The 122323-nt window shown below is 41.1% G+C and overlaps 4 protein-coding genes across 4 annotated transcripts; all 4 read left to right on the top strand.

Moving 5' to 3' along the window:
- Nucleotides 1–63813: 63813 nt before the first annotated feature.
- On the top strand, nucleotides 63814–70527 carry AHSG (alpha 2-HS glycoprotein). Its single transcript, XM_010397290.4, has 7 exons — nucleotides 63814–64090; nucleotides 65412–65522; nucleotides 66675–66759; nucleotides 67600–67763; nucleotides 68048–68161; nucleotides 68958–69038; nucleotides 69890–70527. Exons 1-7 carry the CDS (start codon nucleotides 63887–63889, stop codon nucleotides 70163–70165), a joined length of 1035 nt encoding a protein of 344 aa, XP_010395592.2. The 5' UTR covers nucleotides 63814–63886; the 3' UTR covers nucleotides 70166–70527.
- Nucleotides 70528–74442: 3915 nt separating this feature from the next.
- FETUB (fetuin B) lies at nucleotides 74443–83885 on the top strand. Its single transcript, XM_010397291.4, has 7 exons — nucleotides 74443–74761; nucleotides 79151–79261; nucleotides 80640–80727; nucleotides 81260–81426; nucleotides 81761–81874; nucleotides 82791–82874; nucleotides 83358–83885. Exons 1-7 carry the CDS (start codon nucleotides 74540–74542, stop codon nucleotides 83772–83774), a joined length of 1203 nt encoding a protein of 400 aa, XP_010395593.1. The 5' UTR covers nucleotides 74443–74539; the 3' UTR covers nucleotides 83775–83885.
- A 7538-nt stretch (nucleotides 83886–91423) lies between these two features.
- On the top strand, nucleotides 91424–101709 carry HRG (histidine rich glycoprotein). Its single transcript, XM_010397292.4, has 7 exons — nucleotides 91424–91708; nucleotides 93463–93570; nucleotides 94539–94626; nucleotides 95126–95292; nucleotides 96974–97090; nucleotides 98600–98686; nucleotides 99321–101709. Exons 1-7 carry the CDS (start codon nucleotides 91511–91513, stop codon nucleotides 100260–100262), a joined length of 1707 nt encoding a protein of 568 aa, XP_010395594.2. The 5' UTR covers nucleotides 91424–91510; the 3' UTR covers nucleotides 100263–101709.
- A 1542-nt stretch (nucleotides 101710–103251) lies between these two features.
- On the top strand, nucleotides 103252–120351 carry KNG1 (kininogen 1). The gene is made up of 11 exons (XM_010397293.4): nucleotides 103252–103548; nucleotides 106418–106528; nucleotides 107438–107522; nucleotides 109778–109950; nucleotides 111678–111785; nucleotides 113912–113993; nucleotides 114505–114671; nucleotides 116561–116668; nucleotides 117629–117718; nucleotides 119210–119369; nucleotides 119718–120351. The coding sequence occupies exons 1-11, from the start codon at nucleotides 103354–103356 to the stop codon at nucleotides 119903–119905; spliced, it is 1467 nt and encodes a 488-aa protein (XP_010395595.1). The 5' UTR covers nucleotides 103252–103353; the 3' UTR covers nucleotides 119906–120351.
- Nucleotides 120352–122323: the final 1972 nt, after the last annotated feature.

Raw genomic sequence — 122323 nt, 5'->3', positions numbered from 1 at the left:
GAAATGGGAAGTGCTCCAAAACCATTGCATTTTTGTTGCTGGGTGGAGAAAGGTTACGCTTCCTCTCGCTGGGTAGCCCCTGTGAGGAGAAGCTGAAAGAATTTCTCCAAATAAAAGAAACCAGTGAAGCAGGAAAGATTGGGAAACAGCCATGATGCATCGTTTTCTGCTATGGCTTTGCACAAGGTGAACTATTTTGTGATCATGCAGTATTAATTATGCTGTGCATTCCTTCAGGAATTACAGTATCCAGGCTGTGGGTTGTGAAATGCTGTAACAAAGAAATTTTATAAAAGAAGGGATAGAGAAGACAATGGGGTGATGGAACAAACAAAATGGCAAAGTCCATGCCAAGCTGAGAGTTGCTGGCTTTTGTTTGTTTGAAAAAAGTCCAGCCCGGCTCTCTTGTTAAATACAGCGCTTTCCTAAGCAACCGTTTGTTCTTCCTGAACAGTAAATCCAGCCAAAGATGGGCTAAGCAGTTTCAGAGCAACAGGATGAGTCCTCTGGCCTTTATGAAACACACAGTAAACAGGGTGCACAGGGCAAGGCTCGGGCCATGAAGTTAAAACAGGAGTATAATAAATGGAAAGAGGATTCCTCCCCCAATCCATCTGAGTGCTGCAGAGCTCTCTGCATCTAAAAGCACCTCTGCACTTAAATCACGGCCTGACCCAGGCAATCATTAGTAGAGTCTACGCCAGGCACTTGAGACACATAAATGAGAGACCAAGTTCATGTGATCCTCTTAAAAAATCATATTTGACTTTTTAAATGTGGGGTTTTATGAGCCTTCTGGTTTTGCCTGTGAGGATCAGCCTTATCACACGTTCCTGCATCCTCCCTGTCCGTGAGGGCTAATAGCAGATCCTTGAAAACTGGAAGCTGAGACTCTCAGATGAGTAAGATGCCTGTAAACACTGAGGCTTTATGGAATGCCTGAAAAACATGAGACTTGTGAAAATGAATAAATAAATAAAAGCCAGACTTGGCAATGCTGACAGAAAGGACTGAATACCAACTGCATTACGGTAACATTTTTGTGGCCAAACTTGCAGCCTCAATGTTTTAATGATGGCAGCCTTTACTGCATTTAACAGAAGCCTGGATTTGATTCTTTCGGAATAAAAGGGCTTTTGAATGCTCTGTAAAGGCAATTTCCTGACTTCATTGATCGCTGACACAAACACCAGAATTAAATCTCCTACATCTTGAGCTAAAGCAACAATCCCATTAATTTGGAGAGCAGTGGGCTTGTACAGGAAGCAGTTGCTGGAAGAGGACATGTATGAGCTGAACCAGTTGGCTGCTCTCTGTGTCTCATGCCGCCAAGCAAGAACAGGGCCAAGGTAAATCGCCATATAACCATGTTTTATTTGGAGGCTGCTAACAGCCAGTCTGAGTTCACGAAGGAATGTGAATAGCCACATCAGGAAACTCAGCAAGAGATTATTCGAACTGGCAGGGTTTAAGAAGGAAAATTAAATTTGCTCTTTGTTGTCCCTGCCTGTTTTTCCACTTCTGAATCAGAATAAAATGAAGGACCACTCCAAAGAACTTGCACATTCCTTCACATAACTTCAAGTTGTGATGTAAAGACTATACTGGCAGAAATATCTGTAGGTCTCAGCACATACTTGTCATTAAATACATGGAAAGGATTGTTGTTAAATTACAACAAAGTAAAAAAGCTTGAAAAAAGGTACATTCACAGCAGGTGAACTCTAACCTGAACATAACTATGCACATAATGATGGAATGCAGCTACTCTTTGGCCCATACTTTGGAAGTCTGAAGTTTTTCCAGGACATGAGAAGTTTCATGACATTAATGCTTCTATGGCACAGGGGGTACAAGAGGTGGGAAGGAAGCAATAATACAACAGAGGTAGCCTGAGCTCCCCTGAGAGGAAACAGCCCCACTACGTAATCTTGCCTCAGTACTTCCAGCCCTGCCTAGTTAATGAGGAGAACTTTGGTCAGCTGGAGAAGCTCTGACCCTCCCCATGGCCACCCCTTGTGGTCACACCCTGCCCAGGATTCTGCTGCCTCCACCTCTACTTGTTCACTTATTCCTCCCAGGACAAGTGTACAGCAGCTTCTGAAAAGAAGATAATTTCAGCATATCCCAGAAGTGAATCTTCTAGACTTTAAACATTGACTTCTATCTCACAATAAAGTAAAAGTGGCATTTCTTCTTCCCCCAAATTTAATGGACTTGGTAAAGATTAAGCCTTATACCACTAGAGCCATGTAGATCTGCACACACCTCATTTAAGGGGTTGCAAATTTTCCAGCTGCACATCTTAGTACATGCTGGTTACCCCCAAGCAAGGACAGTCCATATAAAGTATGCGGCAAACTCCAAATTGGATTTGCAAAGTGACCTGATTAAAAAACCCCAAACCCACAATATTTTAAAGGCAGACTTCTGGTAGCTTGTTTAGGGCTACTCCATGGCCTGCACAATTCACCCACAGCAACTTCTGGCAGAGGTGGGGGTGAGGGCACCTCTGACATTTCTACCACTGCAGAGTGAGGCTTTCAGTTCCTCCTCTATGATTATAACCCAATTATATAAATATAGGCAGAGCTTTTAAAGCATGAAGCCACCACGACTTGCACATTTACTCAGCTGCATTTAAAATATCTGTACTTTCATAATTACAACATTGACAAGGATTTCAGAGGGAAGGCTAATTTTCATGAAGGAGAGAGGATGCTTAGTGATTGAGAATGGTGTGCATTGACATCAATATTCTGCTCCACTACAAACTCCTAGAGTAACCCTCCCTGTATCTGGCATTTCAGGACAGTGCTTCCCCCACAGTGGTCACCTCCTAGCCCAGGCTGCAGGGCACAAGATGCTCTTGCTCCCTGTCCACTTTGTGTGCAAGTCAGAATAGCTTGGGCCACCCTCAGGTGGTGAAGTGCAGATACCCAGTGTTGTGCTGACGAATGAGGAGCCACACAGCCCATTGGCTCTGCTGTGGCACTGATGGCTGCCCTGAAACAGGTGGAGTAGTAAAGTCCCAAGGGTTTCTTGCTGCTTTTGAGTGTGTTCTCAGATCTCACTCTACAGGACACAGACAGGGCTGCTTGCCTGCCCTGCAGATGTGTTTTGAAAACAAAGAGATTAAAGTCAACAGGCCCCAGATGTAACTGCAAAAGGGACTGTGCAAGTGAAAGAAAGGCAGCCCTAACATAGTGTTTAGCTTTGGACTTGGAAAATCCATAATTATATCTTACTGTATGTCTGCACAGACTAGAGCTCACGGAGACCATGTACAGGCTATATTTAAATGAGCTATTCCAGGTACCACAGGCAGTGTCGTCATGGTACCAGCACAGGCTGCAGAGCCCACTTCTGAAACCCAGAAAATGTGCAGGTAACCACTGCTGTGCTCTGTAGCTCACCAGCTGCTCAGCAGGTAATGTAAAGCTAGTTCTAGGTACAATTCCTCATGTTTATTTAGGCAGTGAAGCCAGGGGAGGAAGTTCTTGCTTCCAGTCACTCTTTTTTACTCCTGCATCTCTTTTCCCTTCCACTGTCTCCCATGGTGCCACTACAACTATCCATGAGGCTCACTGGAAACTGAATGATTGAATTTATCCACATGGATAAAAAAAACCCTGTTAACCAAACAAAAAAAAAAAAAGAGAAGCAATACCCACCAGTTTTTCTCTGGAGCTGCAAAGGGACCACCAGAGGCAGGGGCTGAAGTGGTCAAGGCTGGAAGTGTAGGTGGGAATCCCCCTTGAACATGTCTAAATGGCGCTAGTCCAAATGGTAACACAAATGGTGTTACAGAAAGAATAAACACAGTTTCTTTTATTCCAGTCATCTGCCAATATTCTTCGTTAAAACATGTTGGTTGTGTTCTCTCTTGCAGTGACACACCAGGGACAAGATCTGGAAGAAGGCTGCCTCCTGGAAGTACTGCTGCTGCACAGCATCCTACTGGTACATTTTGTCTTTTGCTTGGCAGCCAGACGTGGGACTTGCTTTTGACACTCTGCTGGCTTTCACTGATATCAGATTGTGAGGGGTTGTTTAATCAGAAACAAAAGAGTGAAATGGAATAAGGAGTAAATTAAGAAGGACCAAGCTGTTGTTTCAATTCTTTTAACTTGAAAGAAAAAGAGGTAAAAACCAGCAAAGATTTGATTATCAGCTTCCCCAAATGATAGTATTATTGTAATTACCAAACTCCTTCTAAAGCAGGATATAGCTACAGTTATTGTGGCACCAGACCTGTACATGGAGAAGGATAGAGAACATGCACTGTAGGACAGAAATGAGGATGTTTCAGTCAGTGAAAACCTTTGTTCTCAGGAGAGGCTGGAGAAGCCGAGACCATCTTCAGAGAGAAATGAGAGTGCTGGAGGGGCCTTCCTACATGTTTTCAGACCAGTGAAAGGCAATTGTGCTTATGGATTTTTCTTAGCCTGGGAGAATCCGCTAGGAGAAAGTAAGGTCAAAGGGGGAGTTCAAAATGATGTAAGCAAGGATGTCAGCTTTTCCCAGTGTCCTATCAAGACATTTATGCAATATCATCTGGAGCTGGGCTGCCATACCTAAGGCTTTTGACACAGAACGAACTTTGCTTTTCAAATTAGAACTGACAAATGAAATAGATTATTCATCCCTACTCAAAAAAGAATCCCCAAAACCAAAAAAAAACAACCCAAAAAGAAAATCTAGGCAGTATACTTGGAGCCCTGGCACCTACGAAAAATGTTTGTGATGACAAGTTTGTTATTCAGACCTGTGCCCATTTTCTGAGTTGAAGTTACAAGTGAAAGGGGAATGCCCCAACCCAAGCTAGGGGCCACTCCAACACAGGAACTATCATCTTATAAACATAGGCATGGCCTGATTTAGATATTTCAAGAGACGCAGCAGATCAGCACTTACTGTCAGCCTCTGCCCCAGAGACATCAGTTCATTCTGTGTCCTTGGACTTTTTAAAAGCCAAGCAGATAGTATCCTGACCACATAGAAGGATCTGAAAGTGTTCAGACATAACCTCTGTTTCCATGCAGTCCCTGGAAAAGCTGTAGAAAAAGCCACATGCTACTGCCAAAAGAGCTGAACCTCTTTAATCTCTTCTGTAGGCGTCTTTAAAACAAATGTAAACTCTCACATTAGAGTCCAATGAAAGATCCCTGTTCTGGGCTGAGCCCCAGGTGAATAAGGAACCTTGGCAGTTTGAAGCATCAGTTGTTTGCATTTGGAAGGTATCCAGTGTGGCTGGCCTAGGGCTAGTGACTGTAAGCACTTGAACTTCATACTGATAAATGTTGAAGGTTTAAGATCATGGATTATTGCTCATGTCTGAGACTAAAAAGGGAAAACAGGTTTCCTTAAAGGATTCCTTGTGCTCTTTGAGCATATGAAAAACCAACCAACCAATCAAAAAAAAAACCCCACACAAACAAAAAACCATGCAGAAGAACAACCCCCAAGCAAAACCTGTACAGTGTTACTGGAGTTATTCTAGCACGAGAAATATCAGGGATCCGACTGTGCTGAAATACATAGTGGTATTAACCAAAACTGACTGTGTAAAAGGAGACATCCAGTCTGACCTTGCTGCCAGGACTTCTGAAATGAACAGCAAAGTATATCCTCCTCCAGTGGAAAGTCCTCAAATCTAGATTAGAAGATGAATCTTCAGGTGAAGAAACCATTCCTTCTCCATTCGTTGTGGACACACCCAGACAGCTCCTACAAGTTAAAGGTGAGGGAGATGAATCTACCTTTAGTGAGAAAGTTTCTTTCTTTCTTCCCTAACTTATCATCAAAGACAACGGAGAGACATCCCAATTCAGACTCCAGAGCTCCCAGAACAGGGATGTGATAGGAGACTTCAGGTGGTAACCTCTGGACCCAGAAGATACCATCTAAGGCAGATGTTTACCCTCATGTACGCTGCAGTCACTGGAAAAGCTCAGCTAAACCCTAGCCAGATAATTCCCTTTTTAAAAACAGAAGTCATCTCTCCTGTATAATGAATATTTTCTTGAATTATGAAAACACTCTGCCTATTGTTTTGAACAAAATCATCCTTAGTTGACCTAGTTGAGATTTTTAGTAGTTTCTCACATTTCTGCATTGCAGTGCTGTTAATATATATAATAATATATATAATAGTTAATACACCTGCAATGATGTTACAAAGATCAAGGGCTCAACTTGTTTCAAGAAGGATACCTGTAAATATTCCTATAGGCTTTTATGAATAGTGATCCAAATTCTGCACTCAAATTTTTCTGGATAGGAGGGAAAGATGTTCATTTAAAGCCTGTTAGATAATTATTTTAACTTACATTTCTTGAACACTTATTTGTGGTCCAGAAGATAATGTGGTTTAGAATCTTATAAAATGTGTTAATTTGGTTTAAGAGCCACACAATGATCCTGTCTAGCTAACATGTTAAATTGGAATAAAGTTGGATTAACTCACAAGAGGAAAAACCACAAAACACTCCAGATTCACCCCAGTGACCAGTGATTCACCCCAGGCTGAATTTCTGTTCAAGGAAGATTTTCAGAGTTACTGAAATTCTGGCTGTTGAGCAATTATTCATCTGCAGTTCTGAAGGACATTCTTCACATTCCCCACTTCTACTAAAAGCTAGTAAGTATAAAAAAAGAAAGAAAGAAGCAAATGAAATATTTGAGCCTCTTACCAAAACACACTAACAGCTAATCATTATGCAGTCCAGGAAGGTGCACTGCCATAATGTATTCAATAATGTATTAAAGTTCCCATTGCAGTCAAACAAAATCTATTGTTAGAGATTTCTAGATAGACTCCAATTAATATCACTTACAGGAGGTCTTACTTGTCTCTGTGAGGCCAGACCAGCTGGGGCAGCCTGTTGGCTGACTGCAGAGATTTTCGTCCAGTTCACAGTCAATGAGCAGCTGCTGCTTTTGGTTACTGTCTAAGGCTCACCCGTGGAATTTTCCTTGGATGGAGGCCTTGACGACCCGAAAGTAGCAGGCAGGTTCTTGGGCTTCTCTGCTACTTTCTTGGCCAGGTGATGGCAGTTGGATTTAGAAGAACGAGTCAAATGGTGCAGACAACCTTGTGGTTCTCTGGGACATGTTTTTGCATAGGAGAGTTGCAGAATAAAAAATAATGCCACTGCTACAAATTCTAACTCCAGTCTTTTCTAATTCAGGTGGTCTTTAAGCATAGTTGAAATGCTTTGTAGCATTCATACTATGAACCCACATTTGAATGCTTTTTTCACAATACAGTGTCAAACTTCCTCTTAGGAAGAGGAAGGAATCTCAGAGTTTAGGACTGGGATTGCCTCATGTGGTAACATATTGTGATTTAGTTTCCAGTTGGTAACATAGGAATGATAATTCCGTAGCCAAGGGGTGATCCTGTGAAGATGAACATGTTTTAGGCATTCAGTTAGCAGAGAAATCATGACTGAATGCACAGCTATCAGAAATGCTGAGAGGATCTTGCAGTGTTATGCTGTCTGTCCCCTTGTCCCAATATAGTGTCATGGTAGGCAACTTCTAACCCTCTCCTAGAACATATTTACAGGTGCCCTATTTACACAACCTTGTGTCTAGATTTCATGTTTGATACCCCTTCTCAGGACTCACCTCCACAAACAAGTCTGTTTTCACACTTTCCCTGTAGTTGCTTGAGATTCTTAAAGAGCAGGTTCCCTTCCCTTTTATCATTACCCAGAAGTCCTCAAAAAATTTGCTCTCATCAATCTGTCAAGGCAAGCATACTCAGATGGGATACTTCAAACAGTATTTTCTTCCATTTCCTCCTGCCTGTCCTCTCTGAGCAGTCTGTACATACAGACAAACTCTAACTAGCTGATGCCTTCAAAATGCATGTCCAAGTCTCTGTTAAAATCTGTCCCCCCCGCTCTGAAACTGAATGAGTTGCAGAGCCTCTGAAAGGATAAGGCCTTGACTGCTGGAGTTTTTAAAACTATGCATCCCTTTGATCCCTTTCCCAATATGCACAAAATACTAAAATGCTCTCCTGGAATTCATTACACATAAAAAGACATGAAAGTGCAATTTACTCCTTACTCATCAACAACTACCCATCAGCCCTAGCTCCAAGCTAGACTGTTCTGGCCACTTCAAGAAACGGGTTTGAAATTTCCATTTCCAGATTGCCCTGGCAGGTATAACTGTGACTTTGCAAACAGCTACAGCTGTGTGTGCTAATTGCTTTCCTCTAAATTATTTATGAGACATTTTTGACTGATGAGACTTCTCACAACAGCATGTGCTAACCATTGGCAGTGGGCTCCTGAGGTGGTGGGAACTCCATCACCTGCCGAGCTGCAGAAGAGCCAGCTGTTAGCAGGCACTGCGTCCCCGCACTTGCACTGAGCTGGGACGGCAAGCTCTACCTGCTTTCAGCTCCTTTTCCAATAACTTCTCAGTAGAAATTTATGTGTAAGCACATAACACACCCCCCTTACTTTTGGGATTAGATCAGTGAATACTGGAGAGTGCCTAATTTAGATAAAGCAGAATATAGGGTGTCAATGACCTGTGGAAGACAATCCATTTCACAAACAGGACTTTTCAAGCTCTGGTCCCAGAGGCAGCAGGGGTTCTGTAAAATGCAATTAGGACAGCTACAAGTCAATAGGCTTAAATTCACCACATAGAAGGTAGCAGATTTACTGGAAAATTTTTACAAGATACATAAACTGAAAAAGAATGGAAAACACGACTACAGAGAGAACAAAATATTTATAATGACCCACCACTTTACCACTGCTTTTTCCTGGAGGGCTTATCTCTGTCATCCAGCTAAAAACTACTTTAAGAGCTATGTCTGAAGGTAACCATAAGCCCTGTCAGTTAAATAAAAATCTTGTATTCCAAGGACCAGCAATTTATGTCAGTATTTTTCCTTTCCCTTTCAGATATGAATAACTGATAGTGAGAAGCAGTGGGAACCACGCTGAGTAGAAGAAAAACTTCATGTCCGGAGTTGCAGGAGCTCGACAAGGAGCAGCCAGAGGAATGAAGCAAAGCAGCCTGTTAGAATTACTGCTCACTGTTGGTGCTGTGCTTACCTTCCCAGGAGGCTCTCAAGGTTATTGGGTGAGCAGGTGATGTGACACCTTCATGAGTTTAACAAACATGTTTAAGAACTAAGTTTAAACAGGATTCTCAGCCAAACTGTAGATGAAATTGTGCACTGGGTATTTTCCTAAGCAGTAGTTTTGTCCTGCCCATTCCCTAAGTTTTAAACAATTTGAATTTACCTTGTGCTCATTTATTCTATATATGCCAGAAGATGCAGTGTTTTCTGTACAAAAGTATACTGACCCTAGATACAGGAGTTCAGACAAGAAAGAGATGGTGACAAAGGGGGCTCTGCTGTTTCTCAGAGGTGAGCTGGTATTTCAGAGCCAGATCAGATATTCCTGAGCCACTCTGCTCAGTGCAGCAAAGGTATAACCTGAATTGTTGTGGAAGGTGTGCAGAGGACAGCACACCATAATCCAGCTGTGCATAAGGTCAGGAGGAGGAAGGCAGGGCATAATGTGCCATTGCTCTAAGAGCACCCAGAAGTTTGATTTCCTTACTTCCTTTCTCCCATGCAGTGGAGTTGACTCTCTGGCCGTGTCCTGTTCAGTAGGTGGAACTTGGGAGTTGAAGCAAATGTCCCAGTTTCCAGGCCTGCTTCCTCAGAGAGGGAGCCACATGGACTCCTTGTTCTTCCATGAAACAGTAGCCTGGGGATAAGGAGTTGGGTTCTCTACAGAAGAAGAGGAGGAAGCAGGGAGGGGGGGAAGCTGATGCTCCCAGCCACCCATCACAGATGCAAAAGGAGACAGGACAGAAGGTATCTGTCTGGATCTGACACAGACTAACAGCATGGCGCAGGTAAGGCTAGGAAGGCATTCATGCCTCATTTCTCCCACCTGTAAATTATTCCTCCCTCTTCATCCCCATTGGCACATCATTATGACTGCTCAATTAATTAACAGTTTAAAAGAGCTTTGAGATTCAGGTGGAAGAAAAGGATTTATTTGTATTTCTGTTTTTCCAAAGTTGTGTGTATAAACACTGAACTTTGTAAGTCCTTCACTGATGATGAAGATTTACTTCCCATTTATGGATGGGTAAGTTAAATAATGGAAATGTTAAAGCACACATTTTGAGAAATGGCCTCAAGTTCCAAGATCCCACTTTCTGCATGTTCAGCTACATACAAACACAGCTTGCCTTTCAACCCCAACCCCACCTGTGAGCAGCTACAAGTGAAGACGTTCACCCACTGGAGATCGTGTGTTCAGGATCCCAAATCAAGTATCTCAAAACTCAACCCTCTCTAGGAAACCTAAAAGGAAACCCAAGAAAACCTGTCTGGAAGCAGCACACTCCAGTGCTGTGCCCACCACCTCACACACGGCACCCTTGTGTTCAGCCAGAGCTTCAGAACAGATTCATTGCCACTGGGGGGTCAGAACCTGGGATCAGACTTTGGGAAGTGTCTCTCACATGGCTCTCCAGCACAGTGATTGTAAATCAATGTATTACAGGAGTGAGAGTTTCCCTGACCAAAACAATTAAAACTCTCACATAAAAATAGAATGCTGGAAGGAAAATCTGTCCATTCTGCACTATTATTATGTTTAACAGAGAACCCAAGTTCCTGTCAAAAACAAGAGAATAGACAATCTCCAGCCAGCTTTAATAGCAAGATCTTTTGAAATACTCAGCCATCTGTCACAGCAGGAGTGTTTGTTGTTCAGTCCTTCTGAAAAATTTGGCCTTTCTTTGGGAACATGATGCTTTTGAAACGCAGCTCTCAGGCCCCTCCTAGGAATCACTTCTTCCATGAAAGATCCTGCTCTTTTTGTGTCTACCAGAGCTGTCCCTAGTGCAGTAGAACCTGCCAGTCGAGCAGGTAGGGATGGGCTTGAAGTGCAAAACTGGAAGACTGCCCTAAGCCAGCCCTAAATCCAGGGAAAAATGGGTAGGTTAAGTCCAGGCCTCACTGTACTTTCATTTAATGTTTCTTATGAAAAACATTACAAACATACTACATTACATATTTTAGCAAGTTTCCAAATGCGTGTATCTCATGCAAAGTGATCACAGAATACTTCTTTTCCCCCTCCTCTGATTCTTCCACTCCTTTCTCTTCCTTCTCTCACTATTGTTGACACTTTGTCCCAGGTGAAGAAGAAGTAACGAAGGACTCAGCAATGGAATGAACTGCTCCATGCTCATAAAAGATTGTTAGTAGTGAGACCTCAGTTTGGAGTGGAAAACCAGCTTCCAAATAGAGCTTTCTGGGGGTTAATAAATCTGCTATACAGAAAGGAAAATCCAGGTGAATCATCTCATACACTGGGAGCAGGCAAACAGAGACAGCATCATCATGCAAAGCACTGCACTGAAACAGAACCCCCCTGTAAACACCTACATCTGGAACCTGCAGTGATCTCCTCCACAGAACAAACATTTTAAAGCAATGATGTGAAGACAGCCCAGCAAAGCAGAGCACTAACCTGGACATTTGCCCTTTCTTCTGCTACTTTTGTATTAGAAGAACATGTTGCTGGTCTCCCTTTTAACAAATATAGATTGAGTTCCTTGTGGTTCTCTGGGATAGAGACAAAAATCATGTTACCTTCAATGAAGCAAGACCTCCAACAAGTCGATGGGATATAAAGAATATTTTTTTATTTCTAAAGTAGACCAAGAAGCTTTGAAGTTACATTAATACCTCCAGATAGAAAGTCACACAATCCCTCCTGCTGCAAAGAAAACCTCAGTAAAATGGCTACATGAAAGTCAACAGCAAAATTCCCACCAGTTTCACTGTGAACAAGACTTCAGGCCGTAAATCTGTTCTGTAGAGGGTTTCCTACCAAATGTTTGAAAATTACTTTTTCCAAAGGAAAAAAAAATTAATTGTTTCATTGTATTTTCTATAAAAAGCCATAACCAAACATTTCATTTTAGATTGGGGTCAATTCCAATTAAAAAATTTCCAGTTCCCACACACATCTTCATGAAGCAGTGGAACTCTATTGGCTGTCATGTTCTGTTGCTAAACTGAACTGACACACAAGAGCTTGATAATGCCAGGCAAAATGTTTTGAACTTTCCAGGCCCACAAAAGAAAAAAAGATCACCATATCAAGGTTCTTCTCCAACCCTCCCTCCCAAGTTTGCAGAGAAATACATATGGTAATACTGCAGTTTTTGAAAGATATGTTAAAATTACAATTCACATCACCAATGGCTACCACCTGGCACAACCCTACCAAAGTTAAGAAGTTACTCTGGAAAACAGAGCATAATTCGGAACAGAATTCAGCCTGAAGGCTCCATGTCCCAAAGAGCCCAACAAAACCTTCCCCTTGGCTCTGCTCATTCCTTTTCAGGAAGAGCCCAGCGGAAGGGAGGCAGTCAGTGTGACTGCCAGTTTTGCAGAGTCCGTGAAACTCTTTGGAGACATGACCCCTCTTCTGGCTCTTGGATTTCCAACAGAGGACTCTATTAAAAATTATCCTCTCCAGGGCCCCAACATCTTCACCCTTAACCTTTCTGAGTCATTAAAGAGTATTCAGCCCGTAATACAACAAATAGAGCAAACACAGCAAACTTCCATTTGCTATAGCACAGCAACCTCAGAAGCTACTGAAACATTATAAAGTAACAACCCAGACTTTGTTCTGCAAGGCTGAAGCCCCAGGAATTGAAAAGAACTTCAGCACTTGCTTGAGCTTAAGCACAAGCTGAACTGCATGGCTGAATAGGAATGGCCTGAGGAATTATGCAAATGCTTAGACGAATCTGGGTCCAAATATGAATTACTTTAGAAGATAGAGAAGCAAGCAGTGCAATTTAATCATTTTTATCTTCTTACCAAGAATGCACAAGTTCTTACAGCTAATATTACAGCATCTTCTGCTGCTGCTGCCAGAAGCCAAATGACCTATTCTTTAACAGTCAAGCTCTCCTCATTTTCAAGCTGAAGATTAGTCCATTTATGCTGAACAGTGGCACAGAATGACAATTTCATAATACACAGATTGAGAGCTATTCCACTCACATGTTACATTACCTTGCCCTTTATCCACTGCACTACCACTTGCAATTGGCTATCATGGTAATAAGGTGGAGCTGCTTCTAATCTCCAAATTTGTACATTCTGGGACGCTGGCAATTCATTATACGGTGCCACAGAGTGACCAACTGGGTCTGACCTTGAATCTGAACACCAAATCTGAACTCCAGAGAAAGTGGAGACATAACTTATTCATATGAACAGACTGCAGTAAGGTTACAGCGTGAGCTGGGCACTTCCTTAAAATGCTGAATAAAATGAACCTCCAGCAATGGCACTGCCAAGGGCAGCCAGCACCTCCCAGCAGACTCTTGGCACTGTCCACAAGTGATCCATCCCATAAACGTGAAGGCTGATTTTGAAAATTTTTCTACACATGACTAGTCCTTTCTTCTGCAGATATTCTCCCAGACATGAGCATTTTCAGGGTCAGATCCCACAGCTGTACTGCTCACATGCAGTGCAGTAAGTGTCCAACACAGCTTCCAGTTTGCTCTCCTTGCAGGAATATCAGTGAATCCGTAATATAATCTCTGATTTTGTCACCATAGAAAACTAATGCTTTGCAGTAGGATATCACATCCCATCCACACACTAAAGAAAGTCTTTATTTCACTGTGATCTGAGCAGAAATGCATTGGAGAAAGTGGAAAGCAATTAATAAATTCTGCTACCAGAAAGAGGATTGTGATAATTACAGCACAATTGCCATAGAAGATATACAAAAGAGCTCACTGAGAAAACATCCCAATTTAGGCTGCACAACTCCAGGGACTGCTTGCTAACAAAATACAGAGTATTTTACTTCTAGGTCACTGATTTCAATCTGGCCTCAAAGGAAAAAATGACTGGAAGTTAATGCCAGCTGACAGTGGTGTGAAAGCTGCAGGGTGGATCTCAGCCCACTTCGTAGCAGATTGGAGGACACAACTCAAGTATTTGTGATTTGTGTAAGTAATACGGCTAAAAATTCAGGCTGTGATTCAATGATACTGTAAATCCAGCTGTAGGACTCTTAGGACAGGGAGCTGATATGACACACGCAATTCTGCTGATTCCAGCTTGTCTGAAACCTTTTGACAAGTTAACAGTGCACAAACAGGTGCTGGGGCAGATCAGATATCATTATGCTTTTCACAGCTGTAAGAAAAATCCAGGCTGTGTGTGCCAACCTGTCCAACAGGAATGAAGGTGAGTGCCCACAGCTCACTGAGATCCAAACTGCCTGGTCTCAAGGGTCACCAAGCCATGGCCTTCAAGCTTCATCCTTCAGTAACAGCAGGTGCAGGCTGTGTAGGAGCAGGCACATCAGAACTGTACTGTTTTATTGCTGCTGGTCACTCTCTGAGCCAGAGACAAATGAAGGTGCTGTCTACACCTCCGTCTGTCCTGCGAAAGGGTGGAGGGTGCCAGATGGTTTGCAAGTCACCCAGGGCACATAAAGCCACACAGGCATTAAATAGCATAAATAGCGAGGCATTAAATGACACCATCCCTGCTGGCACCACATCCCTGCTCATCAGTGCTCCATTCATTTAAACACTTTAAAGAGAGCAGGGAAATAGGAGATTAGAGAGATGTGCTGCTGCCTTTGATAAGCCTGAAAATAGAAGCAATGTTTGTGTTAATCCTGTAGCAGTAATATAGAAAAGGCACGATTAACTGCAGTTGCAGGAACAGTCTAGTGCAATCTATTTTCCCTGTGAATTTCTCCACGGAAAGATGGGTCACAGGGCACACCTGCAAAATGCATCCAGGCGTTTGTATCTGCATTGTGTCAATGGCCTCTGTTCCAACAGATGGCTGGCCAATGGATTTCTTCTCCTTTTATTTTATTTTGGTTCTTTTTCTGAACACACAGGAGCAGAGCAAGCCCTCCTGCCAACAGCGCAGTGAATGCAGAGCATTCAGCAATGAAGGGGTGACCTTGATTAGTGTCTAATGTGTAAAAACCAGTTACTTTTCAGCACATAATAAAGTAGAATAGTTCTGCTGTGATCTGCCAGAGTTCTTCAAGCTGCTCTGAGGAATACTGTTGGAGATGCTGTCCATACAGTCTCTGCTGCAGGCACCAGCTAATCCTTGGTCCCTCTACCCAGGTGGTTTGTCCTGCTTCACTGCAAGATTGCTCCTAGAGAAGAGTATTTATTGCTTATTACATAACAGGCTATTCCTTAATCAGCAGCACAAATGTTAGGGCAGCTCTACCTGACTTGTACTTACAGATAGAAAATGTAGACAGTTTTTAGATTCCTTATTTTCTGTCTTACTTCCATTAAAAATTATTATATTCTGTAAGCAGTATCTATACCTCATTGCTGCTAGTAATGGAGAGGAGTGAGCAGCCCTGCAGGTAAGAAAAAAGAAATTTTGGATCCACTGATACTGAGTGAAAATATCCTTGCTGAGTGTTCCCCTTAGAACTCTACACCTTTGGGAAAGAAGCCAAAAGAGGTTGGATTAGTTGGTGTTGTTATAAATGAAATTGGTAATTCGTCCTTGTGTACATAAATGTATATATTAATTGTACAAATAAAAACACCTAAGCCCAAAACCCCAGGCCAGGGATGGAGAAAATTTCCCAAGCCTTGGTAGCAGCAGAGAAGACAATATGGCCAGGAACTAATCAGCATACGAAAAAGTCTATCTCGGGGTGGAGGTAGACCTTATCTGGAGCTATTAACACCACACCTGATGAAACTGATTAACATCTCAGAGCCGTTAAAGGAGTATCCCACTCGGGAACACTCGGAATAACTGTTCCAGGAATCAGAGAAGGACCATTCATCACCGAAGATGGACAATTCATCAGACCCAGGAAAGGCTTTGTGCACTCCAACTTCGGGACAAGAAAACATCATGAATGTGCTAAATTGCGAGAAGAATAGAATTAATTCGGACTGCCCAAGAACTGTATAAGAAGGAACCAGCCAAAGGGACAGTTCTGAACCTGGGTCAGGTCTGTGTTCACCCAGCACCGATCCTGGGCTCGGGGCTGACCTTTTTCCAATCGTGGCTTTCTGTGTGACCGCTCTTTCGACCGTCGAACAAAATCCATTTCTTTATTAAATTTAATTCTTTACTTCAAATGTTGACTCCGATGTGATCCGATTTGGGGTATCGCTGAGTCTCTCTCCGTCCGGGAGGCGCCCCGCTGATTCTAGCAGCCTGGTAGGACAGGCTGGTTCTGCGAACCAGTCGGACCACCGAACTCAATTCAGACCAGAGTCACGATCGAAAAAGGGAGGATAAAAAGAGCTCTCGGGGAACTCAAGGGGGGATCCAGGGGAGGATCTCCGGAGCTGCGGCATAAGGTGTTTCACTCAGAAAACTCTGCGTGCACGAAGAACCCACGCAGGAAAAAGAACCACGCAGCAATTCAGACAGCAGAGAGAGGCTGGACGCACGCTTCTTGAGTGAAGAAAATAGAACTTCAAGAAGACACACCTGAGTGGAGGATCACTTCTTCCCCATAAAGATAAAACTGCGCCAGCCCAGCAAATGACCGGGAGGGACCAGATAAGTTGTATCGTAACTGCCTGTCCATGTTACCCATTTGTCTCTTTTGAGTGCAAATATTGTCATGAGGTTTGGGTTACTCATTGCCAAAGGGGCTATAGACCCAGAGGCTTGTGTAGAAAGTGCTTAGAAGAAGAACAAGACTTGACTAGCCGTGTCTTACAGCTTGCTACAAATTTGGGTATAATAGAATTGGATTCTTTAGAGTGGTATCGCCTATACAAAAACGGAGTAAGGGGGAAATTGGACTCTTTGGCACAAATTCTGACTGTTGAGTGTCGCAGGTTAAATAAAGTACCCTGCAGGACTGACACAGTTAAACTCTCTAGGTGGGGCATGTACAAAAGGCAGTATGCAGCTCGATCTGGCCACAGGATCCCAGGACAATATTCCTGCTGTCGAGAAGATGGTTTACCTCGCCGCTGGTGGCAACCCAGTGGGCGTAGGTACAGGCAGAGGAATGCATATGTGAGGATTCCTTATGGTTTTCAGCCTAGCCATATGCCAAACAGCTAACCTGCAGCCGGATAGCTGGTCCTACACTGAGGGGGAAAACCTCACCGAGAGGTGTAAGCTGTGTCTGCCAAGCCTCTTAAAGGAACAGGGTACATATCAAGTCCCAGAGGTCTGTGAAATCAGAAAGAAAGGCAAGACCTGTCATATAAACGGCACTCGATTCCAAATACGTAAAACAAATGGGATAATTTTGTGCTACCCCCAAGTTGCAAGCTCTAAGCACGGGCAGTTAAGGGCACCTCCTATTAAAAGGAGACACCACCTTAATAGATATAAAAGGGAAGTCACACAAAAACCTATTCCAACTTGCAACCAATGTAATCAGACTGTTTAGATTGGAGGAAAAATGAAATCCATTTTTGTGGCCTACTTTCAGGTTAACAATCTGTGCTATGATACCTCTACATTAAGCATGTGTATTATGAGTGGAAAAACCTACTGGGTGGGGCAGATTTGTTAGCTGTTTATGTTCCAAGACCTAATGCAATAAATGCAAAAAATATACCTAATGTAATAAAGTTAACTAGACTTAAAATTAAAAAAGGAAGCACGAATTAATGTGTTCATATAAAAGGGGAGGGAATTGTTATAAATGAAATTGGTAATTCGTGCTTGTGTACACAAATGTATATATTAATTGTACAAATAATAACACCTAAGCCCAAACCCCAGGCCAGGGATGGAGAAAATTTCCCAAGCCTTGGTAGCAGCAGAGAAGACAATATGGCCAGGAACTAATCAGCATACGAAAAAGTCTATCTCCGGGTGGAGGTAGACCTTATCTGGAGCTATTAACACCACACCTGATGAAACTGATTAACATCTCAGAGCCGTTAAAGGAGTATCCCACTCGGGAACATTCGGAATAACTGTTCCAGGAATCAGAGAAGGACCATTCATCATCCAAGATGGACAATTCATCAGACCCAGGAAAGACTTTGTGCACTCCAACTTCGGGACAAGAAAACATCATGAATGTGCTAAATTGCGAGAAGAATAGAATTAATTCGGACTGCCCAAGAACTGTATAAGAAGGAACCAGCCAAAGGGACAGTTCTGAACCTGGGGATCTGACGCGATAGAGGTCAGGTCTGTGTTCACCCAGCACCGATCCTGGGCTCGGGGCTGACCTTTTTCCAATCGTGGCTTTCTGTGTGACCGATCTTTCGGCCACGGAATAAAATCTATTTCTTTATTAAATTTAATTTGGCTGAATTTCTTTACTTCAGTGTGAAGGCTTGCAAGAGCAACTGTAGCTTGGAAAGGCAATACCATCATAAAGATGCTACTGAGAATAGAGAGGGATTAACACGGTGTTTGAATGGATCCACCAAGTCTTGGGATGAGGAAACATGAACAGTGTTGGCATTATGTGATTATAATAAAATCAGGCTGATGATAGAGAGGGGGAAAAAGTGATACCTCTCCTCTACCAAATAACAAGAAAGAATGCTGGCTGGAAGGCTGCAGTCCCTGTGCACACAGCCACATTTCACTGGAATGGTACAGAAAGCCCCCATTTGGGACAGACTGCATTAGCAAAGGCCACAGAGGAACAGGAGTCAGGAACTGGAGGTAGCAGAACAGAAACAGAATAAACCAAGGAGTTTCCACATTCTTTAAAAACCTAGGGCACTCACAGGACAAAAGCTTCCCTGGGGGCATGGTGGGGGGGTGGGTGGTTAAAATCTGTGCTTTGAAAGGGAAAAAATTCACAGCTTATAAAAAGGAGGGTGGGAATCACAGATCTGGAAACCAAATGCATACAGGGGCTGCACTCTGCATGCAGGGGGAGGGGTGTTGCAAATGGGAGGAAAGAGTTTTGTGCTTTTCAGAGATTTCTAAACCCATAAACCTACAGCCTGCACTTCCATAAGGTACTCTGCTCTCTCTCTTCCATTTCAGAGCTTATCTGGAGAGGAAAACACTAAGCTGTTACCATTAAAAAAGAAAGAAAAAAAGTTAAGGTGTTTTTAATTTTAAAAAGAAGAAACTTCTTTATAGCTGCATAATCAGTTAAACGTTGCCTGTGGTGTTATGTCCATGTGCTAAGTTTCTTTAGGGATCCACTTACATCTGCATAATCTATTTTAATTATATGATGCCATAGGGTATATGATACTGTATGGACAAGTAAAGAGACAAGGAGATGACAGTGGGACAGAAAATACAGCGACCACATTTCCATCAGCAAAAATGACTGTTGCATGCAGTCACGAGCATGGGATAGAGGAGGAAAAGTCATGTGAAATGAGTTACTTCGATCCTTCAAGTGCCTAAAATAAATTCCTTCAATCCCTTGTGAGGCAGATTTTCTCTCTCTTCTGTTCCACATCTCAAACCCAGTATGATTTCCTGCTCCAGACTGTGGCAATACACTTCCAGCCAAGGCATCCATCTTCTCCAGACTATGATCCCAAGTCTCTGCCATTTTAGAAGCCCCCATCTCACAGCAACCCCCCATCCCAACTCAAAATTCCACCATTTCTCCAACCTCCCTGTTATCACTTACACATATATAAACATTGATATTATCTATACAAAAGACATCAGGAACTTCTGGTATCTGAAAAATCCCAGATCACTCTTTCCAACCCCGAAATGTTCCCATTTCCTAACCTCATTTGCAATGGAGGTGATACAAAGAATGGGACTTGTTCACATCAACTACGGCAGAAGGATCTCCAAGCTGGAGAGAGATCAGGGGAATATGGCCTGTCCACAGCCAGCTCTCTGAGCAGCACGTGCTGTTTATCACACCAAGCCAGAGTTGTGACTGCATCTCTTCCTGGCAGATGAATCCTTTCTCTTCTCTTGCTTTTCTCCACTAGTGGCTGTTGTGCTCTCCTAGAACCTCTCCAGAGACCAGCACAGACAGTGGTAGATACAACGGCAGCACACATGCATTAGCCATTTCCCAGTGATCTTTATTAGCTGCTCTGGCCCCTGTAAGCTTATGCAGATTTTGTAATGATGGATTCTTAGATCTCATTTTGGAGGTGAATACCAGCAAGTCACAGCACTGATGAAGGCACCAGGACCAGTGGTGAAGCTGTCCCACCAGAGACCCTTAGGGATACCAGGAGGTGAAGGGTCTACCTGAAAAACAGAGCAAGGCACAGGGAGGAGTTTTCAAAATTAAAATATTCTTAGCAGAAAGACAGACATGAGCAGGCTAAAACAGCTTCCAAGAGCTTGTCTTTCACATGTTTGATTCTAACTATCAGCACAGCACATCCCACCACTGAAAGTCAATTCAACAGTATCTGGATTATTAACTTTAGATCTTCTGTTAGAGATTGAGACAGATGGGTGGAAAGGAGTTTCCAAACCTGGAACTGCAAGGGCTCAAATTTAGCTATACACTAAGCTTTAACTCCTGAGCACACTTGAACTTTGTTCTAACTATAAGACAAAAGATGCACAGGACAGAACTATGCACAGGACAGAACTAAGCAGCTTTAAAAAAATGCTGTTGACACTCACAATTTCATAAAGAATGGTTTCACCTACCAAAGTGAAAAGATGATCATGCAAGGGAGTAAAATATATTAAACCAGGAAAACAGTGCTAGCATGCCCCATAAAGAAAATACCCTGCAATTACCAAGAGACAGGATATGGATAAGCAGTTTTCAAGAGGAAAGCCCCTCTATCTCATTAAACAGCTGCTTTGCTGTTGCATTTTTTCCCTGTTCAACTCTTCACCTTTAATCTGCAGTCCTCAGCTATGCTGCACACACCAAGAATGCAAAGCTGACAAGCACAGGAGGGCCTCCCTTATCAGCTTAGGATAAAAGCAAGAGATCGAAAGGATGGATTGTCTGTGATTTTTCATTGCAGACTGGTAGATATTTTATGCTGGTTTCAGACAGGCTAAGTATTTGGAGATCTGAAGATTCATTTATCTTGAAAGATTTGGAGGAATATTGGTAGTCAGGTGAACTCCCACGTAGGAAAGAAAGAAGTGCCATGGTGTTCATGCCACCGAGCAGTGTGACAGCTCAGGGCTGTGTGGCAGGAGCTGGGGACAGCAGGGCAATGCCATTCCTCCCCCTCACAGAGGACTGAGCACTCCCAGTGCTGAAGATGCAAATCAATGAGTCAGTCCTCTCTCCCCATAGAGATACAAAAAAAGGGTATGTGCAGATATGAAGTCTGCAGTAATACACCAGCAAAGGAAGTTTCATCCTAATCCCACTGACTACCTTATATCCGTTAGAAAGAGGATTTCGATTTTTCCTGAGGACAGCAGGTAACCCCAGAACACTGCTGAGCCACTGCGGCAGGCAAGAGGAGCACAGAGGTTCCCAGGCACTCTTCCTTGCTGTCTGAATAAAGCTCCTGAGTACAGAATAGACAGCTTGGTCAGGGCCTTCCTTATCATCTCCTCCTTGCTGTGATCACAGGGAGCTCCCACTCCAGGCTTCTGATGTGTTGGCAGCCTCTATAATTTAGAGTAGCTGTGATTTATGGCTTGGACAGAGCCTGTACTTAGGGAGTACAAAGGTAGGGCTGGCCTGACCAGTATAACTGTGTCGTTGCCAGCCCTTTGTATTGATCAAATGAGTGATGGAAGTGAAGAATTCAATGGCGTTTGCTGTCTGTAAGGATCAGCAAAAGGACAGGGAGCCAGGGTGGAGGCAGGGATTTAATTACCCCTCACACCCAGCACCAGCAGCCAAAAGTGTGATGGTGACACTCTGTATTGATGGGGGAATCACTCTTGGTGACCTCCCTCTGCACCTCCGCTCAGTGAGGAAGGAAACAGGAACAAGAATGAGAAAATTTTCTGAATGCTTCATCCTGCATTAATCACGTACCATATCCTTGTCCTCATCTAGTCTCAAGGGGAATGTCACAGGCACTGGAACAAGAGAAATGAGAGGAAGTTTACTGTTGCCTAAATCTAAGAGAGAGAGGTGTTTGTGGCACACAGCATGTTGTAGCTCCCACTATAAATTCATGGGCAGATTTCCAACAAGTAATAGGGAGCCAAATCCAAACTACTCAGTGAAAGGCTTGGGCAACTTTAATCAGACTCCTAATTGGTCTTTTCCTCTGTTTCAACATTTGTTGTTTGAGGAAACCAACAAAAATTCCCAAATGAGCTTTTTAAAGTGCCATTCAGGACATAATCAGGTCTCTTTGAAAAGGGACAGCTCTAAATTCAGTCATAAATATTTAATACTGTTGTCTGCCAAATTTAGCAAATGGTTTTAGTGGGGACCTGTATTTATCAAATTACCACCTTCAAGACAAATGCTTACAAGGAATGCTCAGTCTTCCTAGACCTTTTTCTGCTAATGAGGGCATGCCCCATCTTTTCCAAAACACCACTTCTAAGACAATGGTCCAATTTTTACATTACAGCCATGTCTGCCTTGTACTGGCTGTGTAGCTGTCATTTGGATTCCTCCTATCAACTCTGAATTCCCTTTCATCTGGAGTCTGTGTTATGTGATGGCAGCCCAGAGCAGTGACCTATGACTATGCTTGACTTCTTATCTCATGACATGTGGACTAACTTACAAATGCAGGTAATTAGTTAAAGACGTTTCATGACAAATTAGACTAATGGAATTGTAATGGTTAAATTAAGTCTTGGGGTCAGTTTTAAGGTCCCTTGTTAGGGGTGATAGTTAAAATGCAAGCTGTCAGACTCTGGGAAGTATCTTGTTTCTTTTAATAAAGTGCTTCTTTTGCATGTGAAAAGCCAAGGACATAACTGCTTCGATAGGGTCTGATCCAAGGGAAATAATCTGGTTGGCAGTTTCTGGGTAAGTCCCCCAGTCCTGCCCCCAAACTGTGTCCTGTGAGCAAGACACACAGTGGAGAAGAGCAGTAAGTGTGCAGAAGGATCAAAGCACACAACTTTGCACTGCTCTGAACACTAATCTCTCACTCTCCCCTTGCACCTTCCAACTGAAAATTCCATCTGACATCTTTCTACAGGGAGGAAGTTAATTTTGCAAAATCAAACAGTCCAACATAAATTAAACAGATAAATCATGTCCTGTTATCCACATCCTTCCTCCAGAAGGAGTCTGCGAGGCTCTCCCTGTAGGCTCTTCTAACAGCAGAGCAACTTGATAACTCACACACTGCTAAGGACAAATGGGAAAGGAAGAGACAACAAAATGGAAAACATTATTCTGCAATTTTGTCAATCCCCAGTGTGCCCATGTCTTGAGCACTGCCTGCAATTCTGTTTGTGCGATCTCCAAAAGGTACATTAGAGTGAGGAGAAGCAGTAAGAACATCAGCAGTACCGAATGGCTTCTGTAGCAGAAGAGACTTCATACACGAGGACTCATTTGCTTGTCAAACAATAGGTGTACTTGGATGTGATTGAGGTATTTAGCATGGAGTGGGATGGAGAAAGCAAACGGAGTAATTGCTCTTCTTATAATAAAAAGGAAACACCTTTTACACAGTTGGTACTTAATGTAGATGTTCACTGATGTAGAGTCCAAAGGAATAAGTGCATTCAAAAAAATTAGATACATTCATGGGAATCTGCTAACATCCACTACATCCTGCAATTAGGATACATCCTGGAGCTCAGGAAATGCCTCCAGACTGAGCACCAGAAGCTGGAAGGACATCAGAAAAAGGAGTCATCTCCAGTACCATTTTATGCTCTTTTCTTACACTTCCAGCATTGCAGTCTGAGACAGGAGACCAGGCTGGACCGGGCCTTGTTCTGACTCAACAGAGCCACCATCATCACCTGGTCTTGGGTCTCTCCTTGCTGCAGACAATATCTTAGTCACAGATAAGGTTAAACCACTTCCCTTCAAAGGCAGCCCTGACCTCTGATGGCCATCGCAAGGAACAGCTCGATTCAGAGCTGTCTCCTGCCCCAGGATGCGGTGACGAGGGCAGGAGTACCTCATGTATGGAAGGACATGTACGTGCACATGTGACTCGGAATGAGAGGACGTCCCTAATTACACAGCCTCCATTTTTAACTCCAAGCACATGCTTTGATCTTTCCTTTTCCAGCATAAACACAGAGCAGAGTACAGATTTAGACAGACATCCCCCGCTGAAAGGCTGCACTGCTCCCTTCTCAGGCAGAGAAAGAGACAGCAAGTGACACAAGGCAGCTGTTTGCTACATCCCTGCATCCACACTCTTTGGGTACAATGGCAAAAAGCACAGTCCAAGGACCCCTAAGGAAGAGAAAGAGAAACTTTCTCTGGGTGTCTGTGTTCAGATATTATTCCAGAGCCAGTCCAAGCAGCTCTGGCAGGCACAGCACCCTTCTCTGCTCTTTACCTCTTGAAACTAGGATCAGTCTATTGAACACACCTTAAAAAAGAAAAAAATCTTAAAAATCCAAGACAGAAGAACAGAACCCACTCTGATTTGGTACCTTCTGCTTGGTCTTCTGCCATTTAGGCAAACAGTGTCCTCCCCAGTCCCACAACAATAGTTGGCTGTAGGAGGTGGAGACCCCACAGCCCAGTCACAGTGTGCTCTCTTCCTGACCTGTGGCACTTCCCACACGTGCCCCTGCACCTGGATGCACCTCAGGGGAGCCCTGTAACAGACCTTTCTCATGGGCGAGTCTCCCTCCTAGGGAATCTACATCCTCAGGAAAACACTTCCCTTCAGGTGCTTCACAGGATAGCAGAACATGCACCTTTCCCTGTGTTCCACGTGTTCTGCTAGCGGAGTGGCAAGGTCCCAAGGGCAGTGCGTTACCAGCCCAAAGTATGGATGGAATGGCTCAACTCCAGTTCACCTTGGGAGCTGTGAGGCTGGAGCTCCTGCTGTGGTAGCTTGCACTGGAGCTCCCAAAGTCCCAGCCAAAATAGTGCTGTCATTGCTTCTTTTCCTACCCTTTTCTCCCAGCGTACACACATACAGAGTAACGAGCCAGACCTTTGTGCTTTAAAGGAACATGTAAATTATTAAATGAGCATTGAAGGAAAATAATTATTGTTTATTACTCTTACTACACCTTTTTCAAGACAAAAACTGCAGGAATGAAGAATTTAGGTATTCAATATGCATGTACGATTCCAGTCAGATGACAGGAGGAAATCAAGACAAACCTCCACTCAGTGCCTTGATTTTCTGTATACTTCTTTTCCTTAATTCCTGGCACGTGTCATTCATGCTTTTTCATATATGCATAAGAATCAAATGACACTCAAATGCAACAATTCTCCTCCACAAACAAAACCAGGATTCAAAAGCCCATTAATAGAATGATGCAGAATTCATTGCATTGTGCATCCTTGTAAATATGCATGCGCACTCTTTTTATACCAGTTCATATATATGAAATAGTAATAACTAGTAAATGCAAAGATATAAAATGAGAACCTCATGTTGTTACTACTCTACAGTTCTTTATGTGAGAGCTTTTAGCATTAATAGCTAAAAGAGAGTACACACAAGTCACTCTGAGTTTTGAGAGAACTCATTAAGTTCTACTGGTTTCTATTACAGAAATGGGACTATTTGGACTTTGAACATAAGACAGAAAGACATGAATAATGATTTATTTGGAATATAAGAGAGAGAAAATACTTCCCATTAGTGGAATAGCTGCAGCTGTTAACTCTGTAGAGCATATATGTATTAGTTTGAAAAGTCTGTAGGTAGGGAAGATATTTCAGCCTCAAGTATCCTCGTAAGACACTGACATACTTAAGCTGCAGTTTGCAATATGTTTGTAGAGTTAATGCTTGACAATTTTTTGATTTAGTATTATTATACAGAAGTGATACCAGGATGGTGTTGTCAAATAAATTATTATGTAAGACACATAACCAATGGATATAATAGAAAAATTAATTTGAAAAATGGATAACATATCTAATCTAATCTCGTATCTGTCTCTAGCTTTGCTTTGAGAGAGCCAGAATGCAGGGCTATTAAAGAGTTTGCCTTTTGTAGAATACTTACTCAATCCTAGTAATAAAGGATAATAAACACTTATCTTCTTTACTTCCACTGCACAAAGATACAGATATTTCCTAAAATAACTTTGATATTTCCATGTGGGACAAAGCTAATTAGATTTACAGAGTCACAGAAATGCTGCTTGGAGGAGACCTCTGGAGATCTGTAGTCCAGCCTCCCACTCAAAGCAGGACTGCTGCCAACACCAGATCAGGTCAACCACGGCTTGGCCCCACAGCCTCTTAAAAATATATAAAGACGGAAATTTCACAACCACTTTTGGTGACCTGTTCCAGCGTTACACCACCCTCTTGATGAAGAAATCAAGCATGGAAAGTCTGCTGAGAGTTGTAGTATCTTGTAAAAGACTAATGAAAGTCAACTAAATTTTGTTCTTAAGAAAGAGACTGTCCCTAAAAGCCTTGCCTCACTGTTAAGTCCTGCAGAAAGAGTAAAACCCAGTTAAAGAATAGTATTTAACTGGCCTATGTCTATTTTGATCTCTCACCAGTGAGTATATCCTCAAAATCACCTTCTGATGGTATGGAAATGTTCTGTTTTATCTGATGGAAGGAGAACCGAGGTGAACAGACACTGTGTATTCAATTACACAGCACATCCAAAGCAAAGCTGGAAGCTGAATCCAGATTTCCTATGCCCTGCATAACTGAGTTAACCACAAGATCACTTTATTGTTACTTAGCTTTCTTTTCCCACCAGTTACTGCAAAGATAAGTTGCAAAAAGTTGAAATAAGTGTCTAAGGGCAGCAGGGATGATGACATTTGTCAGGATCTGAAATTTAGAATTCCTCTTTTTTGCTATGTAAGAAAAAGTCACTCTTCCTTATCCCTGTAAGTAAGGAGCTCACTCAGATCTCAGTCTGCCACTCACTTCATCTGCACAGAGATGAATCTTGCAGTTCCTCCTGGAGAATGTAAATCGAAGTCACTGACTGGTGCACACATCGACTTTAGATTTCTATCAGATTTCAAAGATGCCACTGGAACCTCTGAGAAGGGCTCAGTCTTTAAAAAAACACTGAAAAATGCCAAGTGGTGATTGGAATGCAGCAGTAGGGGTGGCAAAAGCAGGGTGCAGTGTGTATACTACACTCCTCAAATGAATCAGTTGGAATGTCATTGAGCAATGTCCCTGAAGAGCAAAAGAAAAGCCAGGTCTCTGTGCTCACTTCCTATCATTTTATTCCCTATCATTGTTGTGCCACAGAGTCAGCTCATCTAACAGTAGGAACTGACTTCGTGGAACGAGGATTTACTCCTGAGAATGGGGCCACTCAAGCTCCCGCAGAGGTGCTATTTTGTACCTGCAAAACCCTGCACTCATCTTGTGATAGCAGAGGGATGCAGGCTCCCATTACTATCTCTAAACACACAGTCCCCTGTTAGCCGAGATCATGCAGTGCCCCTTTTACTGCGGCAATGTAAACATTTACCAAGAGAAGACAAGGAAATATGATCTGACAGAAGAAGATTAAGCTGCATGGGTTTTTCACAGGAAGCCAAGTTCTTTAGCTGTCAGGTAGAAGCCACAGAGTGATGCCTATTGTTTCTTAAAGAGTAATTACTTCTGATTGCTTCCGAGTACACTAATTTGTCTTGATACAGAATGACAGCATAACCCAGAGCAGTGGATAACTGCATTACTTTACCTGTGTACAGGTTTTCTGGAGCTGGCAAGTACACCCATGCTGGTTTGAGCAGCACTAGAGCATTGCACCCACACTTTGCAGGGCTGTACCCAGGCAGGAGCAAAACCTGCTGCCTCTCCCCATGAGGGGCAGTGCCCTCGCTTGGTGCTGAGATGGGATCTCAGAAAATCCTGGCTGGTCAGGGGTGGGGCTGGCTCAACCCAGCAGCAGCATTATGGAAAGGCAAGGCAGAGGAGACTGAGAACAGCCAGTTTTTAGAAAGGAACAACTAAACCGAATAACTGAATGATAGGACTGCAATTGCTAATTCTGATCTGCTCTTATTCTCTCATGTTCTCATGTACATTATATATGCTACATATGCTACTACCTGAATCCATTCGTGCACCTATGAAAAGCCTTTTGCTAATTTCATCCAAATAAATTGTTCTCAGTACTATTCCTTCCAAAAGGCAGGAATAGAGAGAATAGAGGGAAAACTTGCTACTTCACAAAATTGTTGGAAATGTCAGAATACACTGTGGACCCCACCCAAAGCCCTATTGCTCAGGGATGAATTTGCTGTGTCATGATTTTATGTGGTTGTTGCAGGGCAGGAGGAACCCCTGCACTAGACAAAGAATCCTGCTTTGTCAATGCTTTGCTCCTGTGGTGCAGTCAAATCAGGAAAACCTGGAAATTTTGCAAACTGAAAGCTGAACAAAATGTTCAGGTTAGGTCACTCAGAGTGTTGTGTTGTAATTTTTAAACGTTTTGTTTCTATTTTAATTCTTTTCATTTAAATTTTCTGATCTCAATTACCTTAAAACTTCAAAGTAGAAAGTGACTTCAATTGAAATAAAAATAGTAAGATTTCAGGTTAAAAATGTCAAAAAATACTGTCATACACATTCTGAAAAAGCAGTTCCGTGCTTTGGCTGAGTTAGAAAAGGATCCTGGTTCATGAATCATTTCAATTTTGAAAAATTAGGATTTTTAAGAGGGGAAAAATAGTGAAAGGGAAAAAAATATCATAAAAGGATCCCTGATTGGTCCTAAGCAAAAGTTCCCCAAGGTTCTCATGTAGTGATACTCTCTATTTGCAGAAAAGAACAGTTTTATCATTCCTGACTGTGGTTTATCATAACTGACTCTAGTCAATCAGAAGCTGCTCAGGACTTGAAAGTCAAACCCACAGAGGTGCAGTGAGGGGTCACAAAACTGACCATCATGTTCCCAAACTTCAGCTGTTATCCAGAAATTTGAAAGCCAGAGAAGAAGCATTGCACTGTTTTTTCCACCCTCCTGGCATCCCTCAGATTCTCCTTATGTCACTTTACAAGCCATAGCAGCTCCCTGCTGCTCTTCAGGTTTTCTGACACTTCTAATAATTCTGGTCTTAAAATTTCTTCTTTGCAGGGAGAACAGTGAAGACATTTCAACACTTATTGCAGACTCATTGCAACCTGAAAAAAACAATGCTCACCTCACATTACCTCTGTGGTGGTAAAATCATTATTTTTAAGATCTGAGAGATTTGGCTAAGAAGTTTATCCTATCTGGAAGAACACTCCCTTTGATTTAACAGCCTGTGATTGTTCCCAACTCCCCACTTCCGAGGCAAGATAATACTGAGTGTGCCACTCCTATGGGCTCCACCAAGAGCCATCTCTCCATAAGGTCTCATTATCTACCGTTTGATTCATTCTTAGAATTATGGCAGTTAACAAGCTATGTAAGGAGTCCCTCCCTCCCAGGGATGGCTCCCTTCCTCTGTTTGCATAAATGATTGTTTTCTTCACCTGTTTTGTTTTTTTTTCTGAACCAGTATATAGGCTGGATCTCTGCAATCACTTGGAGGAAGGCGGAGCAGAGGGGGAGATGCTGTCCAAATGTTCTCTCACTGATCACAGTTAATAAGGTTTCTGTCTGACCTATCCCAAACTGTACTTGTGTCACGATGCTCTTGGAGCCCACAGCGTCTCCAGCCTCTTTCATGGGGGCACATCCCACTGTGCCACAGACGCTGAGAAGGGAGACAAGAGCTCCTCGGAAATGCAAGGGCCCAGCAGCACATAAATCTCTGGGATCATCATGGGATACTCCAGAGTCCCCGAAAGCTGCACAGTGGCTGGATGTCAGCATGTGGTGCAGGCAGAACAAGACCTGCCACTGGTGGTAAGTTCAGGCAGGTAAATAATGAGGACTCAAATAACAAGAGTGGCAGAGGATTTACAGAGCCCATGGGCAGAATGAGTGGCACAGAGATCAAGCAGGGATCACGGCCGCTTATTCGTCCTCAGACCTGCAGAGCCCCTGCTGCCTGCAGCAGCCAGGAGCCCACCCTCTGCAGCCAGAGATGACTTGGGCACCAGCTGGAACAGGATTGGGTCTGATGGCTCAGCACACACCTGGTCCTCCATCATCCATCACCATGTCACAGCTGAGCAGCCAGTCAGGACAGGCCCCGTAAAACGTCAGCTGCATGCCTTTCTCTGCACAGAAGCAGAGAAAAGATCCCTATGACCTGTGCAGACAGATTTTTGGAAAGTTCTCTCCATATTTATGGATGCTTCAGGTATGATCAAGCCAAATTCTTACTACAGTCAATACAAGCACCTGTCCAGTGTCCAGCATCCATGGGATAGCACTCCGAAAGCAAATAGTATTTCAGAGTGACTTCAGTTATTTACTCTGCAAATTTTGCTGGAGTAGCAAAGAAATTTGTTTTATGAAAGCATAAAGGAAATCTCATGTATAATTTTTAGTTAGAATTTATTGATTTAATTCTGTCTACAACCAGAACGTGAGATCTAATTTTCGATTGGACATTCATTTAGAGATTTTTCTGAATTTAAAAACAGTAAAAATGAAGACCAAAATGTGACCAGTTCTTAAAATAACCTTCAGAAAATTAAATCACATTAAAGTGTTAAAAAAAAAAGTGAAAAAGTGTATTTATGCCAGAAAACAGTTTTTCCAGACTTGAATTACGCGTTGTGAAATAAAAAGAACATAATAAATGCCTCTCCTCATTTGTGTGGGCTTCATGATAAAAATAACTGATATATAGGTCAAGATAAAAAAACCCAAATGGATACTGTGGTTTGGAAGTCTTGTTTTGTGTTATAGAAGTAATAAAGTAATAAATTAACATAAACACATTTACTCCTCCTCTCCAAAGCAGTTAATTGTTTCACATTATCAATAAATACGTAACATTATTGATGGTGTTTTCTTTTTTTAAATCAACCCTGAAGTAATTCTATTGATTTCCACCAAGTTCCCAAAGACCAGTTTAGACCCACTACGACCATTTAAATATATAACTCTGGAAAGCACCTTTCCATAAGATCTGTGACATTAGTTGCCATTATTCAGTGTTTCCAAATACAGTTCTTCCATAAAAGTTATTTACCGGCTTCTTACACTGCAGTTTATCACAACCTTCATTATTCCCTCTAGGAGTTGCACTAAATCACCCAGCTGACAGCTCAAGTGATCCAGTTCCCTGACTGCTGGTGCTTCGAAAATAATCAAGGTCCAAACCGCCTTCTATAAAGCTTCCATTTAATCAGTGCTGACATGCACCTTAGATTGCACTTCAGGAGGTGCCAGGAGTGCCTCCAGGGCTTTGTGGCTTTATCACCAGGCAGACAGAGCGTTGTTCTGCTGGCAGGTCACAGCGATGAGCCCAGCCCTTCACGAGAAAGTCACTGCCCAGGAGGGGGACTTGCTTTACTACTAAATCTCCCTGCACCTTTACAGTTTTGACCCAAGTCAAGGAGGTGGCAAGTGGTGTTATTTGGTTTTACTCCAAGGAAGCAACAAGAGCAGAAAGGCCCTTGCAGGGTGAGCCAGGTGACAGTCAGGACCAGGTACAGCCTGAGTCGTTGCCTGCACATCATGGGTCCAGTCAAACAACTGTCTTGATCAGAAGCTAGTTATTTTTCTTCTTCTGACAAAAGCAGTGTCAGCAGAAACAAGTTTTCTTCCAGGCATAGTTTATGCAGTATGGGAAACTAGTCTGAAGTATATTGGCAAAAGATTACCATTATTCTGCCAATATAAGCCATGTCTGCACTAGGGAGCTCTGCCCCCAGTGCTCAACTAGACAAGCAGCCCTGTGGATAGACTGACAGATATACAAGGAAACTTCCTTGCTTTCAGTGGTGCTAGCATGGATTTGTCCTGATAAAACTGTGAAATAGATACTGGCCCTGTGTTCATTCTTTGGCACTTGAATTGTTTTCTGAGGAGCCACGAGAGTCAGTGCTATAACAGTGAGCCATAAAAACAGACAGAAAATATAAACACATCTGTCCCCATCTCCCATAAAAATTAACAACATTGCACTGAAGAAATGCTTTACAAAAGTTCCAGGCAAAAAATATATTATTTGAATGATTTTTCATAAAAAAAAGTGAAAATTTCCCACCAAAGACTAAACTTCAAGCAAAACGATCTTGTCAAGAATCCAATTTTCCACTGAAAAGCATGATAGGCTCTCCCTTAATAACAATAATGACAATCACCACTGCCAGTGTGCTACAGATGGAGCAATGAAGCAAGAAAATAGCATGTTCTTTAACAGAACAAGAAGAATAGGCAGCATTGCCCCGGACACCGTGCTAATAGCAGTTTTTGATCTTGGTACAGCAGCGTTTCCTGCTCAGAGCTACAGCTGACATGGAGCACTGCAGGCTGCTTTTCAACACCTTCACACTTGCTGCTCTCACTCGGAAAGCTGTCGAGAGGGAAACCACCACATACTGCAGCAGGATGAATTTTAATTCCAGTTCTACAAATTTGCATCAGAAAACATCGAAGACTGATGGAAGGAAGCTTATCTGGGGGAAGAAGATAAGATCAAGCAGGAAAAGTCACTTCTTCCAGCCCTTGTGCAGAGGGCTGCGGTTTGCAGCAGAGAAATGCATCAAAAACAGATACATAAATCAAGATATATCAGTCTCTGGGATATAGGAAGATACTTGCAGCAAAATACACAAGATTTGGAGTAGAAGATGAGACAGAAGAAGGAAATGTTTTTGTCAGCAGGCCTATCCTGGTTTAGATAAGTTATCAGCCAAAAGGCAGAGCTGGGAACAGATTTCAGGTCTCAAAAGTCATAAGATGAACTGCAAAGAAAAAATGATCAACTTACAATCAATTATCTGAATAATGCCCATGGTGGTAAAGAAACAGAGGTGGGAAATAGAGATTTTTTTTTTTTTTTGGTAGATTTCTCTACCAAAGCAATTGTGCTTTAAAATTCTGTGCAAAGCAGGTGCATTCTGTGCAAGAACACATTCTTGCATGCATAAACTGAAAAGTTCTGAGTATCCCTGTGTCTGAGTCTGGGAAAATCTATGCTTCACTGTGAACAGAGATCTCACACCAGGGCTGAACACAGACCCTTCAGAGCATGCACTTACACCCACAGTGGCTGAAAAGTCAAGCCTCTCCCAGAGCTGCCTAGGAGAGGTTTGAGGGAGGGGAGCTCTGCCAGAGCTTAGCTGGTGTGACAGAAGCCTTTGCATATTTTCAGTGCATGAACCTTTAAGTAGGCCTGACATACAATGAAGCCTTACAGATTATGCCCTGGAAAGACTGCACGAGGATTCAGCAGGTCCCACAGATCTGTGAGTGAAGGCACTGAAGCTGCTGTGCTGGCTTAACTCATCACATGGACATGAAAGACACAGAGCACGAGGTGGCTGATGGCTCTTTCTCTCTGATTTGAAGACTGTAGTGGGAAGTGCTTGGCACAACTGTCAGATCATTTTCAGGCTTTGCCCATTTTCTATGACATAACTGTTTGCTTTGTTGCTTCCTACAAAATTTAGATTTACACTGTCTTGTAACCCATTTCACCTGATGACAACATCAATAAATTGATGACTGTCTCCTTAGAGTATCCTGAAGTTCAACCCAGCTCTATCTGAAAACAATAGGTATTTCTCCAGTGACACCAAGAGGAGCTGGGATGTGCTGAAAGGGGAGAAAAGAGGTGGATCACTTGGTGGATCTACTTTTTAAAATGCCTTCTAATCAAGGGAGAGGCAAAACTGTTAGCTTTACAGATGGAAACAACAGTATAATTTGGGAAGAGTCCTGCACTGTGGTGTCTAAAAGTAGGTCTCTGCTGCAAATAGGCTTCTACAGAAAATCTACATACAGTTAAAGACCTAAGTGCTCAGAGGCAGATACTCAGAAGTGGCAAGCAGCCATAATTCCTCCTGAAACCACTGAAGTTTTATGGATGGAACTGAGGAAGCACTCTCTCCACAAGAGAAGTTGCTGACAATAAATCAGCAGCAAGTGTTGCAATTACTGCCCCACACAGTGTGATGCCTTGCTTGATGCTGCCTCCACAGAAAAGAAATTCTATTGATGGTACTTCTCACAGTGGCACTGGAAAAAAAAAAACAACAACAAACAAAACCTACTTCACAGCAGTTTTGGCACAAGGAAAGATCCAGACAACTGCCAGTCTGCACTTCAATACACAATCCTGACCAGGAGGAAAATGACTCATGCAAAGTCTGGAGCAAGACATGGTATAATGCTTTCATATGGCCCCAGACACAATTATAATTCCTCCCATCAGCTCTTCCTGCTGACATCAGCTTTCTCATTGGTTTGGCCTAATAATTAGAAAAGTTCTTAGAACTTAACCAGAACATCATTGTTCCCATGGAAAACACCCCACTGCTCCTGTGATGGGAAATAGCTTTTTTCCTCTTTCCTTCTGAAAATTTTACTGCTGATCTGGCTAGGCCAGGCTCCAAGTCTAAGCTAGGTTTCAGTGTGCTTTTATAACGCTGGCTTCACATCAGCATCTCCCACTGCTTCTGAAATCAGCCAGAGAAAATGAGCCTTTGTAGGCAGCAAGCAGAAATGTCTCAGAAAAACAGATGAGCAGCCTGGACTATACCCTGGAAGCAGAGCAGGAGGGGGAAAGGCCTCTCACACTGCCCTCCCTGCCCTAGGTCCTGTCCCCTGGCTCCATTCTGCTGTGGAAAGAGGAGCCCTGGTGCCATCACAAACCCATGCAAAGGTAGCAGTGGCCATGGAGAGAGGAAGAGCAGTTAATGAATGTCACTGGAGATGGTGTGAGCTGCTCCTGGGGCTCAGTGTGTGGTAAGCAGAGAAGTGATCAGAGGTAGCAGCAGCTCACAGATGTCTGGCAATACTGCTCCAAGGGAGCCATGGTGTGGTGGGGATGAGGGAGGGAGGGAGGGAGGGAGGAAAGGAGAGATGGCCTCCAAGGACCAGGGTGGATGGTCCCTATTTGCAGGAGGCTGACAGGAGATATTCCTGCAATCCCAGCCCACCCTTAGGGGAATGAATTGGGTCAGGCTTCTCTGGTAAATCCAATCTCCCAACTTTCCCGCACTATTTCCATATTTCCTCTTAAAGATTTCAGTCATGACAGGCGCTGTCACACTGCGACTGCTCAGGCAGACACAAAAGGAAGAGATGTCCTTGGAATACAGAGAAGGTAAGGGCTGGCCTTTAACTGTATCTGGTGATGTGGACAAAGCTCCACCCAAAGCTGCCACGGTCACACTGTCTTAGCCTCAGGTGATGATGGGATTTGGTTCTGTGCCTTCACAGGCAGGATTTTAGTGAGCTTCCAGCAGGTAAGTTATGACAGTGTCTGTCAGTTCACTGTCCCATTTACTTTTGCACAATGTTATAGGGATTTGGAGACTGGAGCTCCCAGCTTTAAGATGGTAATAACCCTTTTGCAGCTTAAAATAAAAAAAACCAGTAAACCCAGGAGAGGGTACAGTTAAGCAATAAACCAGCTTAAACTTCAGCAAACCAGCTTTAACTCAGTATGTTTCATTTGCTTTTCTCACCATCCATCATATCATCTTGGGAGAGCTGAAAGCATCTTATAATAATTTGAAGAGTGAGAATTTTCTGGAAGGATACTTGCTAGAAAATAGCTTTTTGACTCCTGGGCAATAGCAGTTTTACAAATAAACAGACACACTATCTGCACACTGACTCTTTGCTATCACCAAGGAATAGTCGTTAATTTTCATTTTAAGGGCTCAATTTCAGATTCTTCCAGCCACGGAAGCTGCACTCCCTACCCCAGCTATTCCACTGGAAGAGATACTCAGACCATATTATGGATTATATATATATCTCTATATATATCCACATACATGCCATACTGCTCTACAAAGCTGGAGTGGTGTAAGGAGGAACAAACCCAAACTGAGGAGCAACCTGGCCAAGCACCACCTCAGCAGGCACTTTCAGGTGTAGTGACATGCTCTGTTTTCTTCAGCAGTGAAATGACACCTGACTTTATTATCACCTCTGCACTGGGGTGTGCTGCCAACAGAGATGATCACCTGAGGGACCGTGCTGTCACTGGATGAGCCAGGGATGGGAATTCCTCAAGATGGTATTGTTGAGAAGTATTTTATACTGCAGAGCTATAGCCTTAGATTCATATGGCATTACAGCACATGGCTTTATGTGCCTGTCTTCCGGAGGAGAAAAGGTGTTCCTGACTTGTGTTAACGTTGGGAGGGGACTCTTCCCTCCTGCTGTTGTCCCTGAGATGTTGGGTGTCCCACTGTGCACTCGAGTCATACCTGTGTTGGTCTCCCTGAGAAGCTGATGTGAGTTTTAATTGAATACACACTAGAAGGCACTCACACTAACCTTACCCAGCAATACAATGTCGAACTGAATGTGAGGGGCACTCAGAGAGCAGATTTTAGCCCTCCCTGTGGACACTGAATAGTTTGATGCATTGTTCCTGGGAATTGTGTGTTTGTTCTGATGAGGGGTGAGAGGGAGGATTCCTTGCTGGGCCATTTAACATAGCAACACTCCTGATAGTGAATCATCAGAATAAACAACGTTCTGCAAAGTGTAGCACAGTTTCCCATTGTGAACACAAATTTGGCTTTTAATTTACTCAAGACATCAGAAAGAAAAAAAAAGTTAATTCTTATGAAAGGCAGAAGTAGCAGCAGTTACCTGTAACTCAGCACCAAGGGGATCAAATCACTCTACAATTAACTCTCACAGTGTTCCTGCTGTGAGGATGATTATGCCTTGATGAAGAAACTGAAGCATAAACGGTTGATGTGCTTAAGACTCTGTACTCAACCAGGTACAGAGCCCAGGAGTCCCAGCCCACCACCACCGGCTGAGGGGTTACCCTGGGATGTTGGGTGAATGCACTTACCAAAAATTAATGAGTGGTTACTGTCTTGAGCTACCTGCCACTGTCCTGCCACCAGATCAGCAGGCAAGCAGGACACAGCCTCTTAAGGGATGATCTTTTAAGCATTCTCATTCCTATCAATCAAAACAAGACAGATTTATTTAAAATGGTTTAAGTAATAGCTCTTTGCCAAAGGAGAGGGTTTTGTCAGAAGCAACTTAAGGGCCCTCTTCTGAACATTTCTGCAAACAGTCTGAGGATGTGATAACATCTGGCAGGAAGACAGGGACAAACAGCTGGGAGAGGAGGAAAGACTGGGAGACAATAACCCTTTTTTTTAAACAGAATTGGATTCAGAGATGGATACCTGATCCTGGCTTATCACAGTATCACCTGAATCACCTGGTAAGAAAGGTCCCACAGAAGAAAAGAAAGCTTCTTTGACCACCTACCTAAGAACACCTCCTGTGGCCCACACACCAGGTTAAAATTTTGGCACACTAAGCAGAGAAAACACAGTTAATTAATTAATGTTTATTTTTTTGTTTGGCTTTGGTTTGGGGGTTTTCATGTGCGTTTTTTTGTGGTTTTGTTTTTCGGGGTAGAAAAAATACCCAAAGATGCTGGCTCTCTGAGCTTTATTTTAAGCTAAACTCTGACAAACCTCTCATACACCAGAAGCAGAATTTTCACCCAACCTTAAATTTATGGATCAGTTTAATCCACTGTATTTTTTGCACATAGACAAAGCTTTAGTTATCCTATAGATATCACATATTTTGCAGCAAATTATGGTGTCTTCCACTACAAAGGAGCACTGATAAGTAGATGCAGACCCATTTCTACCTTTGGTCCTCACTGTGCCATGGAAAAAGTATTGATCAATTAGTTTCAATTAAGAAACCAAACACCAAAATATTCCACCAAATAATATTTCATGTAAACATTTCAGGAATCTCTGCTGCGTTTTCCCAGTGTTGGTGTTAGTCAAGAATAACTCAGTGGAAAACTGTGCAAAGGTGCACAGAACCAGGTTTTTTATCAGTATTGCAAAAGGATGTTGTCCTGCTGAGGGGATCAGTGAGGCTTTATTCAAGGTCAGGAGTTTAGTGAATGTAACTGACCCCAGTCGTGCTGCTGGGTAAGCTGGTTAACCAAGGTGAGGAATGAATCTGTGAGGTCTCCAGAGGCTGGACACACTGGCACAAAGTAGAGAGCTCATGAAGGCCAGCTACTGAAGTGCTCCAAGTCTGGTTTGCCCCTTAGGTGACTGTGGAGATTAACACATTGTTTCTTCTTGGTTGACAGTGCCCATTTTCTGGGTTACTTCTGAGGGACTGGAAGGTGAAAGTGTCACAGAGGCATTGAAAAGATTTGGAGAGCTGCAGCAATTAGAGCTGCTTTTCCTCATGTCTAGTAGAGCAAAAGGTTGGAATGGCGCTGGCAGCACAGGCCAGGGTAGCTCTGAGGTGCTGCTGTTCCCAGTCACTCCAAGGAGACTCTGTCTGTGGAGCCAGTGAGCTGCACTTTCTGTACTGAAGGGAGCCAGTGTTTTGGCTCATGAAGAACACAACTGTGGAAGCACGAAAGGCAGCACCTTCAGGTCCTTCTTGGGAGTTCGGTCACAGTGAGAACTTGGAGAGACATGTTTATACCATGCAAAGATTGATTTAGGGGTGAATTGTCCATATATCAGAGTCCATACGATGACATCTAAAATCTCTAGTCTGCAGAAAATCTCCTGTCTTAGGGGACAGCTCCTAACTCTACTGAAAACATTTCAATCACTGAATTCATCACTTGGCTGTGCTAGCCCAGTCCAGGGCCCAGTCCCTCAGGTTGTTACTCAATCAATGCAGCTATTGATTTCATCAGGAGCACTGTCTGCATCAGATCAAATGCTAAGGAGTTCACAAGTTGCCAGGCTGATAAAGAGTTTCTCCATGAAAGAGTGGCTCTCTTTGTTGGAGAAAATGGCTCATAGATATTAACTGTTAGTGAGCTAAAAGCAGCAGAGATCCACATGGTGCACAGGGTGTAAAACAAGTGGTTTATTAGACTTACATGTTGCAGCAATAGACTGAAAGAGAAAACTCCAAGTGACATCAGGAGGTGATAAGTGGGCAGCAACAAGTGTAGTTTTGCTACTGTCTACACCCCTGGAGTTAGTCCACTTGTACCAGTTCAGAACCTAATCTTACATTCTGTTCTGGCCTGAACCCTGCAAATCTTGGCACCCAAGGGTACTCTCACTGTGAGACATCACAGCCTGCAAACAGCTAATAAAGCAGAACATGTTTTCAGCAGCAGACCTTGAACTAGAAAGCACCCATTTCACCATCCTTTCAGTATGATGCATGCATTTAAAATAACCACTCTTACACTTATACAAGGAGAACTGAAAAGTCTGACTCAAATTGAGGCTATGTACTCCTCAGGCAAAAAATGTGTCAATGGGGAACTGATTCCTCATCTCAGATTTTGTACCCTCTCAACCTGTTTTGTGTTGCAGTCTTCGCTTTTAACAAAATCCTAAAGAATAAGAGAGACATTAGTAGACTGCCATCAACTTTGACCAATTTCAATCCCAGCATCTGAAAAACACTGTGAGGCTATTATTTTGTTGCAGGGATTTCTCTTTCCCATCTTATATTTTGAATTCTTTGGGGTAGGGACCAGTCCTCTGAAGATTTCAGAATGCACATACTGATTTTCAGACAGCAGTTGCAATGAGTATCATTGACTCTGGGATATTTCTGAAACTTGATTAATCTTTCTCTGAAATAGTCTTTCCAAATTATTCATAAGACTAAAGTATATTTAATGCCAGCAATATTTAACTGATTTGAAATGCATAGTTATGGGTTTTACCTTTTAAATTCATTTTATGCCTTAAAAAAAATGTTTCTGCAGTATTTATTATAATGAAGGACCACTCATACTTTCACAGAAGTCTTGTCCTTGCACTGATTTATACAGGTTTGAGATTGACCATGAAGTGAAATTCTGGCTAGACACAAGCCAATGGCAAAATTTTCCTGAAGCCCAGACTTAAGCCATACCACACAGGACATGTCTCTCTGTAGGGTGAATGGTCTTTTAGATGGTATTGCATGAAGTAGAACAAGGGTATATTTAGAATAAATATGTATCATTATTTAATACTAATACTAGTACTAATAATATTTGGTAATGTAATTGCAATCTGCCCCCAGGACTTCAGAGCTCCTCCTGTTCACATTCCTGAATTAAGCGGCACAGCACGATTACATATTCTCCTTTCTTTTCAGGTGAGGAAACTGAAGCTTACAGAGAGGTTGAGCAACTTGCCCAAGGCTACAAAAGAAGTCTGGAATATGATCTTCAGACATTTAAAAATATTGCCAGTGGCCTAAGGGGTCTGATTTCTGAGAATTATGATTTTGGAGAGGCCCAAAAACACCAACAGAGATCAGATTGGGGGAATGTTCAAGAACGTCTCTCTAAAGCACGAGGCAGAGCAGCACAGTGATTATAAATCTCTCAAACTGTGCAGAGGTCCGGAGTCAGTGGATACCTTCTGAAAACTCTGGTCTAAGGCATCTAGAAAAGTGAATGATATGATGAAGAAAGAACGGCCTTTTGTCATTCTAAAAATACTGAGCCTGTACATCATGTGCACCAGGAGAAAAGTTCCCGCTTGAGACATCCTGAAGAGACAGAGAGCTTAATACACTTTGTGTGATTGCCTCTTTAACGTCTAAAAGTGTTTAACAAAAATGAGTTTCACTTTAGTCACAACTCTACCTACATCCAAAGCCTTAATGTAAAAGGGCTTACATGCATTCTTTTATTCTTTGCTGAACCAGGGCTGATTTCAGCTCATGAGATATAGTCTCCACTGAAATCAGTTCATTTCTTGCATTCTGCAACAGAGAAAATAATGAGGACAAAGAGAGGCTCTTCTACACATTTTTATGGAAATAATTTTAAGAATTTATTTGTTTTCTTAAAAGTGAGTTCAATATATTAAAAAATCCAATATATTCTTTCTTTGAAGTTCCACTTCCTTTGGTAGAAAGGTCTGACTGAAAGATGCTCCTCAAGATTGAAATAAACAGCTCCACCAGACTCCCAAATCCTATGGGATGTGGAGTGTAAATCTCTGAGTGCTCAGCTGTGCTTCTTGCTGAGTTTACACCCTCTGTCAAGGCTCTCGGCTCGAGCCAGCAGTGCTGTGTTCCACCTATAAACGGCTTTAGAGCCAAAGCTCACATCTTGAACAGCACCTGGCAAGGAGCTGTGAGATAGTGCAGTCTACAGAGCCTCAGCACAATATCCCTGTGCAGGCAGCCCAGAAAACCAAGTGAACACCTCATTCTGCTTATGCTGACATTTCCACAGGCAGCATTACATACTTTCTTGAGATGACAGTTCCCAATGAGCATAACAACGTCCACATCCAAAAAGCACGGGTTAAGTGTGTCCAGGAGCACTGCAAGCTGTGCGTCTTCATCAGAACAGCAGAAATTACCTTGTTCTTTTCCTCATTTTGCAGCGATTTTCTGCATTAACAGAAAATTTTTTCTTTCTATTGATTTCCTTAGACTGTTCTTAAGGTTCCTTTAGACTTCAAAATTACTCGGGAAATTTGGTGTTGCTAGCATTACTCTGTAAGTTAGGAATCTGAGGGAGTTTATTCTTTGTGCTGGCAAGCCTTCAAACTATCTTGATTTTATCAGCTATAATTCATGTTTTGTTCACAGGACAAGCTTTTTCTTTTGTATTATTTTGAGTCATCTCTGGAAAAAATCACCTCGCACTAAGACGTAATAAAATATGAGAAGAGATTATGACTTATTAAATTAAGCCAAAGCATACACTGTATTTTGGTATAGCACCATCCCTGGAGGGAAAGCGCATACATTTTCAAATGAGTTCTGCTTCCAATTAGGCAGGAAAACAAGTACCTAAATTTTCAAAGGAAACCAACACACAAGGTGTGCAGTGAGCACAGGATACCAAAAATCCCAGCCCATAAGCAGCACAACAGAAACTGCTGGGTGCTGACAGTCTCAGCCAAGACTGGGGGCTGCACAAAGTTATTTGTAATTTTTTGCTCCAGTCCTTCCCCTAGAAACTCTGCTTGCTCTGCATGTATTTTGCTCCATGGGTGAATGTGGAAGAAATGGTAAAGCATTTTTCATAGGCATCTTAATTCACACCTATAAACAGCTTAAGAAGAAAATGACCTTCTGCCTGTTGGATGTGTGCCTCCCACCACTATGGGTCACTTAGTTCAATTATTTAAGTTTGCAACATTAAATCCTCTACCATTGGAACAAACGAGGACTTCAGTCATTGAATTTAACAGTAGCAGGGTGAGGCAGGTATTTACTTTCTGGCTCACAGGAAAATGAAATAAGATAAAAACCCCTCTCCATTAAGCATGCGGTGCCCCAGAATTGATAACCTTTAAAAATTATGTCAAATACACGAGATGGGAGATGACTCAGCAGCTCCTAGATTTTCAGAGCAGATGGAACATTGATGTCCCCATACGAGAGATTTCTAAACACCTGCTTCTTGCTGAAGACACTGGTTCCAGTCATGGAAGCAAAGATTTTTACTGCAAAGCTGGCTTTGCTAATAATAAGTATGAAATAAGGATATTTCTCAAGGAGATTTTCTAAATTTAAAACGCATTCTACTTCTTAACACCTCTATCCTATGGAGTGCTTTAGCCCACCACAGTCTAAATGCAGTAATTAAGTGTAAGTGTAATTGTTACAACTGTCTATGGCAGGACAAAAGTAATTGTCAGTGAGCTGTCACATCTCCAGACAGTCCTGCTTCCAGTCTATAAGTCACGGCTGTGGGACCAAATTATTCCTCCCAAATCCCTTCCAGTTCCACTCCAGTGTATTTAACTTGACTAGTGGTACCATGACAAATGCTTGTTACACTCCATCTGACTCTCAGTTCAAAAAAAGCAGGAATATGCCATATTTCTCATTATACAACCACAACAAAATCTCAACCAGCCCCAGTGATACTTAACTTCCTCGATCCTTTTAGTCGTCATATTGGTTGAGAGGAGGCACAGAGCAATGTCCTGAATGTGAAGTTGAATGTCTGGTTTCCTTATAGATTTTACATCCTCTGTCCACTCATATCCAAAGCAATGGCCACTTCTACCCTAAGAATGAAACCCATCATTCAGATTCTTTGACACTACTTATGCTGATCTGTTTTGGCTCTGTAACTTTATTTTCTGAATTTTTATATGGAGACAGTGACTATAGCATATAGCCAGGAATGATTTTCAAGGAATAAATAGTAGGGCTGGGAATTGATCACAGGACATTTGAGAAGTGCCACTAAGCTTCTTCTTCCCTGCCATGAACACTGGCTCTGCAAGGCTGTTCTCTCACCACACTGGTGGTACTAGGGACCAGAGACAGGGTCAGAGTTTCTTTCCTCACCTGGCCAAAGTCGGGCCAGTGGCTGCTCCCTGTTCCCTGCCATGTCACAGGAGCTGGAATAAGGACATAGCTTTTCCCCTGTTTGGCAAAAACACCTGTATGAAAGGGAGGAAGCAGGCTGGCCCATCTTGGTGCTCTCACAAGACCTTCTCTCCCCATGGGCACCTGGGGAAGCAGGGCTACAGGCAATACTGGCATTTGTGCCCTTCACCTTGTTTCAGGAATCTTGAAATGATCCTGCCTAATAAACCTCAGTGGTAAATCCAATCATCCGGCCTTATTTCATTAGTTTTGCTGCTCTGAGAATGGCAGGCTAGTTTTTCCTGTAACCCTTCTGAATTTCACACATTCCTTTTACTCTCAGAATTTATTTTCCCTCTGGAGTCTGAAGTAATCTGAGAGAGCAACAAGCCGCTCCACCATTATAAGCCCCAGTTTCTCTATCAGTGTAGTCCAAATATGCTTCTTACTGTGCTTGCTTCTGTAATAGAGCTTTGTACAAGCTGCCGGGCAGAGACTGATGTGAGACAAGATAGGTATTTTCTGCCCAGAAAACAAGAAACATTATTAGGCAGTGCACAGTTAAGAGGAAAACTTGCTAGGATTTAACGAAACTTGGGCAGTTTCCCCATTTAAGGTGACCAGCAAAGACAAGAGATGCCATTGCTGCAGCACTTCACCATCACTGCAGAGGCAGCCCAGGGTGAGATGAGATAGCACGCTAGTGTGGACAAAGAAATACTGGTCAAGGTTGATTTGGTACAAGTTCTTCCCTTATAAATGCACAGAAATGTCTAATGTTCACACAGATTAAATGGACATCGCTTTAAGTCACATTTGGAAAACTCCCTGCCTACCAAATTGCCTGTCACTTGGGCATTAAAAGCAAAGTTCAAACACATTTTCTGTAAGTCCAGTGAAATATTATTTCAGAGCTTTGGTGCTTTACTCAACAAAAACAATTTTCTCATTTTTAAAGGCCATGCCAAGTATTCTAACAACTGTAGCTACAGATCATGTAACTGAAAACCTTCCTAATGTGAACTTGAGAATTTTTACTAGCTCTGAAAACAGCTGGTCAGGAACATACTAGTCAGAAAAGAATACAAAACAAAACTAGTAAAGGGAGTGTTGATTGCTAGCTCTCTCACGGGTATTTTTAACCATTTCTTAAATATGTTTTGCCTGTCTAGAAGTGAGAATATTCACATTATTTATTTCACATCTATCTGGGAAAAAAATCCCCTAAATTCCTAATGAAGTGCATTTGTTTTTGACCAATACTTCTAAAGTGAAACCTGGTGTATGTACTTACACAAAAAGTTTATTAATTTTGACTGTTCTAGGATGAAGAAAAACTCCTTGAAGATGAGTCCTAACCTCAAAAATGTTTTTGAACAGGTTTCAGGGATATGTCTTCTGTAGCTCTGTACATGCACAGACGTGCTGTGGGTGTAAAGGTGAGGCTGTGTACGAGAGAAGAAAGACCCTGGCTCCGTTCATCCACTGAACTTGATAAGCATCCTTGCACTGGTATCAGTGGTATTTGGTCAGACTATACCGACCTGTTTGCTCACACAACCTACAGAAACCCAGCTTTCACTGATTTGCTGGGTTCTGGATTGGTGGTTAGCTTTGATTTTAAGCGCTAAAATTCTTAGTAACTGGTACTTGAATGTAAGTATTGATTAGGAACTAATACTTAACAAGGGCAATACAAAAATACGATGAAAATGTCAGTTACCAGGCATTGGCAAACAGACTTCTATTATATCTTTTCCAATTATTGTGCACATAAGCCATGCACCTTTACCCTGTGCCAAGATGTGTAAGACTACAGTGGTAAACAGGTAAACAAAATATGCTTTCTGTTGCTATCACTGCCACAATAAAGAGAGGTAGATTTTTAATTTCCCAGACATTTCAATGAATAGTGGAAGGTTACTACAAAATTCATAAATATGATAAAAGAATGAATCTCATATAAAGCCATTCCTGAAAGGCAGGGACAGTCTTAGTCAAACCATCCCCGGTCAAAACTAAACCTGCTCTTTAAGATCTTCATCTCTCTCTATTTATGCTGTACATGAACTGCACAAGCTGGCAGCGATACTGCCTTCAAACCAAAACGTAGCTCACCTTATCACTAAAGAAGAAGAGGAGTCCAGTGGTTCATAATGGTTCACAAGTATTTGATTGACCTTTCCGTGGTTGCTGAAAGGAATTGCCATATTGCAAATCTGATTGTCTCCCTGTAATCAGTCCTCATGGCAATTTCAGGGGGTATGTCTAAGAAGAGTCCCTGAATGCTTGAAATCCAATAAGGATATTGATTAGCACTAGTGACCTCTGCCAGAAAAGGTCAAAGGGAAAATTCTCTTTCAATTTCTCATCAGCTTTTAGCAAATGAGTGCCAGATCCCATGCTTCCAGCTTAGCGGCACCATGGAAACCGGTCCAGGTGAACTGCTTCCCATTACAAAAATCTGTGTTAATCACATGCATAAGAATGATAGAAACGCTCCCTGGGCTCCCCAGTGCAATGAAACAATGTGACTTAATGACATTTGCAGGATCCTATATAGAAAGGGAGGAAAGAATAGGATTTCCTTCAAAGATAATTAAGATAAGGAACAGAGATATCAGTAGGGTAAAAAAGAGGTTAAAATAAGGAGTAAAAATCTATGCTGCTGTATCTTAAGTTTTGAACCTTGGCCTTTCATATCTTTGCAATAATTTTCAGAGTGCCTCCTCAGTATAGGCCAGAGAGAATTTTTTATGAACTCCTGAAAATAGATTTAAAATTCACAAAGTCTCGTAACAACTGCTATGCTTCCTGCCACTCTCCTCTATGGTCGTTTTTCAGCTGAGCTCTCAGCAAAGCTCAACAGACTGACATACGGCCGTGACTGGGCTGCTAAACACCCTCTGATGTTGAGGAGATGATATTCCCCAGCCTTTGGCTGGTGTGATTTTTAGCGGATTCGGATCTAAGCCCCTTTCGGCCTCTCCAATCCCTCGAGACGATGCTGTTACGGAGATGCATTAGCACCACCTGCCGTTCGCAGCCGCGCACTGCACCCTCCCGCTTCTTGTGCTTCTGCTTATTCATCCTTCGAGGTCCTTTATTTGTCTTGTAAGGCAAGATGAATAAAAACAGAGGCCACTTAGGCAGGGGTTGTGACATCAACACTCAGGAACTCACAGGTGGATACACATTGCTGCAGCCAAAACACAGTCTGGTGTTAGAGAGCAGGGGAGATGGAATAAATACATCCCCACGGCTTGGGAACAATTTTCTCACCTCCCCAGCAAGCACTCACACAATAGATGTATTTCAAACTCATGAAATGGGGAAAAATTTATCTTTTATCAGTATGAAAAACCCAACTGGTTCTTTTACATAAGGAAATCGAGTGGCGAAGTCAGAACCTTTTCTGGTAAAAATCAACATAGCTCCGGGGACCTCCACGTGGGTGGATCAGAGCCAATTAACTCTGCCTTGGGTACAGAGGTCTGATAAGTAAGCCTGTGCTGGGGATTAAGTCACCCAAAAGAGCACAGACAAGGCCAACTTTTATCTGCTGCTGTTTGCGAGCAAAGGTGAAAAGACAGTTGGTCAAGTGAACCAAACTGGGCTGGAAGCCAACTGGTAAAACCTCAGTGACTCCCCCAGAGTCACTCCAGGTCCAGGTCGGCATAAGGGGCACTGCAACCCAGCTTCCCCCTCCAACCCCACACCACTTGACTTAAATATGTGTCCTAACTGGCACTCCTAAGTAACACTGCCTTGCCAGAGAGTCTGCATCCACATTCACATGACTTCACATCCATTTGTTTCATCCACCTGTGATAGATCTCAAACAAGCCTTTGCAGTAGATCTCAAGATGTAGCTATTTTATCAGCATCCTCCAACTCTCGTTTTTAACAGCTATACGTAGACAAATGTCTAATACTTCTGCAGTCTGTGCACACCGACCTCCCACAGGGGAGATGGAATCATCTCCACATTACTGTTCCTCACCTCTGCAAATTCTCCTTTTTTTTTGAGATGGACCTGATTAGGCTGTCTTTGCTCTAAGGAGGGCCATTGCTGGGTCTGCAGGGACTGGCACGTGCCTGGGGCTTCCAGATCACTGCACAATGCAGTAAGTGGAAGCACAATTGCAAGTGGAAGCTTGGGTGAACCGCTCTGTTTCAGACAGACTGTTTAATCTGTCCAGGGTTTAGTGACTGATAATGACTGACTGTGCTGTTGAAAACAAAAAAGGCCTTCTTTGCTCTTACCTCCCCTTAGTCTTGAATTTCCAAGAATAAAAGACCCACTCTTCCCTAGTCTGCTCCTGTGTAAGGGACTCTGCTCACCTTAGAAACCTTTTCCTACACCCATCTCCACAGAAGCTTGTTCCTGAGCAGGGTGCCAGACAGGGGTATGGCACTGCAGATGTTCTACCAGCTCCCTGGGCAAAGGCATTCACACCTCCCTGTCCTGCTGCTCCTCACCATGAGACACTGAATTTCTTTTCCAGATGCTTCATTCTAACAGTCTGATCATTCTAACAGTCTGATTCTGTGATCATCCAGTCTGATCATCCAGAAATCAGGCTAAATGCCCATTTTCCTGTCCTCTCTTTTATACTATTGGTGAGTTTACAGCACAATGTTCCCAGCTACATGGCTCTGCTTTTCTCTTCTTTCCTTTGTTACGTTTCATTCCACTTCTGTTAGTCCACTTCTCGAGGTCACCTGGCCCTTTGTGTAGCATATCCTGATCCTCCTTTACTAACGGTGTTCTCTAAATGCTACCAGCAATTTGCATAACAGTGTCCCTACCTGTGTGCTGAGGCCATGAATCAATATATTAAAGCAGAATCAGTTTTAAGACTAACCTAAGATATCTGGGAAACATCACTATCAGTTTTCCTCCAAGCTGATACTTTTCCTATTTATAGTACATATTTTCGTGTCTCCTCTTTAGCCAGCAGAATTGTAACATGTAAGTAACATCCTTAGTAATTCCCCATATAACAGCTATCAGATACTAAAGCCTAGGAGATCCACCACATCTTTCCTGACTATGAAAATTGATTATCATAAAAAGAGTAGTGTGACACGACCCAACATTAGTAAAAGCTTGCTACATTTTATTCCAATTTCCTCTCTCTGTCCCTCCTATCCTCCGTCTCATAATATTCTTCCCTTCAAAGTCTATTCATAAGTCTTACATGCTACTGTTACAAGTCAAGTAACCCCGTTGTTACTGCCTGGAAATACAGGGCATTTTTTATTTGCTCTTCTCCAATCACAAGCCTGAGGTTCCGCTTGCTCATTTCTTGTGCCCAGACTGAAAGGGTTCTAGGACAAAAAGTTCCTTGTCCTCCGTGACCATTTCCCTCCATAAAAGTGTACAGTTTTTGCTGTGCAAATACAGATTTTGCTGTGACATTTTCTCTCTTCCATCTCTGCCAAAGGCTTTTATATTTGTTAGGGAAGTGGTAAGCAGGCAGTTTGTTGCTAATTCCTGTTATGTTTGGAACAAGGCTACAGATCATCATAAAATTAAAAGACGCAAAATGTTTATGCACCATTGACATCAGGCTTAAATGGACTGGGATTTTCTTTTGGATGAACCACAATCTCCTCATGCATGTCTGCAAAGATGTAGCTCTTTCCAAGACTCACTCCTCTATTTTACTCATACCCAGCCTTGGGTCTGCTCAGCTGCTGAAGCATCCTCACACCAGCCAGCAGTCTCCAAATAGTGTGGGCTTGTTTTGGGGAGATCCTGATTCCCAGAAAGGAAATCAAGCTCTGTTTCTTACCCAGCACCGGACTTGCAGGCAAGACCCCTGCCATGGGCTGAGGTCACAAACTTTTGGTATTTCTTACTCCTGCCACCCCTTTCTCTTGTCTTGCCAACCAGGCAGCAGGTTTTTTTTTAAAGAATCCCACAGGTACCTGTTGCCAGGCGCTTCCTTCCTTTAGGGACGATTCTAAGGCTTTCTCCACTCATTCTAATTTATTTATAATATTTTTATATAATTCTCCTTCAGACTTCTCCGGTGAGATCAGCCTCACCTTAAAGTATATATATGCATTATTTATCTCTGCTTGCAGTTAACTCTTTCAAGGCCCATGTAGAATTTTTGCATGAGGTCCTAAAAATATAATAAAGAGTGAGTTAAAAGAGACTGACCGTGAACTTCTCCTTATTGCATCACAGTGTGATGGTCTGGGTATTTACTAGAGAAAGAAAGTGGTTTGGTGTTGACTTAAATGTTGTTCATTAACTTATTTTCCATTTCCCATGTTTCAAACTATGCTGAAACACAGTATTTGTTCCTTTGGAGAACATATTATGTAAACTTCTGATGAAAAGTAAATATTTTTTTTGAAGGACTGTTTATACCTGATCCAGTCTGAAAGATGGAAGCTACTATAAGGGAGCAAAGACTGTCTCTCTATTCTGACATCATTCAGTTTAGGTAAACAAATATGACAGCCAGTATCACATCAGGAATAGCTTGCAGACAGTCACTGGTTTTAAATCTACTGGGAAACAGATGAATATTTATTATATTTAGGGCTGTATCATCCCCACTTCAATGGCATATGTACTAATATGGTTGTATTTTTTTCTATAAGCTGTGCTTAGAAATCTTAATATTTGAACAAATCCAGCATTCTTGTGCCTAAACCATGAATCCATATCACAAGCCTTATACAAAGGGCAGGAAAAACAGAATTCTTATCCTTGACTCCCAGCAGCTTTGAGTAGTCATGTACGTCCTTAAGCTAAGGCAGCGCTTGTCACCTGTGGATCTCCAGATGCTTCACCAAACAGGTATTCAGCTTCCCCAGTGTGGTGTTATCCCTGTTTCACATGCAGAGAAACTGAAGCTCAAACAGCCGGTGCCTCTAACTACCGCTGTAATGCCAGTGATAGTCTTGATTTGTGTTGGCAGTTTGCCCAAATGATCTCCAGAGATCCCTTCCAAACAAATTTTTATGATTCAGTGACTTGACTGGGTAGATTATCCAGGTTCCCCGCTGGCAGCTGTTGTTTCCCATGTGGCTGCACAGCCACTTGCAGGATCTGTGTTAATCCAACTCCTGGAGTTAATCTGCCAAAGAGCCAACCTCATCGTGATGAATGACTCGTCTTCTGATGGCAGAAGTCCCTCCATCACCTCACTGCATGGTTGGGTGAATGAAGGAGCAATGCCAGAGGAGGATGAGAGCCTGTGGCCAGGAGCAGGGAATGGGACCTCCCCTTTCCGGGGCAGTTAGCAGCTACATCAGCCGACCCGTGCCTTTGGGACGGACATGGCAATTGAGCCTGCTCCATTCTCCACGCCTGCCCCGTTTCCTCAACCTGTCACAGTGCCACAGGTGTGGTTGAGTACCTCTGATGGACATCTGCCAGATTGCCCCGAGTTTGCTGCGGTTGGGAAGCATTAGGCATGGATCCTGGCATTTGGACTCCAGGCACGGAACCGTAGCTGAAAACAGTTGGCAGGGGCAGTCCCTGAGCCCTGTGATTAAAACCTATTAGTAGCACCATCTCCTTAATTTTCTGCCAGCATGTTCACCATCTTGCTGAAGGTACAAACCCCTGCATCCAGAATATGCCTCTCTGGGACATGCCACTTGTGCATGTGCTCCACAGTTTTCTGAACACCAAAAATTTTAAGCATTAAGAGAGTTTGGCTGCAGGTAAAATGTTCTTATGTCCATGCACAGCACCTCCTCTAGTTCTGAGCTACTCTGAAGCATTTTTTGTTTGTAGGCTTGGGTTCTTCTGCCCTAATAGCTTATCTTCAAAAACGTGCTCTTATTTCGGATTCAGTTTCTTTGACCTTTATTACCCAGCAAACTTGAACTTCTGCTCTAAGAAAGCCTGTTCATCTTTTCCTCTCTTCTCCCATAAGCTTCCTGTAGACTCTGCAAGCCTGTTTAACACCATCTTGCTATCTCTTTTGCTCTTGGTATATTTTTCATTCTGTAGTCCCTTCAAAGTTGGCTAAACTGGTTTCCCAGCTCAAGCTTTCCATTTGAATATCAATCACCAAAAAGCCTGAGCACAAACTTCAGTATTAAGTATCCCACATTGTCCCAAGTCTGAAGGGACAGACTAGTAATGGTTTTTTAAATATCTACAAAACTTTCCATGCTGGCTCTTCTAACCTGATTAGTTTCAGTGGAATTTAGTGGGCTTTCCTATTTTTCCCTCCCACAATTCTTTTCACAGGCTTTAGTTGCTGAGAGGTTTCAATTTGTGGCATCCAAGGTCATAAATATCCAAAGATCTCCACTCCACCTCCCTGCTCTAATCAAGATACCAACCAGTCTGGCTCATTGCTCCAGTGCTTTTTCCATGTTGCACCTTCTCCAGTGTCTCTGGTAAATATAAACTGGATGGGGACAGAGTGGGAACTGGAGATGGAAACGGCTATTTCAGAAATTACTCCTACCCCCAAAAAAGATGTTTTGTGTTCAGCTCCAACTGCAGAAAGGGCCTTTGTGCTGGAATAGGGGAATTTACTCCTGAATACAGCGCTAATCTGTTGGAGCCATGTGTTTCTTCTCACAGAGACATACTTCTTATGGAATTATTACTTTTTCTGGATTTATTAGGGGGCATCTTTGGGGTGAGTTGATTTCAGAATGCAGAAGAAGCAAAGGGCACATATTCCTTACAGAGCAAACTGTCTTTTACTGACAAACACATATTGATCCTAGCAGTGGGACCCAATTGTGACTGAGATCTGTAATTCTTATTAGTTTATTACTTAGAGATGCAAGGAAAAAAGGTTTTCCTCCCTCATTACCGTCATAATACAGCAGAGAAATTGTTCATTTCTTCCTGAGTTAAATTTTCTTTTCAACAAAACTGAATAGAAATTATTTAATCATTCATCCTCTATTTACTTTTCATATCAAAGCAAAGTTAACATAGGCAGCTTCATGATGCATGTAAAACAAATCCCAACAGAGACCATTCCAGGATTTTAGGGGAAATTATTTGTATCATTATTATTCTACCGGGCTGCCTGCAATTTTCATCTCAAACCCAATACATTTTCCCCCCAGTATCTGCAATGACTTCCAAAATTACACAGATGATTATTTTATTAGCATGTACCCAGATGGTAGACTGCCAGGCGCAGTTACTGTCATTGCATCTAGCTCTCTGTAATGCAAGAATTACTAAGAAAACAGTGCATTTGGCCACTGGTTATATAAATTAAGACCAAAGCAACAGTTACAAGCTCAATTCAAACAAAATCAATAAAAGGTATGTGAATCATCAGACTAGTAACATTAGACATAATGTTAATGCTAATCTTTTCATGTCAGTCTAGCACAACACTGAGACGTGGGAAATGTCTGACCGGCTTCTGCCCCATAATGTCATTTCTCATGGACTTTCTTTAAAGCCAGTTCTATTTAAAGCAGTTCATCATTACTCTTGCAATTTACTCTATGGATATACCTTAGAGCACACCTGAAAGACAAGGACCTAAGAGCAGAGCAGACTACAGTAAACAGGGAAAAAAACCACATTCACCTTGAAACATCATTTTTGTACCATGGTAATCAGATCCCTCTGTGACATTTGCCATACTAGAATGGCAGTGATGTTTATTCCAATACTGTATTTTGTATAAATGCAATGTTTGTCTCTTCCTACCTCCAAGGGATACAGTTTGTAAGATCATTTTGGATATGAAAACCACTGTGGGGATAAAGTATCCAGTGTACTGTAAGATGACCTAGTGAAAACAAAGCCCCAGATCTGTGTGCTCTGCCGTGGTGCTGGGTCAACTGTCTGGAATCAACAGTGGCTGATGAGCTGCCATGTGCAGCAGGAGCCAACACACCCCCAGGTATTTCAGCACCCATCCTCACCCTGGGGGCATTCCAATTGCTGAATACACCCCTCCTCCTCTCCTTCCTTTGATTTCTTTCTCTGGTGTCCATCTCATCCCTGTGGTTCCTCTCAGCAGCTATGGACTCCTCTTTTCTGCACTGACACAGCAGTGACCAAGTAACCCCAGATGTGTTTGCCCTTACTTAGCCCCCAGAATGAGAAGTATTTTATCTTTGCTTGACACAAGGACCAAATATGGACTGGAGATTCCTTCCCCCACTGAATTCTGGACCTCCCTCTCTTCTCTGCAGCACATTGTGCAGTGCACTTTTTCTTCCTCCACAGACAGATCACTGGGGGGATATGTGATGGCTGCAGAAGCCACCTGGCTTCCTCGACTGGACAGTGACAGGTAGGTAGAGAACTGTGGCAGTGTTTCCTGCTTGGAAAGCTTCTCCCCATCTTCTTCAGGAAGAGGCAGAAGACTAGCAGCTTAACCATGTGGGTTAAGGCATGCCCCAAAAGTGTGAAAGCATAATCCACAAGAGCAGGAGTTAGCATATCAAGGAGGCAGCAATCTGAATACACCTTACACTGTTTCAGAAATCTGTTCTCTATCTGTTCAGGCACTGGTGGGAGGATTGTACTATTGGATCTGCATGAGCTAAAAGCCAAGTGTTATATTAAAATCTGTGTGCCACAGGAGGCCTGTGAACACAGGTCTTTTGTTGAAATATACTATATATACTATATCTGTAGATTGGGTTTAGCTTTACACCTTGATTCTTCTGGCACAGCTGTTCACATTAGGAAAGTCAAACACGATGACAGATCTGATAGCTGGCACTGTCTGATGCAAACATGGGAAGCAGGAAGCAAGAGAAATCAAAGAAGAAAAATGTGTCTCTCCTTTAATGCACAACAGCAAATGCTCCAGCCGTATTCTCGCTGAAAGGAATTTGATGTCTCGGTCAGTGCTTTGCCTAATGAGCTACCAACATCAATCTGTCATCATCTGTATTATTTGAAATGGCCTCTGCTGACACAAGGTATATTCATGTACTGGCCCTCCTGGGCACTTGAGAGTTCAAGTCCTGGGCAGTTTATACCACACTGAATGATAATGAAGGGTAACAGAATAATCATTGGCTTCCTCCTCTCAAGGGGAGGCAAGAATGTTGTTGCAGGGATCTCCCCCAGCCAAGAATGGCTTTTGATTACAGAGCTGGGAATATGAGTTATTTGTTTCTCTGTGCACAAACAGTCTCAGCAATCCTTTGCAACAGTGCTTTAGCTCTCCAAAGCACATGTAGCACATCTGTCCACCTGTCCTGGCATTTCCATGAGCCTGCCCCAAGTATCTGACTCTCAAAAACTTGCAGGGCTATATCAAAAGCCAAGAAAGAGATGAACACCAACAACAGGTGGGAATTTCAAGCAAAGAAATGCCCTTTTAGTGCTCTGTCTTTACCTGCTTCTATAATACACATACAACATTACACAATCATCTTTAACATCTTCAGCTGTACTGAGAAAATTACTTTTTCTGGAAATATCTTCTGAGTGAGATTTTAGATTGCAAGGTTTCTAACCAACACCCAGCAGTTGTTTCAACATGATTTTTTAACTCGTGTCATTAGATGTAAGCTTCACACAAATGAAGCAAATAAATTGTCAAGAAACTAAATACAAATGACAACTACTATATTTTTATTGGTCCAAAGATTGCAAAAGATCTTGTTTCCTTTCAGAAAGTATTGGGGAGTTGCAACATCATTATCCTAGCCAAACCTTATGCTCCTGTGTTAACACACACTTACAAGAGCAGTTGAGCTCCAGGTGAATTATATAACAAGACAAATAACAATTTTTGACACCAGTATTACCAACCTTTCTCTTAGGAACTCAAAGGTTTCAAAATGTATGAACTAGACCTCACTTCCTCTTCTATAGCAAGTAAATATTATATGTTCCCTTTTGTCAGTGAAAGGCTTTCATCCAGCTACCCCAAGGACAGTCTCATTTGCGAGACTTGGGTGGGAACTACAGGATGGTTTCTTTGCTCCTCACATATCCCAAAATGAAGACAAGAGTTAGGAAGGGGCCAGATAAGTCTGTTTTCAAAGGAACTTTTCATACCAAACTGCTTTTGGTAAGCAAAGAAGATGAGACTGTCCCTAGAGTGGCATTGCGATGTGTGCTCTTAAAGGCAGATTAAGAAAATACCTGTCAAAACAGAAATGCAGCAGTTAAATTCACAATTTCTGGTGGTTTTCAATCATTTTGCCTAGTGAAGTCCTAAAAATTTTCCAGTGTAAGTGCAGCCACCCATATAACAAACACAGGTTTAAAAGTCATGTAATACTTTACTGCAGATAATGTGACAAGGGGCAGCACTTCAGGCCCTGTGAGAACTCAGAGAGGTGATGGCCTCAAGGACAAGCTCAGAAGTGGGATTCTTTCTGAAGAGAGTGAAAGAGACATATCTGTCACTGACAAGGCTGAATGGCTCAAAGAGATGATGATGGCAGAAGGGACAAGGTGAGATCCAGGTGAAAGTTGAGCAAGAAAGTCTGGTCTTGGCAAAGGCCTTGCAGATGTGAGCAGAAAATTGAGTTTGATGTTCTTGTGAATGGAGAACCACTTGGAGAAATGATGAAATAAAGCCTTGCTTAGGGAGTAGGACCAGTGGTAGAGGAGGTCATCATATGGAGATCATCATAATATGAACATACTGAGTTACAGTGACAGATAAAACAGGAATTTGAGATATATTTGACAGGAAGAAAATTACGATGTAGACCCAGACTAGTTGTGTTAGACAAGAGGACTCAAAAAGACCCAAAATCTCACTCAAGAGACAGAAGAATGGAAACAACTAATGGAAAACTAGAAACTCACTGAGACTAATGAGGAGATACGCCAGGGACAAAGGCTGAGATGCCCAATACAGAACCTTGTAGCCTCACCAAAGCAGTTCTGTGAGTTCTTTTTGCCTGTTCTATTCATAAATCATTGAGTACAAAAGCAGTGTTCTGTGCTAGCCACTTACATGTACAATTTCTAACTGGCAGCATTTAACATCACAGTTTGGTTCAGAATTTCTGGGCTGAATGTAAACAAAGCTACAGCTCTCTTTCCTCTGGCATAATGAAACTTAACAAATTCACAAACATATCGGGGAAAAGTGTTGACATGCACCTCTTTATAGAAATGTGACACTGGATGTTGTTTTTAATCAGCCCATGATGCTCCCATTCACATCTCCTTTTCTCTGAGATGCTAAGGAGGAGGTCACCTGGGCACTGGTGTGTCTGTTCAGAGAGACTCCTGTTTATTGCTCTTGACAGCCTGGGGTCCCTGGCTGCTGTGAATCCGAGGCTGTGTAAATTAAGCAAGGAAAGCTGTAAGTGTAGTTACTTTGTTGTCATAAAAGTCATCCGTACTTTACGTCTAACATGCAAAATTTCAACTCCTTAAGCAGGAATGTCTATATAAATTCTTTCAAACTGCACTAACTTGGAAATACCCACTTTCCCTGTTGCAAATGTGTTATTAATATATCGCCTCCACACTATTAAATTAAAATGTCCTCCTCATGTTTCCGATCTTACTTCCAGATTTTTAGCCATGTGGCTGGAAGGCAGCAGAGAGTTGAATTAAATGGGTGATTTAGGGACATGTAGCAGTAAAAAATAAACCAAAAGACTTGATCATCTGCCTCACTAAAAATAAATAGCTTTAATTTTTTTAAAACTCTCTTGCTTGTCAGAATTATGTAAATCTCACTGGGATATTGACTGCGTTTGTCATGCCCCTGGAGGAGTGCTCCAAGGTAAGAAAGGATATCAGTTTGCCATCCTCCCACCTGCCATTCCCTAGCCCTGCCTGGAATCGTGTGGACCCTCCTGTCACTCAAGCCAATGAGCCTCCACATGGAAACACATGCACTGTTTTCAAAAGCCCAGCATAAGTAGGGAATAATTTCATATTCTCAGACTGCCACAGCATAAGAATGAATGTGCAGTTTTTTTCTACAAAACTCAGTGGAAAAAGCACTTACCTACAGTGCCAAGAGTGAACTTCGTTTCTCACATCAGAAATATGTCATTGCAGCTGAGCATGTGGGAATCCAGAGAGCACAGCAGGCTTCCCCTAACACTTGCTACTAAATTTCAACATTTAACTCAGCAAGGGAAGATAACATGTGGAGTTATCATGTGGAGTTCCCCATCAAAGAGACTTAACAGCATCACAGAACATGACAGCACCCAGACAAATTGTGCATCTTTAAATGTTCCTGTGAGTAGAAGGAATTAATGTGGCATGTTTCAGTTTGCATTTTTAAACTGGAGCCATGTGTCTGTGGGTACCCTGGTAATGCCAGGACAGCCACTGGCCCTCCCAGTGAGCGGAGCTGAAATTCCCTCGCTGTTCATGGAGATGAGGAGAGGTCAGTGTGACTGCAGGGCGTCTGTTTACCCAGTGAGAAATACCCTGTTTCTGCTTCTGATCCACTGTTTGCTCCTGGGGTTCAGCCCTGCAGTCTCTTCCCAGGTATCCTGCTTTGTTTGTTCTAGGTTCTGGTATGAAGCAATGATCAGGGGAACACCCATATAAGCTGGAAGAACAAACTATAGCATAAGAACATAAAGCCAAAACTCCCCAAATCCTTCCATAGCTGCTAATCTCTGATTTCACAGTTGCCACCTATCCATCTCCAACACAGCTTTCCCACACCCATCAAATTGCACAGGAATGATACTGAGAGAGCCATGACATCCCTGCAGGGCTGAAGCAAAAATATCCCACTGTTTAGAGTTGCATGGCAACATAAATAACTTTGACCTCGATAAAAGGGTAAAAAAGTATAACAAATTTAGGAAGGGGGGGTCTCCCATACCAGGTTAGCATAACACAGGGTAAATCAATCAGGGGCTTGAAAACCCTCAACTCATAAAACTGCTCTTGTTACTGATTGCAACATCAAAACACAGAGCAGGGAAAATGCGGAAATGGGGAGGAAAATTTAAATCAATCAAAAACTTCACTAAGACAAAACATCTTATATAATCTTCCCACTGGGAAGAGAAGGAGAATAGATTTTCATGTAACAAATGCTAGTTTTGTCAGTTGATGTACTTCTGGAAGGCACTCAAGTATTTCAGTGGCATAGACAATAGAAGAGCAAAATAGAACAAGAGAGAACAGAACAGAAATAGACTTGGTTGGCTTTGTCTGGGAGAGCTGGTCAAAAATTAAAATTTCCATTTCAGTAAAAATTTCAAAATTCTTGACAACTTTTTATGCTCTTTCAAAGGAAAAGAAAAATAACAGCAGTACAGTTTTTTAAAGAAACTCTAACCAGTGAAAAATATCTCTTAAATAATAAATACTAAATCTGGAAGACCAAATTTCAACCCTCTCAATCTTGCTACATTTCTGAGAAGTCCAGGAAATCGTTTTATCTAAGGTTTTACTAACAGGCATCTGGTTTTCCTGACTCTTGGATTCCCCTAATGTTTTGAATACATCTTTCTACCCAGTGATACCAAATATTTTTACAAAATTCAGTGAGTTATTTCAGATCACAAAATTAAAAATGAAAATAGTTATTTTCATCCTACAGCTAAAAGAAAATAGAGATTAACAGATTGAGATCAGCAAAACTGACTGAAAAGGAATCTCTAGCTGGATATCCAGGACTAGAAGCTCCCAAATTAGATGCCATGTCTGCACACTTTATTTCTCACAGTAAGAAATTTCTCAACTGCAAATAGCACAGCAAACTAGGGCACATGGTCAGCCTTCCTTCTCCTAAAAACTCTCATATTTAATAAAAAGAAATTAATTTACATGTAATATTCTATTATTACAAGCTGGTAAAACTGTTCAGACTTCACAGTTTTACTGCAGCCTGAAATTCCTGGTATAGGGACACTGGGGGACTTGGACTGAAGTGATTCTGAGCCAATTTACGTCTGCTGAAGATTTGCCTGTGTAGTGGAAAGGGGCCAATAAGACTATGCAAATCAATTAGTCTAATTTGTCTTGAGGTTTTTCTCAGACCTCTATGGGTTTTCACACACTTTAGTTTTAAATGCTGATTATACTGTCATTTAAGGGAGCAATATGCTGCCTTGACAAGACTGGTAACTTTAACTTTCTGACATTTTCCCTGCAGACAATTTCTTGGCGTTGCGCGCAGGTTTCTGAGTAGGTGATGGCTATATAGAAGACAGGCCTGATGTTCCAATATCTTGTGAACTCGATGATCCAAAAGTAATGTACTTAATCAAGTGTAAAGCAAAAGGTGATTAAGTTTTGCAGTACTGTACAATGCCTGACTGCTCAGAAATGCATCTTTTGATGTGGCGCAGAGAATTGGACCAGTTCTGTCTGCTTTACCAAAAAATGACATTCTAGTAATCTGAAAAGAGAGCCTCAGAAATCCCCACAAGTGTTTAACTTTGATCCGAAGATTTAAAAAGATGATATTTATCTGTTTGCTTGGTTAATTTACTTGAATTTTAAGCTCAGTAAGGTCTCAATTTGACATCTAGGGAAGTGGTTCTTTGCTTTTTTTCCAGATGAGGTTGAGCAGGGGCAGCAAGTTTCCAATCATCACTAGTTGTTCCAAGCATCCAACCAAAAAAAAAGAGAGAAAGCAAAAAAGAAAACCATCAACTCACCTTTCCATTGTGGTTTATATGAATTATTAAGGACTGAGATTCAGTGGAGCCTCAATTTTTGAGCATAGAATCAATACTATATTTTATATAACAAGGGCAGTAAGCCCAGCTTGTTCTGCTTCCATCACAGCGAAGCCTTGTCAAGTCTCTCAGGCAACCTAACTCACCAGGGCCAAAGTCTCACACCACTGATGTGAAAGATGGATTGAGGTGGATTGAAAACTGGTTGAACAGCTGAGCCTGGAGGCGCTGATCAGTGGCACAAAGTCAAGATGGAGGCCAGACAGTAGTGGTGCACCACAGGGGGCAATACTGGGGTCTAGTCCTGTTTAACATCATCAAGGATCTGGATGATGAGCAAAACTGGGAGAAATGACTGATATGCCAGAGGGTCATGCTGTCACTGAGAGGGACCATGACAGGCTGCAGAACTGGCCTGACAGGAACCCCAAGAAGTTCAGCAAGAAGTCTGAAATCCTGCCCCTGGAGGAGGACATGTAGGAAAATATACTGGGGTCCACCTAGCTGGAAAGCAGCTTGGCAGAAAAGGACCTGGGGGTCCTGGCAGGCACCAAGTTGAGCCAATGACATTCCCTTGCTGCACAGAGGGTTAACAGTAGTCTGACCTGCACTGGGCATAGTATTGCCAGCAGCTTTAGGGAGGTGATCCTTCCCCTGTATTCAGCACTGGTGAGGCCACACCTGGTTTCTGTGCTGAGTTCTGGGCCCAATACAGGAGAAACAGGGACATACTGGAGACAGTGCAGCAAAAGGCCACAAAGGTCACTAAAGTACTGGAGCATCTCCTGTGAGGAAAGGCTGAGAGAGCTGGGACTACCTAGCACAGAGAAGGCTTGGAAGGGCTTAATGGATATAAATACCAGAAGGGAGGGTGCAAAGGGGATGGAGCAAGACTCATTTGAGTGGTGTTCTGTGACAGGGCCAGCGGCAATGAGCACAAACTGAAATAGAAGGTTCTGTCTGAACATCAGGAAACACACCTTACTGTGAGGGTGACTAAGCATGGGCACAGGCTGACCAGAGAGCTGTAGAGTCTCCTTTCCTGGAGATAATCAAAAGCCACCTGGACATGGTTCTGGACAACTGTTTCAAGGTGGCCCTCCCTACTTGTGCAGTGGGATTGGACAAGGTGACCCCCAGATGCCCTTTCCAAAGTCAGCCATTCTGTGATACTGTGATTCTGTGAAAGTCTTGTTCACCTCAGTGGGGTTGAGATGTCACCTTCTGTGCAGGAGCCCATGGAATTCAGCTCATTTTCTTGTGCTTTATAAGAACTATTTGCAGCCACTACTGCAAAATGTGTTACTATGTCTCAGGCATGAAAGAGACAGAATAGATCTGCACTGAGTTCAGTGAGAAGTTATCTCTGCAACTGTTGCCTCATGAGTGAGGGTGCTGTAAAAGGCACAGCTGTGATGGGCCACAGGTCTGCAGGGAACTGACATCAGCAATCCCACTTTCGGAGGGAATAATTAGGTAGATGCGTGTCAGTCTGTACCCAAAAGGTGAAAGGCTCCTTTGTCATATTACCTGTAGCCAAACTACTTGATTGTGTTTTTAAACTCCTTTCCCAAATATGAAAACCAAATACAAATTTCCTCATACATATCACAAATCACCCAAAACCTGCTAACTGCAAACATTCCGCATTGCACTGAGCATTAATAATCATGTGGGCACATTTCTGATCCTCTGTATGCCCACAAAGGAAGTTCACACAGTCACCAAGAGGGAAGGGCTTGAGTAAGCCTATAGAGAAACTAAGGAGAGGTACAGTAGGCTTCAAAGTATTTCCTTTTTGTCCTGCTTGGTAAAGGGAATACGGAATGTGAGTGACAATGAAGAGGGAAGAAAGAAGATAATAAATCCTGTTTGCTATTTGAGGTTTTAAGTTGTTCTTTGAAACTGGAACCTGAAGTTGACTGAACTGGGTTATATATTATATTTAGGAATATGTAGAGATTGACTGCAGGAATGTTATACATTCTACAGTATTTGCAATTCTGAAGTAGAAGGATGTAACCTAAGAAACTGAGTAATGACCACACAAAATTTATAAATAATATTCTAAATCATTCACTGGGATAATTATATGTTGCTCGGGTGAAAAACAATTTCAATCTGCACGTGGTAGAAGTTCACCTCAATGTTTTCATACCAAAAAAAGGAAAAACGGAATGAAAAGATATATAGGTTAGAAATTGAACTGCGCATTAACAGTAAAGAGTAAAATACTATCTTCCTAAATAAATTTGCTGTGATTCAAAAGATGCCCACAAGGAATACTTAGAGTGTGTTTTTGGAACACCAAACCTCCATTCTTTAATTGTTCTAGGCCAAAGTCAGGAAAACAAATGATCATCCACACAACAGAACAAATGCCAAATAACACCTGCTTTAAGTCATGGAGAAGAAACAGATCATGCTCAGACCAATTTTTTAATGTGAGAGAGAAAAAGCCTTTCTTTTCCCCACAAATCTCTTCAATTTGCAAATCCTAGCATCCAAAACACACCTCACACCACACAACTGAAGCAATTCACCCGATCTTTTTAGTCTCTTCCCTCTCTCCTTCTTCATCATGTAATCTGTCCAAGTGAACCATTTCTATTTACAGTGCTTTCTGTATTCACAGATTCTGGAAGAGAGAGGCGTGACTCAAGACTTCTTCTTCTCCCAAAACTTTTAGCCTCTCTCACAATATCGTGCAAGCTGAGGAGAAATACTTACTATCTAAAGTAAAAAACCCCCGACTTCTAACCATGCCGAAGTCCTTCTACTCATCTCAAACCTGCAGCTAGATCCTCAGCTCTAAAAATGACAACAGAGATTCAGATATGTTAAAGCCAAAAGGGACCTTTACTGTTCTGCAGCCTGATCACTGCCATAACATGGATGGTAGAAACATACTCTGAAACCCCTGCAGGAAAAACATTTCTATGGGTTGGGCCAGTCTGTCTAGCTAGAATCTATCTAGCCAAAGTCATCTCACCTTAAATTAAAGATTGTAAATGCTGGACATATCGTAGATGCTATATTCTGCTGCATAGAATATTTCCTTAAATATATCTTTTAGTTACTCTTTTGTAAATATGTACATTGTGAATGTAAATATAAGATTGGATCCAGCATTGCTAAGCATTTAAGCAGCTAATTTTCCTCTACATTCTCCTTAAAACACTTTGTGCTCTTTAGGATCTTCTGCCAAATCCTCAAATCTGTACAACATATTCCAGAAACATTCCTACAAGATGCCTGCTTTGCAAAATAAAACGCCAAGAACTATTGGACATATTCAGATTATTTAGAGAAAGAAAGAGCTGATGCAAAAGATTTAGGAACTATGCCTCATTTCCTATTCCAAATAAATTCAGTAGCAAAAGTTGCTATTCAATTACATTTACTGTTGAATGTGATCCTTAGAACTACTTAAAATTCCATTTTCTAAATTATCATGTTACTGATCTCACAATTTAAACTGGTGTCTGGTGAGATGTGGGCCCCAACAGAATGTGTCCTGTTTACAAGAAAGCTTAATTAGCACTAGCATCTCTACACATTTAACAGAAGGGATCATATTCCTCTTACATGGACAGTATTTGGTTGGTAGAAGTGTCTAAAAATTGTTACATTTTTTCTGATGCCTTTTTCTTAAGCCGCTTCAGCAGACTTCGCAATATCCTACCTGATAAAATTTACTTTGGCCAATATTAATCAGTCAGCTTGATGTCCTAACATTTACTTTTCTCTTTTGTTGTTTGCAATGGTTCTTGGAACTGGGACAAATATCAGGCGTGTGCTCATGTAAATCTGAGGTATGTACTATATAAATGAGGCCCCAGTTCTTGCTACCTAGCTACCATCTGAACTGTATTCTTAGATCTTTATTTCTGAAAGGGATCAGTTTTCCTCAGGTGCCATGAAGGCACTAGTAGCTTTAATATTGCTTGTTCAGCTTCCAATTCACAAAGCTGTACCAGCAGCTCCCCCTGCTCCCTTGGGCTGTGATGACCCAGAATCTGTAGCAGCGGCTGAAGCTGCTGTGAATTATATTAATGGCCACAGTCATCATGGATACAAGTTTGCCTTAAACAGAATCGAGGATATCCGCGTGGTACCCCAGGTAAGTGAGGAGCTTGCAGGCAGAACACTGTGCTCACCTGGGGATGCTTGGAAATCACCACTGCGAGGGCCTCCAAGGGCTGTATCCTCACATGGGGAAATCAGCATGGCTCTGTTGATTTAAATGGGGCAAGGACACCTGGTAGCAGTGGAGAATCCAGGTCATTGGAATGTATCTCTCAAAGACCAGAACAGAGGGGAGAGAGAAATGTTCAGACATTTTTGTACAATGCAAGAAAGGGCTCAGTTTATAAACGCAGCACGTTTGCTAGGGCAGATCATTCCACGTGCTGATTCGTGAGCCCAGTAGCTAATCTGGAGAAAAACTGAGGATAATCTTTGACATGCAGGCAATTATTTATTGGCTAAATACATACCTATCATAACTCCATGCTATTAGTGAATTGTAGTAGGCATTAATTTTACCTAATGTCCCATTGAGCTGCCAAGGGTTCTAAATGGAAAAAACAGTGGCTTATTTTCCCTAAGATCTATTGCCATCATTGTAGGCATCTAGAAAGGCCATAAAAATGGTCATGAATACAATGTATGTGCCAATTCTGAACCTTTGATTCTCTTACAACATGGAAAATAGTCCCAAACAATGACATGAGTGAAACTCCATGGCTGTTTTCTAGTTGTTATGAAAGAGAACATACCAAAGTCATTTAGAAAAGACTACAACAGACATAAATGAGATTAGAAGTGTGTCCAGAGTTACCCACACAAAAACACTGGTGGCATTGCTTTGCTCATATTAATGCTTTTATGCTAAAATGACTTAATGGGTTTAAATGGAATCACTCATGACTCAAACATCAGAATCAGTCTTGGACCTGGGGACTTACGGAACTGGGTCTTATGTTACAGATGCAAAGGAACTGGTGCAGTTCTGTGTAATTCCAAAGGACTAAACGAGACATGTCACTGTTCACTAGTGCTTGTTTGGTATCTGGTTGTAGAAACAGGAAGTTTTTTCAGCAAAAACAAGCTGTTGATTTTTTAAAACTACCCAACAAAATAAAATTAAGTTAACTTAAGAGAACTGACTCACTACATACAAGCTGGACTTTCCAAAATTTATGAGCCTGTTCCTTATTAGCTGGAATAAAATCAATGTGATTATCTTGACTTACTCCAGATCTGTAGTCCTGGCTTTTTATGAAGTTAAATAGTAAGGACCTTTTCAGTTACTCTGCTGTATACCTAGAGCTACCCATGACTGTCAGCAACAGAGACCCCAGCGCAGCCCCAGGGAAGAAATCTGGTGATGTTTTGTGAAGAAATTATGACAATTCCACTGGTTCCTTTTTTTCTTTCAGGGGCCAAATAATGATATCATATTTCTTGAACTTGACTTACTGGAGACCAAGTGCCATATTCTCAGCCCTACACCTCTTGCAAATTGCACAGTGAGGAGCTTTGCAGAACATGTGAGTACCTCAACACTAACTGCTGGGTCCAAAGGTACATGTTCAATATATTGATGCCAGAGGCCAGGCAGACTCCCAAGCAAATGTTTTATCACTGTAACAGCCTATAACCACCCAATCACTTGTAAGCTCCTTGCTGACTTCACTGCCTTCATGCCATGAAAGATTGAACTCCTGGATTTCTTTCATGTCCTGTTATCTGAACAGGACAGATCTCTGCCAACATAACATCCCACATACAGTCCATGAATGCCATGAGGCCTTCTTTCGAGGCTCCAGATGCAGTCCCTTTGGTCAGCCCAGATGTCACTGCCTCATTGCAAACCACAGACAGGGCAGGTTGTGAATCTGTGCAAAAATACCCTTCTCTTGGCTACATATGGGTTGTTACCTGGTGCAATTCCACGGAGCCATCTCTTCCTAGTTAAGAGTTCAGATGAGCTATTCCCTTCAGATAGGGCTCTGCCTTTGAAGTAATGCTCAGCTGGAATTTACTGGCCTCAGATATTTTGTTCTTATGCAAGTGTGATCCAGCTGTGAGACGCTTTCCCTGACCAAAGCAGTGGAACTGTTGTCTGAGCCTGCTGTTTCTAGAATGGAGCCCAATTCACAGAGCTCACTAAATATGAATCATGATCTACCCCTGTATTCATCAGGGCTCAGATTCTATCTTCCATCTGGGGGGAGGTAACTCTAACTGTTCCCTCTTCCCAGTGACTCCAGCTTTGCCTTTGACATCTCCTCCCTGCTGGATCATGTTGCTCACACAAGGCAGCACACTCTGCTGTTACCATGGCCACTGACCAGCTGAGATTAGTGAGAATGTTATCAAACAGCTCTGTGGAAGGTCTTAATACATAAGTATTCATATTCTTTGCTCTATATGAGAGATGAACCTGTACTAAATGTCCATAATCTTGCTACCCTGGTACTTTTGATACTTTTGAGATCCAGATTTGGATCCAGATTTTGTAGCTCTGATCTGCCTTTTACAAAATAACAGACACCAGGACATGCTCAGCAGTGCCTTTGCCATCAGACCGATATTGCCAGGAATGGTCATCCAGGATCTGTTCTTTTGAATTTAGTGGCCCTTTATCAGAAAATTCAATTTATCTGAACAATGTAACCCTTTGATTTTTGTCTCTCTAGGCAGTTGAGGGTGACTGTGATGTCAAACTGCAGAAGGTGGATGGGACATTATCTGTAGTTGCTAGCAAATGCCACTCACATGCAGGTAAAGGCTTTGTTCTGTAGGTTTGAATCTAAAGGCTGGAGTATTATTATAGCAGTGGTTACAATTCAGTAGCTTTTCTGATTCTAAACTGCTGGGTATAAATATGGCATAAAGGACAACAGATAATGGGTTTTCTAAACCCAGCCCCCCTTTCTGGTTTCATTCCTTTACAAACCCACTCTTTCTCTTTGCTCCTCTTTACTGTGACAATTAAGATACTGTAAGACTAATGGGGGAGCAAGTCCCAGATTTGAGTCTTTTCATTCAGCAGCTTAACCTTAAGAATTTGATTCCTTGTTGGTCTGAGTTTACTTGCACTTGTTGGTCACCAGAGTCCCATTGTCAGATGCAGCTTCTTTACTAAATCCAGCATTTTCAATACTGCCATGGGAAAGCAGATGTCTATTCTGTGTGCTCAGTGTGAGATCTCTTTGCTCTGTACAAGATGTCTTCAGTACTACTGTCAAAACTGATTACTTAAATAACACACACAAACACAACTCCAATAAGTTAAAATATCTTCATTTTTCTACCATTCCTTGTGTGAGCTGAAGCACCTTTTCACTGGTGTCATAGAGAGGTTGCCAGAAAGAAAATATACTAAAAACTGAGTAAGAAGATACAAAATCTGCTATTGAAGTCCACAGCACTTTTCCTTGCAGAAAGATTTAAATGGCCAAGTTGTGTGACACACTGCCATCTATAGCCTGCACTGGAAAAATTCCTGCCACTGTAATTTGGGACAGACTGGTAAACAGTGTTTTGTGTTACTGAGTAAGTCTATAATGTCTTTCTAAAAAATTTACAATCTGATCAAAACATGATCTGTTCCTCCTGCAGACTCCAGTGAAGACATTCTCAAAGTCTGCCCTGACTGTCCACTGCTGGCAACTCTGAACAACACAGAGGTGTTAGGAACGGTGTCAGCTGCACTCAATGACTACAACAGCAAAACCACAGATTCTTACCTCAGACTCCTTGAGATCGGAAGAGCCAAAATACAGGTAGTTTCTAGAACTGTGTCTAGCCTTTCATGTAAACAGAATATTTCATCTACAGTAATTGTGCACCGATACCTAGTTATGTTTGCAAACAGATGCAATTTGCTTGCTCCAATTCGCCCTCCTGATTTGCTCTTAATTTCCCAACTATTATGTGTCATTTTAGCCACAGGATTCCCTTTCACTCCAGTGGGAGGTGAAGCCACAACATTTGCCTTTTATCTTTTCTTAGCAGCTCTGCAGTTTCCGAGTGCAAAGTCAGTTAAACAATTTTCCTGTTTTATCAGTATCACCCAGTGCACACTGTTGTTGCTGAGTTTGCTGTGGGTGCCACAAATTGCTCTGCAGGAGAAGCTAAAGCCAATGTGGGGGCTTGTCAGCTGCTGCCTGAGGACCAGTCTGTGAGTATGGCAGCACATCATCCCCAATCTCCCCAGCTCTGAGCTAGAAAAGCAGCATCATGCTGGGATGTGCTTGCACTGGAGCAGGAATAGACCCCTGTGGGGATCAAAGTGCAAGAGATATGTACCACCATGATATGCTTTTCAATATATCATTCCTAAAGCTGTATCACACCTTTCTCTTCTCTCTGAGGTATCTGGACTGAATTCTAATGGATTTGAATATATTTGAAAAAGGCTTGAGGACCAGAGACAGAATATTTTTAATCAACAGAATATATATTATTGTTAACTCTTCTTAAAATGAGCACCTGAGACAATCAGGCTCTTTGTACTGGGTAGTACACAGTCACATAAAAAAAAAAAAAAAAGCAGACTGTTTCCTCCTCCTACAATTCCAGTGCTCTCAGCATGCTTTGTTCTGATATATAGGCTCTTGAGAATTATACTGTATACTTTACCATGTTAAAATTCTTCTGTTTCTGATGAAACGGAGTCCTAAGCAGTTTTAGGGGGTGGGAGCTTTTTACCTAGATTCTTCTATATTCTTTCCCTCCCTCATATCCAGACATACAAAGGATCTTACTCTAAAAGAATACAGGAGTTTCTTTTATTTGCTGCTTATGCATTTAAAGAGCTTGACTTTTGAGCCCAGAAGGCTAAAAAGCAAGCACTTTACAGCTCAGGTAAAACATGAGAACAAGTAGCCATTTCTAAATGTGCTGAAATTAAAAATTGTAATGCAATCCCCCTCTATTTTCTAACTATTTCTCTTGACTGTGTTCTGCTTTACCAGAATTTTGGTTTCTGCACAGCAGTGATGGTAAAACGTCCCTCAGAAGACCTTCAGGTGGACTGCCAGTTGTATGGACATCAGGTACCAGCTCCATATAGTCCCTTGCTTTCCTAGCAAGGGGTATCCTAGCCTCCTGGTACTGTTACAAGTCATCATCTTGAGTTTACTTCTTTCACTGTAGGCTGCATTAGCTATCTGTGATAACTTGAGTTTAACTTTGTATCCTAAAAGCCAAGGTAGGGTAGCTCCTGATTATCCTACGGATTTCTGTGCTGGGAATTATGTCATGTCTGCCATCCATGCTTGACTCAATTTGTCCTCCTGACTATCTGGGAGATTTGCATGCATAGCAGGGCAAAGGGAACGAAACTCTGCTCAGCTAGAGGGATGGGGCAGATAAATGGAAAACAGAAATCAGCATTGTGAGGCGGGAGGCTTTTAGTCCTTAGACGTGACTGAATTCAGGGACCTTGTCCTGCACTGCTGTAGCAAGGGGAAGGAAACATGCACTTGACCTGAGTACTCCCCAGGTATTTTAGCCTACATTTGGTCTCCGAAGGACTAGGTGTGGCTGAATACTTCCTATGGACAACAGCTCTTGGTAACTCAATAGTAATTAGCTGTCTTACAGGTATGTGAAAGAGAAAATGAGACAGCTGGTCTTGAATATTTTGCCAGCTGTGCAGGTGGCCCTGAAAGTTCATATAGCACAGAATTTGGTCCTAATGATTCACTGGCTATAAAAAATGTGTTCCTGGTTCCTGTGCATGTGTTCAAATGCAAATCAGGCTTCTGTGACGGTCAGGAACATTTGAACTTGGGTTGAAGGCCTATAGCTAGTTAGGAGCAGGGTACCTAGTAAGGTGTCAACGACCTGTATGTCACAAGCCCCAAATCACTGAAAACCAACACAAACTGTTTTTCTTTTCCAGCCTGGAGTTACCTATGCTCATCCAGGTCAAGATACATCAGCAGGACTGGTGCCCAGTGCTGTAGGCTTCACAAACCATAATCTTAGGCTTTCCCACAATAACCCTGTTGCATCTGAATCCAGCTCTTCAGAAATTTTACGTTCCATGCTCTCAGCAAAATCAGTAACAAAGAGAGCAGTTGCAGACGCTGCTCAGCATGACAAAGTACCTCGCCCAGTTGGCTTTGTGCCTCCTCCTCCTCCCTGCCCTGGGAAGATTCACCATTTCGATATCTAGGCTGTGTTTCAGACATGCAACGCAGCCAAACTGAAGGATCAGTGCAGCAGCAGCAGCAGCAACACACAGACCATAACATCGAGTACAAATAGGTGAGAACACTTGACTCTGAGCCCGAATGAGTTTTACCCTCCAGAGAGCAGAGCCGTGGTCAGGGTCTTGCAAAGGCCTGCTCCAAAATATTGATGATTACAACATATAGCAGTAGTTTACTTTACATACAAGGATTCTCTAGTTAAAATACAAGAAAATATTGTTTCAATGAAACTGTTGTAAGGGCTATACAACAGTTGTAGCTTTGTGATAGAAACACCACCTGAAAGGTTAGTTCACAATAAAATGTTCAGTGCTTTGCTACCTTCTATCTGTATCTATTTTCATTTAGTTGTCAAGTATCTCCTTCACAGCATTATGAGTCATATTCTGGGCTTGATTTCAAAACCACTAAGCTCCTGCACTTCTCATCAGCTTCACTGGGATGTGTGGGTGCTGAGCACTGCAGAAAATCAGGTCAGTCCTCTCTTTTGATCACACATCAATAACACTAAAGAAGTGGCAGGAAAAAATGTATTTTTCCCTTCCACCTGTAATATTTTCTAGCATGTACCTACTTTTGATATCCACCAGAAGTACCTCAAAACTTTTGGACATGGCATAAGAGCATCCATGTCTATGAAAAGAACAGAGAATCAGGACATACTCATTGCTGGCCAGCTGAAAGTATCAATCCCTGCAGCCAAATACGTGTGTATTATCTGTCTTCCAGCAGACACACAGGTGCAGTACAATCATGGAGTCCTGCATGGTCTGTGTGCATATGAGGAAATGCCAATTCAAGGGAATAAAAAATATATGACAGACATGTATCTCATAAAACAGGGCCCAGACAGTGATGGCAATTTACCATTGTCCTAGCAGTCAAATCTTCCCTGAATTTCTGGCACATGTTAGAGGCAGAATCTATTCTAGGTAGAGAATTAATAAGAGACTGGGGCCAGAAGGATTTTTACTGCCAGCCAGACTGGAATTCTGCAGGCCCTGGGGAGCAGTCTCTAAGACAGTCATGAATCTTTAACCAGGAACAGCACTTGCAACAAGATAATTATCATGCAGGCAGCAAAAAATTGCAGAACACATGTAATTTTTGAACTGTTTCAAATAACCTGTCCTGTTCTCCTAGTTAAAACCCTCCAGTACTCAGTAAGCAACACAACTAACGTTTGCTCTTGGTGATAGAGCAACAGCTCACAATACAAAAAGGTTCTGCTCTGCTGTGTTGATGGGGAAGGGAAAAGCCATTGGCACTTGCACCCGTGCTTCAGCTGGGTGTGTAAAGTAAAGGCAAATCAGCCTAGACTCTATAAACCATGGTCTAATGTGATGGCAGCACACTGAGGGCAAGCTCTCCCCATGAAGGTATCTGCTCTCACATTTCAAGCAAATGCTGAGTTTTGCAGGAAGCGTGTTGTGGGCAATTGCACCAGCCACAGCCAGTCAGTGGCTCAGGGAGTTTTTGCTTCTCTGTAAAGGAAAGATTCCAGTATGTCCTGCATGCAGCCATTCCTTCAAAAAGTTCTAGTACTAAGCTGTAGAAACCTGTTAATGCAGTAAGATACGTGATCTTCCCATCTCGCTGCACGAGACACAATACAGGATTCAATGAAATGGCAACTATTATGTTTTGCATCAGTGTAACACCAGATACGTGAGACTTTTCAAAACAAGGAATCACCATAACTAAGCCATAGAAATTGTCTTGTATATACTGAAATAGGAACTACATTGTAGAAGAGAGGGTGTTTTCCAAGCTTAGAAAATTTCCTGATGGCAGAAACAGTATGTTTCTAGAAGGGATCCCTGCCCCTGGGGATCTCTGAAATCCAGAAATGCAGCATTTTCTTGTTGCCTTTTGCAACCACGCAAAGCAAAGATATGTAGCAGAAACATCTGCAGGCTTCATACTTCACAGATGTTCTCCTACACCTGGTGTAACCACTCCCTTGTTTTCTAAAACAGGAAGAAAAAAAATTTTCTCTGTATTCCACTTTGGTAGCTGTACATCATCTTCTTTCTCCTTAAGAGAGTTCCTTAAGAGTGCTCCTCTTAAGGACACATTGTGCCCCCTTACAGATCTGTTTTCCAAAGTGATTGCTTTGAAGCAGTCACTTCGTCTGCCACCAGTACAGCTCCCTTTTCATATGCCTGGGCCTTAGTAACAGATTCAGTATTTAACAATCGATTCCCTGGGCAATGAGAGATATGAAATGGTGGTACGTAAAATACAAGTGCCTCCTCTCTTGAAATGCAGCATGAAGAGCTTTGCCAGGTCTGCATCACTGGCTGACAATGTTTTTCAGCTTTTTCAAACTGTGTTTTGCAAAAGCATATGTACTTTGCTGCTTTGGTTGCACATGCTCAGATTTCCCAGCTGTGTCCATGTTTTGAGGTCAGCTACTTCAACAGAGAAATTTTTCCTTTCCAGGCAGAGGAAGAGTACAAAGAACAGAGTCAGGGATATAACAATTCCCTATTATAAGAAGCACCGACACAGCCAGTACTAACTGGCACCCATCTCCATAGAAATGCCACGCACTGTAAGGATAAAGAAAATGAGTTATTATCCTTTAGCCGCAGGGGGAGCATCCCCAGGCACAAGGAACAATGTGAGAGAGTCTGCATTGCTGCTTCTGCGGTTCCTGTACTATGGCTACAGCAGTGTTTCTCAACATTCACCCCTCGTATCCCTTCCCTCCGGGATACAGTCCGTGCATTATCCCTCACCCGACACATGAGGGGCTCTTTCTAGCAGCCATGTGCCCCTTCTGTCCTGCTTTTGGAGTGTTGCACCTCTGCCACCAAACAAATTCTTCTGAGAAGAGTTTCAGCTGCAGTGCTGTTGCAGGTCTTCTGGCTGTATGTATAATCCCAGCTTTCTGTGGACATTCCCTGGGACACATTCTTCTGTCTCCTAGATGCTTTAAACACTTCTGGGCTAAGATTCTTTACACAGTCGATAAAAAAAAATGACAATATAGAAATTTTTAGCTACCCCAAACATCACAGCAGTATTGAAGAGACAATTATGCCCTTTACTTGCACTTTTTCTTCCTCATTGAATATAACTTCCAAACCTAAAGGTACTTGGTGTCCACCAACAGAACGCTGCAATCACAGAGTCCCATGACAAAAAATAACAGCCAGGGAAATGGTAACCCAATTTCTGGTATCCTTCAAGATGAAATGCTGCAGAATTGCCCCTTAGTAGAAAACCAGTGACATTCACTGGGATCCTTCCCAAGTAATGGTCACTGTCACTTTTCCAGATCTTCAAGATAGGAGCTACTTGTAGAGTTATTCCTCCTTGTCTCCAGCATGGAGTTCCTGACAGGTTGTTCACAAGGCACACCACTGTCATTTCAAACTAAAGTTTCTCCAGGAAGAATTTTCCATGACCCTTGAGAGGTCTCAGTGCCTCCAGGGCTAAGGGGTAGCATTCAACTGTAGGTATCCAGATGGGTAGAAATACTCACAAAATGAATCCAAATTGAGCTCTCTATCACAGCCAGACTTCATATAGTAGAGTTAATATATTTGTTTACAACTGGCATTTTGTTGGGGTCCCTCCCCCTGCCATGGGGCCCTGGGAGATGGGCCCTGAGGGCACAGACACGGGGTTTCCCTGCCCCTGGTCACCTTTGTTTCCCATTGGTTGGTTTGTGTTCCCCAGTGTGGCCAAGGACCCTTGGTCCTGTGACTGCGGAGCTCCTGAGCTGAGCCCTGGCCATGCGGCTGGAGAAATAAACATCTCTGAAACATCTACCACGAATCTGTCCATATATACTTCGCTTCCACGGGACTCCTGGTTTGAAATATACTTGTTGCAAAATGGATCAACCTTGTGACATTTATCCATTTCCTGTTCAAATTAATGAGACCTTTATCATTGTTTTATTTGGAAGAAGAACTGGATCACTGACAGAACACAACTGGAGCCAGACCTGTTCTGAATTTAGGTTTATTCAAGCAAATCTGGTTTCTTAAGGAAGTAGCTTTCTGTGTGTATTCTTATCCCTTGCCATGAGGTCAAAATTGCATGATCTGCCCGGTGAAGTCCAAATTAGAGATGGAAAGCCAGGAGGAAAAAGGGCTCTCTGGTCTCAGAGGGAGCAACAACACTTCTGTAAAACCTTGTAATCATTGACTTAGTGTTTACTGTTGCAGCTGTAGGTTTAAAGGTGATGGTCAGTATGTAATAAAAAGGGGGCACAAGTTTATAAAGAGACACAGTTCCACTATAAGAGTCTGTGATCTTAGGTTTCAGCCCCTCCATCCTGACTGACCACCCTGATCTGAAGCACTGGCTGTCTAAGCAAAATGGTTTGGTTTGTTTGGATGCTCTTTGGCATCCAGGTGCTTTGCTCCTGCACTGCTGCCCCTCCAGCCCGAGGAGCAGGGGCTGCACTGCTCTCCCCCCGCTGCGATGATGCTGCAGTGGAGGAGGCTGCAGACCTGGCTCTCCGCCAGATCAATGCTGACCGAGAAGAAGGCTATGTACTCAGCCTCTACAGAATTGCCAGTGCCCGAGAACAATCACAAGTAAGTCACCCTCTTGCTCAATATATGTTTCTCCCTGTGTCTATTTCTTAGAAATATCTGTTTGAATGAAGAAAATTTCAAAAGGCAAATGCAAAGTTCTATTCACAGGACTCCAGAGGCCATGTCAACTTTATGCACAGACTAGAAACAATTTCATCACACTGTGGGCAATTAGAGAGCGAATCTCAGTCATGACTCTCTGCTGCCTGCCCTTGGAATAGCTCCAGGCATTGGTTCAAATTTGATATGAAACACCACTACTCTTATTTAATTTCATTTTACACCTTCCTCCCACTGCCTTGAGCAGTTGGAGTGCAAAGGCTAGTAAGTCATCGTGTGTTTTGCACAAAAGATATGTGCACTAACAGGTGCAAACACATCCTGCTTGGGACCAAGGAATTCCTTTACAGACCTCTAAAAGATGACTCATTCTTGAGAAGAAATCTGAAACCAGTTCAAGGGCAAAAAATACACTGGAAATACCTATAGAATATCACTCACATTTCCTCAAGTATCGTATTTCTCTGTGTGTGCTTAATTTATGACTACTTTGTGTTACAATAACTATATCTACTGGCACTAACTAGGGACAGCCTGAAATGAATTCACAAGGGCCCGCAGCAGATTAGGCACTATGGAAGCCTGCTGCTAACATTCCCTGCAATGCCTGCTCATTTCCCATAAGCTTACCTGAAAGGCTGAGTTCTGAACTCTAAAGAAAATTAGGCTCTTTGCCAGATGCTTAAAGATCTGTACTGGCAAGGATACGACACTTCTTCCTGCTGCTCTTACAAGGACATGGTTCCTGCAGACACACTGTGGACTCCAGCAACCCGAGATCTCACAGCTAAAGATGCTCTGCTGTGCTTTACACTATGTCCTCTATATTGCCTTGCTCAGGTGACAGAATGTGCCCACTAAGCAACTGCATCAGGTCTCCCCAGAATTTTTCCACATGATGCATGTGAGCTGGCCCAAAATCTGCATCACCAGTCATGGAGTTAGGTGCTCGGACCCCTTCCTGGGGCTATTTAATGGAGTTAGGTACTCAGACCCCCTTCCTTGGGATATTTCCTATTGACAAGAATTAGAGCCTCCTATGACCACCCTAGAGTGCAGCATGGTGGGTACAGACGTGCTGTAAACCACCTCAGTCATCTCCCTACCTAGTCTTCTCCCTTCACCTGTGCCAAAGATAAAAGATATCTCAGCACAGGAAACTTTTGGTCCTTGGTTGTGATTTGTCTGTCACTCAATTTCCTAAAGATGTAACTTACTGCTTTAGAGAAAGCATACTTTGTTCATCTGGGGGTTTAATTTACTTATGTACTTGTTTTGTTTTGGTTTGGTTTTTCGGTTTCTTTTTTTTTTTTTTTTTTTTGCATCTAATATTGCAATAACAAACTAGACATTCTAAGCCCTTTGTCTCATTGTTGCTGCTGCTGGGACTGAGTACATAAGGAGCAGTCAGCAATGTCAAGGGGGTTCATGGACAGTTACAACCTTATGCCATCTCCCATTCCTCTCAAAAAAATTAGGAAGTTTTTTTTCCCCACACCAGTCAATAGTCCTTCCTCTCACTTTCTTAAGCAGTACTGAGGATAAAAACATTTTCAAAGTTACTTCAAATTCAAATCTGCCCTTAAGCAACCTGTGGTTCAGCTTTGCTCTAATTGAAACTAATGAGCCATCTGCTATTAACTTATATGCAAGTAGGACAGAGCTTGCTTTCGTACAAGATACTCATGATTAGCTTCACTGACAGGCACTTAACCAAAATTACAAAACATGCCAAAATATTTCATTTCTTTCTCTTGCAGAAGGTCACCCTGCTGCCACATCTCCTCTGGCTCCCAGGCTGCCCAGCACACATTGCAGCCTGGCACCAGCAGTGCTGAGGAAGGCATCTTTTTGGCAATGCAGGAAAGATATACAACCTTTTATTCAATACTAAGCAGATATCAAAAGGCCTTTGCATAATGGTCTTCTAATGAAAATTAAAATAAGGATGATTATACCTTCAGTGATCTGCTGAGCTCCGAATAAGCCCCAAATTATCCGTTCCCCAGTGGAGGATGGTACACACAGAAGCAGGTAGACCAAAAGATGTGTAGATTTTATAATAACCTCATCTGCTTATTAAAGCTTGCATTATACAAGAGAGCTACAGGCAACAAGAAATGCAGTTTAGTCTGCCCTGGTTGCATTTAGGGTTTCTAGGATCACCAAGCTTTATAATCAATACTCATGATTCAGCTGAGGAAACCCATCTAACACCAAACACATTTGATTATAAGAACATTTCTTTAATGAGGTATGTGTGTGCTTTTACCTCCAGAATACTTTAACAACCAGCTTGAAAGCTCAAGTCACCAATTCCAAATATGAGACTCCTTAAAGATACACATTTTTCTTGGCTATTTCTTCTTCATGTGGATAGTCTTAGTGATGGCTTTTTTCTTACAGAAGTTATATTTAAAGTTACAAACTTGTACCAAATGTGGCACTACTCAAAAACATATTTTCAGCAAATAGCAATTACTCTTTGACAAATCTCACTTTGTGTTTACTGATTTAAGCCACATTAGCTATCATACTAAAGAGACATATCATCATGGTATTTAGATATTCCGTATGTTAACAGAAAATTATGATTAGTTTCTACCACAGAAGGATCTGTGCAGCCAGGTGTGGGGATACTGCCATGCCACTGCACAAACATCACTGCTGCACCTCAGCATCACTCTTTGTCAAAAGAGCTTTTGATTGTTTCACGGCTTTCAAAGTGACACTTATAATTAAACCTCAGGATTAGTGTAAGCAAGCCCTGAGAGCTCAGTGCAAGGCATTACCAGATCACTTTATAGAACACTTAGGAAAAAGAAGACAATATGAAAATACAAAAAATCGTAGAAAGCATGAGAAGTTGTGCATGTAAGAATAGAACTAAGAGACAATGATAACAAAACAATTTAATCATTCTTTATATTTATTTTCTATTAGTTTTGCCCTTTCATATTTAAAGGGTTTAATATTACTAGTATATATGGCAGAGCTCACATAAAATCACCATCCCACAGATCTCTATAGGGTGTGATCAGAGTAGTTTGTATCACTCCATCTCCTCAGAACTCCAGAGCAGATACCACTTAGTGGTTTTCTGAGCAGTATAAACACAAAAAAGGCAGGAGAACTCCAGCTTTGTAAGCCCTATTGACAGGTATTTAGTCACTGTTAAACAGAAACCAAAACTAAAGCCAAAATGATACAGATACTGGCCCAGACTTCCACAAGACTGCTGCCCCATTTAGTGTTTTCTCTACAAACCAATGGAATCAAGCAGGGATGAATGAATACGGCTCTCATTCAATTTTGGTTTTTCTCCCCCTTCAGCAAAGACATAATCTCAGTCTAAACACGCAGCTAACGCTCACATCTAAGTTCTCGAGGACGTATAAATGACAGTTGCCCTCTTTCCAGCTTTCCACTAAAGATATAAATAAAACATGATCTAGCTAAGCTGTATCCTTGATAAATATGCTGGAAAGGTGCTTACCCATATCTACAGTGGAAGCAGAATGAGGATCTGCACCATGCAGCATCTCATCTTCCTGCACTATGTGATGTAAGCACTAGACATGCAGAGCTGTACTTTTAGTGCTTCCTTGTACTTCTTGCCTGGAAAGATGTTTGCCCAAAAGTTGAGCCTGAACTGCTTTGTGCACCCTATGCTGCAGTGAACTGAACACGGGTTTCTTGACTTAAGCACAGGTCAGAACTCAAGCACTGGACTGAAGCTTTAAGTGTGTCTGAGACATCCATGTGACTCTGCAAGGTGTCTCACAGCACTCCCTGATAGCTGACAGAATATTTAAGCTTCTGCATCAATGCAGCCTTTGCCTCTTTACAGCAAGTGCAAAGCATCCACACTTCAAGAAGACACTGCCCTAAGAAATAGGATATTTCTCTTTCTAATGCCTATTGGGAATGTTCCATGTTAGCAGTTTTTTATTAGTTGTGGTATTTATCATCTCGTTCTTATTTCAGGCAAAATAACCAACCTTTCAAATCTGATAATGAAAGTTGACAATGAAAACATCAACATGTTTAGTCTTTATTTTTGGGTTCTGGTTGGTACCAGAATCAAAAGAATAGAACTGACCAAAGGACTGTTCTTTATGTAAAGCTGGGTAGCTGCATGACTAAGTTTGTTCTAACAGGGCCTGAATTTCTCCTGATTTGCCACTTTTGTCAGAGACAGTGCTCAGGTTTCAGGATATCTATGCATTCCACCTGGATGTTTTCCATTTCTCCATCTCTCCTTTTTGTGTGTCCCTACCTTGTTTGATACAAAACTGGGATGTGACCTTTTTTGTTTCTTGTTTTCAGGAGATCACTGGTTCTGTCTTCTATCTCATCTTGGATGTAGTAGATACCGAATGCCATGTACTCAGCAGAAAGATGTGGAAGAACTGTAACCCCAGACCTGCTCATTCAACTGTAAGGATTTTATTTTTCTTTTTAATCTCACATATGATGAGTTACTCAGGTACTACTGATGACAGTAAAACCCCTACACTTGTGTTTTTAGTGAGCAACAAAGCTTAGAAAAAAATCAAAGTCCATTTTATAATATCCAAAATTTTACTCTGTACCTTCTAATCAGTTTATAGACTGGCAAGATTTATTTTAAAAAGTGAAAAATAAAAGAAAGTTTTTGACCAGAGCTAATAAACAGACCAAACTAAATACCCATGCTAGGACACTATTTAGAATAATGGTTTACTTTTTATAGCAACCCTGTAAGAGTTTATTTTAAAGACAGCCTGTCAAGAAGGGAATAAAAGAAACACAATTTTATATAACATGTGATTTTTGGTTTAGTTTAATTCCACTTTTATTCTGACAACTTTGCAAAAATTGCACTGAAATAGGAGAAAAAGGAAAGCTCAGCAAGATAAGCTGCAAAGACAGAAAGTGATCGAAGACTGTTGCTACAGGTGACTGAAACTATTCTGAGCAAGAGAAAAAAACCCTTAGAAAATGAAGAATGACAAGAAAAAAGTTTCACATGAAAAAAATAAAAAAAGGAAGTTATGATTAAATTGTCCTGGACTGCTTCTAAGGTCAATCAATTTTAACTTTTCAATGAAAAAGTAGAAAAAAATAAAAAGAATTCTGCTCACTTATATTAGAGTGTTTTCAGCAGAAAAAGGGCACAAAGCCTATATGGTTGATATGGCTTCAGTGAAGCCAAGAAATGCATGTCCAGAGGCCTTGATCACACATGTAGGAATATCTAAGAAGCTCTCAGAGAATATACTTTCAACTCTTAAATATAAAAGCACAATGGATATTAATACGCCAGTATTTTTTTCTGCCATAAAGTTGGAGTTTTTTGTGTGCAAGGGTGACCCTACTGTGCCACAAAACTGATTTATGGTCCTTCCTACACTCTCCCTATGATTATAGGGAAAAAGGGGAAGGTGGAAGACAGGTGACTGGATCCAGACACTCTGAAATGATCTCTGGGTTTAAACTCTCTGAGTTCCAGACATAGACCCAGCCTCTGGGAAAGGAGCACTCTGTGACACTTGGGCACTTCTCAGCTGCCAGAAGAGTGGCCCTGGGCAGGTCGCCCCACAGTCAGGCACTGCATCTGTATAGCTCAGAATCACACCAGGGGATGAGCTGGCCTTTTATTTCGAAAGGATATGCTTAGAAACGTGCTTCATTGTCATTTGAGTATTAACAAAACTTTGGTTTTGAAAAGAATTCCATGAATGCAAGAAGAAAATTAACCACTCCTGTTTAGGTCCTAGATGATTAGTGTAAAGTGTGCAATATTAATAGTTTTTAAATATTTATATTGTTTTAGGTTTACGGTCAATGCAAAGCAATTATCTACATTAATCAGGCAAGAAATATTGCTCATCTGAATACTTATGAGTGCAGTTTACAACCAGGTATGTCTTTAACACAGTCTTTATAAGAGAGCTGGAAAAACTCTTTGCCAAATAGCATTACTTTAAATTTTAAACGTAATTATGACACTGCAGTATCTCCATTAGCTTCAGCTGCCCTGATTTTCTCAATTCAGTGATCATAAGGCCAGGGAGGTCCTGCAGCTCAAAAGAGTTCAGTAATAACTGTTTTAACCTCTGGGACACTCAGCAGAGCCTGTGCATGGGCTTTTACCCTCTGAACCAAAAAACATTTTTTATGGGTTTGTGAAAGGCAAGGAAAAACAGCAAGCCCACTGTCAATAGGTTGAACTTTTTCCTTCAGTGTCTGCCTCCAGTGCAACATTTTTATGGGTCTGCAAATACATAAAGATTCAAAATTATTGAGGGGTGCAAACCACATATTGTTACTGCAGGGCAGTGGAGGACAAATGGGCAGGGTTGGGGGCATAGATGCATTTACAGTGACCTGCATTATCAACATGCTTTGATGGTTATGCCTTGTCTAATGACATTGCTCTGTTTGAATAAAAAGTTCCACGCAGATATATTTGGTCAGTATGCCCTGACTGCCCGGCTGATGATTCTCCAACTAAGCCCGAATACTTGGAGACTGCTGTTCAAAGTCTTGCCAAGTTCAATGCAGAGAGTGAACAAACTCATTACTTCTCTGTTCTCAATGTCACAAGAGCTTCAATGCAGGTAAGCCAAGGCTCATCTGACTTGTTTTAGCCCTCAAGAAATATGGATCCTCCAGACTACAATTTGTTTTGTCTTAGAGGTTATTTTGATTTTGTATCTCATTTCAACTATGCCAGTCCCTGAGTTACTAAGATTGTGCATAAATAAGAAGTACAAAATGAAGCAGCACTGGCAAACAAACATTTGCTGTAACACAACTAACAGTAATGCCCCAAGTATCACCTGTTCCTTCCAGACTTAGCAGGAGTTTTTCATCTATTTCAAGGTCAGTAAAATTCTTTATTCTTCCTGACACATGCACAAGTTCTAATTGCCACTGGCCTCTCATTTACAGTGGGTCGTTGGTCCTGCATTTTTTGTAGAGTTTTTAATTCAGGAGACATCTTGCTCCAAAAATGACACGGTTGCTGACATCTCCATGTGTGAGCCACTTCCATTGGAAGTAGCTGTAAGTACTTTTCCTTGTACAAACACCAGTTTTCCAGATACTATGACTCCTCAGTGAATATTTAGTATTTATCTCCTTGGGTCTTTGCAGACAAGAACCAAAACCCACAGTCATATTTTTATAGATTGTAGCTATATACTGTCTTGCAAATCTACAGACTGCTTTAGAATAGAGAAACATTTCAGCAAAAGTTCTGAATTTTTACCAGAAGTCCATAACAAAAGAAAAGAAAAGAAAACAAAAAATCCAGAAAAAGGTGGAGTAGCCATCACCTTACAAATCTGAATGAGTCTTAAGGATTTCTTCCAAGGAAACAGACATAGACAATAAATCACAAACAATGCATAAAGAGTATATTCATACAATCAGGTCGGCTAAGGAAAACATTTAGGAACTGAGGAAAAAATTGTAAGAGAAACTGGAAGGCCATATGGGCATGTTGTCAAGAGATAACATTTCAAGCCCCATCTTGAGTGACATCCAAGCCATGATACCTACAGCCCAGTACAAACACAACTACTAGAAACAGCATTTTTTTCACAGTTTCTTTCACTAGAATGGTGTGAAAATAGTTCTGTGTGGAAAATTATATTATGTTCCATACACAACTTGCCTGCATAGGGATATTCTGCTGAAAGAGGACTTAAGCAAGCTGTTGTAGTTTTGCCTTAAGTAGCCAGCTTATTTTTGCTATTGTGTTACCTAACCCTCCTTAGCAAACATAAGGCCTTTATCAAAACAGTGCCTGCCTTTGTAAGGTTGCCAATCCCAAAACAAAAGTTTGCCCAAGCTGTTTATCCCTACAAATACACTTAAAAGCTATAACTATTTAGCCTTTCATTATCACTTATTTTACAAGATAGGAGCTTAGTATCAGTGCTCCATGTGAAAAAATGCTTGTATTTTCTTCTTACAGAAAATCGGTTTCTGCAAAGGGTCTGTAGTAAAAAGACACATGGAACAGTTTGTCACAGTATCCTGTGAAATCTACAGTCAGCAGGTATTTCTTAATCTAATCTTAATATTGCAAGAGTAATATTCCTTTACAAAACAAGTATTGAACTTTTGAAAGCCTAGCCATTTTTAAGTTTTCTTATTCACAAAGACATGTCCTTCAAGAAAGTGATAAGGCCAGATCAGGAAGAAATCTCTCTTGTGATAAAACAGACTGTTGTTGGGTGGATAAAAAGGCAATAGAGTGGGTATAGAAACAATCATGCAGAATGTGTTCAGAATGCTCTACAAAGAAATTGTAAATCACAAATGGAATGCAAGGGGATATTACTGTAATCACCCAAGTTTCATGCAGCCGTCTCCCCTGGCACAGGAAGTCACTACATCCATCTATCCTTTGAGCTTCTGTTCTGTAGCTGGTCTGGGAGGACTAGAGATGCAGCAGATTCTTAGTGTGAAGGGTAATCTTTAAATCTGAAGGAATTTGGAATTGCTTCAATTTAGATAATGCTTATTCCTTGTTACTTAGGATCCTGCCACTGAAGAGGAAAACCAGGAAGCTAATCAGACACCTGGAAAACCCAGGCAGGATCAACAGGCTTCCCCTTCAGATGCCAATCCCTTCTCTCCACACCTGGAAAAAACAGTGGGCTGGGTTAAAATTCTACCCCCTTCAAATGAGGACATCACTTTCCACAGCCTACGAGAAAGTCAAAACAAACATAAAGATAGAAAGCCAGTTCCACCTAAGGCTGCAGGATCTGTACCCCGCCTCGATGGAGAAAAGACTCAAGTAAACAAACCAGACCTGACCAAACCAGTCACTGGACCAGTTATTCTCCCTTTTCCTGAAGAACCTTCTCTATCAGATTCATGTCCAGGAGAAGCAAAGCAGATGGATGGCATCCTCCATCCTTTGATAACTAGAATGCCTACCACAGTCTAGCCAGCATCCACACACCTCAGCTCTCTGCAACAAAATAACAGCCAAAATGGCAACATGGTTTTCAATTTGTGTAACATCTTCAAATAAATAAAGTGTTTATTACAGTCTTCATCTTTGGCATTCTCAGTTTTATGAAAGCACAAGAACAGATTGGGAAAAGAAATTTAACTGGGGCATTTTCCAACAAAAGTATTTGGCTTTTAATTCTCAAATTCCTCCCATTGGGCAGAGCATGAAGGAAAAGTAACTGTGGAGGATAAAAGAACTTGCAGGGCTGGGACAGCCCAAATACATCAGAAAAAAATATCCTCAGTAGCAAAATTCTGTCAGGGCCCAGTGCAGGATGCCTTCTCCCCAAGGGATAGTGAGATGGAGCCAAGTGTGACAACCAGGTTGGCAGGGCAGGGGCCTGGCCCGTGATGCCTGAGGGGGTGAGCAGGGCACACCCAGGGATGGAAGTCAGGTTGTAGGAAGAAGCCAGTTCACCATGAAAGTTCAGGGGTGGTGAGGCAGGTCTGAGGTCAAGCCAGGAATGAGTTAGCAAGGCATGGTCAGGGGCTGGTGTGGTTATGGTAGCCAGAGTCAGGCACAGCCCAGCGGTGTCCGAGCAAGTCTGCAGTGACCACACAGGCGTGAGGGACACAAGGCTGCAGGTCTGAGCCTGCGTCTGCATCTGCAGCATCTGCGGCCAGGCACAGGCACAGCTGCGATGCAGCAGGAGCTGGAGCTCGGGCAGGGGCCCGCACGCTGCAGCCTCAGCCTAAAGCAGCTCCTGAGGGAAGCGGCGTGGGTCAGGCTGGCCGGGAGCCTGTCCCCAAGGTCACCTGGGAACAGCCCCGGTGTGCTGAGCCTGGCATCCGGCACCAAACCCTCGTGGAGCAGGGACGCTCTCGGGGCCTTAGAGAGCCACGGCACTGACAGGGCATGAGCAGGGAGCAGCACTTCAGCACCGGGTAGCATTAAAAGCTAGTGAGCTTTTGCTATTTTGTGGGTAAACTTCTTAACTATAATGTGAGGATCTTAGCCTATTTTTTAATTTCCCGTAGAAGATCTCAAGAAAGATTATTTTTTTCTTAATGCTTCATACCTCACTTAAAGCATGTGGAAGAGCCTACACATGTGTGAAACCTCTGTATGTAATTCTGGCTGGTGGAGAATCAAGTCCAGGCTATTCAGATTCTTATGTTCTACTGATGCTGCTGTGTAGGAAAAACAATGATTTAAAAAAATCAGCCTAATACTTTCTTGAGATAGGTCATATTAACTGCTTTACAATAAAAGCCACAGGGACACTTGACAGCCTGCAGCTAAGAAGAATCGATTTCGCTGAAGTCAGACATAGTAATTGTACTGACAAAACCAAATATAAATAAATGAGAAGACAAGAAGAAAAAGAATGAACATAGGAAAGAAATATCATCTGTGGCCAGGAGTACACTGATATTTGCAATAATTATGGGGTTTCTATGAGACCACAAAGCCTTTTTCTAGTTGCCACCAGATCTGTAAAACCATTTGTTCAAAACAAAATCAATAAAATATTATTGTTTCTGAAGTTTTTATGATACTGTATTATCCCTAGAGATCCTGGATGACTTTTACATTTAAAGACCCTTCCAACAAAAAATTATGGTTTTGTCAAAGTATCCCGGCATTATGCAAGATGATTAAAATGTATTATTTTATTATTATAAATAAAATATAAAGTATTATTTTATTTTGAGTGAGGCCAAAATAATATTGAAATATTGCGTGGAGTTATATTCACAGACACTATGTTTGCTTTTTCAGTCTGCAAAACTCTTACAAACATAAATTTTATATAAAGAAGTAATTTAATTGCTTCAAAGACTAAAATAAGCCAAACAGTGATGTGTGAAACCTATCAACTGAGCCAAAAGTAATTCTATTTCAATCCCACATTATGAGAAATTTCAATATATTTTGGTTTCATTCATTTCAGAGTAGAAAAACTTTCAAAATCAGATCATTCTCAAAAAATCCTAAAATTCAAATTCTAACTAATTTTTATTGTGGTAGGAGCTCTAGGCTGTGTCAGCATTCCCTTTTTTATCAAGTCATTGAATTACAGCCTCTTGTTTTTCCCTCAGGAAGTTTCACCTTTGCCAGCTCAGGTTTCTCTAATACCCTCTCTAACCAGTGTGTTCTACTTCCCTGGACAGGAACCACTGTTCTGCCATATGCCAAAATGTGGGATACCAGGCACTGCTCCCTGCCCTCATGCAGAGCACCCATGACTGCCTTTAGTGAGTTGTGGAACAGAGCACTGGGGCAACAGCCTGTCACACTTCAGGGATTTTCAAAATGTTGGGTTTTCCCCTTTTCAGTTAATCACCACACTTACCACTTCTGCTGCACAGTCCTTTTTATTAACTGTTTGCATGTTGATGCTATTCTCACGGTGGCTCCATCAGTTTAATGATGCTACTGAGACTTTTACCAACATACACAACCAGATTCTCCCCCCAAAGGAGCACTGGGGAAGAAATCAGCTTCATTTACTGCTAATCACAGCCAAGAATACCCCATTTCACTCAGCTCTTTTTCTTGACTACGGCTCCTTACAACAGTAAATTGAACCGCCACAGTGAATGAATATAAATGGAGCTGGTGTGAACATAAGCGGGGGGAGTTATAGGGGACACTGGCAAATCCGGATCCACAGTTTTGAGCATTCCATTTGGACACTGTAGAAATCATATTTGAATCAATGTTTTCCCTAACTTGGATCTGGGATTTGGGTTCAATGACTTCTCTGATTTAAAAATAAACAGCAGATATACAGTTTATCTGAGCAGTAACTGCACCTCTAGTACAGATCAACAAAGCACCAGCGGTCAGTGCAGAGTCATGAGCATTTCCTTTATTTGCTGTGGCCACTCCAGCACAGAGTCCATACCCAGTTTCAGAGTCACCTGGGCCACTGCCAGTGTTTACCATAATAGAGTCCTGGTACTGATGTCCTAGATTAAATTCTTGAATTACAAGTAGGAGACTGAGGCTGTATTGTTTCTGTGTTTCCTTTGTCCCCAGGACACACCTGGATACTGCAGCACTCCCATATGGCATTGATATTATTAACAGCTGGTAGCATTTAGTCATCAAGACTTCAAATCCTGCTGCTGATTCAGCACCTTTATGCCAATCTGTGAGTGGGCCAGCACTGCAGCATTCTCCCTCCAGCACACCCACATGGGCAGTCTGGTCTCCACATAGTGACTCTCTGAGACAGGACTGCAGCAAATCCTCTTAAACACCTGCCCAGGTAGTGCTGAACCTCTCCATCTTCTGGCCTGGTCTCAGCTTCCAGCCAATGTGAGCAAAGCAGCTGGGCAGTAACACACCTTGTGTCCCTCTAGTCCTCCCAGGACTCTGAACTGTTAAGTACTGCTCCTCCTTATCTGGCAGAAAACAGGCCAGTGACATAAAGAAGCCTTCATCCAGTCACTAGAGATGAGAAGCAGATGGATTTGGGCAGACAATTCCCAATTCACTTTTCAATTTTGCTTTACAGTTTTTCAACACTTCTTGATCTTATATCATCCATTAATAACTTGTTATCTGGGCAATGTTCTGCTAAAATTTGGTCTGACATTTATTTGAAAAAAACATTCCAATTTCACACGAACAATGTTTTTTATTCAGGCACAGATAAATGATAGTCAATGACCTCCAGGACTGCCGACCTGTTTATCTGATATTTTCAAGCCTTTACTTCAGCATATAGGTGAGGCACCATGAATGCAAAAAAAGGGACAGTAACATTCAAAGGAAACAGAAGATTTTAAAAAGCAAGACCGATACATCAAAGTTTTTAAGATAGGTTTTAAAAACAAGATTTTTACAAAAGAAACTAAATATAAATTCTATTTGTCTGATTTCAGAACCTACCTATTGCAGACACTTCAAAGTTAAGCATTTTCTTCTGCATCTCTGAGATGTAGAACTCCCTCTGACTCCATTCTCAACATCAAATTCTCAACCTCACCTTTTCCCCCAGCCTCTCAAGGCCCTCTGCAAAAAGGTCAGTCTTTCAACATATCCTTACAGTCATCTTTACAATTAAACTGTTTTTTTCTAAAAAGCAATTTGCAGCCAAAGACACTGAGGACAAGACAAGGAATACTGACACCATTTTTATTCCATTTATTAGTCCTTGAGGCCTCCTAAGCAATGAGACTTCTGTAACTACATTGTCAACCTGCTCACTTGACAGTTTGCCTCCTCCAAATAGCTTTTGAACTTAAGGTCTCTTTGACTGAAATTTGATAGACAAGGTGATGAAACTTCTACAAGTTTGATAAAACCTGGTGACTGGTAAAGAAAAATAAGCTGCAGGCAGAGAGGGGAAGCTATAGCTGCAGCTGCTGCTCTGAAAACCATAACCAAAGCAAATTTGTCTAACATTGCATTTGCATTGGGGGCATCCTGTTTATACCCAGCAGATAAAAATAAGACATGTCACATTTACGTATTTTTCCATCCTACTTGGGGGAATTTCTGTTAAGTGCAGAGCCACCCCAAGAACTGCAAATCTTTTCTGGTTTTTGCATCAAGGCCACCAAGCTCTGAAACTCTGGGGAATTTCAGACCGAAAAAAAGTAAAGAGAAGCCAGTTCAGAATTCAGCTCTAAGCAACTGGAGTCACACATGTATGTGTTAGTTGGGCTCTGGCTTGGGAGCAGGAACAAGAGCAACTGCAGAGCAGCACAGTATGAGATGGGAAAGGCCTTGCTGCCAGCACAGGTGACCAAGGTGTGCCATGGGGTGACACCAGCCTGGGCATGAAGCGCTCCTACAGAAGGCAGAGAACAGTCTGCTCAAACCAGGGATATCTGTAAATAGTTATGGCTATACTTTAGGGAAGGAGGAATTGGTTATTGCATATCATCTCCTTTATGTGTCATCTCTCCTTTTCGTATCCCTCTAGGTTAAAGTTATATTTATTAAGCATTTCATATGGAAGATAAGCCTCTTTTTGATGTGTTCTCCCAGTGCTCTGGAGAGGTTAGGATGGATGTTTATTACCATATCCTTAAAGTTTGAATGTGGATCACCTCTTACTGTTGCAAATCAAGCCTTGGTAAAAGTCATAAATGAGGTTTTGATATGCTACACAAGAGAAATGCCATGTTTGGATAAATATTTCTATTCCTTCCAGTAATCTGTTTATAGAGATAGGTTCATTAAAGCAACACACAAAACTTACAAGTAACAAATATAAAAACAAAATAAGTTTTTAAAAAAATCTCAAACTGAAGAAGTGATGAAAATACATTATCCTGACTTAAGTACAACCAATATTTAATTAACTGCTTTTACTGTGCCTGGAGTTTTTGTCAATGCTGTACTTTTATAATAGAGTCCAATCTTTCTTTTCCAAAGAAATCAAGGACAAAACTCTCTAGAGTGGGAACAGAATCTTACTTTACTTCTGCAGTCAATATTGAGGGAGTTGCACATTTTCCACTGTTTATTCATACTGTTTCAATTTCATACATAAAATATACATAAGCTACGGTCAAAAAAATGATGGGTGTCACAATGAACAAACCAGAACAAAAGAGGAAAAAAAGAACAATCTGCAAACAACAGACGGCTGAGGGAATTATGTTATAAATCACCTAATTCAATGCCTTTCACTGCCCATTTGAAAAAATTAACCAGTATTGTAATAAATGAATTGAGGTACAATTTGGAACACAGAAATGATTGGAATATTATTTTTAACTGATGAGATATACTTCAAATGTCTTTGATTATTTACACAACATTTATTTCACTGTTTTTTTTCCATCTTCTGGAAGAGATTCTGAGTAATTATAATGAAATATTATAAAACCAAACCAAAAGAAACACCCTATTTCATCAGAACAGTGGTACATCCAGCCCAGTATCCACCTCTCCCAGTGGCAAAAGACAATTGTGGTTAGAAGAAGCTTATGACCTGCCCCTCTCTGCGAACCATTCCCCTTGTACCTTTCCAGCACCCAGAATCATTGTACCAGGGACTTTAAAGGGTACTCTTCTGCTTAGTCCTTCTAGTATCCATGTAAGGACCCGCTGTCCATGGACTTTTCTAAGCAATTTATGCCCCCAGTGACAATGTGTGCATCCAGATCTTTCAGTGGCAACAAGTTCCACAAGCTCCTCAAGTAGCAGGACTATTTTTAACCATTTTAAACTCACTCATGACAGTTTTTAGTGCCCCTGGCATTGTAAGATGCTACATGTAGCTTATCTACTACCAGAGAACTGTTAAATGTGTCCTGAACTAACCATGAACAAAATCTACTGCTTCAGATCAATGCATTTTAAAATACGATTTTGTAGACATCAGACATGCTAAGAGGTGGAATTTTTTAAAATAAAGATTAATGAAATGAGGTAATTGTTAAAGATGATTATTCGCTTTATTTCTGAAGGTTTCTCAAAAAAGTAAGTAAAAAAACCCAAACCCTTGAAGGTCAAACACGTAAACCCAAGTCATAGAGTCATAGAGTCATAGAATGGTTTGGGTTGGATGGGACTTCAAAGATCATCTAGCTTCCAGCCCCCAAGTCAATTATACAGCCAGCACCTTTTTCTGTGAGAAGCTAATCCAATCTTCACATCAGCCAGGATTTGGAAAATTCCTCATCTGACTCTGACCTTCTCATTTTGGACTCACTTTGCATTTTTGTATTTTCTTATTCAGTGTTTGAATTTTGTATTCCATTTTCAGCCACTCCCTGACAAGCAATTACTGCCTTTTAAGAATGCCTTAAATGATCCTGAATAAAAGATTTTGAATACAATGAGACATCTCAGCCTTTCTGCTTAGGAGAGGATATTGGCATATCCTTGAAAGGTATAAATCTTACTAGGTACTGCATTATTTTATGAAATACAAAAAGAAAAATCACCAGCAATTTTCTAAAGAAGTCTATGAGAGCTACCACAGCCAAAAAGCACACAGAACTGCTCAGGTTGAGAATGCAAAGGCAGCTTTATGTCACTTCTTGCCATACCTAGATTACATGGGTATTGGGCCAGTCAGTCCCTTTCTAAGTACCAGTCTGAAATGATGTAAAACTGATAGAAATCTGCTCTAAATTTTCTTGAGCTGGAGGAATAGCAGGTACTCATATAGAAGCTGCAGACCACCAGCTTGCAGTGCCCCTTGAGCTCTATCCCTTTTCCACATCTGAGTGGATGCTTTGTTTCCCTTTCACTAGTTGCCTGCTGGTTAAGGAACTGTGAAAACAGGGATATGGATATAGCCATAATTTGACCACAAATATTTAGGCATATTTTCAGTTCAACTGTTTTAATAGTAAACAGCAGACCAAGATTGTGTAACATCTGCACACATAAACTGGATCTTCTTACTGCCAGGCCCAGCCTTACACTGTTAGAAGTAAGAACTTTCCATGGTAAAGCACCATTGCGCAATGCCTGTTGAAAGAATCACAAACAGACCCTTTGATGGATAGTCCAGAAAGTGTTATAAAGCCTACTTTCCTCAAAATCTGCTCAATCACGATATAATCATTTACTTGCTGTTTGCAAATGTTAATCCAGGGTCAAGGTAATGGCTGTCTGACATGACACTTTAATTTATATAAAACCATGCCCTTTTAGCATTCATTTACAACTTTGGTGGGCTGCTCTGATTTAACAGCAGGCTGGCTTTATCGGGGCATGGGCACAAGTGACCTAACACTGCAAACAAAATGCTGCTTCTAGCTTCAGCTTTTTTTCTGACACTACTGCAGTGCTCTAATGCCCAAAACGAAACAAGCATTACCCCTGCAGACTGTAACACCATTGAAACAGATGCAGGAGTGGCCCTGGATTTGGTCAACAGACATCGCAGAGATGGCTATGTTTTTGGTTTATTCCGTGTTGCTGATGCACATGAACTACATTTAGTAAGTATCAACTTAAAGGCTGACTTACACAAGACTGTGCTTTTTAAATAATGAGCCAGGTCATGAAGAGCTTAGGTTTATTGCTTTCACTAGAACAATGTTGATGTAATCCAATGAATCAGCTGTGATTTACACTGCCTCAGTATTCATTTGTGCATGATTTATTGCATGTATGCTCGATTTCAAACAATGCTGAATGGCCTCTCTTCTCTTGGTCGGCAGGATGTTTGCTTAAGAGATGCTCTGAACAGCTTTATACAACTCTGGAAATTAATCTGTCCTGTCTGCTGTCTGGTTCAGATGTTATACTCAAAATTTACATTCAGAAGGTTTCTTTAATCCATGAATGTCTAAGATTAATTAGACCAATGTATCCTGTAAGATTGGTATTTTGTTATTATCTTTATTTTGGAGATAGCCGGATAAACTGGTGGAAAGGAAAAAAGGCAGAGGAAGTCGAAGGAGTTACTACTCTGCAAAACAGGGGAAAGACTGGATAGAGAATCCCTATCAGTCATTTCCTATTTCTTTCCTATTTCTGTTTCCTAGAGAGGATAGCCAATGACTCCCTAAATGCCAAAACAAATCAGTTGCAGAAAAAACAATAGAATAAAAATGTCTTTAACTAGTACATGAAAGAGACCAAGGACAGGCAGATTTACTAAGCCCTATTTCAAAATTAGAGGCAATGCTAAGATATACAAATATTGCAAAATCAGTGTTTAACATGGCACTGGTGGACTCGCGCTAATGAAAATACTACACTAATCTGCAGCAATTCTTTGACAAGGTCTCATCTATACAGAAACACTCTGAAAAAGGAACCTGAATAGATGGAGCTTCATAAAACCTGAGGACACTTATTCACAGTGAAGTGAAAGATTTGTATGATTTTATCTAAATGACAAAATAAAATACGTATGTGTCTATTCTGAATGTCCATACAAGGGCTGAATAAAGTTTAACTAATTCATTCTAAAACTGTTTCTGTGGGCCACAGAAAATTCTTAGCACCACATCCCATTACACTGGCATATAAATTCAAATTTTAATTTTCCTAATCCTATTTGCTCAGGAGACAGAATACACTAGAAGAGTTTCAGAGTTAAGGCTTCTGATTTTGTTGGGATTATTAGAGTTTTGTTGCATAACTCCCTAAATAAACTGAGCAGGAAGCAAAGTTCTGAAAGAGTATCTGGTCACTAAGGTAATATGAAATAGATGTAGGTACATAATTGGCTGCCTAGACAACTGATGTCCTCATAGAACAGAATATTCTATGGGAAAATCAGAAAGAGGGAATGGCAATCTTTTAACACTGGTATTTTCTCTACTTGTTGGATATCAGATTAACAACAGACACTTCTCACAAGTTATAAACAAAAGGATAGGAGGCAACAGTTGTATGTTGCAGGAAGGGAAATTCTGACTACATATACAGCTAAAAAAAAATCATGGAGAAAGTGGTTAAGTACTAGAATGGCTCAGAGAGGCTGTGGAATGTCTGTCTTGCTGATACACAGAATGCAGTTGAAACTTTGAAGTTCCAGCTTTGCCTTGAGCAAGTGGCTGGGCAAGATGACCTCCAAAGGTCCCTTCCAGCCTGAATCCTTTCTGTGCTTGTCAACTCTGAAAAATCTTAATAGAGAACTGGAGAAGCTTCATAAAGATTAAACATATCAACCTCAAAAAAAAGTTTCTTTCAGATCAAACTTCTTGTCTACAAACTATTTTTACTTGCACTTCTCTTCCAGGGAAATTCATCAGTCCTCTACCTAACTTTGGATGTGCTGGAAACGGAATGCTCTGTCCTATCCAGAAGACACTGGGAGTCTTGTGAATACAGTGACACCTATCCAATGGCAAGTAATGGCATCTGCACTGACTCATACACCAATAATTCATTAACTTGACCTTCATCTGAACTGCCCAGAAATTTGTGCCACAAAATCTCTCAGTGAAGACTGGGCTTTAATATGGCACATTCTAAACCCAAATCTATCTAATTCTAGAGTTGTTAAACATAAGCTAAAGGCTTGGGAAAGGGTTGACTCTTCTAGTAAGTGTAGCTTTATTTAACTAGTTGTCTCAAAGGAACTATACTCCACATTCCACTCCTTGTAGCAGAACTTATGTTTTAAGGGTGATTTGCTGACAACTAAAGGGCACTAGAAATTATTTTTTAAGCATGTTCCTAGTATATGAGCCAGAAATACCAGTGGTATATTTTGTCAGTTTTCTGTCACAGCATTTGTAGTATGACAATGTGAAATATTGGTAGTGTCAGTACATGAATGATATAGAGCAATACTTGTCCTTTCTTCTTGCACTCCAATGATGAGAACTCCCAGTCAAAAACTTTATTTAAATAGGAGAGTTGTGATACTATGACAAAGGACAAAGCAGGAAGACCAGGCAGAGAGAGGAAAAAGAATTTATTGGGTTTTTCTTAAGGGAGAAAAGGAATGGATAAAAAGGTCCATCCACTTTTGATAAAGATTCGTGTAACCTGGCATTCTAACCTTCCCTGCCATCCAGTATTATCTTACTCTAAGTAAGTATCAGGATGACTAAGAAGGCTGGTTCAGTTTTCCATTGTCTACTCAATCGTGCAAACTGAGAATTAAAATAAAGGCTCCTGTAGAGGGAGATCCCATTTTATCTGAAGACAAATTTTGAGTGGTACCTGATCAAACATTCCATTAATGACCACATCTGTTATTCTTAGAGGTACTGCACATTAAAAGGAGGTATAATTGCTATGATCGCCTACATCCAATTAAATCCAGGGAAAATAACATCATAATCATGTATTCTTTTTTCTTCTCAGGACTTTGGGCAATGTAAGATTATCACATATACAAACCATCTGCTGAAGAAACCTCAACTATATGGATTTAATTGTACATTAAGTCCAGGTAAAATAACCACTGTTGTAAGCCAACACATATCTCAAACCAGCCCTAGTACCAAAGTCTGTACACCACCAGTGTATGGTAACCGTAACAGATTCATTCATCTGCTTGCAATTCATATTTTAGACAATTCAAATGGAATGTTAAGAATGAGTAATAGAATTAAGGTTACCCTACTCCACTAAACCAGATGTCAGATGATATCACCATTTCAGTCCACCAAAATATGATAATGAATATCAGAACAAATGTAAACTCTGAAAGACTGCACATTTGGGGTGGTAAGATTCTAAGGGGATTTATAAGAATACTCATTTTCATGGGTTTGGGGGTTTTTCACGTTACAGGACAAACCCATATTTGTGGAGTGAGGGACAGGTATTTCACTTCCAAGGAAATGCTGCAATTAAATTTCTCACTATGAGTTCACATTACAGCTATGGGCACACTCCCAAGAGTATTAATATCCACTGTAATATTAGTAAATTATTTGTTTTCACAGTTCCACCTGACTTAGTAGAGTGCAAAGATTGTCCTGTGAAACTTGAAGCCTTAGAAGTTACTGAGCAACATAAAGATATCGCTGCAAAGGCCCTGAAGAAATTCAACAGTGAAGGTAACCACACAAACAACTTTGCTGTGGATAAAGTTGAAAGAATTTTAAAGATGGTAAGTCACATTTTCTCCTAGAATTACTTAGAAATGATACATTTTTGTGAGCAGCTCCAAAACTCGGTGCTCTGGTATAGAACTCAAACCCTTCTAGGATCAGATCAACCAGCATAAATCATCTGTTTAAAGTTGAAGGTCCTAGTTTTGCAAAGACTTGTTACCAACTTCAATTTAGGTGTGTGAAAGCAAAAGGATTTCTCATTTCTTAAAAACTATGACAGTGTGATGGCATTCAGAATTCAAAGCCTTCTTTGTGTACATATTTTAATTTTGAATGCCTATTTACCTATCATGACATACATGAGTTTATTTAGTACTGAGCAGACTTTGAGATGGACACTTGTGTATTATCACAGTCACACATTTTGTCAGTTGAAGACAGACAATTTTTTACTCCAAGAATATTTAGCACATGGATACAACACACAGTGGAACATGCTCAGCATCATTTTGGCTCTTGCTGCAGAGCAAAGCAGCACTCTGAGGACAGGAGGTGAATTTGTACTGTAACTCTTGAAGAACTTTTGGGTCTGGTAAATAACTCCATATCTAAGTGATGTCAACATGAAGACCTATCCTTTGGGTGATTTGAAGTATATTTTAGAACAAAACTTCTTGTAGGTAGATACTGGAGTCATTCACTTAAACAGCACAGGATCATTCTGCCAACACGTGTCAGCTCAGGACACCTCTATAATGAGGTCCCATGGCTCCCACCATAATACATGTTGATCTTGGAAACTGCCTAAATGATAGCATGCCAAACCCACCTCCCTGCAGCTTTTAATATTACTCAGAAACCTGACAGTGTTCCACACTGCAGCCCTGTACACGATGTATCCCTACTGCCATTTAGAAAGGGATTGTTTTCACATTGCCTGGGTTTGTGTGTTTCTCCCCAAACACTATTTCCACACTTCGCCCTCTTCAGCTACAGCAACACTTCAGATTGTACCACTGGATTTTAATGCTCAGAAACGATGAATTACAATAAAACACCAAACCATAAAGTATGTGCAGCACTTTTTACCAATTTAGTTAAACCAGTGAAACTCGTGTGCACACATGCTAAGGACACCTTCAACACAGATTTGAAATAAAAGTACTGCTATAGTTGGAAATTAAAATGAAACACCTCTTTATGGATTTTAATAGGATCACAAAGGTTTTCTCCCATGTTCCTATGGAGTAAGGCCTTCTCCATAACTAATGCCCTTGACAACAGAGAAAGCAACATTCTCACAGTAACTGGCAGAATTTCACCTCAAATTAACATCAGCACTGTAACACTATGTACTCCCATCACTGGAAAGGGGTGCTTGCCTTCCAATAGATCTCTCCACTTTCACAGGAGCAGCAGTTCAGTTTAGGGAGAAGACTCTAAGGACACTACTTCCTAAAAACACAGGCTGTAAAAGTAACAGATTTTATAACACACACATACTAAACAAAGAATTAAAGCAAGCATTCATGGAAGCTGTAAGGGTGTGAAGCAAGTAAGGTATAAATTATCTAATCTGCTTTCCTTGCTGAATGTGCATGAACATTTGAACAGGACAGGTAAGGAAAGCACAAGGTGGATGGGATTTTGACAATAAGATGAAGAATGGTTGCTTTGAAAATTACAGGACTTTAAATACACCTAGTTACCACTTCTTCTTTGACCTCTTGGTTTCAGACTGCCTCCCGTGAAGGTCACATTTTAGGATTCTCTATAAAAGAGACCAACTGCTCCAAATCTATGCAGCAAGCAGATCAAGCATTGGAATGTGATTTTCTGCATGACTGGCACGCTGTAAGTAAAGTCTTAGAATGAGAACTGATACAATGGGTGGTACCAGGAAGATTCTACCAATATATTTCCAAGTGTTTCTCATAAGCATGCACCCAAACTCAAAACTAAAAATCTAGCATGTCCAAGCCTAGATCCTAATTTTACAGCTGCTCCTTTGTCTTTTATAAGGAGACAGTCTGAACTCTCAAATCTTGAAGTAACTGGAGTCTGGCATATTAAAGGCCTAGAGCTTTTCAGGTTGTATCTGGCTTTTGCATTCAAACTGTGGCCAACCCCTAGCAAATCATTCATGCTATGTCCATAAAAACTTTTACACTAATATGAGTCATAGATCCTGGAAAAAAATATATGTCTTATGTCATCCCAGTGAGCTCAGGGTCACTTTTTTCTCCTCTGTAGCAGAGGAATGGAGAGTGGAATAATTTAACTCGTCTGCAGAAAACTATCCAAGTATTCTCCTCACCCCACTTTTCCACTACTATAATAGTCTACACCAAAGAAACAAGGTGTTTTAGCTAGGCAAGATTTCATAATTTCAGAATAAATTATTCCCCAGAAATATTGAAATAAATAAATAATGAAATAAAATCATGGAAAAAATCAAATGTAAAATTTTTGGTTTATGTACATCCATCACCTTCTCTAGCTTTTTATACTTCAGAAGACTGTAAAAGGTTGTGAATTAACTGGTAAGGGAGCCACGAGTTCACTAGAATGAAGCACAAGGCAGATGGCTGTGGGGGTTTGAATTCTGTTCTCAGTGTTGCTACTGATGCTGCTTGTGTGTAAAATGCCATTAACATTTGTAGTCACTGATCATAATGGGCTACTAATGAACAAATATCCAGATAAAGCACCCAGTACAGAGAGCATACAAAGAACCCATCACCTGAGTTCTGTGCTCTTTCACATGAGCAATTCCACACATGACTGGACAGCAGGAGAAAGTCACAGCAAACAGGGTGCTAAAGGAAGCGATGCAAAAAAATTACAACAAATTACCTTTTAAAAAATAAATGGAAGAAAGCTCTGCCTTGAGCTTTGTCTGAAGCAGCATAGCTACATAGTGCCAGGTTTTGAGAGCTTTGAGCAGAATTACAGAATAGTCCAATGCAAACAGATGTTTGACAAGCAAAGACAGGAAAAAACCAAGGAATAAAAATCAGGCACCCACGGGTACCTGTTCTGGAGGCATCAGTAGCAGTCCAATCTCTTAGCCATCAAACAGGAAGTAAGATGGGGAGTAGTAGCCCTTTAAATGCACATGGCCAAGTGCATCTAGAGTACATCACAGTCAAGAACCCTCAAAAACTGCACATATTTTAACCATTATTAATCACTGGCAAGCACTGGTCAGAAGGCTCAGGATCTGGCTAAGTTATGTGAACACACTTAGGTATCAAAGGAATAGCCTAACTTGTAAAACTTTGAATATTCAGTAGTTCATATTGACTCCATCACAAGAACTCAGATGTGCATTGTGGGTTTTTTCCCCTTTCTTTTGCTTAGCACACCGGATTCTGCAAAGCAAGAATTATCAGTGATGCAGATGAAACGGATGGAACAGATATAAGCTGTGAAATCTACCATCCCTGGGTAAGCACTCACCAATGGGCACATCTCTGGCTATATCCTCATGCAGGTTACAGCAACCTTGCTTAGTCCAGACTGGCAGATGATCGTAACATTTATGCCAATTTTCTATTGCCTGGGTGTGATGCAGCATGTCAGGACAGACTGACCTTAAAGTCCTAGGTCAATCAAAGGATGAAACAGAATTGAGCTGTCCCTACAACTCCTTCCAAGTGTGTCTTCTCTCAGTTCAATCACTTGACTAGGTGTAAGTGAGTAGAGATTGGCAAACAAGTTCAGAGAAATTTTAGAAAGCAAGAGGAGGGGAGATGATCTTTATCATAACATACTGGTATTCCAGTTTATATTACAGCAGCTACTCCAGTCCGGATTTATTTTGTTTTGATCTATCACAAATATTTGTCAGCTGGTTAAATAATTTCATTTTGACATAGTGTAGTGTTTCCAGCAGATTTTCAGTAACTTGGCATTTTATTATCTACTCCTTCTCTTCTATCATGAAAAAATGCAGTTTTCCTCAAAGATCATGAGAGCTATGAATGCAAACCTACTAACTCCCACCTCTCTCTCTCTCACCAATTTCTTCTGCCCTATCAACACCTGATTAATACTTCCTCCCCAATGTTTTCATAAACAGCACCATGGCTGTGGGCGAAGAGGCAAATATTCACGTCTGGGACATCCACACAGACATCCCCATTGTCATCATCATTTTGGTCACAGACATCAACGTAAGCATCACCACAGACATGAATGTCCCCCCTCTTCTCAGTCCAGACCTGAACACCCTGAGCATAACCCCAAATACAGCAAGGAAGATCAAGACAGCAATGAAGAACTTGCTATTTCTTCTCCCCCTCCTCCCCATGATGAACCAGATCGCTACCACCCTCCCCACCACCATGGACCACCCTGTCCTCCTCCTCATGGACCAGATCACCACCACCCTCCCCACCACCACGGACCACCCTGTCCTCCTCCTCATGGACCAGATCACCACCACCCTCCCCACCACCATGGACCACCCTGTCCTCCTCCTCATGGACCAGATCACCACCACCCTCCCCACCACCATGGACCACCCTGTCCTCCTCCTCATGGACCAGATCACCACCACCCTCCCCACCACCACGGACCACCCTGTCCTCCTCCTCATGGACCAGATCACCACCACCCTCCCCACCACCACGGACCACGCTGTCCCCCTCCTCCAGGACACCCTCCTCATCACTGTCATCACTATCACAGATATCATCACAACAAGACAAGCATATCAGGAAAGTATTTTCCATGCCACATAACAGGAACTGTCTATCGCATCCCAGTTCTCAATCAGCAGGATTCTCTCACACCTCCCACTGCAAACTTTCCTGAGCTATCCCAATGCAACCTTTACTTCTCCAGCACTGGTGAAGGTATTCTCTTCACTGGCTCAAGACTAAAGGAGGCAGCAGAAGCTCCAGGCTTTCCAGATCACCCTACACAATCAAAATCATGCCCCGGAAAACCCAAACTTGACCTTCCAAAAATTTTGTCTTTATTTCCACATAGCTTTGTAAAAGAAAATTCTCCTCTGTGACCTCAGAGAAAGATGTTCCTGGTTCAAGAGTTTTAGGGGCAATCACAGTCCTACAATTAAGGAAAACAGCACATGGAGAAGGGGGAAAAGCATTCCATTTCTAGGGAGGAGAATCACTGAAAAAAATCATTAAGAATTTCAACCTGCTTCTTCATCCTGGCTATCTCAGGCTCCACTGTAACTGAAAGGCTCAAAACTCTTAGTCCCTCAGGTAATGTGAATGGGTAAAAATCTCCCCAGAAAACAATGCTCCTTCAGTTCTAACAAAAAGGAAAATTCCCTAATGGTAAAAATTGCCATCTAAAATCTTTCATTTTTTCATCATTCATAATTATAACATACTTCTCCAAGGAATCTGACCTAGAGGAAATTTGACTGCTTTCCATAAAAAGTAATCCATGACACTACATTCATGCTTCATACAGATTTAAAGAAAATAAGAACATGCAAGCATTTTTTTCTTGACACAGTTGCCTGTTTTGTCTTTTGTTTTCTTTACTATACATAATTAGCTATTAGATAGTGAACTAGAAATTATATTAAACTATTAAGCTATTTAGGTATTAAACATCCATGAGGCAAACCCTTGCATAAATTGACTAATGGTGTTTGGGTTACCACTGTTATCTAGAAGAGGTCTGAAAACAGTTAATGATTTGCAGTCTCACTGCAGGGTGGCCTGCACAGGTGCTTCCATTGCTACAGCTGCTGGTGGTGATACACAGAAATATTGCAGTCAAGGACAGCTCTTCTCAAATAGTTCATAATTGCTCTCAGGGGAAGAGAAAAGCAGATGCATGTAATAACTCTTTCATATAAATGTTTTCTTTATTGCTGAACCTTCCTCACTGGAGGAGGAGCAGGAAAAAAGAACAGTGGTGCTGCTTCATACTCCAGGCTCCATCAAGGTTGAGTCCATTCAGACTGTCCAGGGGACAACAAGCTGTTTCAGAACTGCTATGTCATAAGCAAGAACATGGATTAATCTCAAAAAAAAATTAGTAAATTGGTCCTCCAAATAGCTTTTTAATGGCATAAAGTGAAATACAATGCAAAGGCTACATTGAAGAAAAAGAAACAAAATGAGGACTCAGTGTGACTGAGTGAGGGTTGAGTAATTTTTAAAAGTCTGTTATCATGTATGAACAGACTTATTTCTGGTGTAGTTTATTCACAGTCTCTAAAGTGCATTTTCTTTAATCAAAACTTGTAGCAAGCCCTGGGTGAGTGCCAGGCACTCACTAAAGCTGCTCTGTCACTGCCCTCCTCAGCCAGACAGGGGAGAGAAAATACAGCAGAAGGGTCGTGGGTCAAGGTAAGGACAGAGAGAGATCACTCACCAAATACTGTCACAGGTAAAATAGACTGGACTTGGGGAAATTGGTTTAATTTATTACTAATCAAACCAGAGTAAGAGAATGAGAAATAAAGTCAAATCTTTAAAACACCTTCTCCACCCCTTCCTTCTTCCCAAGGTTAAATTTACTCCTGATTTTCTCTACCTTCTCCCCCAGTTGGTGCAGGGGGGATAGGAATGGGAGTTGCAGTCAGCTCATCACATGTTGCTTCTGCCCCTCCTTTTTCCTCAGAAGGACTCCTTACACAGTCCCCTTGCTCCAGCCTGGGATCCCTCTCGCTGGAGGCAGTCCTTCATGAACTGCCCCAGTGTAGGTCCCTTCCATGATGTGCAATCCTTTAGGAACAAACTGTTCCAGCATGGGTGCCCTGCAGGGTCCCAAGTCCTGCAGGGTCCCAAGTCCTGCTCCAGTACAGGCTTCCACAGGCTCATAGCCTACACTGGGCACCCATCTGCTCTGGCGTGGGGTCCTCCACGAGCTGCAAGTGGATCCCTGCTCCACCACTAATCTCCAGGGCTGTAGGGGGACAGCTGCCTCACCATGGTCTGCTCCATAGGCTGCAGGAAAATCTCTGCTCTGCACCCACAGCACCTTCTCCCACACCTTCTTCACGGCCCACTGGGTTCTGCATAGCTGTTTTTCTCACATATTCTCACTCTTCTCTTTCCTGTTCTTTCCCAGTTGGTTTTTTTTTTTCCCCTTCTCCACTATGTTATCCCAGAAGCACTACCACCAGCACTGATGGGCGCAGTCTTGGCCAGAACTGGATCCACCTTGGAGCTGACTGGCCTTGGCTCTGTTAGACATGGAGAAGCTTCTAGCAGCTTCTCATGGAAGCCACTCCAGTAATCCCCTGCTATCAAAACCTTGCCACACAAACCCAATACAGCAAGACACAGATGGAACACAGGAGCCAAGGCAATCCCAAGGTGTTTACAGATCCAAAGCAAAGCTATTTGGTGCCAAACATGGGAAACAAGCACCAGATGCTCTCATCCAGGTCTAATCCTGGCTTGGCCAGACTCAGGCAACAGTATTTAATTCTTTGTTCTTGGGTGTCACATACCTGTAATGATAAAAAAGCACTATGATCACTGACTAATCCATAGTCCAGGCAGTCTCCACATGGCAGCAGAAATGGACTTTCCAACAGGACTGTGAAGAACAAGGTTTATCAAGTGTTCTTGAAGGGTTACATGACATTCAACCACATGCATCTGTCCAAAGACTTTTTCCAAAGGCGTTCTGAGTACTGTAGTTCTCAGAACTGTTGCAGCCTGAACACTAAACAGATCTATAAAATTTACAAGGTTGTTGTCCAAAACTTCATTGTCACTGTGACCTTCTCGGGTGTTTTATTTAAGCCTTGTAAAATTCATTCTCAGTAGTGGTTTAGGTGGTAAAAAGTCAGAAAGCTACACACACTTCCTTCTCTTTTGCTTTGCCTAAACTGGTCCCCAGCTGCAGCCATTTATCCTGTTATCGTGATGGCAGGTGGATAACCTTAGTGTCCTTCTGGTGAACAAACAAAGTTTGTTTAGATGAACTCAGAAGTTTATTTGCAGTATAAACAGGGTATGATGAGAACCAACCAACCCCAGCAACCCACTCATTCTGTTTACTTAGCTATTGCTCCTGAAAAACAGAAGAGGTGACTAAAATCCTGTCAGGCATTCCTTTCCCATTTGGTTTTTAAAGACCCTTCTAATTCAGGGGGCCTTTTTTATCCAATTATGAAGGCCTTCACTGTACTAGTGCTCTGCTGTAGTTTTTTCTCTAGCAGAGCCACCCCTCTTGCATTTGAGTTTTCGGACTGTGATGACCCTGATGTCTTTAAAGCTGTTGATGCAGCACTGAAGAAATACAATGAAGACAGAGCAACCGGTAACCAATTTGCTCTATACGTGGTGATGGAAGCCAAGAGAACTGTAAGTAGACTTTGCAAAAAGAAAAATGTTGGAATTGTTTATGAACTCTGAATCAGCTTATCTCCATCTCATTTTTAAGGGGGCAAGCATGATAGCACAGTGTCTTCCAAAAATGTTTTAAAAAATCAAAGTGACTTGCACAGTAAGATACTTGTTCCCATGACAAGCAGGGATGTATATTATGTTTTTATCAGCACAACTCTGTGTGCTGGTGAATTGCTTACTAATGCAAGGAGTAAAGACTAGAAAATTCTATCACCAACACAGTTTGTCTTACTAGTCTCTGTTCTCTTTTTTCTTTGTTGGGAATTCTACCCCTTTCCATCATCTGTAAGGTTTTCAGACCAATAGCAAAACCACACTTATTAAAAAATATGGATGTAATCTTGACTTGGGAAGAGCTGGTGCCACACATGAAAAAGAATCACCTGATAAAGTTTGGCAGTACTCTGGATTGTTTGTGAATATTATTTGATTGACACCAATCCTAAGTCACAGATCTATCTAAAAGCACTAGGTGGTCTTTTAGTCGAATATGGTGAGAGCTAAAATTACAGGAAAAAAAAAAAAAGAATGTAACATGATCCTTTGCCTGGAGTCCTTCTGTATAGCCTTAATCTAACAAAAGAGTATTTACCTCGGAGAGGCATACAAAGATGGTATTACCATAATAATGACAAGCATTACTTCACTTGCAAATAACATTAGCATGTTTTTCTACTGGATTGGATTTTCAGATGTAAACCACAAGAAATCCAGAGTGTCAGAGAGAATATTTTGCACTCCAAAATCACAAGACACTTTTACCCAGATAGAAATTGACGTCGGAAAGGAGCCATGCATTGCTAAACACTTACAGCAAACTACCCACATCTCCTGGCACCTGCCCTCTCGTGCTTCTGTTTACACACTGGGGAGATTTTAGCATGTGGAGACAAAAAAAGTCAGAAAGCCCTTTATACAATTAATATTAAATAAATGAATAGTCTCATTGTTCTCACTGAACTGCATACATTCTTAGCAACAGCCAAATGCAAACATCTCTATATCTGTAATAACACCTTCCTTTTGCTGGTGTTCCCAAAGGACAGATAGGAGTTTCAGAATTTTATCTTCAACAATGTTCTATTTTTAAGAATACATATTTATTGCAATTATTATTCATCTTTCCTTCTCTAGATATTCATCTTTCCGTTTCTTAAAAGATATGAAGTGGAAATCAATTATTACTTTGAATCATTGATTTGATTATGATGTTAAGTAAAAAACAGAGAAAAGGAATCTGCAATTGAAATTTCCTCATATTTGAGATTCTTTTTCTAAAAAGAGTATAGATTTTACTCCTCGCTAGTCTCACAATGTTGAATGCATTAATTAAATAGCTGGTTATTACATATTCATGTACATTCATTATTGATAGGGTAATAAAACATAAAAGCTGACTAGTGAAAGACTAAACCTGCCCCAGTTAAAGGCATAGATGCTCATAACAGCAATGAAATAAGCTAATAGCAAATAATACAGAAACAATGTCTTTTCTTATTTTGTTTGCTCACTGAGCTGATTTTTTGCAGATTTAGAACACTGTAAGAGAGAACAGAATTTGGCTCTTTTTAAGTCCCAGATAGTATAATCTGATGTAATTCCATAAAAGTCAATTTCTACCTGCTGAGGATTAAGTCTACTATATTTTTAGAGCCCCTTTTATCCTGTTTTACCACCATTATATCAGGTACCTCTACACATCTTCGTACCTGTAGCAATACACAACAGGAATTGAGACATGGCAGAATATAATTCTGTGTCAACATCAGTGTAAATCCAGTACATGTCAACCACATCAGCTCAGCCTCATTTTTTTGGTATCACTAAGGCAGAAATTATCATTTAATTCTCCCAGCAGAGACAGAGAACAATAATTGGCTATTTTAGAATAACCAGTGCTAAACTACAGCAGCTGCCTTGTTTGTGTTTGAAAAGTCACATTGTCAGAGCATTTTTAGTGGTTGTAAAAGGTTAGTAATTTCTGACTTTATATATTCTCTAAAGGATGAATCACAAACCTTACAGTGTTGTCACTGTCACCTGTAGGCACAGGCCCACTACCTGGTTTATGGCGAAGAGAAGATGCCCACTTACTGATTTACCAACTTCTGAAATACTTCCACTTGCCGGCCCAAACTTTGCTTAATACTTTTAATTTCATCTTATGGGATTCCCAAGGCTGCCCTGCCCTGCACCCCAGCCTTCAATGCCTGTAGAAAACTGCAGGCACCACCCAAGGCTGTCTCCACATCCCTGCTCACCCCTTCCAGTGCAGGCTGGGCAGCTGAAGTTCCCTGCTACCACCGAGCAGAGGCTGTCTGGGCACTGCCAGGCTGCCTGGGGGCTGCTGGCTGCTGGTTCTGGGCTGCCAGGGGAGCTGTGCAGAAGGAAAGTGGACAGATCTGGGAGGAGGCCAAGAGTGAGAGCAAAGGAGTCAGACACGAGCACAGTCCAAGCTGGTAATTTATGCTAACTATCCAAGCAGCCACCCAAAATGTTTTTTTTGGAGTACATTTGAATCAGAGTATAAAACCTAACCCCTTCTTTTTGGTTCTAAACCCCTTGGAACTACAAGTTAAAATGAAGGTAGTTGAGCATATTGTATCTATTACACCAACATATTGTTATTGTAGGTAAGGGCTAAGTAATATAATTAGATAAGTTAATATTTGAACTACCAAGATCTGAGAAACCAGCAGTGAGTGGGAAACCATACTATAAAATTTAAGGTAACCAATGAATAGTATTTACTTTTTTGAAACCCTTATCTTTTCACTTGATTTATTACTATGCAAATGATGACATGTATATTGTTTTAATCCAGGCAGGTCCTGACCCACAGTTCTATGTGAAATACAGAATACTCGAAAGCACTTGTGCCACTGAGGAAAACAAACACTGGCAACACTGTCATTACAAAGTATCTGCAGAGGCTGTAAGTATCTGTCCTCTTTACAAGTTCTCTGTGCAGAAACATCAGCATAATGACCAGGACTGCAATTGCTTGGGGAAAAATACAGTAGAAGAATTAACTTTTTTAGCTGTGTTGCTTTTGAGAGCTTATATGACTACAGTACAGTGCAGAAATGTTTATGACTCCAAAGTTAACCATTATAATCCTGACTTTTCCATTACAATCCTGAATATATGCAGAGAGGAACATTTCAGTGCTTCAAAATGAAGGTTCACAATAAACCCACCATAAGATATGTGGACTGAGAGAGTCTAAGGACTGTAAAACTTTGTATTAATTATGTATAATGGAAACTTGCACAACCAAATACTGACATGGAAGCCACTATAGCAGATAATTTGGCAGAGGGCTTTCAGCAGTACCAAGCATGTCTGGCTCATGCTACCAGAGAGCACCCAGGAGAAGTACAATGGGGCCATGTGCTGCAGGGGCACTACACACTTCTGGGGGATGGCACTGCTATTTCTGACAGTGCACAGGAAGGGATGATGGTGACAGTATAATTTGAATCTATGTAAAATGCCGTGGTCATCGCTGCATATCTTGAACTAGCAGAGAGGAAAACGGATAAATACATATTCATGTATTCATTTCCATTATTCTGACTGTAAATTCTTTAGTTAACCAGTACACATCATACAAATACAAAGCAATTGTTCAAGTTATGTGCTCAGTTTGTCCCCTACTTTCCTCACAATCAACAAAACGGATCCTTTTTTACTAACAAAACAGCAACTTAGACATTACTACAAATATACACACGAACCTCTTCCCCAAACTCAGTATGCAACTGTCAGCTGTGTTCAATAGCTAAAGCACTGTATTTTTCTTTAGCAAGTTTCAGACAATTGTTGCCATATGTTTTTGCAGAAAACAGGAGAATGCACAGCTCGAGTTCATATGAATGATGCTGATAAAACAACTAATGTTTCACAAGACTGCAGAATTTTCTCAGGTATGTAACCGTTTGCGACAGCATTCAACAAATACATTGACAAATAAGAATGGAATAAATATGATACTGAGACTTTCAGGTAATTTTAAAGGTAGAGGGTCCTTATCATTCTAGTCAGACATTTATAAATAATCTTTTGTAAGCAACTACATGCTAAAGATAAAATTTCACTTCATTGTTATGCACATATAGACTAAGTCAGTGAAGCACAGGCAGTTTCTGCCCAGGGTAATAAAAACCAGCACATGTGTGTGTAGTAAGTTTCTTCAAGCACTACAATTATACCAAGTTAAAATTAGTTTGCTTAAGACCAAAAGCATACCAATAACTTAAGAGACTAGATACAACTTGTCACACTTCAACATTCTGTCCTTACTTACTTAAGCATAAAATTTTCCCAGGAATTACTAGAAAAAATTTTGTATGACAAAATTCCACCTTAATTTTCTCCAAACAAAAAATGACTGAATTATTTCTGTTAAAGTTTACCAAAACAAGTATTTACCCCAAACGAGAAAAGAAAAAAATTTCATTTACAAAATAAAAATCTCACAGCGATATAATTATGTAAGAGACTGATCTTTTAGACCTTAACAATAAGCAGTACTACATTTTTCACCTGTAAGACATTCATATATGACTATTATATTCACATAGTAATTTCCCTTATTAAAAAGAGATCACATTGTTTTAAAGCTTTGCAACCCAGATCTCTATGCCTGGTCTTCTGAAAGACATACCCAAGCTCGCTTTAAAATATTAATCTAACTACTAACTACAGAAATATTCACCCAAATTTCTGAGATGTGTGGCAGCTGGTATTTGTTTTTTGTTCCTAGCTATCTTGTTTAAAGCTGAAATGGCTTTACCTACAGCCAGTGTCGTTCTAGGAACTGCAGTACACAAACTCCATGCACTGAACAAATGCTGCATTCGTAAGGCAATGGTGACACCTAGTTGCCAGCAAAAGTTGTGTGACTCCCACAGAGAATGCACAGGAAATTTGGATTTGAATCTTTGCTTAGAAAGCAAAAAAATCCCATACATAAATTAAATGAATCAGGTATTCAGCCTAAAGAATTCACCTCTTCTTACCGAGTTATAGCAACTCTGAAAAAAGAACACACATTTGTTCAGCATAGTCCTTATGAAAGTGCTGAGACGACAGTTGGTCTAGAAGTGGGTGTGCTGTTGGTTCATTATCGCCTTTGTGACTACTTACTGAAAACGTGGTCACACTTTTCTGTAAGGTATCTATTTGTCATTACTGAGTCAAAACAAGTGATGCTAAAAATACGAAGGGGCAGACTTTGTTCACACCTGACAGGTGAGGGATTTCCCCAGTGTATTGGTACCCCACTGTTCAGCCTCTTTGGTGGAACAATTTGATCTAAGTGACCCTGGACTGATTTCCTGGCTGGTGCAAACTGGCTTAACTCCATTTAAGCCAGTTTATGCCAGCTGAAGGTCAGGAACACAAATTTTATTTCAACTCCACCGGGACCACATATTGTCCCACTTCCATTCTCAAGCTCACTGACTCACGAAATTAATTTATGTACTGAACTATAAAATTAATTTATGAAAATCCAATCCATGACTACTAGAAAGGAAGGAGAGTTAATAGGATTAGTAGTAGGAAACAGGAGTTTGAGCATCCCTGTCAAGCTTGTCTATCCACAGCCAGTCCAGCTGGTTGAGCCTGAAGCTAGCACCAAGTGGTAACTGGCAGCCACAGTGACTGGCAGGGACAGCAGAATAGTACAACCACAGTCCCTGGGGTACTCAGAGCCACAGCAGCTCACATGGGTGAGCCAAAACACTCCTGCTGAAGTCCCCACTCTGAAATGTGGTGAGGACAGCAAGCAGCTGCATACTGTGGGTAAGCTTTGAAGAATCTGAAAACCATCCCTGTAGTTGTAGCCTCCACTGGCTCTTCCCTGGCAGAATGAGTACGGTACCTTCCTTAATGGCGTCAAAAAGACACACAAGGTTTTTCTGAGATTCAGTAATTGATGGAATGGGGTTCACTGCCAAAATCATGCCTGGACCTTAAGGTCATGGATGGCCCCTGCCACCACAACCAGAGCATGTTCCTAAATACAAGAATGTAGGTCTTGAAACTGGAAAACAGGGTTTGCTCATTACGCCAGTTAAAAGCAGGAAAGGTTCTTGCTCACTCCTAGATAGGAAAAATGAAAACCTAAGGCTGTTTTGCATGAAGCCCTATGTTTTTTGGTTTGTTTCTTTTCCAGATGTGTCAAAGATAAAACTTACTGAGGCTCCATGTCTTGGATGCTTTCATCATATATCAAGTGATGGTTCAGAAGTGTCAGAAATTCTGGAACAAGCCATTCAAAAGTTTAACAAGGGCAGTGATGAACCTGCCCTTTTTAAGCTTGTGGAAATAAAAGAAGCTAAGAGACAGGTTTGTACATGATTTTTCTCTAAATTTTACCAAAATAACCCAACCCAAAGCAGGTACCTTGTTGGTTTGTGTATGTTTCTGATATTAAGGTGGCTTATATTTAATAATAAAGCATACAAAATGCATATAGAGTGTAGACTCTATAAATAATCATCTTCACTTATTAGGAATCATTAACAGTTCCCTACTGGATTTTCAGAGATCTTAACTGATAGTATACATATTTTTTTTCCTTATCTGCAGTTGTATCTAACCAGTACTTAGCACCAGTTTATTTGCATTCAGTGCTGGCACATGCATCCATCCTGTGTCATCTCAGATGCTCCTGGGTACTTCATGTGGCCTTGCCCTGAGGCTCCAGCAGGAGCAGATCCCTCCTAGGGGCTGTGAGCCAAAGCTGCCAGCCTGCACAGATGTCTCACATACTCCCCAGCCTCTCAAACACCAGCAGGCACCTCTGTTTTTGCAGGCAATAAGGCCCATTTGTCAGCAGCTGTTATGTGCTATAGGACAGGTCAACCTCACATAGGAAAAACGAGTAAGAAAACAAAAAAAAAATAACATACCACCTGCTACAAGATTTCTGCTCACGGGAATATGTGCTTTGCAAGAAATGACTACTCAGGTTGCAGAAATTCTGTGTCATCTGGTATTCCATGCAAGAATTCCTTTCCTGTGAAAGGCTCTCCTATGGACTGGTGTAACATTGCTAGAAAGTAAAGTTTCTTATTTGGTTTTTAACTAGTGTACAACCCAACAGCAAACACAGACCCTTTTTTTTTGAACCTGTATGTATTTAGGTAGCCAAAAAGCATCTTCTGGTCTCATGTCTGGTCTCATGTCACGAGTTTTGACTCATGATTTACATCAGACTGTCCTCTTCATATTTACTGATGACACGATCCTCTTTGCTGAAAGAGAAACTTGCACAACATTTAAGCCGCATGACAAAATGTTGTGACAGACTGCAATCCAGCAGCTGGAAAGAGAACCATCATGTCACCTCTGGCAAATAGAGAAAAGTCAGAGCCCTCCAATTGATCTGGGATAGAAGGTTCCTATATTGGATTATTTCTCCTTTTTAATCCAGTGTTACCTGGCCCAACACTATGATATGGAGAGATTTCATGGGTGAGAAGCAGTAGCCATAGTGAGGAAAATGGAACAGCTTCCTAGAGAGAAAATTTTAAAAAGGGTTATGAACCTGGACAAAACAGTGTGTGTGGGAAGGTAAAGCCCAGGATAGACACAATTATGGGTAGATGATAAATGAAGAACACTCAACAAAAAATTATGCCAGCAATATAAAGTTACATTATTCAGATACTGTTTTACTGTGTCCTGTGCTCAGGAATGCAGGACCTGCCAGGCTGTATTACTGTAGTCATCTATCTAGACCAGCTTCCTGTCACAGGGAGTAATAAGTAACAGATCTTTGGAGAAAAGTGCAAGAAACCCAGCAGTAGGAGGCTGCAGGCTTGCCAGAAGTGGACACCAAATACAAAGTGCACTTCTAACAAAAGCAGGACTTAGTTTACATTTTGTACTGCAAGGACGAGATTTTTTTCGCTGTCCATGAACACTCTATGGCTTAATGACTGCAAAGTGATTTGATAGATGGAAGGCACTAGATGAGCAGTTTTGCTTTCTTTGCTAATCTCATGTAATAGCTTAACTTTCAAGTTTATATTTTTTTACATAATGTAGAACCTAAATATCTCTTCCAGGTGGTAGCTGGATGGAATTACATAATAAAATATGAAATTGAGGAGACTAATTGCTCCAAAGAACAATTTCCAGATTTAACTGCAGAATGCAAAATCACTTCTAGAGGTGTAAGTAATCTTCAAAACCTGTTTATCAAGAAAATATCACATTAACAAATAATCATTAAGATCTGACTCAAGAAAATACTTATAGCCTTTCTTCACTTTGTGAACAAAGTTTAAATCCAGTCTTATAAATAACTGTCTATTTATGCAATTAGGACATCCATGTCTTCTTCTGAATCAGTGACTAAGAAGACAACTGAAAAGTTTACAGATTACTCTAAAGAATCTAACCAGTCTCACCCAAATAATAAATCCCTTGAGAAGTTTCTATCCAGATATTCAAGGAGTTACTCATGTACAACCCAAGAAGTGATAACTAAAATTAGCACAATTTCCAGTCTAAGACATATTTTCTAAGAAAAGTAAATAGCTGAATTATTACTTAACCTCTACCACAGACCAAATAACAGAGCTTCAAAAGAAATTTATTAACAAATATACATAATCCAGCTAAACAGTGCTGCAAACCCAGGTACTCCCTCAGCTTCTCTGACCTGGAACTGAAGCAGTTGCACCAAAAATAGAAGCTTCCTCTCTCAACTGACCTCCCTGAACCAGGTCATGTGGGGATCAGAAAAACAATTTTGCAAACCCAAGGCAGAGCACAGGAATGCAGAGTCACTATGAACAGCGGTGGTAAATGAGAGGGGACAGACTGGCATCTGTTTTAGCTGTTGAGGAAATGCACCAGTGAGTGTTACATTCAAGAGCCTCTCCTGTTCAAAAATTACTCCTTGTACATCTCAAGAACGTTTCAGAAGTATTGATCAAAAAAGGGAATAATGACAACACTGGTAAATAACAAAAGCATGAGAGTTCGACTAGCTGAAGCAATTCCCTCCATTACCCATGTGCCCTTAAACCTTAAGCAAGTTATTTAATCTGCATGAGTCTGAGTTTCCCCAGCTGTCACTGAGAGGTGATGACTTCTGTCACCTCACCTACTGCAGGAGCACTGCCTCACTCACATACTGCTTTGGTCACACAGGGCTTCTGGAATTAGATTTTTAGCACTTATCCCCTGAACTTGCTAATAGATCATTGACAGATATTATTAGAATACCACATTCCAAGAATATTCCATACCTTGGAATGACCAAATTCCAAGCAAGTTTTCTTGTACCTTTATTTAGCTCTGTACTATTAATTTTTAAATGGGAGGACCAGAATTGCACCCTGTATTCAACACACGTATGAGCCGAGCTATACTGGGACTTTATATCAGTCCCTTTAAGCTGGATAATAAGCCTTGACATTATTCTTCATTAGCTTTTCTAAAATACTACTAATTAGATTTTTTATAATTACATCTTCAAGTAACTGTCATAGCTAAGATCTTGATCCTGAATTTTAAGTCTTCCTTTTTATTCTACAGTTAAAGGTTTCTTTAGTCTTTGATAAAGGATTTCACCAAAACCTTTTTGAAAATCTCTGTATATCAAGAGGTCTCTTTACCCACCTTTGTTGATGCTTTGAAGAACTTTGACAAATCAGCAAAATATGACTTCTGTTTACCACAAAACCTCAGTCTCTCCTGGGTGTATTCATTGCCCCTAGTTCTTTCCTTATTACCATTTTTAATCACTGGAATGGTGGAATTGGTTTTAGGCTCTGTAACCTTTGAAAAAACTCCTCAGGATCAATATCTGCTGTCTTCCAGCTTTAAGATATCAATGCAATTTTAAGCAAGTTATCTACCACAGGTCCTTTAGAAAACCTGAGAAAATACAAGAAACACATTAACGTTTGATTTGATAATTGTGTAATTTTCTTTTTGGTCTTCACAGTTTGAGACAGAAATTCCATGGAGTTCTCCATAAAATATTATTCTGGCTTGTAAACATCCTCATTTTTTTTTCTGTAATGAACACATAAAAATAGTTCATTTGGCTTCTCTTTCAGGGTGTTATTTTCTCTGAGTGATCCTTTAGAACCCTGATTATTTATTGCCTCTGCAGACTGTCTGTCAGACTTCTGGCTACCAGAGGAAGGCAGGAAGGAAAGCAGGAAGGAAGGAAGGAATTATTAGAAGCATGCTTGACTTATACTGTTAGTGGGAAGGTATTAGGATGTGAGTTTGTTCATTATTTCTAAATAACAAGGAGCTTTTTTGCATTTTTTTACTCCAGCGTGTAGCTAAATGTGAGGCCAAAGCATTTCAGAATCTTCAGGCAGAGATCGTGGATAGCGTCAGCGACTGCAAACTTCCAGGTATGCCTTAGGCACTATTGATTTTGAAAGTTCCACAGTTTTCAATGTCTCTTATTGTTAGGTATTGTTACTTTTTCCTCCAGCCTATCTGGACACAGATACCACTCCATGTAGGAAGTGCTGCATTCTTACCCATTCAGACTAGGTTTTCTTCAACAGAAAAATTCATTGCCAATTACATGCACCTCTCATTTCACTCAAATCAGGTCTTTCCATATGTGTAGCTGTTCCCTCTCCATATTTCCTGGCTACTCACAACTGGTACACATAATTCTTGTTTCTGTGAGAAAACTGTTGTTAAGTGTCTCATGTGGCAGTAGGTGCTGATGTTCTTTTACACAACCGAGATATGATATTGCTGATCATATAAAACTCAGATATATTTTGGTTTCATTTCATAGACCCAAATATGAAGAGTTCCAGAAAGCAGGGCTTCGTAACTGTTTTTCCCAGCCTTTATCTACATTGAATCTTTTGTTTCTTAGATCTGAAACCTGTTGGTCTCTTTCAGTTCAAGAAACAGTGGTTGCTGCCATTTGCCCAGGTTGTCCAAGGACTATCCCAAACGACAGTCCAGAACTGAAGGAACTACTGAAGGTTTCTATGGAGAAGTATAATTTGGAGAGCAATGATGATTTCTACTATAAAGTTGGAGAAATACAATCAGCGACAGTTCAGGTTGGGATATATCCCAGATGAGGGACAGACATGACATTATTATTGGCCTGAGCTGAATGTTAGCTAAAGTTTGTATTTAGATTTGAAATAATGTATTTGTCTAAGTGCTGATACATGTGGCAACTGAAACATCCATGCAATGTTTCATGTAAAATCTAATCCATATTGGCTTGCATTGAAAAATTATTCAATAATTTCCCATCTCTTGAATTTTTATTTTTTTCTTAAAACAAAATGATTTTAAAAGGATGTGAAGAAGGTTGGCTCAGGGTATTTGATTTCTGTGTATCTACCCTACTTTTTACCTTTGTAACATACCTTAGACTTTTAAAGTATAAAATTTTTATTAGACAGGACTACTCCCTTGATCCACCACAACAATACTCTCCATGTTATTTTAGGCAGTGTCCACCCTACAGCTGTTGTATGGTCCAAGAAATGAGGCTTCTTAATTTCCCTTAGAAATCTGCTGGTTTACATACTGATTGCGCTGCTAATAATACTCTAGCTAGATTCAGAAAAGGACATCTGTGCTTAACTAAAGACATACAGATAAATTGAGCTTGAATAAGGACAAGGAGTCAGGAGGATAATATTGGTCAGCATTTGCATAAACCTACTTTACTGTCCCTGATGCCTTTTCCTGGTCTTAAAATCAAGAGTCAAACATGGTTAGAAGGGAAAAATGGATTTTACCTTGGTATTTATTTTAAGGATCCTTAGGTACACTATGTCCAGGTCAAATGCACCGAAATGCACATCACAATGCCCCTCCCAAAAGATCTGGTATAACATTATAGGTCTTACTAATTAGCATATCTATCCAAAATTCCCCAATGAGAGGCTTGAATGAGTCCCCCCCTCCCCAAGGAACCTTCCCCTGGATGGTTCTATCTTAGTTTACAGAATGTGTTCTGGAGAGGACCTTGGGGTCTGGGGCACACTAACCCCTACCTACAAAGCTTCTAAAATGTTTAGCCTCCTAGCTGAACAAACAAGTCCAAGAATGTAGGCAAAAAACACTAAGAATCCAGAAATTGTAAAAAGGTATAACAGGGGTATAAAAGAAAAGGCAAAAAATCATCATGGCATCATCCCAACACATCAAACCAGAAGTTTAGCATAGAATCGAAAATTTGACAGTGGAGTAGTTCAGAAAATACTTGGTCACAACTACTCCTGAGTATGAGGTGTCACTGGAGAAGGCACTAAAAGCACACCAGAATTTTTCCAAATAGCTTATATTATCTTACTGATAATATCTGTGCCATTTCTTCGTTCAAACTTCTTTCTGACTCCCTATCATGACTGATATTAGCATGCATACACCTTTAAAATAGATTTCAAGGAAACAGAATTTCATGGCTTGCCTGATGTCCCTGAAGAAAGATATATTATTTCAAGCTCTGTGAAAAATACTAAGAGAACTCAAAGCAGGCACATTCTTGAACCCATGCAGTTTCTCTCTTTAATGCGTTTGGCAAATAGGTTCATTTTTAACTGAGCCTGTTCATCACACACTTTGTTTTACTCACATTCCACTTTTCTGACATCATATTTGGCTCTCTACAGTGCTATCACTAATGATTTCATCTGTTACTCATGAAATTACTACAGACATTTAATAATTGTGGGCCCAATATTATTCTGACCTTTTCTGTTTTCTTCAGCTTCAATGCTAGAATTTTTGAGAACAGAAACTGGAATAAATAAGTTACTTGATTAGAAGCAGATAAGTTTACTGCCAAATATTTTAATATTGTTCTTAACATATGTTGGCCCACTGGTTAGGGCTTGTAGAATATAAGCAGTGTAGAAAATCATCTTTCCTGTGAACCCTTTTCATTAAAATGCTTTGAGCACAGAAAACCTTCTTGCTAATTTTTCAGGTGGTTGCAGGAAAAAAGTATCAAGTCAAATTTACAGTCTGGAAGACAAACTGCTCTAAGAGTGAGTTTGAAAAACTTAATGAGGACTGTACAGCCACATACAACAGTGTAAGTAATGATAATGTTGCCAACTGTAATGTTTCTAAAGGACAAATTCATTTGCATCAGAAACTGTAAAGGCTTAAGTAAAATCACATCCTGGATTCTGTTACCTCTTTCAGTAAACTTTTGTTTCAAGAAGAAGGGCAGCCTTCACTGCTTGTAACCCAAGTTAAGAAACGCTGAAACTTAAACTGAATCACTCCAGCTGCAGGATCAGTGTTCACTGCAAAACCAAAGGAACTTTCTTTTGATAATAATCAATCAAAGAAAGGAGAGGAGGAGGCTGCTGCCAAATGAAATAGCTGCAATCCTCCTGACTCTGTGGACTTGCAGCTAAGGAAAACATGAGACTGGAGTGTTACTTGTGTGCAAAGGAATGACATTTCTGGCGTGCGTGCCATGCTGTTGATAGTGGGAAAATGTGTTCTGGACACTGGAAAGGAATGCTGAGAGGGCCAGAAACCATCGGCAAGAGAGTTGTTTGGGGAAAGAGCTTTTATCTCCCATCTCTTTTCCCACCATATGAACAGTGCTTATCTGTGAGATTTTAAAATTTGTTAGTGTAGCAGGCACTAAAAAGAAAAAAATAAGCCTTTATTTCAATTTCCCAATTTTTAGTGGGAGAAATAACCATCAACAAAAAATATTTCTTAGGAATATCATGAAGATTAAGCAGTTAGTGCTCCAAAAGTGATGGAGATGAAAAATCCAATTTTCAAGATCCAATCTGAAATCCAAAGTTGAATTAAAGTGTTCACACAGGCATACTATAACCTTGAAAAGCTAAACCATGATGTGCCCCAGTGCAGAAGTATTCATCGCTAATACAGATTTCATATATATTTGGTTAAAGTTCCAAGGATTTTAAAGTATTGTTTTAAAAAAGTTTCTTTTTCAGGCCCAAGTCTCTTCCTTTGTGTCTGAAGCTTTGTTGCCTTAATGTGCTGGTTTTTGTTTTGTCAACAGGCATCACTGTCATGTAAAGCACAAATTCACGTGATCCCATGGCAGGATAAAATCTACCCCCAGGTGAACTGCTCTGAAAAACATCAAGCGGTAAGATTCTTCTTCATTACCCATCCTCTTAAACTGAGCATAGGACAAAGGCAGTCAATAAATTCTTAATCCATTCCAAATTATCCCATATTTTATACCAAAAAATAAAGGAACACAGTTCTTTTAACAGCCTCATTAATGTCACACTCTTCTCTCTCACCCTCTAACTTCAACAACCTGTTACATCAAAGCAGTGTCACCACAAGGTGAGACAATGGCCAACAAGGTGATCACACAAACAAAGGCACCAGGACAGGGAGAAGTTCTGCCGATTGGCTGCTTCCTCTGCATTGTCAGTTGAGTTGTGAAGTATCAAGCCCCATCAACTCCCTCAAATTACTACTCACACTAGGTTTAAAAGTTGAAATAAAAATGTATTTGCCAATACAATAATTATAGCACACAGATTTCCAAAGCATCCACGAACCTTTCTGTATTAGTCAACTGGCAGCTGCCACAGCTGTCAGTCTCTGCAGAAGGATCTTCCAATTTCTTCCTACTCAGCTCCACAATGAATGAGTCCTGAATGAGAGTCAGTTTGAAAATCTCAAAATGGAATACAAATATTTTTATTATCAGACATTTTTGATGATTGCAGAGTTTTTAATAAATGCAGATATTCCAGTGCGACACTGAATAAAGACAGATTAACCTGCCCTCATAAGTAATAACTTCACTGTGCTCAGCATATTCATTTGTTATGTATGAACTAATGTCTCTCCTCTTTATTTTCACTACAATATTTTATCCATATCAACTTTCAAATTTAGCTTCAACCCAAATAACTCTGATTTGCAGCTAGATAATGATCAGAGACTTTGGTGGAGAGAAATGAAACTTGTGTTGGACTGTGACTGTACACCGTGTATTCAGCCTTTCTCTTCCAGTTGAACACTGATGAGGGAGTAGAGCTGACCTAATAACAACAGAATGTTTGATATTATCAGCTTTAACCTCTGTGTGTTATTTCCAGGCAGTATTCTGAAATGCATATGTCAAATCTAGAAGTAAAAAATTGAATAGTTACATTTCATATAACAAAATGACACAGATCTTCTGTATATTCTGCCATTGATGCTACTCAGAGATGTGTTAACCTTCAGCATAAATTGGTTCTATACATGAGAGTGTAACACTCTAACAAGTGCTGGGACATTTATTCCTAGAATCCAACTGTATTGTTCATAAACTAAGACCAGTACATGTGTTTTGCTCTCTGTAGTATCATTCCTCCCTTACACTGACAAAATTTCAGCGATACAGAATTTTTTCCTTTACACATATAGCTGCTAAAATACTCCAGAGTTATTTGGGAGGATGTTTATATTTGTATGCTTACCACAGAAGAGCTAATTATTTAGTTTAGATTTTAGTTTAAAAATCTGCTAAATGATTCATGTACTGCAATGAGACAGCTTCTGAATTTCCCAAATCTGAAGCAATTGTTCTTTTTCATGTAACAAATGTGGCTATTATTGTAATGTTTTTTAGGTGTTCTTTGCAAGAAGGCCTCCTGGATTCACACCTTTCCGGAGCGCTGTGATGCCAAGCCAGCCAAATGCAGCTTCACATGCTGATAAAAATGAAGGAGAAAGTCAAAGCCCTAGCACAGGAACGAGGAAAGACGATGGACAGGAACCAGAAGGCGAAGGTGAACCTGAGCATAAACACAGGCACAAACACAGGCATAAGCACAGGCATGGAGTTAAAAAGGATCATGAGAATGACAAAAGGCATAGGCATGAAATTGGTTGTGGGCACAGAAGTGGCCATGGGTGTGGGCATAAAAAACACAGTAAAAAGAATAAACATAAATATCCAAACCCCAAATCTTCTGAGGAGTCAAATGAAAGGGGTTTTAATCAAAATGAAACCCTCCCAACAGCCAGTGCTGAAATAGCACTGGAGCTGGTTAATACAGGGATTGCAAGGAAGGAAACCAGTAGACCTGCAGAGCCACTAACTCTTCCTGATACTTCTTTATTTCATGGATTGCCAGATCGCCCAGAGTCTCCTCACCCCAGATGTCCTGGAAAACCATGGAAACAACTTGTGGGCTTTCTAGCCCCTCCTAGCTTTCCCAGAGAATTCACAAATGAGGATCTCTTGCCTTCTGCAGCAGAAAACAGCAATCCAGCTACAGAAAACATCGAAGAAGACTTTGATCTCACAGATGCTTTACCATAATTCAAACATTGTAGGATCCTTTTCAGAAATGTTACATAGAAAATAAGAAGAATACTGCCTTTTGAAATGTATAAAACACAAAGAGGCAAAAGATCATATTCTGTTAACTGAAATACCCAAGTAGGTCACCAGCACTTCTGGGGACCTAAGACCATATGGCAATACTGTGTATTTGCATATATTTGCAAATATGTAAATCAGTGTAACTCATCTGCCTCAATTTTCTATAACCACAAACTGAATCACTGCATCAAATCTTACTGTATTATATTTAAAACAATGGCAGAAAGAATGTTGCAGATTACATGAAGAATCTCAACCAAGTATGGGTAAAACAGAAGACAATATAGAACAAGGGAGCCTCTCTTAGATATGTGAAATAATTTTTCTCTAATTTACTGGAGTGGATCATTTAAAGAACAAAATAAAACAAAGGAACCTTTTTACCTGGTAATTTTTTTGAACAAATCAATCTTGCCACCAGTCTATCACTAGCAGTTGTTCTGTTGGATGGAATAACAGGGATAGCTGAGAGAATCCTAAATAAAGCAGTTTTGTTATTCCCTATAAATATTAACTACTCAGAGAAGCACATTGATTGACAGCTTTTCATTCAGCAGAAGTGCACAAATACTACAGATCAGATGACAAAATTACAAACACCTGAGACACCTAAAATTTGTGTGCCTTCTTCCATTATATATGCATAATTTTGAGACTGGACTGATTTTTCTATTCTGGGTATCTTCCAAAGGTTGAGGTTTTGGTATGATGCATTAGCTAAAAAGCACCAAATATTTCTTGCAAAATAAAATATGTTTTCCCGCCGTAAGGATGCGATAACTTATTCAGCTGAAAAAAAAACCCCCACAGAGCAATAAAAAAATAAATACTTTAATGCCAGATCAGGTCACCAGTTTGAAATGCTACTCAGTCTTGTAAAGGGTTATTGACAGGGTGAGGTCCTACAAATGGCAACACTTCACTGATTTTGCTGTAAAAGATCACGTCACTTGAAACCCCAGTGGAAGTGCCCTCCACTGCAGCTGCAATTCTCTGAAGCTGCTCATCCCAACTGCTAGGATTGCTGCGGCATCAAGACTATTCAACAGCTCAGAATGGGTCCTTCTTTTGTATGCTGTGCATCTACAGCCATCACCTCCCTGGTGAGGAGGAACTAGACAGGGGAAGTCTACTTAGAGAATGCAAAAGAAATAGGAACAGGATCAGGAGCTCTTGGCATAACAGGCATAGGGTGATCTCCGAAGAGAAGATAGCTACCAAGAAAGGTCAGAAGACACAGAAGTGGAAAGAACAAAGGCATGGTGGCATGATACAGTTGGGGTGAGAAAAGAAAACAGCAAATTAGTGGCAAAAATTGAAACAGAGTGAATGGGATGGGGAAGTGGGTGAAGGTACCATGGTCAAGGAGCTATAAAAGACAGGAACTCAAAAAGGGGGGCAAGAACAAAAATAAAAAGAAAGAGAGGGGTCTCTCTAATTGTGGCAGGACAGTCTCTAACACACCACAGAAGAGAACTCACACTGTCCGAATCTAAGCATTCCCTGACAGTGTGGGCACACCTCCCCTTTTCAATGCCTGGTTCCTTTCTTTCTAATTTCATTAGAAGAGTCCTTAAGATGTATTGAAAAAGTCATGAAATCTAAAATTAGAAACAGTCCCTGTGAGTATAAATTCAGCATGGTTGTGTGCATCTGAATTTTTTTTTTTACAGTGTAATTGGCTGCCATATAGGGATGGATGGATGGAGGCAGACAGACAGACAGATATCTGTCATGAGTGGTGATGTCAGAACCATTATATTTCCTTTCTTCCTGAAAATAATCATTCAGAAGTCATACAACTTAGCTGGAGCCCCATTTTAAAGAAAGATAAAATAATAAGAACCCCTGGATTAATCACTAATCAAATCCAGCCTTTTAAAATTAATTCCTTTCTTTGCAGCATAATATGCAAAGGCTATCTTCTTGTTTAGACAAGAACTGAACTTAAAAGCTACGCAAATGAAATCCTTGAGAGTTATCTTTAGTTCTCTGCTTCTTTTCTTCTGAATATTTGATTTTGTATGATTTGATTTGGTATGATTTTGGCTGTAACTGGAAACTCTTCATGTATAGTGAATTATTAACAGGAGTATAAGCTCAAAACGGTTTTTCTTTAAATTACAGTAGCAATTTAAGTAATTAATGTAAAACTACAATAAAGAAATAAAGATGCAAATATAAGAAAAACAAAGTTTTCTTCCCATTTACAGTCTCCCTGACCTGAATGAAAAGCCAGTCACTCTTGATACATTCTCCACACAGAGCACAAATACACAACCATGAGTGGAGAGGCACAGGACTGAGGACTGGTCGTTTACCACGTGCTGTAGTGAGGACGTGAGGTTTCATTAA

This window comes from Corvus cornix, chromosome 9 (genome assembly GCF_000738735.6).
Source record: "Corvus cornix cornix isolate S_Up_H32 chromosome 9, ASM73873v5, whole genome shotgun sequence".
Taxonomy (NCBI): Eukaryota; Metazoa; Chordata; class Aves; order Passeriformes; family Corvidae; genus Corvus; species Corvus cornix.
This window is presented reverse-complemented; position numbering and strand designations above follow the sequence as displayed.

What these genes read in the sequence shown, in the direction of transcription:
- KNG1 (XM_010397293.4), top strand. Translation starts at nt 103,354, where the DNA reads ATGAAGGCCTTCACTGTACTAGTGCTCTGCTGTAGTTTTTTCTCTAGC. An exon ending in AGACTGCAGAATTTTCTCAG is followed by an intron (nt 107,523 to 109,777) that starts GTATGTAACCGT and finishes TTTCTTTTCCAG; the next exon opens with ATGTGTCAAAGATAAAACTT. An exon ending in GTACAGCCACATACAACAGT is followed by an intron (nt 116,669 to 117,628) that starts GTAAGTAATGAT and finishes TTTTGTCAACAG; the next exon opens with GCATCACTGTCATGTAAAGC.
- HRG (XM_010397292.4), top strand. Translation starts at nt 91,511, where the DNA reads ATGCTGCTTCTAGCTTCAGCTTTTTTTCTGACACTACTGCAGTGCTCT. An exon ending in TAATTGTACATTAAGTCCAG is followed by an intron (nt 94,627 to 95,125) that starts GTAAAATAACCA and finishes TTGTTTTCACAG; the next exon opens with TTCCACCTGACTTAGTAGAG. An exon ending in TTGAAAGAATTTTAAAGATG is followed by an intron (nt 95,293 to 96,973) that starts GTAAGTCACATT and finishes TCTTGGTTTCAG; the next exon opens with ACTGCCTCCCGTGAAGGTCA.
- AHSG (XM_010397290.4), top strand. Translation starts at nt 63,887, where the DNA reads ATGAAGGCACTAGTAGCTTTAATATTGCTTGTTCAGCTTCCAATTCAC. An exon ending in TGAGGAGCTTTGCAGAACAT is followed by an intron (nt 65,523 to 66,674) that starts GTGAGTACCTCA and finishes TTGTCTCTCTAG; the next exon opens with GCAGTTGAGGGTGACTGTGA. An exon ending in TCGGAAGAGCCAAAATACAG is followed by an intron (nt 67,764 to 68,047) that starts GTAGTTTCTAGA and finishes CTGTTTTATCAG; the next exon opens with TATCACCCAGTGCACACTGT.
- FETUB (XM_010397291.4), top strand. Translation starts at nt 74,540, where the DNA reads ATGGTTTGGTTTGTTTGGATGCTCTTTGGCATCCAGGTGCTTTGCTCC. An exon ending in TCACAAGAGCTTCAATGCAG is followed by an intron (nt 81,427 to 81,760) that starts GTAAGCCAAGGC and finishes TCTCATTTACAG; the next exon opens with TGGGTCGTTGGTCCTGCATT. An exon ending in GTGAAATCTACAGTCAGCAG is followed by an intron (nt 82,875 to 83,357) that starts GTATTTCTTAAT and finishes CTTGTTACTTAG; the next exon opens with GATCCTGCCACTGAAGAGGA.